Below are 144,179 nucleotides of genomic sequence, written 5' to 3' on the forward strand. Positions count from 1 at the left end.
GGGAAAGTTTGGAATTCAAATATACCAAAACACTAACCTTTGTCTCCTTTTCCCCATATTTTTTTCACTTTCTCTCTAATTTCTCTCTCTAAGCCCAGTAGTTTTCTATAGAGATTAGGGCTACAAATGAAACCTAACAGCCCTATATATGGTCTAAAGCAAGCATGAGGTAGTAAGTTCTAAGGGTGGAAGTTTTAAGATTGACACAAATCATTATTTTCTAAATTGCAATTTAGTCCCTCCACTTATAGTTTTTATGCTTTTACAATCCTTCAAGTCCCCTTTGTTAAAATTAGCCCCATTGAGTTAATACACGAGCTTTAAGTTACAAATTAATTGTACCTTACCTTAATCAAATTTTAACTCATAATTAAATATGATCAACGTTAAATTAGTTTTAACCTCTAATTAAATAAGTTCAAGATTAAGTATTAAGATAATCATTATTATTTATTTATTTAATTACTACTAGGTATTACCGGAGCAATAAGTTCAAAAGACTTGACAAGAAGTTGATTAAGTTTTGAATTGTTAATTTTTATTACACTTAGGTGGTGTTTGTTTTTTTACTTAATTCTGAATAGAACCTTAATGCTTAATTGTGTTAAATATTAGGTTGTTTGTTTTTGTAGTATATTATTTCTTGAGTATTAAAAAATAAAGAAAAATCAATATGTTATTTTTTCTATTTAAAAAAAAACTAAATATTTTGGTTTTTTCTATTCAATAAAAAGTTTATAATAAGTTATGAAAAATTAGCAAAACAAAAAATCTAAATTCTGAAAACAAATTATTTTCAGCAAAAAACGGAAAAAACAAATACCCTCTTAGTGAAATGATTTAAATAGAGAATTCAGCTATAATAAGATTGTTACAAAAGTTACTGAACAATACAGACTTATAACAACTCCAAACGCCTCTAACTCGTAACTAAAAAAATCAGATTCTGGTCATGCTACAACTTGTCCTTAACACAGTTGATCCTTAGACAAATCATAACTAGAAAACTTGCCAGATTATGCGTAGTTAATACCTCACTTGATCTTAGTGAAGCGTCGTAAGGTTGAAATCTGGTATTGGAATTAGGATCTCTCACCCTCGGTTCTCTCTTTCGTACCCGCCCATCCATTCTTTGAATTAATTATTCCTTTGTTTCCGAATCAAATCATTCCTTTTTTTCTTTTTCTTTTTCTTTTTCTTCTATATACTGGTCTGCACATGTATGCTCTAAACAATTTTTCACTTCTCAAGCATCCAAATGCTTAAGATATATAATTAAAAACAGCCATTATATACATATCCACGTTCTTTACAACTAAAATAATTACTAGTATTTGAAATGTCTTGCTTTTAAGGCATGCGGCTCTCAGACCATCAAGCTTTCTATTTCAAACTGAAGATGACTTTATTAGCTAGCTACCCATACAAGGCAAAGTAATGAAAATTAATTGGGTGACAGGATCAAACCTCAAAAGTTCGACTTAATACAAAATAAGCCAACAATATATTATCACTTATGTTCCTATCAACCTTCAAGTATATAACTTATTTAAGATACTCATTTGGAACAAATAATATTATTCAATTGCTGAACATATAGCAAAAAGAAAGAAAAAAGAAAAAAGAAAAACTGCCATTTCTGAGTTTATTCCTTATGGCTGAAGCAGCTTGACCTTTGGGGGCATGCCAAATACAGCTAGTGCTTTTAATAATAATCATAATAATAAATCTCAATCATAAGTAAATGACCCCATTGGATTTGAGTGCTCTCAAATGAAAATTCAGCCCTATTAATGTTCCGGTTGGACCATCATGGGCGTCAAGTTGATTAATCAAAATTGCCATATTTAATTAGATGGGCTTTGGGGGGTTGGGGGGAGGGGGTGTGGAAAAATGGAAAATCTTCTGGACCCAGAAAAACGATTTAATTTTTTTGTTGGCTTTAAATTAGAAATTTCCCCCCCTTTTTTTTTTTTTTTCTTTTAATTATTTCTATTGAAGTCGTTATCGTTTTACATATCAAAAAAGGATATGGGTGTGGCTTACTTTTACTCTCTATCTCACGCTTGAAACTGAAGTAAAGGAGGTGGATGAGGTGGGCTTTTCTGAAGAAGACATGGCACGTGTGGGACGCGTCAGCCTTGGTGATCAACACGTGTAAGACGTAGAAAATTTGCCCAGACAGGACAAAGAAAAATATGAAACACAGGAAAATTGAGAGAAGTCGGAGCCGTGTACTTCTAGAGGGGGTTGATTATAATATAAATGTGTGTATATAAATAAGAGGGCGTGGTGGTGGTAATGGTGGTGGTGGTGGTGATGGTGGTGGTGTTTATTCTTTTAAGTTAGTGGTTATATATCCCTGAAAACCCCTCTCCCTCACTGTTTGTTGTTCAAAGTTTTGATTGGAGATGGGAAGGCAACCTTGCTGTGATAAAGTTGGGTTGAAGAAGGGACCATGGACGGCTGAAGAGGACAAGAAGCTCATCAACTTCATTCTCACCAATGGCCAATGCTGTTGGAGAGCTGTTCCTAAGCTTGCAGGTCTCCCACATTATTCTAATTTCTCTTTTGCTACCAGCTTTTGTCTCTGCAACATGGAAATACGATTTCTAAAGCTGCTTTTCCTCCTGATTTTTTTGGGTGGGAGCAAACCCAATCTGCCGAAAAGCTTGCAGTCATATTAATTTAAAATTTACCAGATGAATGAACCGAAATTTCAAAGTACAAAGAAGGAGATAATCACCTTTTCAAATGCCTTTATTTTTCTCTCATAAACTAATTGCGATTATGGTGGGTATCATTGCAGGACTGTTAAGGTGTGGGAAGAGTTGCAGGCTAAGATGGACAAACTATCTGAGGCCAGACTTGAAAAGAGGTCTGTTGTCAGATTTTGAAGAGCAGATGGTTATTGATCTCCATGCTCAACTCGGCAACAGGTTTATATTTCCCTTTTCTTTAGGCTATGAACCCCTCCTTTTTCTTTATCTATTCTGCCCTTTCCCTCTCTGTCTACCCACTGGGATCATCTGGGATCATCTGTAATCAACTCATTTCAATGCTGAATTTGGGAAAGGCTACCAAGTTTATCTGTGGGTGTGTTGGGAAAAAAATGAAAGGCAGGTCTCATTTCCCCTCACCATCTCTGAAAATATTGCTACTTCTGATTGTGCGTCTGAAATGAATACTTTCTTCTCCTTTTTGCTAGTCGGGTTCAAATGAGAGAGTTTTGTTTTGGAGAAATTTGTTTTATTTATTTTAGTATCACGGGGAAGATCAAATGAATGGCTGGGGTTTTTATTTTATTCTGGTGTCCTTTTGGATGAGCCACGGAATCCCACATCACTCCGAGACTGATATTAGTCCAAAGGTGCTTTGCCAGTGCGTTTCGGCTGTTACAAAATTTTCCCTTTTTAAAAAAAAATATATAAAAATAAAACCAATACCAAACCTTTATCTATTTAATCTTGTGGGAAAAATCAGTAGTATTTTTCTTTGTTGTCCCTGAAATTAATTCCAAAACATATCCATGTGAAATCCTTCTTCAATTTTAATTTATATGTTTGTTTTTTCAACGTGGATTTGCAGATGGTCCAAGATTGCTTCTCATCTACCAGGAAGAACCGATAACGAAATCAAGAACCATTGGAATACCCACATCAAGAAAAAGCTTAAAAAGATGGGTATTGATCCTCTGACCCACAAGCCATTAATCCCCGCTGCAACTGCCCAACCTCAACAACAGCAATGCCAACAAAAAGAAGAAGAACGTTCTGTGACTAGCAGTACTGATCTTGAAATGGAAAAAACCAACGAATCTGAGACACCATTAGAATCATCAATTGTTGAGAGCAAAGAAGAAGACAAGAGCATGTCAAGCCCGCTTGAGAACTCCATGGAAATCATGAATGGCTTCTGTACAGATGAAGTTCCATTGATTCAACCCCATGAGATTCTGGTTCCATGTGATCCCACTTCATCAACTTCTTCATCCTCATCTTCTTCTTCATCTGCTTCGTCCATGATCCTTGAAGACTTGCAGTTTCTCGATTTTGACTGGCATTGCGACTACAACGACGATTTGGGCTTCTGGGATGATGCCTTCACTAGTTGGGATTTGTTTATTGACGATGATGGTGACAGAAAGCTTACTCTTGACCCTCCCGTCCCCCACTATCAAAGACTGCCTGTGGATCCAGAATCTCGTTATTCTGAGCAGCTCTTGTGATTTCAAAATTTTTGTCCTTGTAATTTGCTTGGTAGTTGTTTAAAGAGAAACAATAAAGAAAAAAAAAATAGGACAGTGGAAAAAAAAAAAAAAAAAACCATCTTTGATTTTTTCTCCTTCCTCTTTTTTCTCTCTTTTTTTTTTTTCCTCTCTTTTTGAGAAAAAAAAAATAATAATAAAACTTTTGTATATGAATGAATGCAATTATTTTGGCTTTATAATTTATGTACTTTGTGCCTCATTTTCTCCATTTAATAATAATAAGAAAAATAAGAGAATTCTATAAATAATCTTCTTTCCACTTCAGTTTCATGCAGAGGGCAATTGCTTCTCTTTTCAATTTTATCCATTGACTTGGATTTTTGTCCGGCAATTATAATGTTTATCAGAGGGATATTTTAATTTTTAACCATTTTTTTCATTGAATATTTTTCATTTTAATTTTAATAAAAAATTAAGGTGTGGTTTACATAAATTTTTATTTTATTTAACAATATTAACCCTTTTTTAACATTTTTAACATTTATGTTTTTTATTATTTGGCATATTGGGACTTGTTGGATCACAAGTAGGCACGAACAACATTGGTGCCTACTTGTGAGCATTGTGAGTGCTAATTTTATTTATTTATTTATTTATTTGTTTAAAAAGTTGAAAATCAAACCATTTTTTATCTCTATTTTTCTAATTCTTATTTTCAAATTTTAAAAGCACAAGATGGCTTAACAAATATTATTTATGTCTGCTAGGTCTAAGGCGGTGTTTGGATACATTTTTTATTTTCTATGTTTAAAAAATAAAAATAAAGATAACATGCTAACACTATTAACTAAATATAACATGAAAGAAAATAGAAGATGAAATAAGGTATTTCATATTTGATTGGATGTGATGAAGTAACTTATTTCATTACTTATCATATCTAATGCTTAATCAAATATAAAATTCGATAAACAGTGAAATATCATTCAACCTCTCTTTCATATCCCTTATTTATAATAATAATAAATTTATCATTTTATCAATTTCTAAATTTTTTATATTACTTAATATACAAATATATGTATGTATGTATGTATTAAAAAATAATAGTAGTATGCATTATTAATATTTAGTATATACTTTTTTTTTTTACATGTTTAGCGCCCTAAGATAATATTTTTTTTAAAAAAATTTAAACATTTTAATTATGGATATTATTAACAAGAATTATTTTTTTACTAAATTTTAAATTAAAAATATAAATAATATTCAACATTAGAGAAATTTCATACTTGTTTTATAACAATTATTTGGCAAGCAATATAATTTATTTTAAATAAATATCAAACTTTCAAATATAAATATGATGTAACATATCTCATTTAATATAATATATTACAATTTTTTTCATTAAATATAACATACATATATTATCCAATGGAACATAACATCTCATCATATACTTATCTTTTTTCTCATTAAACAAATATAGCAAAAGCTTTTGTATTTTATGAAAAAGAAAAATTACAACCATTATATTTTGCTTATAAAAACACAATATATATATATATATATATATATATATATTAATTTTAATAAATAAAAAAATAGATGTTCAAATTTTTTAGAAGTGTAAGAGGTCAAGCCTCTTTGAAACATTGGTAAAGTTTTTAACAAAACTTAAATATAAAGGCTCTAACTAAAGTTAACTAAACTTAAAATTTTTTAGAAGTGTAAAGTTTTTTTTATTTTTTATTCAAAATAATTTGTTTTAAAATTTAAGTTGTTTGTTTTTTTTACTTTTTCATAATTATTATAAATTTTTTACTTAAAAAAAAAACCAAAATATATAACTTTTTCTAAATAGAAAAAATAACTTATTGGTTTTTCTTTACTTTTTAATACTTAATAAAAATAAAATATTACAAAAATAAATAATAATATTTAACACTATTAAGCATTAAGGTTATATTTAAAATTAAGTAAAAAAATAAACACCACCTAATACTAATTTTTGAAAAAGAAAATATCCGGAACAAGTGGTTAGACTTACATGTTTGATTTTGGAATTTTCAATTATTAATAGGGAAATTGAATGGATACATCTGTCTTTTATTATCAAATAAGCAATTCAGAGTGACAAAATTAAGTAGGATAATAACAACTTGGGCAGGAATAAGTGGGGAGACTTGGTCAATTGAAAGCACTTTTGTGTCAATTCTTGTGGGGCAGGATCTAAAAGAATTTTGGGTGTATGAACACTTCAACCCCCAAGAAGACTGAATTCCCAAATTGGGAAGCTTTAAAATCGGCTTTTGCTTAGTGAAAGACTGGAGACTGAAGATTTGCACAAGACAGCTTTGTCGTGAAAGCTAAAACCGTAAGCTACGAGCAACAGTGACAATGGTCCAACCGTATTAATATTAATTAACTAATTACAAAAAAAATATATATTCAAAGTAAGACAATACTCATGTTCAAGGCAGTATTAAATTGTCCCTTACTTTTTCTCTACGAAATCAATGAGATGGTATGAGTGTAGGTACAATACTTTTCCTTTTTTCTTTTTCCCTTTTACTCTCTCATATGTTGGTTGGGTACAGGTATTTTTCAATGCTCAATCTAAACGGCACATTATACAACAAGAGATTATGCATGCAGGAGTGTCACCAGGACCTAATTGGATTGAATTGAATTGAATCCTTTGCCAGGTCAATGATTGAAATGAACTATAATTAGAGCTCATAATTGTGTTAGATTGTCCATTGAAAATGGTATTAAGGTAAGCATAAAGTCCTTACCTGACTACCCTCTAACAAATTAGAATATCTTCATATTTTTCCATTAATCATTGGATTTGTTGGTATGCATGTTTGGATGGCTTCTCCCATGTCTCTTCTTCTTCTCGGATATTTGTTTTTTTAGTTTTTAGAATTTACATTGTTTAATTTTCTATTTTATCGTAATTTATTATAAATTTTCAACTGAATATTGGTTTTTCATTTAAAATAAAATATTATAAAAATAAACAACTTAAACTTAACTGTACTAAGTACTATTTAATTTTAAGTTCTATATTGAATTAAGTAAAAAAAAAAACAAAAAACCATCTAAATCATGAGATAGTCCCCTTCATAATATCTATCAAATCTTTGGTTGCAAGCAATAGGTGGTCTTGCAAGGGCTCTCAATTACATTCCCAATGGACAACAGTAGTATAACAACACTATGCTTTAGTTAGAAGCTGTAATTTAAGCCAACTTGAGCTTTCTGTTTTGGTCTTACAACTTAGCCACGCTTGAACTTTTCAAGCAATAATCTTTGGCCTGACTTCTTTTGAAAAAAAAAAAAAAAAGGTTTAATACATTCATAATATACATACACAATTATCTTTGTATATATAATTTTTATTTTAGTACCTTTAGACTTACTATAGCTTTGAAATTCTTAATTGTAGAATGTTTGAAACCAATTTGAGTATTGATTATCAACTAAGATTCTTTTAGAATATTCTAAGGGGAAAATAAATAATATGATGTATCCTTGTCATTTGCTAGTTGTTCTTGGTATGGTATGGCTAAACTTATTATGGTTAAATTGAGTTTTGAGATTTTCTTAGGGTAGTATGATGTGCATTTGCTAGGCTCTAGATGGGTCAATGCAATTCTAAAAAACATTCATTGTCGATTCTATTGACAATGAGTGACTAACAAAAAAATTCTCTATTATAATCAAAATATTAAAGTTTAAATACATGATAATCTTGATGAAAGAAAAACCAAAGATAGAGTTATTACGACTTTATAAAATCCAATATTATCGTACTTTAGGATCAAATCTAATGTGTTTAATTGTTTTTAGGTTAGAGAGATTAATTATTTACTAAAAGTAATAAGACCTAATTTTTATAAATGAGAATAAAATATGGATAAAAATTTCTTAAAATATTAAAAATAAATAAATAATACAAAATAAAATTCTCTCACAAAGTTTAACAATGTAGTGTTGAATCTTAGACAAAGAGGATTTATGATTAAATTCCATTTGAGATCAAATTGAATAACAATATTACACCCAGAACTTATATTTTTATAATTTTTTAAAGTAGATCTCTTAAACTAATTAAATATGATAGTTACTTTTGATTATCAATTTTATTCAATCAAAAACGTATATATATCTTATAGATTCGACCCTTAGATTTGTTAACAATTGCATTAAACTAAGGTAACTAATAATTAAGGTTTTTCCAAGAATCACTAGGACCTTGATAAGAATCCTCTACATCTTATTTGGGGTGAACTAACCTAGAGGATTTATTCCTACCAATTCAAACTTGAAAACATATTAAAAAATTAACTTTACCATATTCTTGTTACTCTTCTTATGAATTTTTCGCCTTTATGTTAACATCTCTAGATCATATTAAGTTAGCTAAACATGGTGGTGGATTTCTACTCATAACACATCCTTGGTTTCCAAGAACATAAAATAGAAAAAGAAAAAAAAAAAGGAAAGAAAACTAAAGATTTATTAAAGAAGATCAACCTCTCTCCCTTCATTTTATATCCTCCTAAACTCTAAAACCAAAACTCTCTCTCCCTCTCTTCTCTTTCTCTCTCTCTCTCTAGATACAAACACACACACACGCCTACCTTGAAAAAATATGTGACGTCTTCTAATTAGCTACTTCTTCCAAAATAGTTTTTTAAAAATAAATAGAAGATAATGAAATTGAAATTTTCAATTGTTTGGGACCAACTTCAGGTTAGCGGAGCACCAAAAGTGCAATTTTTGAGGTGAAAGAGTCTTAGCCTTGAAGTGGTAGTGGGTAAATTTGAAATTAGGCCTAATTTGAAATGGATTTTGACTTGGTAAGTTGGCTTTCTTAATTTGGTAGATGATGAATTCAAAATTGGAATGATTTTGAATTTATTTCAAATTCATAAGTTGAATTTTTTTTTAATTCAAAAGTAGTACCCATTTTGCCCAATTGACTTCAAACAACCATAACTTCCACTATTTGGTTTAACTTTTGACTTCCTAAGCTTTGCAATGATATATAGCTTATTTTAAAATAATCTTAGGAAGAGCTCCATACTTCACCTCAAAATTAATGTATGTGTTGTTAGATTTTGAATTCCTAATTCCATTTTGATTTTCAAGCTATGGCCTTCAACTTTTCTTTTCATATTTGTTTGCACTCTAATTCTCTCTAGAACATTTATTGCTCATCTTTCATGCCCATGACTTGCTTGTTTTGCCCTTGATTATGTCTTCTTATGCTTTACAAGTTCCTAGTTTCTCATTTAGGAATATCTAATCCCTTACTCTACTATGGGTGAAAATAACTCTTGTAACTTGCATTCTTTTCATCTCTTAATCCTGGGATTAAACTCAAAGTAGAAGTTAAATCCATATCTAGGTCATTAACATTAATTTGTGTTAAATTAGATGATTTGAGCTTTTTTATATTGCATAAATTGTAGTCATTTTATGTCATTAAAGCATATATTTGAGCTCCAATCAATGACTGTCAAACTTTTTTGGCAAGTTAAGAGGTTAATGTTAGGATAGAGCCCTTAAAAATATGACATAATGTAATAGATTTGGGATACATTATTCATTTAATGTTATTCCAGGTTCACTTTTATCTATCCTTATTCCATGCATTATACTATTTGAGTATTTTGACATAGCATCTCCTGCATTGTACATGACATAGGTGCATTAGGAGTTGCACAGAAGATCCAAGTCATGAGTTCCTTGCAAATAGAATTTTTGTCCATGGCTAGTTCATAGACTTAGTAAATCCATTTGAGGCTATAGTGCACTACCTCCTAATTGGAAAGATGGTTGGTCTTGGCCGTCAAGATAGGGTTCTCATGGTGAGTGCATCAGTGTGTATGGTTACACATTAGACAGAACCTACGGTGAGTCATGATATAAGGTTATCAAGTAGTCATGACTTAACCAAGTTGTTATACTATATAGTCTCTCAACCTTAAGAGAATATTGAGCTTATATAAAAGTTAAAAGTAGCTTTGACCTACGAGTGAGATCCTAAGTTGGTCATATGTTCTCTATGGATTGGGTCATTGCTAATGGCAGCCTGTAGTAATAGATATTCTCAATAGAGGCACCATGATATCTCATGGACTTTGAGACAATGTGTCCCCTAAAGTGATCCTAAGAACATGCGATCATGAAATCTGTGGGCCCGTAGTAATGCCTTTAGTGGAATTTGACATATATTCTTAGTGAGCTAGAGTATGTCATTTGATCACATAATAAGAGGATATGTAACTCAAGGATTGTATAGGTAGTCTTGAAAAACTGATATCTTTCACCTTGTTAGACTACAAATGACCAACTCATGGGGAGATTGTATATACGGACCCAAGCACTTACTGTCTCATTCTAATATACATAGGATATTGAAGTTTAGTTGATTCTCAATAATGGGATGTCGAATCAACTTCATAATTAGATTATAAGGGAGCTAGTACTCCTATGGGTCCCAATGGTCCTCACTCTAAGCTCTTATTCCTTGATGACATGATTTATGATGGTTTGATGGGTTTTTAGTTACTTTTGTGCATAAAGGCCTTTCGGTAATTACACAAGGTTACATAGGGATAAGTGAGTGGTATCTCTAGATTAGGCTAATTGATTATTTGGGGCTCCATGTGGTTAATTAATCAATTAGCAACCATTTTAGATTAGATTAAGTGACCCAAGCCCATGGCGGGCTCATGTCACTTAAGCCCGGTAAGAAACCTATAAATACCCCTTTAGGGATTAGGGTTTCAAAGTCTTGTCATTCTATCCCTACAGTCAAGAAAGTGAACCCTAGCCTCCAACCTTAAGATCTCCACCATCTTAATGCCTAAATACATGGAAAAGTCATCAAATGGGAGATCATGGTGTTTACAAGATCCACTACAACTTTAGAGTAATTTACATCGATTGGAATCGATCCGGGAACATCCAAATTAAAGGTATGTGGCTTTATTATTTAGATCTATGTTTTCTATGGCATCAATTTTGTTTTTGAATACATGGTTTTTTGCTACGATAGATTTAGAGAGCCTATAATAGATTTTCATGCACCCTATGAGATTTAGGGCATGGGAATAGAGTAATCCAAGGTTTCCCTACTGTTAGGAGCTAGTAAACTAAAGTGAGACAAGCTTTTTGTTCAATTGGTCCATACAAGCAAGTAAAACAACCTCAACAAATGAGAGAGAAGATAGAACAACCAAATGATAAGTGATAATAGTTTGAGCATGACTTAGGCCTATCAAAGGGTTGAATTAGGTCCATTTTGCTATGCCTTGGCCACGTGTTGTAGTAATGTGGCATTGTCAATTTAGTGCACCTTTTTTCCAATCATGCAAGCATTCAAGCATCCATAAGAGGGAAAGTTTTGAATCTAAGTTGGACACATGGAAAAAATTTGTGAAATGGTGATGATTGGTAATCTTTAACAAACACACACACACACACACACACACACACACACACACATATATAATACATCCTTTGTTTTGAAAATCACTTTATCAATTAGCTTTCTTGCTATTAATTTTATAGGTTGCCTTCACAAATAGCATAGTTACTAGTAGCTTACCTTTCCTTTTCCATAATTAAACTTCAAGTGGTTAAGCAACATTTAATTGTTTCTCTAAGGGTAACAAGGGTTTAAGTAGAAAATGTGTTCACTATTAATTGAAGTATGCTATCAATAAGAAAAGACCAACGAACGCTGAATCACCAAATGATGTTTTTCTACACAAATTCTTCATGGTAAATCCTTCATAGGCATATAAGCTTCTGCCTTAATCCATTTGGAAAAATAATTAGTAACAACTAATAGGAATCTCTTTTGCACTTACTATTGGGATTAAACCCTAACGGCAAGACATGATGTAGCAAAGTCAGACTTTACTATCCCATTGCTATCCCTTTTATACATTGACACTGATTTGAACATTCAACCCATATCTCTTACATTGTACATGACTTGGGTGCATTAGGAGTTGCGCAAAGGACACAAGTTATGAGAAATTGGACCCAAAAAAAATGAACTCAACAACCAAAAGCAATTGGACCCATATGCAATCCCGTAATAGCATGCTCTTTGCGCAACATTACTTCAATTGGTCATATCTCCCTCATTTCAACTCCAAATTGTGATCTGTTTGAAACATTGGATTCCTCACTTCTTAAGCTTCAAAACTATAAGTTATTTTCTAAAAAAAACTCACTATAATTAGCCCTGATTTTTACTCAAAGTTGATGTCACTATGCAACCGTTCACTTTACATTGCCTTGCTTTTATCAGCTATATCTCCCTTGTTTTAACTCCAAATCACAATCTGTTTGAAGGGTTGGGTTCTTAAATTCATAAGATCCAAAATGATAGGTGGTTTACCCCAAGAAACTTACTAAAAGTAGCCCCTAATTTGACCTAAATTTTACATGACTATGCTGCCATGGATCTCAAAATAAAAACTTCCAAGAATCCTTAAGAATTCTTCTTTTCTCTTAGGTCACCTTGGAATCTCAAAAAGAAACTTCAAGATTTCTTCTTTTCTCCTTGCTCACCATAGATGGATCTAAAAACTGAAATTTTTGCAATAAAAATTCCTATGCTCATATAATGAAGCTTACAACCCATCTATTAAAAAGAAAAACATTTACATCCAAATAAAAATCCTATTCCCTTTATGGGGTGTACAACCCAATCTAGAGATAATAATAAATCAATAAATATCAACATATCCAAACATAATAATAATCCAAGAATAATTATAATAATTAAAAAGAAAATTATAACTATTAAATTGACATTCATTCATCACTTTGATCCATGGGATTAATAAACCTACCTTGCAAAACAAAGTTAGCACACCCTAGAATAGATCTAACAAGCTAAAACCTGTCTTAGGGCTCTGATACTAGTTGTTGGGAACCCTAAATTACTCCATTCCCCTGTCTTGGATCTCATAGGGTGCATGTATCTATCCCTAGGGATTTCTAGATCTAACACAATGGAAAATAATGACTTCAAAACCATATTAGAATAAAAATTTAGAGATTTGAAACTCATACCTGTGATTTGGATGTTCTCAAATCAAAATCCATCTGTTGAAGAACATGCCTGAAAAATCTGGAGGTCTCGTACACACAAGATCTTCCGTCCAATGACTCGAACCATGCTCTTGGCATTCTAAAGCATGGGCAATGGAAGGAAAGAAACTTTGGCTCTGTTTCTCTATTTGGAAGTGGATGACGACTAACTGAAAATCATTAGGAAACCCTACCCATAAGGGGGTATTTATAAGGTTGTCCACTAGGCTTAAGTGACTTGATCTTATCAAAGCTTGAATCACTTAATCTAACCCAAAACGGGTCCTAATTGATTAATTAACACATAAGGTCATCTAATTAATCAATTAGCCCAATCCATGGACCTTGCTCATTATCTCCTATGTAACCTTGCCTAGTTACCAAATGCTCTAATGCACAAGAATGAACCTAGAGTCAATCCAACCCTCATAAATGTGCTATCATGGAATATGAGCTCAAAGTGAGGACCACTAGGACCCATAAGAGTAATAGCTCCCTCAGAATCAAATTCTAAAGTTGATTCAACATTCCACTAAAACGAATCAACTCTACTCCAATACCATATGTAGATAACAATGAGATGAAGCTTAGGTTCATGACCTACTATCCACTGCATGTAGACTCTCCATGAACCGGTGTCCATAATCTAATAAGGTTGTGTTATCACCTATCAAGATTACCTCTCCAATTCTTGAGTTACAAATCTCACTTATTGTGTGATCAACTAACATACTCTAACTCTAAAATGTATATGTTAAATTCCACTAAAGGAATTACTATGGTCACAGATTTTATGATCACATGTCATTGGATCACCCAATGGGACACACTGTCTCAATCCCCTGAGATATCATGGTATCTCTATTGAAAATACCTATTGCCACTAGCCTCCATCAACAACGACTCAATCCATAGGGATATATGACCACTTTAATGTCTCACCCATAGGTTAAAACCTTCAATTGATTTTGGCACAAGCTCAATATTCTCTTAAGGTTGAAAATTCATGCAGTATAGAAGCGTGATGAATCATGACAATTGATAGCCTTGCGTCCTGATTCACTGTAGGTCTTATCTAGTTTGCATCACATACACTAGTGCACTCACCATGGGATACCCATCTCGATAGCCAAGACAAGTCATCTCTTCGATTAGGAGGTGGTTCACTACAGTGTTTACTGGATTACCTAAATCCATGAATCGATTGTAGACAACTTATCTACTTATAAGGAACTCATAACTTGTATCTTCTATGCAACTCCTAATGCAATTAAGTCATGTACAATGTGAAATATATGGATTGAATACTCAAATCAATGTCAATACACCAAAATGATAAAAATGAGATAGTTAGTTTGACTTTGTTACATCATGTCTTGCTTTTAAGGGCTTAGTCCCAACAAATATCTCATGAGATTGAGAGAATGTGTCTCTTTAGGTAATCCAAAGAAATGTGATCATGAAATCTATGGTCGTTGTAATTCCTTTAATGGAATTTGACATATGCTCCTTAAAGTTAGAGTATGTCAATTGATCGTATTATAGGTGGAATTGGTAACTCAAATATGTGAGAGGTAATCTAGATAAGTGATAACACTACCTTTTTAGATTATAGAAACCAATTCATAGGAGAGGTCTACATGTAGTAAATAATAGGTTACAGACCCAAGCTTTATTTCATTGTTATTTGTATAGGGTATTGGAGTGTAGTTGATTCTTTGTAGTAAGTTGTTGAATAAACTTCAGAATTAGATTCAAAGGGAGCTAGTACTCTTATGGGTCCCAATAGTCCTGCTCTAAGCTCATATATCATGATGACACAATTTATGAGGGTTAGGTTAGCTCTTGGTTCACTCTTGTACATAAGGGCGTTTTGGTAATTATGCAAGGTCTTTCAAAGGATAATGAATAAGATATCTAGATTGGGTTAATTAACTAATTAGATGACTCTATGTGTGGTTTATTAATCAATTAGAACCTATTTTGGGCTAGATTAAGTTACTCAAACCCATGTAGATGTATGCTTAGGAGCATAGGATTTTTTATTCATTGTAAAAATTCGTTTTTTATTTACTTGATTGACTGTAAACTCCATTTTGAGAAGTTTAGGTCTTTTCTTTATAAAAAGTTCCAGTTTATAATCAACCTTGTAACCCAAAGAGAATGAGCATTTCAACGGTTCAATCATGATCCACATGGAGGTTACAACCGACAAAAGTAAGCTTTTTTATGAAAAATTAGTCAAAAAATGGTGAAGATGCCTTGAGTGTGTAGTTGCAGGCAGCAACACTCGAGCACTAAGATTAGTGCTCAAGCTATTTGTAGCGCTCAAGCACTCTAAGTGGTTTCAATCGCCCTTCATAAAATTTTTTGGCAAAGACAGTCTGGCAGTTTAAAGACTTATGTAATAGATTAAAGTTTGGTTGTAAATCGCTTACTAATACTAATTTTTTGTTGCATGATGTTTTTGGTAAATTTGGATGTTATCCAAATGAAATTACCAAATTATGAAATAGGATCCCTAAGGCCATAGGAACTATTATTTTATTTTATTATTTCTTTTGATGCATATCCTGTATATATAGCATGTGTTAAAGAATAATAAAATAATGGAAAAGTAATTTTAGATTTTTCTTAAGGTAATAAACTTTGATGAGAAGACATCTTTCAATGTTATTTATATAAATTGGTTATTGCTAAAAATAGATCGCTATTCTTTTTGGATTATCCACTTGGTAATGGATAGGTGGTTCTTTAGGGTCTCCCCCTCAAGAGAAAGAGAATGACACCTATGGTGATCCTTTAACCTCTCCCACCTTGAGAGAAAGAGGATAGCACCTATTCCATTAGGCTCTCCTCCTCATTAGAGAAAAATGATCGTGGGTATGGATAGTTCAAGGATAAGGAATATGAGCTCAACTCTTTTAGCATAGGAGTCTCAATTTAAAAATAAATAAACAAATAATAGGATTTGGAAAAAAGAATCTCATGATGGAGAGTTTATTTAAGAAATGTTATCAAAATTAATTAAAGTCTCTATTTTCAAAAAATTAAAAGGGAAAAGGCCTTAGCAAAGCCTATAACTTCCATTGTCAAGTTCATCTTGATTTGGGTTCATCACCACCCCATCAGTGGGTTAAACCCTAGGAATCAAGGAATATAGACTTTCCATTAGGATGAGACTAGACATATTTGCAATCGGAGCAACTACCCCATTGGTGGGGTTCCTCACTTAGTGACATTGATGTCAAGGACAAACAATTCCACTTACATAGTCCACAGACCAAACAAAAGGTATGTTAATCTTGCCTTAGGTACCTTTATGGTTAAGGCAGGAAGACCAATTTGAGAGGCTCTTTAACTAGTAATAAGGTTATAACTTGCCTACTATAGGCTTGATTCTTATGACACTAAGATACTTTGCAAATAGACATGTATTCTTGAGAGCTTTATATTTTTGTTAAATTCATTCTTGCTATATATGTTCAATTAAATCATGCATGTTTTATTTTTGTTATAGATATTATGTCGTACAATTCGATCAATCTAATTCTCATTACTAATAAATTAACCAGACCAAACTATTTAGATTGGAAAATGAATCTGGAGATAGTACCCATTTTAGAGAAGTTAAAGTGGGTAACTCAATAATTTGGTCATTTGACTCAGATTACTACCCAAAAAGTGCTATTTTGCGCCTTTAATTCATTATGTTTTAAGCACTTTTGTGTAGTAGTTCTCCATTTTTATTCCAATTGGCATGTTAAGGACCTAACAATGACTTCTAATCATATTTGTGGCTAGTTTTAATGTTTTGACAGCTTTTTGGATCATTAAGACAAGCCAAGCAAAGGAGAGAAGCAAAGAGGAGAAAAGCAAAGAGGAAAACAGAGGACAGCAGCTGCAGTCTTCTTTCACACTTTTGGAGCACTTTCCGAAGTCCATTTTCTACATTCTATATACCATTGCAAAGCTCAGGAAGTCAAGAATCCAATACTTCAAACGGTGTGCAATTCGGAGTTGAAATGAAGGAGTTACAGCCATTGGAAGCCGATCACTCCAAGCTGAAGGAAGAATTTTGCACAACATTGCGAAATCACCCTTTTGTTGCGAAATGATTTCGCAGCCTTTTTGCATAGTGCTGTGGAATTCCCCCTGAAGTTTCACGAGACGTTGGAAGCCGAACACCACAAGTTGAAAGACCACTTCACAGCGGTGCGAAATCAGCCGTTTGCTGCGAAGTAATTTCGCAGCCCTTTTTGTGCGTCTGCGAAATCTCGCAGACCTCATTTTGCACAGTGCAACGGTCCTGAAGCTTCCCGATAGTTGTGCACCGACTCTTTTAGATCTTTTCTTCAGATATTTTTGTATAAATTTCCATTTTCTCCTTGTATTCAGCCACTCATGTAATTCCTTAGCTAGGAAGTATCCAAGGAAGGGTAAATTACCTTCTTATATAAACTCTCAGGGAGACTCTCGGAGGGATTCCAGATGCATCCTTTGTACAAATTTGCAAGAAAGTAAAATACAGAGCACTTGCTCTGTTTTTCATATATATTTTTGTTTTTTCATTCTTTTTCTTTCTAACCAATCAAACTCTGAGGATTTTTCCTCAGAGGATGAGAGGCTAGGCTCTTTGTCTCTTGGAGTGAAGAAAGCCGGGTAAGTTTCCACATGCATAAATTGGAAGTTTTGTTGTTTTAGTTTTTAATGAAGAGAAAGTGTGACCCGTTAATGGTTTTTATCTTTTTAGTTAACTTAAAACGCCTTTAAATCACCTGGGCCAACACTTGGTAAGGCAAGTGATCTCCGTCCATGGAGATTCACTAGTTTACCCCTTGCGAGCCTCTGGGAGGTGACTTGAAGGTAGGATTTTCTAGAATAGCCAACACTTGGTAAGCTTTTGGACTCCAAGGAGACATCCATTAGTTATCTCTTGCGAGCTTTTGACGGGTAATCCAAGGTTAAAGATCACCTTGAATGGCAAGTGCTAGGTGAGAGGCACGAGCCATTGCAAGTTGCATCAGTGAGAGGGATTTAGTGTTTGAACCCATTAATGGGAAGCATCTGTACAACACTGGTTGGAGAAGGAACTATATGTTAATTCTCTAATGCGAGGAAAAGAAACAAGTGACCGAAACTCCCTTTTTGCATGAGGAATCTGAGCCTAGTGATCTAAACTCCAAGAAACACTTTTCTTTGTAATTAAAATTAGTTACTATTAATTTTGGTTAGCTTAAAACCAATCTTTGTTCAAACATCTTTTTGTTTTCTTTTAAAGCTAACCTTGAAATGAAAAGGCACCAATTCAGCTGTGAATTAATATCATTTGCAAAGTGAAAACCCATCCCAGTGAACGATCCTAGAGCCACTATGCTATAGTAGCTTTGTCTTTGCTACCCTAGTATATGGTGTAATAGGCTATAAATTTTGTTGATTAATCCCTCAATCAAGGAGCACCAGCTGGACACGAATCAGCTGAGACACCAATTAGGGAAGAATCAAATGGCGCCGTTGCCGGGGATGGTGCCACTTTACAGTGATATCACCTTTCTAGAGTACTTGTGATCTTCATCACAAGTTTGGTGACTTTTCTTTTCCTTTTACTAACTCTTTTTATTTGTTTATTTTTCTTTGTTCATATTTTAAGATATCTTTTATTTAGTTTTTAGTTAATCTTAATAATTTTCTTTTTTCTTTAGAATTTTATTTTCTTTTATTTTCTTTTGTTTTCTCTGTTTTTAATTCACAAATTGCTAGTTGTGCATGCCATATTGAATACGAGATAGCAGAGGAAGCCATGAACTTCATGAGTTATGTGGCTGAAGTTTCAAGAGATTGATCTACCCACATGCAAGCTAGAGCATAAGGTAAAGAGTGAAACAGAGAAACAAAAGAGGGAGGAAATCAAATGAAAGAGAAAGGGGAAAAGTACAGAGAAATATGGCTATGATCTTAAATTAGATGAAGAACCACAGATGATAGTCATCAAGGAAGAATTGATGAAGAAATACATGCATCCGCTTTTTCTCCAAGCTTTGTATGGGAAAATCATACAAAGCAAGCCCCAAGTGAGAGATGCAAACTTCATATGGGATCCGGGCAAGCTAAATCAGGATCAAATTTTTTTATGGACTTAGTCTTTTTAAAGACTAACTAGTCCATAGCCTTTTGATTTACTTATTACTTGTTTTAATTTTGATTTCAATGTTTTAATTTTGATTTAAATGCTTTAATTTTGATTTTAATGCTTTAATTCTACTTTGTTTTGATGTAATATAGGTTTTTAGATGATCAAAATCAGGAGGAATTGCAAAGAAATTGAAAGGAAGTCTTTCGGAGCGACAAAAGTGCAAAAACAGGGCAAAAACAGGGTAAAAACAGGGGTCTACGAGATTTCGCAGCCTTAGGCCCCTCTCTGCGAAAATTTTCGCAGCTGCGAAACCAAGTTTGGCACACGAGTGCCATTTCGCAGCCAAAGCTCCATTTCGCAGGGTATTTCAAAGCTGTGAAGCCAACTTTTGGCACACGAGTGCCATTTCACAGCATAGTGACCCTCATTTCGCAGTTGCGAAATGACTGCGAAATCACAAAGCGTAAAAACTCCCAATTTCGCAGCCAAAGCTCCATTTTACAGGGTATTTTGTGGCTGCGAAACCACTTTTTGGCACACGAGTGCCATTTGGAAGCCCCGTACACTCATTTCGCAGCTGCGAAATGGCTGCGAAACCACTTTTTGGCACACGAGTGCCATTTGGAAGCCCTGTACACTTATTTCGCAGCTGCGAAATGGCTACGAAACCTCCACACCTTAAAATCCTTCAACGCGCACACCATGAACAGACATGTCACAGCCGCACCCCCATTTCGGTAACTATTGGACACATTTTGATCACTTTCTGAAGTTCATTTCATGCATACCATATATCTTTTGAAATCTTGGGAAGTCAGGAGTCCATAGCTTCAAACGGTGCTCGATTTGGATTTGAAACGGAAAAGTTATGGCTGTTTGAAGATGACTGTGCAAACCATGAGCGGAAATGTCGTACCTCCATTTCGCTACTGTTGGACACATTTTTGAAGCACTTCCTGGAGCTCAAATTATGCATACCATATCTCGTTTCAAAGCTTGGGAAGTCAGGAGTCCAGCGCTTCAAACGGTATGCGATTTGGAGGTGAAATGAAGAAGTTATGGCCGTTTGAAGATGAGCGCGCAAAGCTAAGCGGGAATTTCGCAGTCGAGACGCCATTTGGAAGGGTGTTTCGCAGCTGCGAAACCACTTTTTGGCACACGAGTGCCATTTTGCAGCACAGTTCCCCTCATTTCGAAGCTACGAAATGGATTGCGAAAATGCCACTTTGCTGCGAAATGATCTCCAAGCTTCGAAATTGTTGCGAAATCACCTCCAAGCTTCGAAATGGCCTTCAAATTGTGAAATTGACTTGAAAAATGGAGAGAGGTTTGCAAAAACACCTTGCAAAGCCAAGGGAAGTTGCTAAAATGCCAACAGAGCCCCACGACCATGCATATGAAGAGGAGAGCCCCGCGCACCCTGAGATCACACACACGAAGCCTTTCACTCCATATCTGACCTCCTTAAACCATCAGAGCCCATAGTTCCAGCTGAGGAGACTATTCTACCTAAAGAGACTACCAGAACAAAGGTCAAAGTCTTGATCCAACCACTCAAAAGGCCACCACAGATGCATCAGCTCCACAGGACCCTACCACTACTTGATCATCTTTTTATTTTTTGTATTTACATATTAGTATAAATAATTCCATATTTTGATGTCTTATATTCTGGGATTGGATGTATTACTAATGATACATCATATATAGACATCAATTCTTGTTTAAACTTGGCATTTTTCTATTTTCTCTACTCACTAATTCTTTTGTTTTTTTTTAAACATGTGGTTTCTCCTATACGACTCAGACTCCATGTCACTCAGGAGGTACCACTTCCTCCCTATTTTTTAATCGCTTTTGTCACATTGAGGACAATGTTCAACTTGGTTGGGGGGAGAGTTGAGGAAGTAAGTATTGTTAATAATGCTAAGTTATTTTGGTAATTTAGTCGCTTTTTGCTTAATTTTAAAAAAATTTTAAGTTTTTATTCTACTCTCCATGACTATTAAGGAAAAATTTTCAAAATGAAATGGGAGAAATTGAATTTTTTGTTCTTTTTACTTGACTTAGAGTTTGTATTATGTTTATTAAAGTTGATGAATTATTGAACTCCAATTGATTTCAACCTCAGTTCTTCCACTTTAAGCTATTCACACACTGTGCACACTAGGTTCCGATTATAAGATGAAAAACTATTTCCCTCTTGACTTAGGAAAATTTTAGACTTGGTACCTTTGACCTCATTTAATAGTGTTGGGACACCTTGTAAAAGGCCAATGAGTCTTTGAAAAAAAAAAAAAAAAAAGAAAGAAAAATGTTTGCTTGCCTTGAAACCCGAGCAAGGTTTGAGGGGTATATGGTGAAAATCATTAAAACCTGGTGCCCTAAGCCTTAATTGGTTGGGAGTCACCGACCTCAATGCTTGTTGCAAGGGTGGATAGGTGGAGTTTAACATACTGTAGGTGCTTGGGTATTAAAATTCATTCTCAAAAGTCCGGGGTAAAATCCGAGGAGTTAGTGGTTGAAAGATCCTTAAAGTTTGATGCCCTAAACCTTAATTGGTTGGGAGTCATCGATGGACCCCCGTTACATGGACAATTTAGAAAAGAATACCTTTAAGCCTTGTACTCCTACAATGAAAAAAAATTTGTGAGAAAAGAGGTGCGTTCTTAGCCTATTGGAGGTTGATTAGTTTGCTAAGCTTTGAAAAGAACTAGGTTGAGGGGAGAGATTAGTTTGACATACTATATCCGGAAACTAATAAATAACACATAGATTTTTGTGGAAGAGTAAGGGTTGGACCTTTGGGAGTGGAAATTATTTTGAAGCTTAAATTTGCATAATGTCTACTCTTTATGAATTGTGACTAGGCAAATTATTTGATAGCTCCTATTGAAGTTTGAGTTTTATTTCTTTCATGTTCCATGTGAGAGTTTGATCTAATCATGCCACTTGATTATTTTTTGGAGTGATCAGCATGATTTTATAAAATATTATATTATCTATTTTTCTTTATTTTTCTTTCCTTCATTGCTCAGGGACTAGCAATGTGTCAGTTGGGGGGAGTGATTACTACCCAAAAAGTGCTATTTTGCGCCTTTAATTCATTATGTTTTAAGCACTTTTGTGTAGTAGTTCTCCATTTTTATTCCAATTGGCATGTTAAGGACCTAGCAATGACTTCTAATCATATTTGTGGCTAGTTTTAGTGTTTTGACAGCTTTTTGGATCATTAAGACAAGCCAAGCAAAGGAGAGAAGCAAAGAGGAGAAAAGCAAAGAGGAAAACAGAGGACAGCAGCTGCAGTCTTCTTTCGCACTTTTGGAGCACTTTCCGAAGTCCATTTTCTACATGTTATATACCATTGCAAAGCTCAGGAAGTCAAGAATCCAATGCTTCAAATGGTGAGCAATTCGAAGTTGAAATGAAGGAGTTACAACCATTGGAAGCCGATCACTCCAAGCTGAAGGAAGAATTTTGCACAGCGTTGCGAAATCACCCTTTTGTTGCGAAATGATTTCGCAGCCTTTTTGCACAGTGCTGTGGAATTCCCCCTGAAGTTTCACGAGACGTTGGAAGCCAAACACCGCAAGCTGAAAGACCACTTCACAGCGGTGCGAAATCAGTCGTTTGCTGCGAAGTAATTTCGCAGCCCTTTTTGTGCGTCTGCGAAATCTCGCAGACCTCATTTTGCACAGTGCAACGGTCCTGAAGCTTCCCGATAGTTGTGCACCGACTCTTTTAGATCTTTTCTTCAGATATTTTTGTATAAATTTCCATTTTCTCCTTGTATTCAGCCACTCATGTAATTCCTTAGCTAGGAAGTATCCAAGGAAGGGTAAATTACCTTCTTATATAAACTCTCAGGGAGACTCTCGGAGGGGTTCCAGATGCATCCTTTGTACAAATTTGCAAGGAAGTAAAATACAGAGCACTTGCTCTGTTTTTCATATATATTTTTGTTTTCTCATTCTTTTTCTTTCTAACCAATCAAACTCTGAGGAATTTTCCTCAAATGATGAGAGGCTAGGCTCTTTGTCTCTTGGAGTGAAGAAAGCCGGGTAAGTTTCCACATACATAAATTAGAAGTTTTGTTGTTTTAGTTTTTAATGAAGAGAAAGTGTGACCCGTTAAAGGTTTTTATCTTTTTAGTTAACTTAAAACGCCTTTAAATCACCTGGGCCAACACTTGGTAAGGCAAGTGATCTCCGTCCATGGAGATTCACTAGTTTACCCCTTGCGAGCCTCTGGGAGGTGACTTGAAGGTAGGATTTTCTAGAATAGCCAACACTTGGTAAGCTTTTGGACTCCAAGGAGACATCCATTAGTTATCTCTTGCGAGCTTTTGACGGGTAATCCAAGGTTAAAGATCACCTTGAATGGCAAGTGCTAGGTGAGAGGCACGAGCCATTGCAAGTTGCATCAGTGAGAGGGATTTAGTGTTTGAACCCATTAATGGGAAGCATCTGTACAACACCGGTTGGAGAAGGAACTATATGTTAATTCTCTAATGCGAGGAAAAGAAACAAGTGACCGAAACTCCCTTTTTGCATGAGGAATCTGAGCCTAGTGATCTAAACTCCAAGAAACACTTTTCTTTGTAATTAAAATTAGTTACTATTAATTTTGGTTAGCTTAAAACCAATCTTTGTTCAAACATCTTTTTGTTTTCTTTTAAAGCTAACCTTGTAATGAAAAGGCACCAATTCAGCTTTGAATTAATATCATTTGCAAAGTGAAAACCCATCCCAGTGAACAATCCTAGAGCCACTATGCTATAATAGCTTTGTCTTTGCTACCCTAGTATATGGTGTAATAGGCTATAAATTTTGTTGATTAATCCCTCAATCAAGGAGCACCAGCTGGACACGAATCAGTTGAGACACCAATTAGGCATGAATCAGACTCCTAATGAACATTCCACTCAAGAAGAGATTAATGAACATCATAGTTGGTAGAAAACAAATCAAAAGACCAAGTGTATCATACTTTGGTCTTTAGATAACATGTTGTAACATCAACACATGTCTTTACCAATAGCTTATGATATTCTTGTCAATCTCTATGAGATGTTTGGTAGTAAGGGAAGGTAAGCTAGACAAGTTGCCCTTAAGATTATTATGAATGCTAAAATGTTAAAAGGAACTCTCATTAAAGATCATATGATTCATATGATCTAACCCTTTAATGAGATGGAGATCCTTAGAGTTGAGATTAATGGGAACCCAGATTGACATGGTTCTAGAGACATTGCATGATCATTTCAAGCAGTCCAAACTCAACTACACTATGAATAAGTTGGTGATAAGCTTACCTAAACATAAGAGAGAACTCTGAATGGCTGAAGGGATTCACTAGGATAAGAAGGGCATTCATGTGATGGTCTTTAAGTTCTTCTAGCTATAAGAAAAAAAAAAGACACTTTTAAGACTACCAAGTAAAAGGCAAAGCTTAAGAGAAAGGGGAAGAAGAAAAAGAGCAAGGGGTAGGGTAAATGCTTCCTTTGTGGAAAAAAAAAGGTTATTTGAAAAAAAATGCCTAGTTTTCCTAAAAATAAAATCAAGTATGTGTTGTCTTCTTAGATTTATGCAACAAAAGCAATTCTATTTTTTTGAAAAGAAAAATATAATTGATTTTTAGGATTTGAAAACTAACCTTTTGAGTTTAGATGTTCCCAAACCTTAAATTCTAAGTGTTAAAGACGATACCCAAGACTTAGAGATCTTCCACTTTATGACTCATCCTTGCACTTTGGCATAGAGATGGTTGAATTCTTTGAAAGTATAGGCTAAGGCTCTCTCTAGATCATTAAGGACGAAAATGGAAAAATAAAACCCTCACCCTATAAGGGGTGTTTATAGGGTTCCTAGTGGGCATAAGTGACTTAAGCCTATCTTGGGCGTGGGTCACTTAATCTAACCTAAAAAGAGTTTTAATTGATTAATTAATCGAGCAGGGCTCCATAATTAATTCGCCAAGTCTATAGATGCTATCCACTAATTCTTGCACAACCTTGCATAATTGTCAAAACACCCTTATGCACATAAGTGAACTTAGAGCCAATTGAATCCTCATGAAACATGCCAACAAGTATGAGCTTAAATGGGACCACTAGGACCCATAGAATAGTACCAAATTCCTCAAAATCCAATTCTAAAGTTGACTCAACATCCTACTATAAAGAGTTAATTACACTGCAGTACCCCATGTATATTACCATGAGACACTAAGTAATCAAGCCTATGACTTGCTATCCATTGTATATAGTTTCCTCATGAACTAGTGTCCATGATCTAATAAAGTGAAAACTATCAATCTCTCAGGATTACCTCTACCATCATTGATTTCTAGATACTTCTATAGCATGGTCAATTAACATATCTTAGCTCAACAAAGCTAATATTAAGCTTATAAAAACCTCAAATTAATTTGTTCTCATCAACTACATCATTAGGGTGCAAGAAAACTTATTCTAATCTCTCTAAATCTAAGCACAGTGGAAACATGGTAATTAAAAAATAATAATACCATAGATTTAGAGATGAGTTTCATACCTATGATCTAGATGTTCTTGGATCAATTCCTATTGGTGTAGAATACTCCAAATTCATAGCAAATCATGTAAACAAAAATATCTTTAACCTGATGACTCCTTCTTAAGCCTAAGTATGAGATGGTATAGATCTCAAGGTTGGCGGCTAGGGTTCTTTCTTTATACTATAAGGAGATAATAGTGATGGGAAAAACTTGGATATCTTCATTTCCTAAGCCCGAATTAGGTTAGGAATATGCTTGACTATCTTAGGCTTTTCTAAATCCTATGCACAACAGAAAAAATGCATTTTTATATATAAAATGGATTTAGAAAAGGCTAACGAAAAACATACCTCAAATTCGGATGTTCCCAAATCAAATCCACATGGTGAAGATGAACAAATTAAGTCGTCGAAGTCTCGTAAACCTGGAGTCTTCCGCCTAATGATTCGAACCTTGATTTTGACATACTTCCGATAGGGATGGAAAAGAGAATAAAGATTAGAATTCTCCCTCTCTTTGGAGATGGAAAATGACTCTCTAGAAAAAGTTATGGAAACCTTAACCCCTGAAGGGGTATTTATAGATGAAAACCTTAACCCATAAGGGGGTATTTATAGATGGACACCTTAACCCTTAAGAGGGTATTTATAGGGTTCCCTAATTGGCTCAAGTGACTTGAGCCCATTAAGGATTTAGGTCACTTAATCTAGCCCAAAATGGTCCTAACTGATGAATTAATCCCAACAAGATCTACTAATTAATCAATTAGCCCAATCCAAACACCTTACTCAATTACCCCTGTGTAACCTTACATGATTACCAAAATGCTATTACACACAAAAGTGAACCTAAAGTCAATCCAACCCTCGTAAATCATTCCAACAAGATATATGAGCTAATAGCAGGGACCACTAGGATCTATAGGAGTATTGTCTCTCTTAGAATCCAATTCTGAAGTTGATTTAATATTCCACTACAAAGAATCAACTGAACTCCAATATCTTATATAAACAACAACAATACACCATGTACTCAGGTCCATAACCTACTATCATTTGTGTTCAGACTCCCAATGAATTGGTGTTCATAGTCTAATAAGATGAAACCTATTAACATTTCAAGACTACCTCTACTATCCTTAAGTTATAGATCCTCCTATTGTGCATTCAACTAACATATCTTAACTCTCAAAAAGCATAATCTCAAGTTCTACTTAAGGAATTACTATGGTCATAGTTTTCATAAACACACCTCCTTAGGATCACCCAAGGGGTCACATTATCTCAATCCCATGAGATATCATGGTGCCTCTATTGAGAAAATCTATTACTACTAGCTTCCATCAATAGTGACCCAATCCATAAGGAATATATGATCAACTTATGATCTCACCTATAGGTCAAAGCTACTACTAACTTTAGTATAAGCTCAATATTCTCTCAAGGTTGAAAGACAACACAATAAAGCAGCTTGCTTAATTTGTGACTACTTGTTAGCCTTAAGTCATGACTTACTATAGTTATATCCAATGTGTTTATACACACTAGTGCACCCACTGTTGTCACAAAATAGTATCATGGGTTGTACAACCAAGGAAACATCCATGAGGAACTTCCTAAGCTAAATGATGAATTCCTTTGCTACTTCAGAAGTTGCAACGTACTCGGCTTCCATGGTGAAGTCAGCAATGCAAGATTGCTTCATACTTCTCTAACTAATAGCCACACCACTAAAAGTAAAAACAAAACCAATGATAGGAGGATATGATGTTAGGATAGAGCCTTTAAAAGAACAACATGATGTAACATATTTGGAATACATTATTCATTTAATGATATTTCAAGTTCACTTTTATCTAACCTTAATCCATGTATTATACTTTATGAGAATTTTGGCCTAACATCTCTTGCATTATACAAGACTTAGGTACATTAAGAGTTGCACAAAAGATCTAAGTCATAGGTTCCTTTCATGTAGATGACTTGTTCACAATCGATTTGTGGACTTAAGCAATCCATTTGAGGTTGTAGTGCACCACCTCTTAATTAGAGGGATGAATGGTCTTGCTTGTCAGAATGGGGTTCCCATGGTGAGTGCACTAATGTGTATAGTTACACATTATATAGGACTTACGATGAGCCACACCATAAGGCTATTGAGTAGTCATGACTTTACCAAGTTACAATACTGTATAGTCTATCAACCTTGAAGGAATATTAAGTTTGTACAAAAGTTAGTAGTGACTTTGATCTATAGGTGAGATCATAAGCTGATCATATATTCCCTATAGATTGGGTCACTATTGATGTAAGCCAATAGCAATAGGTATTCTCTATAGTAGCACTATGATATCTCATAAACTTTGACACAGTGAGACCCCTTAGGTGATCCTAAGGACAAGTGATCATCAAATTTTTAGGCCCGTAGCAATTCCTCTTGTGGAATTTGACATATGCTTTGAATAAACTAGAGTATATCATTTGATCACATAATAGGAGGATTTATAACTTAAAGATTGTAGAGGTAGTCTTAAAAGACTAATAACTTTCACCTTGTTAGATTATGGATGAATAGCTCATAAGGAGGCTATATATAGTGGATAGCAAGTCATAGACCCAATTACTTGGTGTCTCGTTGTAATATACATAGGGTATTGAAGTGGTGTTGACTCTTTGTAGTGGGATATTGAGTCAACTTTAGATTTGATTATAACTAAGTCATTACGTCCTATGGATCCCATGGTCCCCCCTTGAGATCATGATATTCCTTGTTGGCATAGTTTATAAGGATTTGGATGGGTTTTTAGTTCACTTTTATGCATAAGAGCATTTTAGTAACTAGGCAAGGTTGTATAGGGGCAAGTGAATGGTATCTCTAGAGTAGGTTAATTGATTAATTGGAGCCATGTTAGGTTAATTAATCAATTAGCAACCTTTTTGGGTTAGATTAGTGGCCTAAACCTATGGTAGGCTCAAGTCACTTAAGCTTAATAGGAAACCTATAAAATACCTCCTTAGGGGTTAAGGTTTCTAACTTTTGTCTTTTTTCCCTACAATCCAAAGAGAAAACATTAGCCTTTAGCCTTGAGATCTCCACAATCTTAGTGTTTAGACTCAAGGAGGAGCCATCAGGTGGAAGATCATGGTGTTTACAAGATCTACTATGGCTTTGGAGTATTCTACATCGACTCGAATCAATCCAAAAACATCTAGATCACAGGTATGGGACTTCTCTCTTGATCTATGGTATTAATATTGGTTTTGAATACCAAGTCTTCTATTGTGATGAATTTAGAGAGCCTAGGATAGATTTTCATGCACCCTAATGATCTAGGGCATGGGAATAGAGCTATCCAAGGTTTCCCAACACGAGAATCCTTGTCATACTAGAAGTTTGAATTTGTGTACCCTTTGTGTATTAACTTGTCACTCTGGAACATAAACATTTAATCACTCGTTCTCCTAAGATACTTAAGTATATGTTTGACAATTTTCCAAGGTTCTAAGCTTAGATTTGACTAGTATCTACTCACCATACCCATTGTAAGGCAAATATCCGGCCTAGTACATAACATCATATACATAAGGCTACCCACTGCAAAGGCATAAGGGTATTGCCTGCATGCACTCTTTCTCCTCAGGTGTTTTAAGACACTGATTCTAAGAAAGAGGAATTTTGTGCCTTAAAGGTAACAAACCTTTCTTAGAATCTTACATCAAATACTTAACCAAAAACTTATCTATGTAAGTATCTTAAGTTAGTGCCAATTTCCAATTCTTATAATATCTAAGGACCTTAATCTCAAGAATATACTACACTTTTCTCATGTCTTTCATATGGAACTGAGTAGACAACCAAATCTTGATTGATAATAATAGCCCTACATCATTGTCAATGAGTAGAATGTCATCAATGTACAAGACAATAAAGATCATTGTGCTTCCTTACTCCTTTTTGTACACACAAGGTTCATCCTTGTTTTGATCAAAGTCAAAAGACTTAACTTCTAGATCAAAATGTTTGTTCCATGAGTGGGATGCTTGCTTTTAATCATAACTAGATTTATGCAACTTGCATATCAAATGTTCTTGGCTTTTTGCTATGAAACTATATGGTTGCACCATCTCTCATCAAGATTACAATTCAAAAATGCAGTCTTGACATCAATTTTTCATATCTCATAATTGAGATGTGCCTCAATGCATAGAAGTGTTTTGAAGGACTTCAGCATGGCTATTGACAAGAAAGTCTCCTCATAGTCGAAACCAGGTTTTTTACTTTAACCATTCACTATAAGTCTAACCTCAAAAGTCTCAACCTTTCTATCTACTCATTTTTTCTTCATGTAGACCCAATTGCATCCTATGGGTTTTATCCCTTTAGGTGCGCTTCTACAAGCTCCAAGACTTAGTTAGAATACATAGATTCTAACTCTGCCTTCATAGCCTTTTTCTAAATATGTGCATCCACACCGCTCATTTCTTCATCGTAATCTATGGGATCAATCTCATGTTCCTCTAGAATGGCCTCAAAAGACTCTCTGAATATATGAATCAGTCTAGTTGTATAACAACCCTCCCACTACGATGAGGCATCGGTGTACTAGAAACAAGAATGGTTGGTACATGATCCATGGTATTTTGTGTTATTGTGGGAGTCTCATCTTATGCTTTCAAATTAGCCTCACTTTTAACCTTATTACTCATCATATAGTCATCTTCCATAAATCTAGCATTTGTACTCATAAATATCTTTTGTTCGACCTAACTATAGAGTAATAATCCCTAGTTCCTTTTAGATACCCAACAAACTAACAAGTCATCTCTTTAATTAGGAGGTAGTGCACTATAACCTAAAATGAATTACCTCCCATAACTTAGATCTTTCATGCAACTCCTAATGCACCGAAGTCATATGCAATGTAAGTGATGCAATGTTTGAATGCTCAAAAAGGATAATGCTTGAATAGAATAGAGTAATGGGAAATTGGAATTGTATCATAAATAATAAGAATCATTTGTTGTTACATTACGTTATATTTTTATGGGCTCTATCCTAACATTAGCAACAATCAAACCCTAGGTATGATATCCAACACACCTTAAGACTATTATAAATGCCCAGGTTCACATGATCTTAAAGATTGTATCAAATTCCTTAAGAATGACTAAGAGTATTCTCAAAGATCATAAAGGTTTTCATATGAGAGCCAATGGTTCTTTAGGCTCCTCTACTAAGAAGAAGAACAACAACACCGAATAAGGAAAGTTCAAAAGAGAGAATGAGCAAGAAAGCTTAGGAGTAGGTGATTCCTTTGTGGCCTTTTGAGACACTAGAAAAGGGAGTGATCAAACTAAGGAAAAGGAAAATACACCTCATATAAGAGTTTTGTTTGTTTGGCTCTACAAGTGGCGTCAATATTTATGTTCTTATAATTCCATGGTACATAATGTCCTTAGGGGGGTGATTGTAACATACCACATTGGAATGGGAAAAAATGTTTTTGACACTAAAAGATTCCTTTTAACTATTTAGATATGTTTTAAAGTCGTAATGACCCTTTAAACTCAAAAGGAATAATATCTACTCAATTGGAAGCGAATCATTATAATTATATATATTTAAAGAGAATATGAATAATGATTGTCACCTTGTTAGTTTCAACCTTTTCATTTCCTACCAAAGTGTCCGTATAAGCATTTATATAATATAACTCCTATATTTATCTATAAAGTTTTAATAGAGGATCCATGTTTGAAAGTATTGGAAGTCAATAAAAACCATTCTCATTGCTTTTGTATTCTTTTTTTTTTTTTTCCTTGTTAGTTTTGTTTGAAGCAACCTTAAAAGTAGGAATTTTTTGTCATTAATAAACTTGGAATTATAATAAAGATTATATATTGTGTTTAATTTGAGCTGGTGCGAGCTGCCTTACAATTTTGTAAATGTTATTTTTATTGTTAATTTGAGCTTGGGATGAATGATTACTATTGCCATATAATTATGTTTTAAATCGAGAATTAATTGGTTAAAAGGGATGAAATGGTCCCCATACTTTTGAATCTATCCCCCTCATGTTTTCGTTTGAAAAGTAACTCATTTTTTTATATAAACGCACTTCATTATTTTAAGTATTTATAATATATTTTAAAAGAATGGGTTATTTTTACAAGAAAACAATAAGAACATTTTTGTCAAAATGGGACCAAAAAATGATGAAGAGTTGGATTTTCAAATTTGAGTTTTCAATGACCCTTTTAATCAAGTAACCCTTTAATCTATTACATTTTTAAATTATATCATGTGATATTTGGATATTATTATGAGAATAAAAAAATTTAAAATCATTCATTTAATTGATAAAAAAAAAATGGGCATAATTATGGAAAGGCATAAATCAAAGTATCCAACTTTACATAACATAGTGGGCTTCACATCATATTTTTTTAGTAGGGTTATTAAAAACCTAATTTTAGAAATCTAATCTTTTATTCTTTTTTAGTCTCATTTTAATAAAAAATACCCTCATTTTTTTCTTATTAAAATAATCTTTTCTTTTAAAACATATATGTAAATATTTGAAATAGTCAAAGACATTTACATTAAAAATGTGTTACTCTTCAAACAAAAATATATGAGGGATAAAATTCATATATAGGAATTATTTCATCCATTTTAACCAATTAATTCTTTTTTAAATGATAGACCGCAACTTTCCACCCACGAAGATGAGGTATTCAATCGAGTTGACTTGATATGTTGTACTACTAAATTTCATTTTACCATTAAATTTATACATGCCGTCTAGCAGCTTGCACCTTTATAAGCTTGTAAGGAATTTTGGTTTTTAATTTCTCATTATAATAATTAAAAAAAAAAAGTATATTACTCCCTTTCCTACCTTTGGAAACAAGGCATTATTTTATTTTATTTCTTGTATCCAAACACGTTATTACCTCTTTTAATAATAAAAATAAATAAAATAAAAGAACAAAATTGAGTGCTTTTGGAGGTATATATTCACTTGTATGCTCTAAGTTGTAATCAAAAAACACGACAGGTCTTTAATAAGTGTAAAAAAATAAAATAAAAATAAAATAAAGGAAAGAAAATTGAAGGGTTGAAAAAGATAGGAAGCATGGCATCAGAATTGAGAAAATAATGAAGAGGAGGAATAGTGGTGGGAGACATTTCACATTCACTCGAGTTTGATGGGTGAGAAGTCAGCCTGCTACTTTTGATGACCATGAAAACGCGTCCGGAATATGAATTAACTACAATTTTAGTGCTTTGCCCCCACCCCTATCTTCTCAATACATCCAAAGATGCTGCAGCTCCAACCCTACTTTTCCTCCGTCTCCTCTCCCTGCCGTGCCGACTTAATTTTCCGCCCATTTTGGACGACTCCTCTCAATCTTTCCACCCATTCACACTCTTTTTTCCTTCTGCTTTTCCGTAGTTTTGTCTTTGCCTTGCACCCTGTAAAAGTAGTCTATTTTAAAGACAATCATTTCTATGTGCTGCCTCTCCATCATCCATGACGTAACCTTTTATAATATTTCTCCGACCCCAAAGAGAAGCATTATTCGAATGCATATTTGAAAATAAATTAACATTTGACAAATAATAATTAAGAGCCTTGACTCTTGGGTTGAATAATTTTACGAATATATATATATATATATTGAGATAAATAACTTTTTTTAAAATTTTATGTGATGAAGTCGTCATCCTGATGGTTGGTTGGATACTAAGAAGATGATGATTATTGGAATAAGATTGATTGTTTGAATCACGTTGTAATCTAATCATTTGGATCCTCCTTGAACATCCATTTACATGTACATATGACAAACATCATCATTCAAATGTTGGCTCTTCAATCAAATCATCATTTTATCATAGACTTAAATCATGTCTCCTTTTCTTTACTTAAACCTTTTTTCTCAACGAAAATGTTGTGAACAAGAAGGGAAATGGGTGATTCCGCATCACTCGTTCAAAACAACCCACAAAATAAAAGACTAATTTTATCGAATATAATTTTCTTTTTCTCTCTTTCAAATCTTCTATCACAACAAAGATGATAAATCAATTAAGATTTGCGAGAGTTGGTTGAGAGTACTCATAATTAGACAAAGAAAAATGTCAAATTGTTGACTTTAGAAAAAGAAATAATATTGTTTTAATTATTCTTTTATTCCATTTCACTAGTTTAGTTTTAATTATGCCAAAGCAATTTATAAATTGGCAATATATGATGCAAATAATATATAAGTATTCAGGGCATAAGAGAATAATAAGAAATGGAATATGAAAGATCCAAAGGGTAAGATGTGATTTGTTTTTTTTTTTTTTTTTTTTTTTTTTGACTTTTTGCTAAGGTTCCAAATGGTTTATTTAAAAAAAAATTATTAACTTGTTATTTATTTTTAAATTTTTTTAATTTAATAGAAAAATCAAAATATTCGTCTTTTTCTTAATTGTAATATATCATTTTTTTTTTTACTTTTTAATATTTAGTACATTCTATAAAATATTAAAAAACAACAACTTAATACTTAATATTATTTAATACTATGCAGTTTTAAGTTCTATTTAAAATTAAATGAAAAAAAAACAAACATTATTGAAGTATTTTTTTAAAAAAATTAACAAACAAATCATCGTAAAATTAATTTTACTATTGGATAACTTTATGTCATAATTTATTAAAAATCTTATTTAATGTGTGGCATACACTCATTATGGGAAATTTATCCTGATGACTAAGATCAATCATTCCTCTCATAAGAAATGATATACTACATAAAGCAATCCGACAAGTATTGTACAAGGTAAATTTTTCGTCTCATTCAACTTCTTGGATTATTGATTCCAAAATTACCCTTTTCTTCTTTTCTTTCACATCTTGTCCTTTTGTTAAAATCCGTCAAATAAATGGATAGAGTAGACCTCGACAATGTCAAGTTAACACAAGATTCTTTTATTTAGTTTTGTTTGTTTTCTTATTTCTTTTATTTAATTTTTATTCATATACCTTCGTAAAAATAGTATATAATTTGTACCGGATTTAAATTTTTGTTTGACAAACAAAATGGTTAAAATTTGAAAATAGCTTATTTTATAAATTAGCCCTCACATTCATGGTAGTGGAAGAAACGTGAGGAAGTGAAATGCTCCCGCATGTCTTAGTGGCTGTCTACTATGTAGAGCGAGTGTATGTAGGGACGTGAGAATAACTCCCATCATTCTCAATCCACATTAACCCAAATCTCCATTTCATACCAAACTATGACAAATGCCACTTCCTTACAACTAACACTTGTCACAATTTGCAGACTTTTTTTATTTTATTTCAAAGGAAGAACAATAAAATTAAAAAAAAAAAAAAAAAAAGGTCAAAGTCACCCACACCACACCACACTTCAGCAGCGCATCATCATAATTGATGTAATGTAACGGAAGTCAACAAATCCAATTTCAAAGCGATGTCGTTTTACTCGGCTGCGATGGACCCCACATGGCGCGTCCTCCTTCCACGCACAAACGCGTCCTGCTGGTGTAAGACTAATACTACTACTTCATACTAGAATCTGAATATGCATTTGAAAATATTATGCTTTGGTCTTCCAAGAGTTTATATATTTATATTTATTACTTATTGATTTTAAGTAAAATTATATTTAAATTATTAATTTAAAATTTATTATTTAATTATTATTTTAAGCATTAAGGTTATTTGATAAAATTAATTTTAAATCATCAAATTAAAATATTTATCCTTATAAATAGAAAAAAAAAAATATTGAGTAACAATAGAGATTGTGAAACAATAAAAGAGATTATGAAAATAATTATGACAAATAAAAGTAAAATAGTAAAATGAAGATATTAACTTTCGAATAAATTAATTATTTTTTTTATTACTTCAAATTATTTTTAACTTTAAATCATATTATTAAGTCAGTTTATAAAACATATTTAATTTACTTAATAATTTATATTAAGTTATTAAATAACTTAGTTTTCCAAATACCCGCTAAATGTAAGGATAAAAATTAAATTCTCTAAGTTATAAATGGTTGATTAATATAATAGAATTTATACATTTTAAGATATTATATTTGAGCGAATAGGATATTAGTTTTTGGCAAGATATTACTTTTTAGTTGAATGTTATAACTAATAAAATATGATACTATGCTTTTATTTGATTTGAAGAAAAATAAAAATAAAAATAAAAATAAAAAATAGAGTGAGAAACTTATTATATTTTAGTGTTCAATATTTGTTTAAGATAAAAATTATTTTGATATTAAAATAATGAAACCTCTCTTATATTTATCATCATTTAGAAATTATTACACAATTTAAAATTTAATAAATAATTTTTTACTTATTTATCAATGATATTCATGATTAAAATATTTAAAAATTTATAAATAAAAATTTTCATATTATGTCATTTCATATATAAAAACAATTTTTATATATTTAAAATAATAAAAAATTATAAAAAGAATAAATTTATGATTTATGGAATAAATATATCCCATATTTTAACTTAAAATTAATATACCCAATTGAGATATAAAATAAAAATTAGATAAATATATCTCACCACTTATATCTTATTCATATTTAATTGAACATAATATATTTATTGGGTTAATTTAAGAAAGAACTGAAAATTTTGGTGCCTTGGGTCATCAATATTTTCAATTTACAAAAACCAAACCAATTATACACATTTTTTTTCTCTTAATTCCTTAACTAATAACCCACTACCACAATACCACTCCACTAATGTATAGCCTAAAGGCCCATGCATGCACATTATTAATTATTTATTTATTTTTATTATTGAGCATAGTGTGTTAAAGATTTGGTTGGATTCTATGACAAATGTGGAGAGAAGATATATGGTTTAGTTGAGTATGTGTTTTGTACATCCATTATATTGTTAGCGAGCCATTAAGCATGTTTGTTAATTGTTCTCCAAAGATTGGTTTCTGTGCAAAAGTGCATATGTAATACAAATTGGGAATGCGAAAAGGAGAATGTCCCACCACAATACAATCATTGCCTGCAGAAAAGGTGACGCAGATTTGAACGTCTGGAAAGTAGTGGAAGAGGGAACGGATAGGGGGAAGAAGAAAAAGAAGACGAAGCTGATAAAGAATTGTTTATGTATTTGAGTGGGTGGTGGGATTGATTCCTTTTGGGGAGAAAGGAAGATGGAGGAGGGTAGGAAATACGTTATAAGGGAAGGGAGATGATAGGGGAGGCACCTTTTGGGCTTTAATCTAATGGGGGCAATGTGGCAAAGAAGCATGCTAGTTGCCAGCATGGCTTCGTGATGTGGGGCGGTTGCCGGATTCATAGGTTGGTCGGCCCACGCGAGTCTATTTCATTGGCGATCTTAGTGGATTTTGGGGCCCTTTCTCTTTCTCTCTCTCTCCCTCCACTCCACAGAACAAAGCTACCAAACATACTTATCCGCCACTTCATGATGCATCAACTGAATCAATACTTCAATGAGTAGTGCACAGTACACACTCACTCACTCTTCTACTCTTCCACACTTGTACTTAAAAACACAAACACTTGATCTCTTCATTCAATTCATCCAATCACAGGGTGCCACCACTGCTTTCTCATTCTATTTTTAATCAATGGGAAAAGTTGAAAGCGCTTTTGCATACTACTATATTACTCATTCTTTTCCTCTCTCAACTTTGATTTAAATTGACTTCACCAACCTAGCCACCGAGCCATGATGTCATGCGGACGTAGGGTGATTAAGACCTAACCTCTCTAACAAAAATAAAAATTCGAAATGATTTTTTTTGGAAGATACGCACTGGAATTGCCATTGCTTTTGCCTTCTAGGGCATTCTTTTGTCTTGGCATGATGTGGTCAAACACTCAACACTCAACGCTAGGTAGCAAGTAGGCGCATTTGGGTACGCGGTTTCTGGGTTATATGGAGCCCAGGGAGCTGCTCATGGGTCCAAATATTACAAGTGGAATAATAACTGGAGTACATTTGAGGCTGCCACGGCCACCCTTAAAATGAGAGACAGAGGAGGTGGCAATAGAGGGGCACAAGGGCAGATGAAGAGGATTTTCAGCAACATCTTTTCCATTAATTTTATATCACTTCCACTCATGATGAGGTTGAGAGGACCTTTTGGATTTTGGTCCTCTTCGTCGCCTTTCTTTAGTAGCTGGGAACCTTATCCTCTGCACCATCACCAATGCTTCTACATTCTTCTTCCGCAGTTGTGTCAATTAGGTGTGCCATCGGAGGTCATTAGAATATGAGTAGGAGGAGACATTTTGTTTTGGAACAACTACTCATTCATCATTTGCCTCCACTTGATAAATATTTGGATCAGTAGCATCAAGACACCTAACCTTGTACTCGTTTCCATTTCGCTTTTCTTAAGTCTTTGAGATGGTCAATAAAATTTCCTCGCAAGCCTACTTCTCTCAATCATTTTCTGACACATGTACTTATTTATTTATTTGTTTAAGGTTTTTTTTTTTTTTTTTTCAATTGGCTATTAGGTTGGAAGTTTGCTAGGATTTAAAAAGGAAAAAGACACTTACCTGCACAGTCATAGATATTAATGCTCATTACAAAAGACGAGCCACCACTAATATATGTTGAATTACCGCGGCTGCTGGCACCAGACTTGCCCTCCAATGGATCCTCATCAAGGATTTAGATTGTACTCATTCCAATTATCAGACTCAAAGAGCCCGATATTGTTATTTATTGTCACTACCTCCCCGTGTCAGGATTGGGTAATTTGCGCGAAGGCTTGAAGCTATGGATATGAAGGAATTGTAAAAGATCCCTCCTTTCGTCCCTTTTGTACTAATTACCATAGGACCCGTTCGCAATCCATTGCTACGTAATGGATATTGGGACTGCATACAATCTCACAATCTTGATGAATTACAGAAGGGCCAATGTATTTCCTGACCACCAATGACTAGGGTAAGCTAGGAGCAAATTACGATGATATGCTCCTAGTCCACTCCTGGATGGAAAGTGGCAGCAATTTTATCCTGTTTGGTTTTCACTTGTCAGCAAATCAACAAACTTAGCAATACACACATCCTATTTGCGCGCACAAGGGAGTCGAGTTTGGCCAGACAAAGGAGGTCACACCCATATGAAAGGACAAATTTGATGGCCCAGATTACTGATAGGGGGAAGAAGTTCAGGAATTAGGTGTAACACATTTTATAGTCCCAGGAGGTAACGGGCCCAATCAGAACAAATGCACAAATGTTTATATTGAAAGAAGGTGTTTTGAGTTATATAACAAGGTTTCATTCCAATTCAAGATGATTTGACTTTCAACACATCCAACAATATGCCTAATTTTGATTCCCATAAAAACATGTAAGGATGCAAAGGGGAAACCTGTACTGTAAAAATAGAGTGGAAATGGCTACTGTTTCTTTCATAACCAGGTCTTGAGAATGGGTTCACCACAAAGTGCTGAACACTGATGAGATTTTATAATGACCTCACCAAGTCTCTTCATTGCTGAGAAAAATAATTTTTTAACAACATTTATGATCCCTGTCATACAGTTAGGCATTCATTCTCCCAGGGAGCAGCAACAAAATAACCAGATACAATCCTAGTTCTTTAAGATTCCCCACAGAATTGAGTATCATCATGTAAGGGGATATGATTACAAACCCGATGAATTATGATAACAGCCTTGAAAAGGCTGGAAAGTAGCAATCAACCTTGAGAAATGAAAGGCTTAAAAGGGGCTAATCTTGCCAGCCAATTTTAGAAGCAACTCAGGAACAAGTCGTTTTCTGGGAGGTGCCATGGAATCCTTAGCAAGAGCTTCTGCATCTCCTGAGTGTATGAAAGCAACCACATAGTCAATCAGCTCATCTTTACCACCTCTCAGAGGGTCCTGCATAGCAAGTCCAAACAACATTAATAGTGCCACAGGAAGGAGGATGGCATTTCACTGTCACAGAAACATTTCTTAACAGGGTATTTCAAATTACTTATCAAGGGTAGAGTTTGAAATGACTCAAACAACATTGAGTCTCTATGAAATTTTCATCAAATTCAACTTTCCATATTGTTGTACATTTTGGAGATCTCAATCATAATCCCATGAGACAGAAGTACATATGGTATCTTAGCATGCCCCATTCTAGTGTATATGATTCCAGCAGCCAATTTTAAACTCAAGGCTGAAGTCCTATCAAAAGTGGCTCTAAATGTTTTTCCTTTCTTCCACCCAGAGTCGTCCAATCACAACTAAAACTGTAGGAATATGAAGGCTCCTCTTTGACTCTAATACATCCTTCCCAGCACTAAATGACAAATCACTTCTCTATCTTAAACAGACACAATCCCCTATTAAAAGTATGGGGGCAAACCATGATACCATTAACATCTCTGGATGCGAGCAGAAATGGAACACCATTTATATTAATGATATGGATGCAAATCAGGCAAGGCAATATTATTTCCTGTGCTAGAGGTCTGATTCACTCCAAACAATCTTATCCTCACTATAACTTTCATTTGTTTAACCATCCCAATTAACAGTACATGGGGCATATTGTTGCATTTCATCAAATTTTATTAAGTTCTTATTTTTTTACGTCTAGATTTTCTCTTTAATTGTTTCCTTTCATGTATATTTCATGTACTCCTTAAATATCTCTATAATACCCAATTATTCATTAATGAATGAGGATGAAAGATTTTCTCAAACCTGCGTTCATGGTATCAGAGACAGGTTCCCTATTTCCCTACTGGAGCCTGCTTAAATAAAAAGAATTAAAATTTAAAATATATATATATCTGTTTTTCTTCTGGCCTTTTACTGCTGGAATCAGAGAAGGAAGTTCTTCTCTGTTTGGTTTGTCAAGAGTTTAGCCAAGAAAAGAGGGAGGGGATCAAATGGTTGGAGTGATCAAAGAAGAAGCACCTCTTCAACAGATGAAGCTTCAGAGTACCCACCCATGGAACTGGTAATCCAACAATTCAAACCACCACCCATAAGCTGAGTGGACAAAATTTCCTTCATTGTTCTCAGCCAGTGAAAGTGTTCATCAAAGACCATGGGAGATTTGGCTACTTGATTGGTGCAATCAAAGCACCAAACAAGGATGATCCAGCATTTTCTACATGGAATTCAGAGAATTCCATGATTATCTCATGGTTAATTCAATGGGAGCTAGAGATCGGTCAGACGTATCTATTTCTTTCAGAAACAAAGGATTGATAGGATGCGGCCAATGAAACATACTCTTACTTGGGAAATTATGCAGAAGTATATGAAATAAAAACCAAAATTCATGAGACCAAGCAAGGCACTCAAATTTTTATTTATTTTTTTATTTTTTGATAGATAAGTATATAGCAAGGCACTCAATATGCAACTATATTGGACATTCTTTTCAAGGGCTAAGAAACTTGAGGGAAGGATGAAGAGTGGAGGTAGTGTCTGGTTTGGGGTTGATTCTAAATCCTTTGAGATTTCGGTGGAGTCTCTTAATGGGAAGCTCTCTAGGGTCATCACTGAGAGGGGAAGAAGCCTCTCTTCTTGGATCAGATTTGGAGAGAGGGGTCTTTCCCTGCTGCTGGAAGGGGTGGAGACCTGCTGTCAAAAGGAGGGTTTGAAGGTTTTCAACAACTCTCGGCTCGAGGGAGGGAGAAGTTATAAGCTTCAGCTATGTAGCAATGAGGCAGGCAGGTACCTCTTTTGTTCTGTAGTCTTAGTGGAAGCAAATTGCTTCGTTTTAATCTTCCCCAAAGGGAAGGGGCTGCTGGGGGGTGGAATATTTTAGCTCAAAAGTTGAGAGCCTGTGGAGTGAAGCTCCCAGTCAAGGTAGAAGATGGTCCTAAACCACAGCACGACCCTGTTCAGAAGGATTTGCCTTTGAAGGTTGATAATGTGTCAAAGGACTGGAAAAGTGAGAGTGAGTCGGTATGGCTGCAGTTTGGGGGTGTTGATGCTTTCAACAAGATGCATATTCTCAACCGTTGCCTAGTGGGACAGTGGGGAGATTTCTCAGATGATGCCCCATTGCTATCTCCTTTGAAGGAGTGGGCTAGGTACCATTGGAGGTTAAAGGGGAACCTCTCTCTTTCCTCGATGGGAGGTGCTTTGATTTTGTTTGAGTTCGAAAGTACAAAGGAGGTAGAGAGGGTGCTACAGGAAGGAGAGTGGATTTGCAGTGGGCACGAGTGCTAGTCCAGACAAATGGGAGAGAGGCTCCGGGGAAGTTGCAGGTGGTGGTAGGAGACTTTTGTTTTACCGTGTACTTGTGGTGGGAGCTTGCACCTTGGGTTGTTGTGGTAACCTCTAGCAAGGAGAGGTTAGAAGCAGGGAAGAAGAAGTTAGAGGGTCCACGTGCGCCTGCTCGTGTGGGGTCTGAGGGGATGTTTCCAGAAGGTGAGCTGTCAATTACTAAAGGGCCGAGCACTGCAGAAACACTGCGTTTGGAGCAGTAGCCTTTTGTGGGGGTTGCATGGGAGGAAGGAAACTTGCCTCCTGTTGCAATCTCCTTTCCCCATGGGCTGAAAGAGGGGATTGTGGGCCCTTTTAAAGTGTGGCATGTGGTAAAGAGGAGGCCAGGCCCTCATAAAGAAATCCTGGCCCAATTAATGAGTTTTGGGCTGGGGATCGTAAGTTGGCCCATCCCACTTCTCCGCTAACCCAAAAGGGCTTTAGGGACCCTTTTAAAGCCTTGGCAAGATGGGCTCCTCCCTATGGGATCGATCTCTGCCCTAAGGAGGGAGAACTGCTGAGTGGAAGCTCGATGTTCTCCTCGAATGATGCCCTCACACCCATCGATGAAGCTCTAGTGGTGGAAGCAGCTTTATTCCAAGATACGAGGAACCTTTTCTCTTCTGCTTTGGGTTGGGGGTCTCTTTCTTCTACTCCTTCGTCTTCTGCCCTAGGGGGTTTGGTCGATGAAGCCAAGCGTGATTTAAGGATGATCTGTTGAGGGGTTTTGGCGATGAAGGTCGGTGAGATGCCCTTTGTCAAAGAGGAAGTCAGAGACGACCCCCTTGACATGATCACGAAGGAGGGGTGTTAGCTGAATCTTCTTTCAAATTGTGATGGCTTGGAGTCTGAAATCTGGGGGCAGGAAGAGGAATTGCAGTTAGCCTTGGTTAAGAACAGTAGCCCAATGGAGTTGGGGAGGGACCTTGCATGTTCTCAGGACAATTTCGAGAAACTACTGGCTTTTAGCAAAAATTTTAGGGTTTTCAGTGGACGGCTACAAAAAAGAAATTCTAGGTCTTTTTAGGAATTTGGAATTCCAGGCAAATAGGAAGTCTTTAGGGCAGGTGGTGAAAAAGGATAGCTCCGATGGGTCCAAACTTGAGAGGGACCTAAGGAAATTAGAATGTTCAGTTTCTTATAAGACAAATTTATCTAGTGGGAGAACAAGAAGAAGCTCTTCCGGGGTATTAGTTGAAGTGTGTCCATGAAGCTAAGAATTTTATCTTGGAACGTGCAAGGGATCAATGATGGGGATAAGCGTAGAAACATTAAATCTTTGATTCGTTCCCACTTAGCTAACCTTGTCTGTCTTCAAGAAACGAAGGTCCAACAAATGTCAACTTGCCTAGTGAGGAGTTTGGGTGTGGGGAGGTGTTTGGAGTGGGGGGGTAGTGGATGCTAGGGGTCAATTAGGGGGCATTTTGGTTTTTTGGGACAATTGAGTATTGGAGCTTTTGGCTATGAAGTTAGGTGCCTTTTCAGTCTCTTGTCGTTTCAAAAATTGCAAGGACAATTTTATTTGGATGTTCACAGACGGCCTTGTTTTGGCTAAGGAGAGGGATGACTTTTGGAATGAATTGGGTTCTATTAGATGTCTTTGGCACAATCCCTAGTGCGTGGGAGGGGATTTCAATGTAGTTAGATTCTTAGAAGAAAGGAGGAAATGTTAAAGATTATCAGCTTCTATGAGGCACTTTTCTAAGTTTATTAAGGATATGTGCCTTAGAGATCTCCCTCTTTCTGGTGGTCTGTTTACTTGGTGTGGTGGGTCTAATAATGAGTCCGCCTCCTGGTTGGACCGCTTTCTTGTTTCTAATGATTGGGAGAACCATTTCAGTGGGTTGTTTCACAGTACCCTTCCAAAGCCAGTTTCAGATCATGCACCAATTTTTCTGGATGGTGGGATAAGGAAAGGCAAGACACCTTTCAGATTTGAGAATATGTGGTTACAGGTGGAAGGTTTCAAAGATCTTATCAGGAATTGGTGGGAGGGGTACAGTGTTCAAGGGTCTTTTAGTCATATACTGGCTATGAAGGAGGTTCTCATAAATGTGACCACCAAGAAACTGGAGGCCTTGGCTTAGTTAGGGTTGTGGGATGCGAAGGAAAGAGCCCTCACAGTGGAGGAAACTAGAGTTAGAAGGTGTGTGGTGGAAGAGTTTAAGAAATGGGCAGAAATGGAGGAAATCTCGTGGAGGCAAAAGTCTAGAGAGTTATGGCTAAAAGAAAAGGATAAAAACACTAGTTTCTTTCACAAAATGGCCAATGCTCGTAGAAGAAGGAACTTTATGGCCAAGCTAAGGGTAGATGGTGTTTTGTTAGATGGGGAGGATAACATCAAAGAAGCAATCACAAATGCATTTCAAAGAATTCTAGCAAAAACAGGGGAGTGGAGACCGAGTTTAGATGGACTAGCCTTTGACTACCTACAGCGTGCAGATTTTGAAGTTTTGGAGACCCCTTTCTTTGAAGAAGAGGTCCTTGAAGCTTTATCCAATTTGTGCAGAGATAAGGCTTCAAGCCCGGATAGTTTTACCTTGGTGTTTTGGCAACACTGTTAGGACTTTGTGAAACCTGAGGTGATGGGCTTTTTTGTTGAATTCTATGGTTTAGGGTCTTTTGAGAGGAGTTTGAATGCTACGTTCTTAGTCTTAGTGCCTAAGAAAGGGGGGACAGATGACCTAAAGGACTTTAGACCAATTAGTTTGGTTGGAGGGCTCTACAAGCTTTTGGCTAAGGTTCTAGCAAATAGGTTTAAAAAGGTGGTGGGCTTCTTAGTTTCAGATTTTCAGCATGCCTTTGTGGCAGGTAGACAAATTCTGGATGTTGTGTTGATTGCAAATGAGGCCATTGACCGTAGAATTAAGGATAATTTAAGAGGTGTCTTATGCAAGCTAGACATAAAAAAGGCTTCTGACCATGTTAATTGGAATTTTATCCTAGCAATAATGGAGAAAATGGGGTTTGGCTCCAAGTGGATAGGATGGATCAGATGGTGTATTTCAACAGCGTGCTTCTTTGTTTTGGTAAATGACTCCCTTTCAGGTTTTTTCCACAACTCTAGAGGGCTGAGACAAGGAGATCCCTTGTCTCCTTACTTGTTCATTTTGGCGAAGGAGACTCTTTCCCACTTGCTCTCTAGGGCAAAGGAAGATAGTTTCATTAATGGTTTTCTAGTTAGAGGGAGGAACAGTGTGGGAGTGGAGGTGTCACACTTGTTCGCAAACAACACACTAATCTTGTGCAATGCTAGCAAGGAAAACCTTGAGTATCTAAGTTGGGTTTTTATGTGGTTTGAAGCTTGTTCAGGGCTGAAGATCAATTTGAGGAAAAGTGAGATAATTCCAGGGAATGTCCCAAATTTGGAGGAGCTTGCAAAGTTTTTAGAATGCAAGGTGAGAACAACTTGAAACACCCCACTACTACCACCACAACTTTTTCTTGTCGGCTAGACTTACACCAAGAAGACCGCCCCCCTAAAAACACAACCTAGAAGGTCACTAGAAGGTCACTTACAAACCAACTCCACCCACTACTCTGACTTTGCACTTTTTTGTTTGAACTGTAGTAATTAACCAAGCATTCCAACTTTCGAAGCTCCCTAACCAGACAAGGCGTGGAAGGGGGACTCCTTTGCACCACTTTTTGGATTCCAACTTTCTCAGTAGGGCCGCAATTTCCTTCTCATTCTCATCCATTGACAAACCTAAAAACTTGCTAAACAAGATGAATTTCTAATAAGAGATATTAGAGAGGCTCTCTACTTCTGATGGGCCCCTACCAGGGCTCTCAAACCCCAAAGCCCCCTCCTTACCACTCACCTCTAGGATCACAATCTAGACAACCTTGGGCTGGTTCTCTAGGGCTTTCACAACCACTTCTTCAACAGATAACATACATAAAGGCTTGTAAACGTCTTCTAAAATACCCCTATCTTGCTCCCTCAATGAAATCAAACTATCGGTCCTCCCCACAAAACAGCCATCATCAATGCACAAAGAGAACGCCGAGGAAAAAGAACCTCCCCCCAACGGACCATTTGGAATCGACGACTTACCGGCTAGGAATCTTACCATTTCCTCCACGAGATGCTTGTCAGTTAGCAGGAGAGAAAGCGACGAAGACGAAGGCATCAGAACCCTTCCACCATCAACGGGGCAATCGTCTACAACATTGGGAGCCAAGAAAGCCCTCTATCAATTAAAAGCCTCCCTGGTCAAAGCCTCTTAGCCCAAACTTACCCAACCCACCTCAAGAGGCCCACTTTCTAAAAACTCATCCACCAGGCCTCCACTACAATGGGCCTTCACACTGCCACAACCAAAAGGAAAATGAGCTCCAACTGAAGAGTCAAGACCCAGAGTCTCCCTTCCACTAATAGCCTCACGTGAAGCCCAATCCCCATTTGCCCCCTCAGTAAGGAGCTTGGGCTGCAGTTGAGTCAGCCCCTGTAGAAAGACCAGCAGCCAGTTGGGCCTCTAAAGTTCTGGGCCCAAGGGCCTTTACAATACCTTTAACTGGAAGGAACTCATGGTCCATGCAAAGAAGCCCATTGGCCAGAAGTTGAACCTGAGCTCAGCCAGCCTGAGCTCAGTATGGTTCAGCCTGTCAAATTTTATGCTGAAGAGGCTAAATTTGGCATTACCCAACTCAATTTGCATCACTAGCTGAACATTGACCAAGAAATTAATTTATTATTAAGAATAACTAGGATCAAAAGTGGGGATAGATCAATAATTTTTCTATGGGTTAATCACTACTTAGACTGCAGTACATACAAACTTCAAACTTGAAATATAAATAATAAGAAGTTGAGCTTGGCATGGTTCAGCCAGACAATTCTCAGGCTAAAGAGACTCAATTTGGTGTTAGCTCAGCCCAATTTGCACCTCTTCCTGCTTGAAGATGACTAAAGAAATTAATTTATTTACCAGTCGCTACTAGGCGTACAAGTGGAGACAGGTAAATTACTTCTTTTTTCTTTTTCTTTTTTTCCTTTTTAAACTTTTTGAACAACAACAGAAAAAGGAAAGAATATAACCAATCATCTCTTACTTGAAGAAATAAATCTGTATGAGTTTTTCCAGGTAAATTACTTCTTTTTTCTTTTTCTTTTTTTCTTTTTTAAACTTTTTGAACAACAACAGAAAAAGGAAAGAATATAAACAATCATCTCTTACTTGAAGAAATAAATCTGTATGAGTTTTTCCTTCATATAAAATAAGTTCAGCTTCAGCACCTACGCCTTCAAGCGCATCTGCAAAAGCTTTACTGCAAGAAACAGAAGTTTAGATTCAAGAATTCACTATATAGGCCATGAGAAAAAAGAAAAAAGAAATCATAAAATGGGACAAAACCAGGAATAGTCCACTGCAGCACTATAACATATCTATCTCCACTTAAGGTTTGAATAACCAAGGAGAGAATTTGAGTTACAATATAAAAATAAAAAGCTATTATGAAGTATATATATACTGACATCAGGGAAGATGCACATGTGTATAATATACCAGACTAAAAAAAAATCAGCAAGGCCTGCTATGGAATTTATCTGGATGAAAGATACCTAGAAATTCAACTAGGACAATGCATACCATCTGAACAATCAAAGCTTTTCAATTCCGACAATAACAAAAACTTATGCTCTTAAAGATGGTTCCAGAATTATCTCAAAATGCCTGTAACATGTTGGTATGGTTGCAACACATTGACAAAGTGCTGGGCTCAAAAACTTCAAAAATTTGATTGATAAGATTACTTTATGCTTAACCGATATACGGTAAGACACATAAAATTAAAAATTATTTTATATTTGTATTATTTTATTTCATGAATTACATCATGTGAGTCTGATCAGAAATTTAATGAGCTTAGTAAAGTTTTACAGTTATATCGTTCATTTAGACAGTTTATAGAGCATCGAACACCCAGCCATCATCATAGAAGTCGACATGATACGAAGTTAGTGAACCATCCTATTTTGAATGATTTGTTTGTTTACTTAGATAAACTTCATTCACATTTTTAAAAAGCCCTTTGATTTGATCATTTACTTAGATAAGCTTGACTAGAGCACACATACATCTCTGATGTGCTTAGTTATAGGCTTACAGCAGACAAGCTACAAGCCTACTAAAATTCATGTTTGAGTATCCATTGCATTAGTAATACTCCTTGAGCACATTATATATTGTAAGCATGGGTGCTAAATTTTTGGGACTTCTTGTGTAGGAAGGACCTCTCATCCTTCTAGTGGTTTCTTTTGTTTCTTTTTTCTTTTCTTTCTCCTGTATCTTTCCTTCTATTAATATATTTCTCTTTGTTTCTGATCAAAAAAATAAATTTTTAGGACTTCTACCTAATCTTGACACAAATGTTCCTTGATTGGGACAAATTAATTTCTGATTTCCAAAGTATTGTAAGTAATTTGACCAGTCATTCTATAAATTTTTCATAGCACTTATTTTAAAATTCAATTCTAAATTGTGAGATTTTGACCCATTTCAAGTTTAATCTTACTAGCTCAGAGAAGTACTTAGCCAAAAATGTCATGTAAGGACTAGAATAGTCAAAGGCAACCACCTAGTGGACACTCTAATACATGCCCATGAAAAAAGGGTGTAGATATCTACACCACATGTTTAACAACACTGAAGGTACCTCTTCAGTTCTCAACACCAACAAAAGCGTATATACATCATCTGCTCAGGATCCTCCTAGGATACTCATCCAGCCACATCTCAAACATGCAAATTAAAAACATTTAAGGACCACAAGAAAAGTCAAAAATCAAAATATATAAATAAAATCAAGTAAAAGCATTTCCCACAATAAAAGTAACTCGTGTGTTAGATATCAACATCAAAACTGGCCCTGATTGACTCAAGATTCCTTTGTACACTCAGTATACCATTTTCTTTATTATCCCTGAACCAGGACATATGAAGAGCACTATCTATAAGAATGTGCATTCTTCTCAAATTTGAAATTAGAGATAATTAATTAGAGCATTGTTTGGCAGAGCCATAGACTAGAAACAGAAAATTAAGGTTCATTTTAGGGAAGCACTTGAAATTATATGTATAGCTGAAGAGCATTCATTTCAGAGGAGAACAAACCTGGAATCTGATGGTATAGAATTATCCATTGTTCCATGGAAAAGGATAATCCGTGGGAGGAGAGAGACAGCACTTCTAACGGTTGGGTCTTTTATCATAATTTCAGGAGAAAATTGTGGCAAAGATTGTTCCCCCTCCATAATGCTGTAATAAACATGTAAGAATATCAGTTCCATCAAGAAACAAATCATCACAGACAAATAAAAATAACTAAATTGACATTAGTGGTGTGATTGGTGACTAGTGATATATCATTCTGGAGTACCTTAAGAAGGTGGAGCGATACAGGCCTCGACTATGGAAGTGATCGACTAAGTTGAATAAATTGTACCTGTTCACAGAGGTTGAAGTAGAAATTTCTCAAATACAGAGCTATCAATTAGTAGATATATAATAGTAGTGGACTGATGATATATATATTTTTTTATCAGGTGGACTAATGATATATAATATATATTGCTGTAAAGAAAATGTTTAGCACATTGTAGACTGTGTTCTCATGCATAGTAGGAGTGTTTTAGAAACTCATGGTGCATATCTGAAAAACTAAAAACAATATCTTTGTTGAAAATTAATGTTCAACAAGCATGACAATTTCAGAGCATCATCTGCCAAGATATGGTTGCATAAAAGAGGCCCAAACCTGTGCATGAAGGCAAAAGGTAAGATAAAATCAAAATGACATAATCCCCAAATTCAGTTACCAAGCCCTTGAGACAATCAATGGTATAAGTCCTTCAGTTGAACCAAATACAAGCCATAAACATTTGCAAATGCAAAAGAACTGACACACCACAAAATTTCAAATAGAACTGTATGACTTCTAAATCCAATTACAGTTGAAAGTTTCCTCCTCACCAAAATGAGTCATTGGGAACAGTTTCAGGTTTAGCAGAGTACACAAGGTATTAACCATTGGAAACCGCAATTTGGTAAAGACACCACCAATTGGTGTCTATTTTTTTTATAGGAAACAACAATGAATTAAATTGAAAAAAGATTTAAGAAGTACAAAAGAAGGATGAGGAATCCTCCCACAAAAGAGAACTAAACAAAATGAATACCAAAAGAAAATAGCTATTTGGTAATTACACAAAGCTAACTCTCCTTACTAGTCCACACCCTTGGAGCTACACACCACTGACCAATCTAGTTGAACCACATTAAGGGGAATGCCCTTAAAAAACATGGTGCAAGAAGCCCAAAAAGAAGCAAGCAAATGAATGGCATCCCATAGAACCTTTAAATTCCTTACCTTATCCTCAAATATCCTAGCATTTCTTTCCCGCCACACAACCCAAATCAAAGCAATGCATACAATTTGCCACAATACTAGGCCTCTCTTGGATTTTCCAAAACCCTTATAATTGATGGTCATCATGTCAAAAATGCTCCTCGGGGGACCCAATCCATCTTAGCTATTCAAAATAATCTGTGCCACAACCCCATCGTTAAAGGACAATGTAAGAAAAGATGATCTATTAATTCTCCATGCTTCATACACAACTTACAAATGTTAAGACTGAGAGCTTTGTAGGGTCTTCTCAACTGTAGCAAATCATTAGTATTTACCTTCTTGTATGCCACTAACCAAACAAAGGACCTAATCTTAAAAGGGACTTGAGATTTCCAAACAAAATTAGTAGGGAAAGCTAGAGATGAATCAACAAGATGAGACAATGTTAGAAAGAAAGACTTGACTGTAAATAACCTTGAAGAAGATAAAGACCAAGATCTCACATCTAAAACTGATGGGGTTAAGTGCAAATAGGCAATAGAAGACATGAGTCTTTCTAATTCTTCTACCTCAAAATCAAAGAGGTTGTGACAAAAATTAAAGTTCCAAGAAAAGGGATGAGCAACCCCAAGAATTGAAGAGATGGAAAGATTTTTTAACTGTGACTATTCTAAATAGTCTTGGAAATTAGGATCCCAAAGGTTGGTCCCCCCACCACAAGTCTTCCCAAAAATGGATTCTCTCCCCATCTCCTACCACAAACTGAGTGTACCTGGTAAAATCCTGAAAAACCCGTGCAATAGCCTTCCAAAGGCAACAATGTGACCACCTAACTATAGTGTTGGCATCTCATCCATTAATATGTCCCATATATGCTTAGAATGACATGGTGCCACAAAGCAAAACTCTCCTTAGGAAACCTCCATAGCCATTTCCTTAAAAGAGTGTAATTCCTTAGGGAAATCTTCCCAAACCTCAATCCCCCTTTTGCCTTCGGTTGACACACTAAATCTGAACTAATAAAATGATCTCTCTTACACTCCCTAGCCCTTGACCAAAGGAAATCCCTTTGCAATCTCTCAATTTTTCCAGCCACTGTAGTGGGAATCTTAAACAAGGATAGAAAGTAGTTAGGAATGCGGGACAGACATGAGTGGATAAGAGTTATCCTTCTTCCTAAGGATAAATAAGTCTTTTTCCACCCATCTAATCTCCGTGAGATTCTCTCAATCACTGCATCCCAGAAGCCACAAGCCTTCGGGTTCTGTCCTAGGGGAAGACCCAAATAAGGTATTAGCCAATCAAAAGCCTTGCAATCAAGCGTCAAAGCCAACCTAGTGAGATGATCCTGATCCAGGTTGATTCCAGAAAAGGTACTCTCGTCAAGATTTATCTCGAGTCTAGAAATTTGCCTAAACACTAACAAAATAACCTTAACAATTTGTAGTTCTTCCACATTGGCCCTAGAAAAGAAGATGGTGTCATTTCAAAATTGCAAATAGGACACCCTTGTTCTATTCCTACCTACACTGAAGCCCTCCAACAAACTCCTCTCCCCAACTCTCACATCATCCTACTCAACGCATTAGCTACAATAGTAAAAAGAAAAGGGGATAGAAGATCACCTTGTCTTAATCCTCTAGTTGCCTTGACCCACCCTTTGGCATTTCCAATTACTAGGATTGCGAAAGAAACCGAGGACAAACAACCTCTCATCCAGGTCCTCCATCTAATAAGACTAAACCCCTTCCTCTCCTATACATGGTCCAAAAAATCACAATCCACATGATCATATGCCTTTTCAAAATCAATTTGAAAGACTACTCCTTCCTCCCTTAAGCGTCTTTTCTCATCCACTATCTCATTGGCTATCAAAACTGCATCTAAGATTTGTCTCCCCTTAACAAAAGCGCCTTGAGTAGAATGGATAGTTTCATGTAGCATACCTCTTAATCTCCCTAATAGGCCTTTGGCTATTATCTTGTAGAGACATGTGATCAAACTAATAGGCCTAAAGTCTGAAAAAAAATTTGTCCGACTTTTTTTTGGGCACTAGAGATATGAAGGTGGCATTAGTACTTTGATTAATTATCCCACTCCTGTGAAACTCTGTGAACACCCTCACTAAGTCCTCCTTGATCACATCCCAACAATCTTGAAACAATGCAATGGTAAAAACATCAAGCCCCGGCGCCTTATCCCTATCTAATTGAAAGATGGCTTTACAAATCTCTTCTTCAGTAAAGAGGGAGTCTAACCTAGAATCATTCTCTGCTGAGATGGGGGACCAATCTAAACCTTTTACTCTCCAAGACGCTCTAAGGGGGCTCGAGTAGAGCTTTTCAAAAAAATGTAAGATCTCCTCTGAGATACTATCAATATTATCCAACACTAAACCTTTGTCGTCCTCCAAGATCTTGATGAATTTTCTATTTCGTCTGCCATTAACCACCTTGTGAAAAAACTTTGAATTGCAATCCCCTTCTCTTACCCATTTCACCCTAACTTTTTGTCTCCAATGTACCTCTTCCCTCAACAATAATTCCTAACTCCTTTTTTGTCAAAGCTCTTTGTGTTGTAAGTTCAGGAGAAAGATTCCCTTCTTGCTCAACATCAATGTTAACAATATCATTAAGGTTGTTTTTTTTCCTTTCCTTTTAACTCTCCAAATGATTCCTTGTTCCACTATTTCAATTTGGACTTAACAAATTGTAACTTCCTCATAAACTTGTGACCTTCCCATCCATTACCCTGAAAACCTCTCCACCAACTTCTAAAGCAATCTTTGAAATTTGGATGTCACAACCACATGTTCTCAAACCTAAAAGGAGTTGGTCCCCACTTAAATGGATTGATGTCTAGAACAATCAGTCAATGATTCGAGGTCTATCTAGGAAGAACTTTTTGAAGGCTTTTGAGGAAAAATTTGCTCCCACTCATTTGAGTATAGAAACTTGTTCAATCTCTTACACACTGGGGATTCTTGCATGTTTGACCAAGTGAAAGAGGCATTCCGTAAACAAGGGTCAATTAACTCTCTCTTATAAATCCATCAAAGCCCCTCATATTAGGAGTTAAACTAGAACCTCCCAACTTTTCTGAAATTCTCCTTGTGACATTAAAGTCACTGCCCACACACTAGAAAGGAAACAATAAGCCAAAAAGGTCTAAGAGTTCCACCCAAAAATCCTTCCTAAGTAAGGAATTGTTTGGAACATGAACTAAGGACAGCCAAAGGGATTCAAATCCATCCAACAAAAACTTGACTGAGACAGAAAAGGAACTTGTTACCACCTCACTGCTTAGTTTCTTTGAGTCCCTAATAATCAACACCCCTCCCGAAGCCCCACAAGCCGAAAGAGAAGCCCAATCCTTATTCCTAACCGTCCAAACACTACCAACAAACCTCCTATCACACAACTCCCTTTTTGTTTCCTGAAACATTACAACATCTGGGTTCTCATGTCGCAAAAAATCTTTAACCACCCTTCGATTTTTCCAAGAACCCAATCCCCGTATATTCCAGCTTATGATCTTCATGACAAAAACCACTCTATCCTTAATCCTCTAAACCAATTCCTATAGATCTCAAATACCTAAGGATGGTTTGTTCTTCCGCCTAGAATACACTTTAATGTCCATAGAACTTAAGATCACATGAACTCTTAACCATTTTGCTGGGAGAAAGACCCTTTATTTGAAACTCACCTAAAGAGGAAAACTCAACTTCAACCGAGCATTCTAAAAAAAGGTTATGGGCCTAGCTAGGCATGCTGGGCAAGGTTTTAAGGGAGTTAATACCCTCAGACACTTGGTTCAAACAAGCTAACTGGGACCCCACAACCTCTAGGTTAGGATTGCCAATAGAATATTCACATATACGCCATCGTCATTTTTTTTTTTTTTTTTTTAATTCACTTCAGGTACTACTCACAATTCCGTTAGTGAATTGGGAAGAGTGGGATCATAAGAAAACAAAGGTGGGTGTGCCAAGACGATGGGGGAAGAGCTGAAATTCATGACTAAGATAAGGGAGATGAAGATATCTCTTTGTTTTCCACTACCAACAAACCACAGGTCCCCACTGAGGATTGCCTTTTTTCTCTGGTTACTAGACTAGAAGGAACAACCGAGATTGAAGAACCACAATGACCAAAACCCCCAAATCCCTCTACGTCTCATTTGTCTGCAATGTTAGAAAATCAGCAAAATTTTGCCTTCCCCTCTAATTGAATAGTTGCCTTAAGTGAAGACCTTTATTGAACATGGCATTCACTATTTCTCGCATCACCACCCGACGATGAAGCCCCTTCCCTAGAACTTCTTCTTCAAAGCCCTAATCGACAACTAGAAATGAGAGGACTCAAGCTGAATCTTCACGCCTTCTGTGCTCCCACTCCAAACGCAACGTCCCATGATAGAACATCTTGTGCTGAAGTTAGGGCTTCCTGCAAGAAAGGCCCGCTATGTCTTCGAGGCCCTTATCGGAAATCAGAAATTGGAGGACTAAGACTTTTCCATAGCTTCTTTGAACCAATTTTTGGCACAGAAACCCCTAGCTAAGAAGAAGAGGCCTTTGAGACTATCGTCCCCTTTGCAATTGAAACAGGCAGAGAGGAGTCTTCTCTACGTAAAGAACCCTTCCCAACTTTAGGCTAAACTCCACCCATTTCTTGGCCCAAAATCGTCAATGGGCTTTCTTTTAATTTATTTCCCCTCTCCTGGCCCACTTTTGCTTCCACTAAGGGTCGAGGTTCTTGAGAAAAATGAGCCCTTCCCTTCTGCACAATATTTGAAGCCCGGTACCAGTGCTTGAAGCTTGAATGGGCCTTAACCCTTCCGGCCCAATCTTCACCAAACGTCCTTGGCCTAAAGGACCCATTACCCTCTTTAGTTGAATTCAAATTAAAGAGAGAGGAGGGTTGGATACAGTTGTTTCCCACAAACGCACTCCTCTTGCCACGCGTCCCCTCAAAAGCAACCTCACCCTTTTGACTTTCTACTCTACCTTGAAATCTGCCAAAATCCCCGTTAAAAGACCAACCCTTAGCCATTGGATTATACTTCTCAACCATCCTTCTGCCACCTGTCCATGAGTGAGACTCAAACCTCCCCCGAGTCGACTCAGCCATTCCTCTAACCAACCTTTCGTCTTCAACTCCAACCACTACAACTAAGATTATAAAAACCCATTCACCATCTTTCACTTCAATCAAAGCAGGAAGAACTATACATTCCTTCATAGATATTTTCACCCTTGCCTTAGAAAGATCAAACAATTTCGCAATTCGCCAATTGATCTCTACCACCATCCCTCACTACTCCACAATTTTCTTCAGATGTTCCTCAGACCATAAATGGAAGGGCAAACCCCGCAATTCAATCCATCCTTCTTTGAACCTCCCTAAAACTTTTGTGTTTTCCCTAGGAGACCATCTTCTCAATTGGACTGTGTACCCTCCCTTAACCTTGAAAAACCTTAACTCTTGAAGAAAGGAGGCTTCCTCAACTGTTTCTACAAAAAATAAACCTTTTCCTGCAAAAAAAGGGATGACAGTCACCACGCTTTTCTGCCCTAAGAATCTTGCCCAAGCACAACCAACCTCAGCCCAATCAACAAAAGATGCGGGACACTCACAAACCACAACTCTCGCCCATCTTGGAGCAAGACCTCCTCTCTTTGGTCCTTCCTCTTTGACTACACTCACAAAGGACCGATACAAAGGACCCACATTTTTGTATTTTATACTTTCATCCCTGCACTATCTTTTCTTTTCAGCTATATTCGAGGAGGGGACCACCAACATTGAAGACAAAGCATTTTTTAGTTGTTCCCAACCCTTGCCTTGCTCGCCCTCAGGGATTACCAGAAGAGTTGACTTTCTTTTGGAGGCAAACTCTCAAAGCCTGATAAACCTACCATAGTTTTTGAAGCATACCTCCATTAAGTGGACTCTGGCCTTTCCTCTATATTTTCTGTTGAAACCCATGTAACTCTTCAACTCAACAGCCTTGGCCAAAAGTTCAATCAGCCAGCCAACCTCTTCCTTCTCAAAGCCTAAAGAGAAAACAGAGCCTTTACTATGCTTTGAAAGCGAACACCAAGTACCACCCTCACCTTCAAACCTGACCAGGAAAGTCTTCCTTTCCACAAAGAACCTCTGCGTCCTCATTTTCCAAAATGGATGAAATTTCTGTTAATTGGTGTCTATTGGTGTCTATTGGTGTGTAAACTTTAATACAAGGATAATACTGCCAAGGTTAAATCCACTTCCCCTGCTACTTTGTAGGTTAATATCAATAAAACCTGAATAGATGCCTGGAAAAGGAATGTTATCATGAACACTGTGGGACTCAGAGAAGGTGCCCTGGGATCCAACCAACAAAAAGATTGCACAAGGAGTTTTATGTGGCTCCCTGCAGGACTGTGCAATGAACTAATACATGAGATATTAAGCAAATAAATAAACCACAACGATGGTCTTCTCTCCATCAGAATTCTACTGAAAAATGGTGGACAATTTAAAAATGAAGCCTAGGTCCTGAAGTTTTTTAAAACATAAAGGCTTCATGAAGAGGATTTCCAAAAATTTATAACGACATAGTGAATAAATATTTACCCTCCAGATAAACCAAAATAAGCTTTTATCTGAGAAACACTCCAAGACATGATATCTCCTTCCCTGGACTCCTTGATTGCCTGATTTAGGAGAGCACAAGCAGAAATATGTGCACCAGCTGATTGCCCCATTAGATAAATCCTATGCACATAAATATAAAGATCAATTGCATAGTTAGAAGATGAAACATCATGTAATAAACGATAAATGAGAGCACTACCTGTTGGGGTCGCCTCCATATTCAGCAATATTGTTGCACACAAATGAGATCCCCTGAGAAACATCCTTTACCATATCGCCGATGGTCCCCTGAGGAAAATTTCTGCATACAAATTTCCACTGTAAGATGATCTGGATGAGTAGACTCAAGACAGGATTTATGCATGTAATGCAAGTGCAACAAATGCATAAATCATTATTTAGTTAAGAGATAGTGCTGATAACATTAAAGGGAATGAATAGTTGAAGAAAAATCTCCCCTGGAAATAGAATACAATAAGTCATCTTTAATTATTTTCAACGCCAATTTTGAACATGCATTAGTTTAACTGAGTGATCATTTTATGAATAAGCAAAAACTTATCACCAACAATCTAGAAAAGAGTAATTGTTTTGGGCATTAATGAACAGATATTTAATTAAGTTCAAGATTTCAAGATGAAAGTATTGATTAAACATGAAAAATAAATTTTCAAACAAGGCATCTCATGCCTTTCATCTAATTTTCCATTTGATTTGATTCTTAATTCCCCCCAGGAAGAAACCACATGCTCTTAGCGATCAACACATTCTGACTACAGTGTTCTACAAGTATCATGTTATCTTTACACAATCGAGTCTTTTGTAGGACATTGGCCAATGTAGACCTGAGTTAATGTAGATTGTTGAATATGATACAATAATACTTGACAAAAGAATTCGTTTCTGATCAAAAAAAAAAAAAAATACTTGACAAAAGAAAAAAAAACCATCACCGGTAGTCGATGCATGCCACCATGATGTCTCTTTCTGCTAACTGCTGTCCTAGAAGAGAGCCCCATGCTTTGTACCTAAATCAGGACCAAACTGCTGAAACTTAAAAACAAAAACAAATTACCAGCTTCATATGGTGAAAGATGATAATTGTGGTCACAACAGTGACTTACACCAAAATATTTGGACACAGCAAAGAGAGTCAAATGGTCATGAAACTGTCAAACTAGCAATGCCAAATTAATCATCAGTTTCCAGCATGTAGTAAGCACTCCCTAACCAAAAAAAGACGATGCTCCACTTAAGTTCTATAAAATAATTTTCTAACCTGGGTCTCAAAGCTCTATGTTTGATTATGGCAGAGAAAAACTTAATATTCTTCCTTGATTTTAGGTAAGCACTAGTTCTATTAGGGGCCTAATGTAGGACAACCCGGAAGGTAGTTGCCACAATCAAATTGGGTGGGCTACTGCTTCACCCTTTTAGGACTTACGAAAAGGATGAAGAGTTAAGATTATGGCAGCAAGGAAAAAAAAAAAAAAAACCTAAATTCTCACAAAGGCCTTTTAGAAGTTTCATCTAGAAGAGAAAGAGTCTCATGACAGAAATTTTCAAAGTATGCAAAAATAAATAAATAATAAATAATAAATAAAATTAAACCATTCTATTCATTCCCCTTCAAGTTGGGGTGTGTGTATTCTCAAGACCCAGCTTGGAAAACACGATAGAAAAAGGATCCTTTCCAAAAGATCAAGTAAAAGTATCTTCAAACTGATCTCCAATTTAGATGTGCAGAGTTATTACTTTCTTTATGATCAACTTCTCTGATAAAATAATGGGCAACCTTAAGGTGTTTAGTCCTTTCATATTTGGACTTCTTGGCAATGTGAACAGAAGTCTGGTTATAATAATGCATAGTCATGGGCTTTTCAAGAGAAAATCTAAGCTCTGGTAAAAAATTCTAGATTCATACTAGCTCCTCACACATGAACCATAGCCCTACATTCTGCTTCAGTACTACCCCTCACTACTACATTTGACCTTTCACTCATCCAAGTAACTAGGTTACCACCCATAAAGGTATAAAACCCACAAACGCACCTCATGTCATGTTAAAGAATTGTTACTAGTTATTTGGTCAGGAGTAGTTTAACCTATTTGTTTAGTCCTTTCATATAACATGGGGTTATTGGCAATGTGAATAGCAGTCCGGTAATAAAAATGCAGTCATGGGCTTTTCAAGAGAAAATCTAAGCTCTTGTAAAAAATTCTAGATTCATACTAGTTCACACATGAACCATAGCCCTACATTCTGCTTCAGCACTACACCTCACTACTACATTTAACCTTTTACTCATCCAGGTAACTAGGTTACCACCCATCTAGCTACAATACCCACAAATGCACCTCATGTCATGTTAAAGAATATTAGTCATTGGGTCAGAAGTAGTCTAGTTTTTTTGTTTTATTTTTTTTTTAATTTCTTTTTTCGTAAAAGTCTATGTATATGATCTATACTCTTTTCTTGATGAATAAGACACTATTTAGTATTTTCTTTCTCTCAGTCAACATGGTATCAGAGCAAGCTTGATCCGAAAACCTAGCCCTCTAAAAAAAAAAAAACCTGTTGCTACATTACAGTTATCTCCAATAGTAGTGCCTATGTGATTGGTTGTATTGTGTGATACAAATATGGGTTAGTGATGAAGGTTTCCCAACATCCCTTTGTTTCAATTTGTTAAGTGCAATAGTCCCCATTTTGCCCCTTCAGTAATTAACAAGTACGGTAGCAGTGATCACAAATTTGGAGATAGTGTCGGTATCTAAATTACTTCAGTAAAGCTAAAGGGACCTAATTATTTATTATGGGCTAAAGTCATGAGGGTGTATATTGGGGCAAAGAGAAACTAAAACATCTCGTAGAAAATCCTTCTCCCTAGGAATCTAAAAGTTTCGATGAGTGGCAACAAAATGACTTTATGATAATAACATGGTTGTGGAATAGTATGGAACTCTATGTTAATACTATTTTCATGTTTTTAGAAACTGTGAACCAAATATGGGATGCATTTAGAGATGCATCCTCTCAAGAAAAAAATATTTTGAGAATTCATCACCTGTAGGAAGAAATTTTTGGGACAAAACAGAATGGGAAACCTTTGAGTGAGCACTATGCATCCCTCAAAGGGATATGGGAGGAATTGAATGTTTATCAATCATTGTCTGCTGATATTCAGGTTCAAAGAAGCCAAAGGGAAGAGTTTCAGGTAGACATTTCTTTCTAGCCTCGATTCTGAATATGCTGAGGTTAAACGTAGTATACTTGCTAACATGAAGTTACCATCTCTTAGTATTGTTTAAGCTTGTATTCAAAGCATTGATCTACAATCTTTTTCATCTGAAAATGGTGTGAAGGATACTTCCACGCTTGCATCCATAGGACAAGGTAAAGGTGGCGCTCTTATTCGAGGCTGAGGCCTAGGTTTAAGAGGAGGCAAATTTCAGCCCTTAATCCAGTTTTAAATCACGAAAGAGTTTGCCATGGATCTTCAACTCCCCTAGGCGAATTTTCAGCTCTTCAAACTTGTTCTTATATTCAATCACCATCATGCCGCCTTGCTTAAGGTTGGTCAATTGATCATAAAGATCACTTGGTCATCTTATGGTAGGTATTTTTGCTTTAAAATCATGCTTCTAGTGCCAATGAACAATTGGTAGCTGTCCCAAAATTCTAAATTGTTCTCCAAACCAGTCCACTAGATTTGAGTTCGTGCAAAGAGTTTCATAATAGCAAATTGAACCCATCTTTCATCCGAAATGTCAAACCAATCAAAGTACCTCTCTAAGGTAGCAAACTACTCTAAAAAGGCTTGTGGGTTAATTTTTGCAATAAAACTGGAACTTTTTTTTTTGTAATATCACCAGCCATGTCATGTTGATCATCTACCAATCTAACTCCATAGCATCATTCACAATATCCAAGAGTGTAGTTTGAGGCCTTTTAAGATGACGTGTAGTCCTAAGATTAGTTTTAGAAGACAGATTCGAACTGATCCCTTACTTCGCATTCTCCCCAACACATGCTCCCTTGTCCTTAGAGTCACTAGTTGCTGGTTTGAAAACCTTGTTGACTAAACCTAGGTAATAACACTTCTTTGACTTGAGATTTCACCTTTTGTCGCAATCTATTTGATGAGGAGATTGTGGATCTTGAAAGACTATTGTCTCTACTTTCCAATGTTCATTTATCTCCTTCTATTCCAGATGCGAAAGCTTGGATTATGTCCTCTTCAGGAGCTTTCTCAGTAAACACAATTTTTTCAGCCTTATCCAATTTCTCAGATTCTATTCCTTTCTACCTGGGTAATTTTTTGTGGAAGTCCAAAGTCCCTTCTAAAGTCAAGGTCTTTGTTTGGTTGTAGCACATAAGAAGGTAAATACCAATGACATGTTACAGTTGAGGAGGCCTTTCAAAGCCCTTAGCCCCGATTGGTGCATCCTCTGCAGGGGAAGTATTGAGACGATTAATCATCTCCTCTTGCACTATCTAATCACTTTGGGTTTGTGGCATAGGATCTTTTCATAGGCGGGGATGGATTGGGTTCAACCAAGCAGTATTTGCAATATGATGGTGATTTCCTTCAAGTGTTTTGGGAATTCTAACAGAGGTAGGACGCTTTAGAGGATAGTGTGCATCTCTTTGTTGTGGATTGTGTGGAGGGAGGGGAATGCTACGATTTTCAAGGATACTTGGAGGATGCTAGAGTTGATGTGGGATTCACTTCAGTTCTATGTTTCTTTTTGGGCTTACTGTATAGACATTTTTAAACCCTATCCTTTGAGTGCAATTCAACTTAATTGGTTGTCAATTTGCACACCTTAGGGTTGGGTCTACAGGATATGGGTTCATTATGTGTATAAGCCTTTTGTCTTTTTGTATAGCCCTCCTTGTTTAGTGAAGGTTTTCTCAGTTTTTTTATCAGGCTTGTACATCTTGGGGAGGACTTCTCATCCTTCTCAATTTTTTCTATTTTAATACAATTGTTCATTTCTGAACAAAAAATTAAAAAAAAAATCTTCAATATTATGAAGCTTAACAGCTTGTGACTCCTGAATTTTTGGGCTTCCAAAGCATCAACCTTCTCCATAATCATTTAGAGAAATTATCACGTTGTCAATTTGTTAGTCTTCCTCTAAAGCTTTGACCACTTTTAGTTGTCATAATACTTATAATAGGCTCTGATACCAAATCTGATATAGGACCTTAAAATTTCAAGCATTATACAATTTTCTAGGGTTATAAAATAAGGTAAAAAGAATAAAATGGTGGTTGGAAAAGAAGAAAAGAAATCATTAGGAATCGCACCAACAGTTTTACAAGCAATCATACCCTTAAAGGAAGCATAATAGATGCTGAAACTTTTTATTAAAATTCCTGTTCGTTTTATACATTGAAGACTACATAGGTATATGTAACTCCTACGAACCTTCCCTAATAGGACAACTTTCTTAATTCCTTATATTTCCTTACCAAAAATAGGAAAGGATATAGGAAAGTAATGTTATTCAGAAACTAAAACAAATAGAAACTTTATTAATACAATAGAAGCCTAAACCAAATAGAAACTTGACAAAAAGTCAATCACTAACTAAAATAAAAACCTAATAAACTAACTACAGCAAGTCACAAAAGGAATTTAAATCATAATTAGTGTCCCAATTTAAGGCTTAGGTATTAGAACCAGACTTTCCCCTTCACTTGTAAGTCTTCAAATGATATTTTTTCCAACAACATTACCAATCACCTATTCTCAATTTTCTGCCATCATAAGCTTGCTGCTCATTTTAATTTTGCCTTCACAAAGCGATCCTTCACACTTTAAGGCATACCATGCCACTCAAAGTAACCTTTGATGGACATAATCCAATCAAGAAAGAATGTTCATTCCATTTTCCAAAAAATTCAGTAACTTCAAGGTGTATGTTCTGTTTCAGATCATTACCTCTCTTGAAGTTTTTGAATCTCTCTACATCCATACTTTCATGCCTCTGATTGTGCCTTGTGCTCGATTATGCATGGGAAAAACTTACCTCGTTCTTCATATGGTCTGTTAGGTGGTGACCAATGATGTCGAAAGCTCATACCCTCATCTTTACTTGTTTCTTTTTGTTGACTCGTTACCAATAACTTTGCTATTGCGTCAAGCATATCAGTTTTATTATGGTCTCTTGTTAGGATTGTTGTGTTGTAAACATTTCGTTCGAGCATTTTGAAGTAGTATCTTCACTACCATAAGTATTTTTGAAATTCATGCTTGCATTCCCATCCATTAGTTGCATGCACCTTTAAGTCATGAACTTTCGCTTTAATGCCATAGTTAATGTAGGACAATCTTATGGTAGTTGCCCAAACCAAATAAGGCAGCTAAGGTTTAACTCTTTTAAGATTTAAGTAGTGGCAGAAGGAGCTTGCGTTATGACAGTAAGAAAATAAACTAAAAAGTGAAAAAAGAAAGAGATGATTAAAACAAAAGGACAATTTTAGAGTCTACTAAGAGCTTCTAGAAGTCTCACATAGAAGAGAAGCAATAGTCTCACAGCTGAAAATTATAAAGTATGCAAATTATCATTCTATTTATCGTCCTATTAATTACATCAAATAGCTTTATTTGTAGGCTTTAGAAAACTCGAAAGAATTAACAAACTATAAAAAACAAAACCAAAAAGAAACCTAATCTACACGAAAATTGTTAGAACTCCTAATTATGTAATAAAACTAAATCTTCCACTTCGAAGAAAATAGAAATTTTAAAAAAACTAGGAGTTAAAAGAAAATAGAAAATAGAAGTTTTTGAAAAATAGAAACTTCTAAAAGAATTGACTTTTTCGAAAATAGAAGGTTTTAGGGAAAAAAAATTAAACATTTATAAAACAAGATTTTACAAAATAGAAGTTTAAAAAAAAAGGCATCTTTTAGAAACTAGAAGCTTTTTAAAAAGTAGAAACATTTTAGAAATAAACACCTCTTAGAAAATAGAAACTTTTACAAACAAGAAATTTAGAAATTGAAGAGATTAAAAGTAAAGCAACTCATGGAAGTAACAAATTTCCAAAGAAGCCTTATAAATTTCAAATAAAACAATTACTATTGATTATGACTATAAAGAAACTAAAAATCTGTAAAATTATCTAAATACTTTTGAAGGAGTAATTTAGAATTTCTTCTTTGTTTGTAGTCCTTTCTTAAGTAGACCTTAGAAGACTCATCCCATCAGGACCACTGTTTGGAAATTACCAAAAAAAAATTAAAATTTAAAAAAAGAAGGAGAAGAAGTAATTTAGGATTTCTTCTTTGTTCTTCTTAAGTAGACCTTAGAAGACTCATCCCATCAGAGCCACTGTTTGGAAATTACAAAAAAATTAAGAAGAAGAAGAAGAGGCAGAAGAAGAGGAAGAAGAAGAAGAATAACAACACAAAGCTTGGTCAAATTTATTACCTTTCTTGGGAGAATTGTTCATATAACTAAATTTACTCCCAATTTATCTTCCATCATAACATGGATAGTTTCAATTAGGCCATACACATATCTCATTGAGCCTTTTTTTAAATTCTAATTCCCAATTTATCTTCCATCATATCATGGATGGTTTCAATTAGGCTGTACACATATCTCGTTTGAGCCTTTTTTTGAATTCTAAATAGCCTTTTCTGTTACAAGATGTAATTTTTACAATCATTTAAAGTAATAACACAGCTAGGGTTGTCCCTTCCATGGGTAGATGCCACACACTTGAACCACTAACCTCACCTAATGTCCTCACAACTTTAACTAAGATAGAAGAACTATCTCCTAGTTAAATGATAATGCATGTCTTACCATATTTTCATAAACAGAAGAAATCAAGTTGTATCTGAGGATCTCTTATCTCAATTAGGGAGTGATACTTTGACAAGGTACAGGAGAGGGCAATCATACTTTGAAAAAGTAAAGAAGTGGCTAGGTGCATAGCATTCTCTGGTCCGTAGCTATGTACCAAAATAACACGAATAATAAATAGTGTACCATGAAGAAAATGCTAGTTTAATTTCTCACCCAATAATCCAGGCTCCACCAGTTACAAATGCCACAACTGGTTTTGGTCCATCATTGTTTTCTGGTAAATAGAGATCCAACCTGTGAAATCACAATTGCAGTGCAAATCTTGACATCCTTGTGAATGCACATGACATGAGCAAGTTCATGCATAATAGAGAAGGAAAATGCTGATCTTACTCCTATCTTCTACAGAATTTTTTTTTTCTTCTTTTACTTCATAAATTATTGGTGGCACTTTTAAAATGAATGAAAACATGATGGGAATTTGCTAGTGAAGTTAAGGATATATAGGTGCCACCTGATAAACTAAAAGATTTCTGTAGAATAATTATGCTTCTAAAGCACTCCTCTTGAAAAAAGAAACAGAATATCACGTAAATCTCAAAGTTGCATATACCTATTTCTGGGTTGATCACCATAGACAACACTTCGCCGAACTTGGCTTGAGAAGAAATAGTAATATGCAACTATATCAGATTAACAGACAAGTTAGGTTGCATGTCAACAAAACCTGCAAGGCAAGTATGGCACGTAAAAGATTTCAAACTGATACATACTATGATGCACAAACATATGCTAAAATACAGTACATGGCCGTGCTCCACAAATCTTTTGTTGGTTACGCGCTAAAAATTTAAAAGCAAACATGGTTCTTTAAAATTGAATTCCTACCCTAATGAAAGGTAGTACCGAAGGAGCCTTAGGCATGGCAAAACTTGATATAAGAAACATCAATGAGTTGAGTGGGAGCACAAGAAAGAAAGAAAAGGATAATTTTGATTTGGAATTTGTTGAAGATATTCACTTAAGCTAGCAATTTCCAGTAGCTTCCAGACAATAATCATGGATATAAACACTTCAAAAAAGAAAGCAGAAGGCACTGGGTTTTTCTCCATGCAGAATCAGATATAAGCACTAATGTAGGGCAAACCTAGGATGGTTGCCTACACTCAAATAGGTGGGCTAGGGTTTTTATTTTTTAGGGTGTAAAGAGAAGAACAAGAAATAAAGTTTATGGTAAAGAAATAAAAAATAAATAAATAAAAATAGAGAGACTAATTCTAATTGTCTTATAACCTGATTAGCTAATCCTAATTTAACTCCAACAAATACTAATCCTACTTTAATTCCAAGTAATACTAATTCTAATTTGATTCCAACTAATATTAATCCTACTTGAAGTTTATTTATGCCTTTCCCTTTCTTTCTTGAATAAACTTTAAAAGACTTTCCCCCATCAAGCACTCTAATTTTTTTTATTATATATTTGCATCTTAAAATATATGAGCAATAAAAATACCAAAAAATAAAGGAATTTATGTATGAAAAAGATGTATACTGTATAGACATTTCAGTACCATAGCTAGAAACAAAGAAAATAGTCAATATTCCACGACATATTAATTTAAGATTGTAATTACAAATATGAAAATACGCAGAACTTTTTCAATCAAAAGACAAAATTAAATATGATAAATACAACCAAAGATAACAAAAAGCTAGTTGATCAACTCAAAATATTCAAATTAAAAAAATAAATAAAGAAAACAACCATAAAACACACTGTTTTTATAGGGTTAATCAGGGGCAACATTTGGAACCATTTGCTTCATTATCATTTTGTTATCATCCATAAGATACAGACATAGGCATAGAAGACCTAAAACCAGTATAGCCTTTCCCATAAACATGACAAATGTGCTTACAGGGTGACTCTCTGTGTTTACTGACAGAAAGGTAAAAACACCTAGATGCAGGGAATTGTAGTTGTTTATCAGAAAGTCTTGATGGATTGAGTTGTATGTGATTCACTGTTCCACTTTCAATATTCAAATGTATCCAGAAAACAACAATAAATCCGAAAATTAAGAAATAAATTTGGGAAAACAATAAATTAAGAAGATGATATTCATACTGAATTATAGAAGCAAATAGCCCTTAATGGAATTATTATAACCAATCATTAATCAGAAGATTTGCTGCACTTGACCACTGGGACCAACTAATCCTCCAAGAAAGTGTTGCTTCCATCAAGATGAATTCTATTGAAAGATAATTACCATGGGCCTTACAGAAATAAGTAATGACTAATAAAAGACCCTAGAAAGAATCACAATAGCAAATGTTCACTCAACAAAAAAGGCAGGAATAATCATGAAACTCATTATTGCTTAAAACAGGTTTGGGCAAGAAATGCATTGCTCCAAACCTTTGAAATCAAAAAATGGTGTGAAACTACATGCAGTCAGAGTGGGTTTGGGTTACTTGCTTTGCACTCACAGGATAGCCATCAAAATCTCACTCCCAGCCTGAAAAATAGAATATGCCCATCCACACTAGTTTCATATCTTCTTTTTACCAAACGATATTTCCTTTTTTTTTCCAAAGCATAACCAAACTTCCCCTTAAAATCCTTTTTTATAATCTTTCTTCCCCCTTTTCTCCTTTCTTATTCCCTCTGTCTTTCCCCTTCATTACCAGCATATTACAATTTCTTTCTTGTAAAAAAACGAAACAAAACCAAAAAAAAAAAAAAAAAACAATCTGAGATGCAAAGCCAACAAAAGAAACGGGAAAAACAAAAATAGATGTCATGGTATTTCAAAAATGTAACCCCCCTTTTATAGGATTTTCTTTCATGAACTACAAAGAAAGAAACAATGAAAAGCAAGTGGAGGAACTATGGAAGGTAATCACTGTAACAATAGCAACAATCAAAGATCTTACTTAATCAATGACAATAATAACATGACAGCACTTCTTCCTATTTGTTTACTTTGTCCCTTAATACAAATGGGTAGAACTCAATTGATGGGGATATATTTAAAAAAAGAAAAAGGAAAAAATGAAGGTTTTCGAATTTGAGGAGTTTCAATATTCTCCTTAAAAAGGAATTTCTAAACTTTCTATTTTCTAAAATAATCCTTTCCGTTTTTAAGTTTCTATTTGAGTGAAAAACAAAAACAAAAAAACAAAATCTCTTCTCTAAGGTTTCTATTTTGAGTTCTTAGAATGTAAGAGTCTGTTAGGCCATGTAATTTAAAAATAGTTTTTTGTTTTTTAAAACAAAAAACTATTTTTAAAAATTATTAACATTGTTTGGTCATCATTCTCTAAGAGCAATTTTTAAAAACAAAGTGAAATAAAGAACAGTTTTTAGAGAACAGGTAAAAGTTGGTTTCACCGGTTTTTATAAAACAAAAAGAAAACATAGAAAATTTTTAAAAATAAAAAATAAAATAAAACTAAACATAATATCATTCTCTTTCTCTCTCCACAATCTAATACCGATGCTGAAAATCTTTAAATATGATCTTTTAAATTATACATGCTTTTCTGATTTTTTTAACTTCTCTAAAATTTTTCATTAAGCTAACAAATTTCAAATCAAACTATATATTTGATACATAAAATTTATTAATTTTCAAAAATAATTTGAAATTCAAAAACCAATTTAATTAATATTAAAAAGTCATGGAACTCGATAACATTATAAAGATTTTGAAATTCAATAACATTAAATATATATATATATATATTTACAAAAAAATTCATTAGGCAAATAAACTCCAAATTAGGCAAGACGTAATGCATTGGATTCATTAACAATTATAGTAATTTTTAAAAATAACTTAAAACTCAAATAGTGAACCAATTAATACCATAAATTTATGGACAAAAATTGGTTTAAAACATATTATTATTTTCCGATTTTTTTTCACTAGGCAAATAAATTTTAAATTAAACAAAACTTAATATGTTGGATTCATTAAAAAGTTCAATAATGTTTTTTAAAAATTTGAAACTCAAATAATAAACTTATTAATACCAAAAATTTGTTGATAAAAATTGATTCATAATGGCTCTATTATGTTTTTCTACACATAATTATATTTTTATAAATTTTCTCACTGAGCTTCAAATCAAGTGACACTTTGTGTTGAATTTATTAATGGGTTGAACAATTTTTAAAAATAATTTGCAGCTCTAAAAGAGATCTAATTATTTAAAAAAAAAGCAATAGATCAAAACTGACATATTCTGAATTATGACTTTACTATTTCTCCTATACACACAACTAAATTTTTGAATTTAGGTAAAAAAAAATTAAATTAAGATATAATTAATAATATAAATTCTTTAATGAATTTTTTAATTTTTCAAAAATAATTTTGAATCAAAAAATCAATCAAATTAATTGCAAATTAAATCAAAACCTTCTAAAATATTATGTTCATAATTCAATACTAAATGTGTACATGAAATGAAAAACTTAACTAATTTATGTATTAAAAAGTTAAAATTTACTCATTATTCATTTTAAATAAAAATATTATTTTTATTTTAAATTATTATTATTCATATTTAACCAAAAAATGAATAATATTATCATTCATGTTTTTTTTTATAGACAAATAAGAGATTGTATTAGAAAAGCCTAGCGAAGGCGAAAAGAGTACACACAAAGTATACAGGCAACGCCCAAGAAGCAAAGAAAAACTTTTCTCCTCTCTAGACAAAAGCCACTCTGTAAAATCAATCAAGACAAAGAATGATCCTCTAAATACACCCTACCCCAATTCACAAAAGTGTACAAAAAAGAAAGTTTTAAAGTTTGGTCGGATCGTTTAGTGTCATTGAACACTCTTTCATTTATTTCCTTCCATAAGGTCCACATTAAACAAAGGGGGGCAGCCCTCCAAGACTTTTCCTTTCTCTTACTCACAAAAGCACCATGCCAAGCTATCAAATTCCTTTTGATTGAGAAATGCAGGACCCACTGCACATCAAAAAGGGAGAAAAGCAAGCTCCATAGCATTGTTGCCTTTTTACAAAAAAGGATCAAGTGGTCACTAATTTTTTTTTTTTTGATAGCAAACCACACGTGAATATATTGATAAGATAAAAAAGTACATAAGGAGGATGAGAAATCCTCCCGCCAGAAATAAAACTAGACAACACAATAAAATAACATGACATTACACCGTCTCATTGGACCTACACACTGCTAGCCAATCTAGTTGTAAAACGTTAAGGGGAATGCCCTTAAACCCCATTGAGCAAAAAGCCCAAAACGAAGCGGTGAAATGAATGGAGTCCCAAAGATTCTCTGAATTCCTAGCTCTGTCCTCAAATATCCTAGCATTCCTTTCCCGCCACACAACCCAAATTAAAGCTATGCACGCATTTTGCCACAAAACCAACCCTCTCTTGGATTTGCCAAAGCCTTTATAATTGATGAACATCATGTCTGAAATGCTTTTCGGAGGGACCCAATCCATCTTGGCTAGCTGAAAAAGTCTGTGCCACAACCCCAAAGTCACAGAACAATGAAGGAATAGGTGATCTGCAGATTCTCCTTGCCCCATACACAACTTACAGATGTCAGGGCTAAGAGCTTTGTGGGGTCTCCTCAATTGTAGCAAGTCGTTGGTATTTACCTTCTTGTGTGCCACAAGCCAGACAAAGGCCTTAACTTTGAAGGGAACTTGAGATTTCCAAACAAACTTATAAGGGATCAAAGGAGATGAATCAGACGATTGGGATAAGGCTGTAAAGAAAGACTTGACTGTAAACAGTCCTGAAGACAATAAGGACCAAGATCTCGTATCTGAAGTGGAGGTGGATAAATTCATACAATCAATAGAACACATGAGGCGTTCTAGATCTTCTATCTCATAATCGGTTAGACTACGACGGAAATTAAAGTTCCATGAGAAAGGGCGATCCGAACCAAGAATTGAAAATATGGGAACACTTTTATCCATTACTACTCTAAATAGTCTTGGATATTGGTCTTTGAAGATTTGGTCCCCCCACCATAAATCTTCCCAAAAGCGAATTCTTTCCCCATTTCCTACGACCAACCGAGTATACTTGGAAAAATCCTGAAAGACTTGTGCAATGGCCTTCCAAGGGCAACGATGTGACCATCTGACTAAAGTGTTGGCATCCCAACCATTTGAGTGTGTCCCGTATATGCTAAGAATGACCTGATGCCATAGAGCTGTACTCTCCCTAGGATACCTCCACAACCATTTCCCTAAAAGAGCGCGATTCCTTAAGGGAATCTTCCCAATCCCCAAACCCCCTTTTACCCTCGGCTTACACACAACATCCCATCTAACAAGATGGTCTCTTTTGCCTTCCCCAATCCCTGACCAAAGAAAGTTCCTTTGCATCCTCTCAATTTTTGCAGCCACTGAAGCAGGAATCTTAAACAGAGAAAGAAAGTAGCTAGGGATATTGGATAGACATGAATGTAGGAGAGTAATCCTACCGCCGAAAGATAAGTAAGCCTTTTGCCACTGGTCTAATCTCCTAGAAATTCTCTCAATCACTGGGTCCCAGAAACCACAAGCGGTTGGATTCCCTCCCAAAGGAAGACCCAGATAAAGTATAGGCCAATCTGAAGCCTTGCAATCAAGCAACAATGCTAACCTAGAAAGATGATCCTGATCCAGGTTGATACCAAATAGGTTACTCTTATCAAGATTGACTTTAAGCCCAGAAATTTGACCAAATACTAACAATAAACTCTTAAGAGTTTGCAATTCTTCCTCACTAGAGTTAGCAAAGAAGATGGTATCGTCTGCGAATTGCAGATGAGACACCTTACACCTATTTCTACCTACCCAGAAGCCCTCCAGCAAACTTCTTTCTTCAGCTTTCAACAACATTCTACTCAACACATCTGCAACAATAGTGAACAGGAAAGGGGATAAAGGGTCACCTTGCCTTAAACCTCTAGATGCCTTGACCCACCCTTTAGCATTACCATTCACTAGAATAGCATAAGAGACCGACGACAAACAACCTCTCATCCATTTCCTCCATTTAAGACTAAATCCCTTCTTCTCCAACACATGATCCAAAAAATCCCATTTAACATGGTCATAAGCCTTTTCGAAGTCTATCTTGAAAACAACTCCTTCCTCCCCTGATCGCCTTTTCTCATCCACAATCTCATTGGCTATAAGAACTGCATCCAGAATTTGTCTCCCTTTAACAAAAGCGCCTTGAGTGTAGTGGATGGTCTCCTGTAGTACTCCTCTTAGACGCCCTGACAAGACTTTTGCTATTACCTTATAGAGACAAGTGATCAGGCTGATAGGTCTAAAATCCGAGATCTTCTTTGACTGACTCTTTTTGGGCAACAGAACTATGAAGGATGCATTGGTGTTTTGATTAATAATCCCGCTATTGTAAAACTCTGCAAACACCCTCACTAAGTCATCCTTGATCACATCCCAACAATCCTGAAACACTGCTATGGTGAAACCATCAGGCCCCGGCGCCTTATCCCTATCTAACTGAAAGATGGCATTGTAGATCTCTACTTCGGAGAAAGGGGAATCCAACCTAGAGGCGCTCTCTTCTGATATAGGGGACCACTCGATACCCTCTACACTCCACGACTCACCTGGAGAACTCGAGTATAGCTTTTTGAAATAAAGTAGTATCTCCTCCGTGATGCTCTCGGAATTGTCCAACACCAAACCCCTTTCATTCTCCAATAATTTGATGAAATTCCTGTTTCGTTTCCCGTTAGCCACTTTGTGGAACAACTTTGAGTTGCAGTCCCCGTCTTTAACCCATTTTACCTTGGCTTTTTGTCTCCAATGAATTTCTTCCCTCATTATTATTTCCTCTAGCTCCCCTTTTCTTACAGCTCTTTGAACAGCTAGATCAGAAGAGAGAGTCCCTTCTTGTTCATTGGCATCAATGATAGCTATTTCATCCAATATGGTTTTCTTCCTTTCCTTAAGCATTCCAAAAGTATTCTTATTCCAATCTTTCAATTTTGCCTTAACAAATTGTAGCTTCCTCATGAACTTGTGACCTTCCCAACCATTTCCTTCAAATTCTCTCCACCAACTACTAAAGCTCTCTTTGAAACTATGATGTTGCAACCACATATTCTCAAACCTAAAAGGTGTAGGACCCCACTTGAAAGGGTTGGTATCCAATACAATCGGCCAATGATCTGATGTCCATCTAGGAAGAACTTCTTGAAGGCTTTGAGGAAATGAGAACTCCCACTCATTTGTATAGAGAAACCGATCCAATCTCTTACACACCGGTGACTCTTGCATATTTGACCAAGTAAAAGAGGCGTTTCGTAATGGGGGATCATGTAGTTCACTTTCTCTTATAAAGCCATCAAAGTCCCTCATGCTAGAAGTGAATCTAGATCCACCCAGTTTTTCTGAACTTCTCCTTATAACATTGAAATCACCACCCACACACCATGAAGGAGAAGTAAGGCCAAAAAGGTCTGATAGCTCCACCCAAAAATCCTTCCTAATTAAGGGGCTGTTTGGGCCATAAATAGCGGATAACCACAATGGACCACATCCATCCACCAAGAACTTGACTGAGACAGAAAAAGATCCAATTACCACATCCTCACTGCTCATTTTCTTTGAGTCCCAAATGATTAAAATCCCTCCTGAAGCCCCGCACGCCGGGAGAGCAGCCCACTCTTTATTCCTAACCGACCAGACACTTCCTACAAACCTTCTATCGCACACCTCTCTTTTTGTTTCCTGTAACATCACTACATCCGGATTCTGAAGGCGCAAAAAATCCTTAACCACCCTTCTCTTTTTCCTAGAACCCAACCCCCTGATATTCCAACTTATGATCTTCATAACACCACCACACTGACCCTATAACACCTAATCAATGACAACAGAACTCAACTGTCTATGGCGACTCTGTTCTTTCGCCTTGAATACACTTTAATATCCAAGGAGTTTAAGACCTCACATACTTTAGCCATTTTGCTAGGGGAGAGACCTTCAATTTGGAACCCATCCATCTGAGAGAACTCATTGTCTCCCTGGCTAGCTGTACCCAGAATAGGGGCCCTAAGATGCGAACTAGGATTGGACTTGACACAGCTTTCGGACAACAGATCCAATCTAGGCAGCTGGGGCACCACCACATCACGGTTAGGGATGCCAACACATCCAATACTAGAGGTCCCAACGACATCATTTTTTGAAAAAAATTCAGATAACACTCGGTTTTTTGTAGGAAACTGGGCTTGAAAAGCTGGAATGGAGAGATCGATGGCAGAAGAGCTCGGGTGTGGAAGATTCACACCGGAGAGGGGAGAGTGAAAAGGCAGATAAGGCTGAGAAAGAAGGTGAGAAGATACCTCGAGAATTTCCATTTCCGTCATTCCACAGTACCCCTCAAAGTTAAGCCCTTTTTCTCTGGATGCGGGATTAGAAGGGTAATCCATGACTGAAGATCCACTATGAGAACAACCCACAAATCCCTTAAAACCTGCTCCGTCTCCTCCTTTATCAGTATTGCGCATCTTCTCCTTCCCCTTTGACAGACAAGGAACCCTAAGAAGATTTCTCTGCTCCGCGTGTTCCTTCGTCGGCGTCGGTCCTTCCGCGGAACATCCTTGAACCAGCTGTGTTCCCGCTTCGAAGCCGTCTTCCATTGGAAGATTATCACTGAGTAGCGTCGATCTCTCAGTCGTGAGTGGCTCGCTTCGGCTTCGCTCCCCTTGTCGACATTCAGATCTTGATGGAAGCGGAGCATTCCACAGCTTCCTTGAACCGCGTTTCATCGCGGATGCCCTCTGTTGATCTACGGGATCCTCGCGGTCCACCTTCTCCTTTCCCTTTGCAGAGAAGTGAGCACTGTGAAAAGGGCCCTTCGATAGGCCCTTCGACTGCCTGTCTTGATGGTCTCCCTTTTCTTGGCCCAACAACTGAAACGGGCCTTTCCCATTGGTTTCCTTTTTCCAGCCCACTTCCATTTCAGACCGTAGGCTGGGCTTACTAAAAAGATGGGCTCTAGACTTGACTTTGGAAGCCCGAAACCCATCCTGGAGGCTTGACTGGGCTTTGGCCCCTCCAACCTTCTTTGGCCCATCAGATTCAGCTCTTTGGCTTTTTGAATCCGATTGCAATGGAGGTTGGGACCAGCTGTATCCCCCTAACGTCTTGTTCTTCCCACGTGTCCTTCCAGGAGCGTTCTCCGCCTTTTGCCCACTTCTCCACTCCAACGTTCTGTCAACTGCCCTAAAATAGGACCCCTTATCAGCCGTTGATCTAGCTTCCTCTTCCCACTTGCTGCCACCTGTCCCCATGTGAGTCTCAGCCGGTTGCCGAGTTGACTCACCCATCTCTCTAACCTGCCAACCTTCATTCTTCACGGCTACTGCAACTGAAACAGTGAAGTCCCAGCCCCCGTCTACCACCTCAACCAAAGCCGGGAGAACCGATCGTTCTTTCATTACCACTTTCACCCTTGCTTTGCTAAGATCAAAAAGTTTCAGAGTTCGCCAATCGATCTCTATCACCGTCCCCCACTGCTCCATAATTTTCTTCAAGTGAACCTCAGACCATAAATGGAATGGTAAACCCCTTAACTCAATCCAACCTTCCTTGAATTTCCCCTCTACTTCTGAATTTTCCTTCGGCGACCATCTTCTCAACGAGACTGTAATTCCGCCCTTAATCCTGATGGACCTTGATTCGTGTATTGATACAGCTTCCTCTAAGGTTTCTACAAAAAACAACCCTTTTCCTCTGGCAAATGGGACGATTGTCACCACGCCTTTGTGCCCTAGCCTTCTCGCCATGGCCCGGCCAGCCTCAGTCCAATTGACATCACCTTCTTGACATTCGCACACCACAGCCCTCGCCCATCTCCCAACTGGAACTAGGCCGCCCTTCCTCGAACCTTCGTCTCTGACAACCTTCGCATAGGACCGTTGCAGGGGACCCGCATTTTTGTGCATAATCCTTTCTTCCCTGCTCTGCCTTCCCTTTTCAACAAAACTCGAAGAGGGGACCACCAACATTGAGTTCAATGCAGACTTTAAAAGTTCCCATCCCCTGCCATTATCCCCCTCAGGTATTACCATAAAGGTTGACTTCCTATTAGAGGCGAACTCTGATAATCTTATAAACCTGCCATGAACATTGAAACAAACCTCCAGAAGATGTACTCTGGTTTTTCCTCTAAATTTTCTATTGAGTCCCCTACAAATCTTCATCTCAATGGCCTTTGTTAGCTGTTCTACCAACCAACTAACCTCCTCCTTCTCAAAACCTAAGACATAAACAGAGCCTCTACTGTGCTCTGTTATCGAACACCAAATTCCTCCGACCTCATCCTCTGCCCTAACCCAGAAAGTCTTCCTCTCCACACATACCTTCACGCTCCTTACCATTTTTTCAGTGGTATTGCATGGCTATAAGCAACTTCAAGTGGTCACTAATTTCCTCTTCCAATTTACACAAATAACACCTATTTGGCATATTCCAACCCCTTCTTTTAAGCTGATCAATGGTCAAAATTCTGTTACAAGACACTTCCCAAGCAAAAAGGCTAACTCTCAGGGGAGCCCAAGATCTCCAAACAATGCTCCAAGGGAAAGGTTCACTAGAGGCATGTGTGAGGGAGCGGTAGAGAGATCTAACAGAAAAGGAGTCATTCTTGCTAATCTTCCAACTCAAAAGATCCTCCACATCACTATGCAAAACCAAAGGATGGATTTTTCGGAACAAGCCCTCCACCTCTTCCATTTCCCAATCGTTAAAGTGTCTTGAAAACAAAGGATTCCAACTTCCCGCCTCTCCTCCCTCCTCCCAAGCATCGCACACCCATTGATCCTTGTTAACTGCCAATCTAAATAAGTTATGGAAAGCATCTTTCAAAGCTTGGTCCTCACACCACAAATCCTTCCAAAATTTGACCTTCCTCCCATTCCCTACGATAAGGCGGGATCTAGAGCGAATGTTTTCCCAATATTTTCTAATGGCTTTCCACACTCCCACACCATAGGCTCCCCTCACTTCTCTCAAACACCAACCTCCCTCTTCCACCCCATATTTGTTTATGATGACTTGTTTCCACAAAGAATTCCTCTCTACAGCAAATTTCCAGCTCCATTTCCCAAGCAAAGCTTTATTTAGGGCCACAAGACTGCGGATACCTAAGCCTCCCTATCTCATATCAGCACAAACCGCACTCCAATTCACCAAGTGCGGCTTTTTCTCTAAAGCGCCACCGCCCCACAGGAAGTCTCTTTGGATCTTTTCAAGTCTTGCACACACCTTCCGCGGAATGACAAAGAGCGACATTAAGTAAATTGGGAGGCTTGAAAAACTGCTTTTTATCAAGGTAAGCCTCCCCCCTTTGGAAAGATATTGTCTCTTCCACAAGGACAATCGCTTTCTGAATCTCTCTTCCACTACATCCCACACCCTTGATGATTTGAAAGGAGCTCCCAAGGGAAGACCCAAATAAGAAGAAGGGAGTTTCCAAATTCTACACCCCAAAACTGAGACGATATTCTCCAAAGAATCAACCCTTCCTACAGGGATAGCCTCACTTTTTTCCCTGTTCACTTTTAACCCGAAAATTGCCTCAAACCATAAGAACACCCAACTCAAGTAACGCAACTGCACACTATTGACCTTGCAGAATAAAAGGGTATCGTCAGCAAACAGAAGATGGAGCAGATCCCTTCCTATTCCATTACTGTTTCCCATCTTGAACCCCTCAATGTAACCCCCACTTCTGGCTCTAAAGAGCAGCTGGCTAAGAATTTCCATGACTAATAAGAAGAGACAAGGGGATAACGAGTCACCTTGTCTCAAACCTCTAGTGCTGCGAAAAAAGTCTTAAGGGGTTCCATTAATTAAGATTGAAAAATTAGCTGTGGAGACGCACCATCTGATCCATTTTATCCATTTTTGTCCAAACCCCATCTTGGACATAACTGACAAAAGAGAATCCCAATTGACATGATCAAACGCCTTCTCAATGTCCAATTTTAGAAGGAGTCCAGGGATGTTAACCTTCAACCTGGAGTCTACTGCCTCATTTGCAATGAGTGCGGCATCCAAAATCTGCCTATTCTGGATGAAGGCATGCTGGTACTCTAAAGTCACTTCCCCAACAACTAGTTTCAACCTATTAGCCAATAATATTATCATTCATGTTTTACTAAAAACTATTTATTTTCTAATTTATTTATAATTACAAAACTATTTTATTTTTAATGACTTGAATTAAATTTAATTTATATTATATAAATTGAATTTGCAATGTTTTCACAAAATCAAAATTTAAAAAAAATTAAAAAAAAAATTATTTTTTAAAAACAACTTATCCAAACAAGCTTTTTGTTTTTTATTTTTAAAAACTGTTTTTTTATAGGTTATTTAAAATAAATAAAAAGTAAAAATAAAAAAATAAAACCTGCTTTTAAACACAATTTTCCAAACACCCTCATTTTTATAAAACACTAAAAAACTATTTTTTGTTCTTTAGCTTATAAACAATTTTTAAAAACAAGTTTCAGAAAACATGGCCAAACGAACCCTAAGTTTTAAGAAATGAATTAGAGTCCCAGAAAGTAACTAATTAGGTTAGGTTTACTTTTTCGTTGTTTTATTCCATTTTTAGGGTTTTCAAAAACATATAAATAAGGCTAAGGCTACTTGATGTAAAACAGGATTAATAATTATTAATTAATAATATTAAGTTCTCTTGCATACCTTATAATTTTCAATGGTAAGACTTCATTGTCTTTCTTCTAGGTAAGATTCCTAGGTCTTAGTGAGACTCTAAAATTGTTTATCTCTTTTCTTTATCTCTTCTTTTCCCATCTTTTAATTGATTTTTTCCAACTGCCATAATATTATTCTTGTTCTCTTCCTTAAATCCTAAAAGATTCAAACCCTGACCCACTTTGTTTGATTGTAGATAGCCATCTTAGGTTTCCCTACATCATCAATGCTGTTTAAGACGCCATAATAATTAGCAACCCTTCTAGCAAGCCAACCAAGCAGTGAATTTCTGTCAACCAGAAGATAGAACATCAACCACCAGCATTATCAGAAGACTGACATCAACCACAAGAAGATAGGACCATAAAAACATTTCATAAAGAACAAAGTTTACTGCCAACTAGAAGAAAAAAGGCAGATTGGACTTCCAATTTTATAGATAAACCTTTCTCAATGGCATATTATCATTAACAGCGCATATTTTATTAAAGGTGCAACAGAAAAGAAAAGGTAACTATCTTGCTGATGTAAAATAATGGCTAAGGCTAACAGGAAACAGAAAACAGATGATGACAGAGACAAATTAAACAACTAGCAGCTTCAACCATGACATGAACCAAAAAAAATAGGAAGGAAGTACAAGGAGGATAAAAATAGAAAATATGCTGATGTCATGCAGAAGCAAATTGAAAGATCTCGTCCTAAAAATCTTTAATAACAATATTAAGATAATAAACACACATACACATATACGTATGTATACCTACTAACTTGTTGATATAATGCTTTTAAGAGGGTGTGTGTATCTACATATGATAATGATCCTAAGGTAGAAAAAATATAACGAAATGAAATCTTAACATAATTGGAAAGCTATATGCTATCTTCCCAATAAAAAAATAAATAAACAAATAAGGAAACATGATAAAGCTTGAACAAGCTTGCAAGGCATTCATTGGCAATTTACACAATAAATCACACAATACACACCTCGAAGAAACCCTGGCATTAGTAGCATGGCATAACAACCAAGGGCAACAAGTCTAGTCATCCACCGGTAGCCTACCCTGAATGAAAATAAATGATTAGAAAGCATCTCAAGTTACCATATATTTTTATATAAACAAATTTCCAGTTCGATAGAAACATTTTGGAAAAAAAGAAAAAGAAACCTGAAGACCAAATATTCAATTTTCAGCAAATACCAACGAACAACCAAAATTTTCATTGTTGTGGATATGACCTAGGTTGTGCCATATTTGACCAATAACTAAGCACAATGAAGAATGAGAATAAATAAACCTGAAGAATGGCCTAATTCCTACTTCAAATTTGTATAATGTGCATTAATAAGTCGAAACTACTTGGTCTTCATTTGTCAACCTTTCCATTTTGTGTTCTAAAATTCTTTGCGTGGGGGAACAAAAACAATTATCATATTGAATCCACTTTTAGGAAGCAATTGGAAACAATGTGTGTTGAAGATTATTACAGCTGTTGAATATTATTAGAGCTGTAATATGCAGCTGTAAAAAATATACAGCTGGGTAAGTTGTACAGCTGTGTGTACAATTGTATATACATATAGCTAGGTGTATATTTATGTATATAATCCCTAATTTGTAGGGATTCTTCCTAATTCTTTCTTTTCTTCCTTTTTCTTTCCTTTCTATCAGAGTATATATATTTCATTGGTTGTATGCTTTCAAGAAATGAAAAGAAACACAATTTTTCTCTACATGGCATGAAAGCCAAATCAAACTCCTCAGGGTTTCTAATTTTTTCGTTAATCTCAGCCGTCATTGCTGATTTTTTTTTTTTCAAAAACTTGGATTAGTTTAGTTTTTTGGCAAAACTTTTGCTCTAATTTCTTGTTCTGGCCTGCATTGCTTCAATCCTACCTTAACTTTACTTGATTTCTTCCACTTCTGCCCAATCTAAGGTTTCAGAATTTACCAATAAGAAAGTCTCTAATCCAACATCAACAAATGATGTCATCAACACTCCAGCAAGAGAGCTGCAGAATATTCAACCAGGTTTACATCTCAAAGGCAAAAATCATTTGAAGTGGTCCCAGTTTGTTCGAACCTTCGTGAAAGGGAAGGGCAAACTGAGTCATCTTCTTAGGACGGGACTGAAACCAAATGATTCACAGTTTGTTGCATGGGATGAAGAAGACTCCATGGTAATGTCCTGATTGTGGAATTTGATGATGCCAAAACTTAGCAATACTTGCATGTTTTTTACAACGACAAAGGAAATTTGGAAATCGTATGGGCATTCCAAAGTCCGAGATGCTGTACAAATCTATGAAATTATGACAAAGATCTCATCTACCAAACAAGGTAATCGTTTGGTCATTGAATATGTTCAGATTTTACAAAACTTATGACAAGAGTTGGATCATAATCAATGTATTGAGATGAAGTCCAACGATGATGCAGCCCTTCTTAAATGTTTTATGGAAAAATAGAGGAGTTACATCTTTCTTGCTGGATTGAATATTGAGTTCAATCTTGTTCAAGTGCAAGTGTTAGGAAAGGAAGAAGTTCCTTCACTCAATGAAATAATAGCCATAATTCGTGGAGAAGAAGGACAAAGAGGGGTTATGATGGAGCCTCAATCGACAGATGGTTCAGCCTTGGTTACAAAAGATGCAAATCCCAAAGCTGTAAAATCAAACCAGTAGCAGTCAAATGCCTATTCCAGTGGAGTAGGAGGTAATAATGGGCTATCAGAAGGATCAAAAGCAAGTGATAAAGACTCCATGGAGAGGTGCTAGAAACTCCATGGTAAGTGTCACAAACACCTTGGGCCCAAATTTTTGCGTATGTGCAACACTTAGATGCTCTCTAAACCAATCTTTTCCAACCCATGAGATTGCACACAAGTTACAAGGCTCTCCCCAACTTATATATTATTGATCACACAATAGAATACAAGGAACTCACTAACAAGGACTCCCACAAGAACATCGAGTAGTTCACTTGCTCTTTTAAGGCACACAAGCACTTTATTTATACATGTTGCACCAAGCAGTCCAATCCTACTAGGGAATTGGTGTTTTGAGTCCTAGTCTGACTTTGACTCAAGCTCAACAGATGCTTCCCTGAGTAGGACTTTGACTCCCACTCAATCTTGAGTTCTCGTGCCACAGGACTTTGTCTCCTCGTGCATCAACACTCTGCTTCCCATCCCGACTAGGAGTTTTCACATGTTGGGAGTCTCTCTCCTCCTGCATCAGGTCTCAGTCTCCTAATCTGACTAGGAGTCTTGTGTATCAGGACTCTTGCCTATATAAATCTGATGCATTAGCCCATTGTGTTTCCAACCTTAGGAAAATCACATCTTGCTTAAGCTTGCCCTAATGCCAAGATGTGTCTTACATGATCTAACTCAAGTCCACCGTGCTTGCCTTGAGTCAGTCTCGCTCAAGCCATGCCATTAAACCATCTCTGCTCATGCTCGCATGCACATGAGTTAGCATGTTGTTGCTGCATCTATGGATCATCCGTGTGCGTTTTGGGCTCACGCATCTCACAAGGCCTTGTTGTTGATGCTATGCTCGTCTGTGCTGCAGCAGGGTCCCCTTGGCCAAGGCATCCTAACCAAGTTCCCACATACCCCGTGTCATCGTGCCCATAGGTTGCGCCACACAAAGGCACCTGGTTTGTGCATGTGCACGGGTCTTGCATGTTGTCATGCCAGCATGCTTATGCACCACTGCTGCCCATGCATGCCAGCAGCTTAAGTGTGCTTCTGAAGCTTCCATCCCACTTGTTGCACCTTGTGTTGCTCACGGTCTGATCATAGGGCCAAGGTGTTACCCACATGAGGCCACAATGCTGACATGCTTAGTTTTAGGGGTTAACAATAAGCCCTCAAATACTCAAAATACTTCTTAGATAGCAAAGAGTAATCAAGGAGGAAGGCAAGGACAGACACGTTCAACCTTGGCACAATCAATAGGTGAAAAAGAATTCTCTTAAGAGTGACCTGAGTTCAATAGAGAAGATATTGAGAAGCAGAGATCTTTATGGGGACATTAGAGAAACCTACAAGTGGTACTTGTTCCTTGCCTTTTTCAAGTAATTCTCAGCCCTACGCAATTAATGTGTTGATCTCCAAAGAAGCATGGGTAGTGGATTCCAAGGCTATGGATCATATGACCCAATCTTCTCATGGGTTTGTCTCTTATAGTCCTTGTCCTAGTAACAAGAAAATTTTTCCTACTGATAGAACATTGGTTAAAGTTGTTAGTTAAGGGGATGTAATTATAAATTAGAACCTTGTTTTAAAAAAGTTCTACATGTACTAAAATTATCTACCAATCTAGTTTCAATTCACAAGCTTACAAAGGATTTAAACTATGTGGTGACTTTTTCTTCTACAGTGTGTAAATTTCAGGATTGGAGCATGGGGAGGACAATTGGACTTGCTAAGGAGAAGAATGGACTCTATTTTCTTAAGGAACCTGATGGGTGAAATAACACTAAGGGTTCTATTCCATTGTCTCTACTTTCTGAGTCTTCCCCTTCAAATAAAAACAGAATATGGTTATATCACTTTTGTCTTGGTCATCCTTCTTTTAGTATTCTTAAAGTAATGTTTCCTGGTTTGTTTAAAGGATTTGATTTGGGTCAATTTCATTGTGATGTTTGTGAACTTGCAAAACATAAGCTTGCTTCTTTTCCAATACGTAATACAAGAGCTTCGATGCCTTTCACTCTTATTCGTAGTTATGTTTTGGGACCTTCTATAGTTCATAATATCTCTAGGGCTCATTGGTTTATCTCATTTATTAATGATTGTACTCGAGTGTCATGGGTTTTTCTCCTAAAACAAAAATCATATGTCAGTTTCACCTTTCAAAATTTTTTCCACATGGTGAAAAATCAATTTGGGGTTGAGATAAAAAGAGTTTGGTCTGACAATGCTAGGGATTATTTTAATCAAGTGTTGTCACCATTCTTTGAAGAAAAAGGAATCATTCATGAGTCTTCATGCACTAATATACCACAACAAAATGGTGTGGTATAACGGAAAAATGGTCAGCTTCTAGCTGCTACCCGAGCTTTTCTTTTCCAAAAAATTGTTCCAAAAAATTATTGGATAGAAGTTGTCTTAACTGCTACACATTTGATTAATAGATTGCCTACTCGAGTGCTTGATTATAACAGCCCCATGCAACTATTTTCAAAATTTTTTCCTAACTTCAAAACAATAAATCACTTGGTTCCTAGGAGTCTTTAGGTGTATATCCTTTGTTTATATTCATTCAAATAACCATGGGAAACTTGATCCAAGGGCTCTTAAGTGTGTTTTTGTGGGATATTCTTCTACACAAAAAGGGTACAAGTGTTATCATCCTCCAACAAAACGGTTCTTTGACTCTATAGATGTAATATTCATTGAAACTAAAAATTACTTTCCTAATCCTTATCTTCAAGGGGAGATATCATTCATGGAAGATAATGATAGAGATTTGTTTTTGTTTGATCTTTCATCCTTCCCATCCTCACAAAATCAAAATCCTCCATCTTCTCCATCATCATTTGATTTCGTTCCTTTACCAAATGAGTTAGATCTAAGTACTCTTAGTCCAATGGCAAAGGATAAACAAATTCAAAGTGTTACTTGCCCATTGTAGGTATATTCAAGTAAAAAGGAACCCTTTATTCAACCAATGCAGGTTCATAATTCAGAACCAATCTCTAGTGCAAATAATATTGAGGTAACTCCTAATTCAAAAGATTATGAAAGTAATGTGTCTATTGTTGATGATTATAATCTTCCTATAGCAATTAGAAAGGGTGCTAGGAAGTGTACTCAACAGCCTATATATCAATTGTCTCACTTTGTGTCTTATGAGAAGTTATCTAGTGGTCATAAAAGTTTTCTTATCCACCTCAACACTATAACCATCCCAAAAACTGTCCCTGAAGTATTGAGAATTAAAGAGTGAAAAGAAGCTATGAAGGTGGAGATGGATGCACTTGAGAAAAACAAAACATGGGACTTGGTGGAACTACCTCTAGGAAAGAAGTTAGTAGGATGTAAATGGGACTTTACTGTGAAACATAAAGCAGATTGATCACTTGAATGTTATAAGGCAAGATTAGTGGTTAAGGGGTATACTCAAACTTATGGAATAGATCATCTTGAAACATTTGCTCCTGTTGCAAAAATGAATACTATAAGAATCCTATTATCTTTAGCAACTAATCGTCCATGGAGTTTGCAGCAAATTGACATAAAGAATGTTAGGGTGATCACATTGTTTGTTAAACATTCTGCTTCAGGGAGAGTTACAGTTTTATTAGTTTATGCGAATGACATAGTGGTAATAGGAAGTGACTTGCAAGGAATGAAGGCATTGAAAAGGTGTTTATTGCAAGAATTTGAGGTTAAAGAACTTGGCAGGTTAAAATACTTCCTTGGCATTGAAGTGGCTCACCCTCGACATGGAATCTTTATATCCCAACAGAAGTATGTGCTAGATTTATTAATTGAAACAAGGAAACTAGGTGTAAACTAGTGGAGACACCCATTAAACAGAATCACAATCTTTCTCATACCAAGCCAAACATAACCTATGTTGTAGGAGTGGCGAGTCAATTTATGCACAACCCAAAAAAAGTACATCTTCGAGTAGCACATTGAATTCTACAATACTTAAAAGGTACTCTAGGAAAGGAAGTGTTGTTTAAAAAAGGTAATGAATTGACATTGGAAGCATACACGGATGCAAATTATGCTGGATCAATTGATGATAGAAGATCGACTTCAGGCTATTGTACATTCCTCGGAGGTAACCTTGTAACGTGGAGAAACAAGAAGCAGAATGTAGTTACAAGGTCAAGGGCAGAAGTTGAGTTTAGAGTTATGGCATTAGGAGTTTGTGAGCTTCTATGGTTGAAAATAATTTTGGAAGATCTAAAGATTGCATGAAAAGGACCTATGAAACTATATTGTGATAATAAGTCAGCAATTGATATTACACATAACCCTGTGCAACATGACCGCACCAAGCATGTGGAAGTAGACAAGCATTTTATAAAAGAGAAATTAGATAGCGGACTAATTTGTACTCCATTTGTGTCAATCAAGGGTCAACTTGCAAATGTACTAACTAAAGAATTGAGTCGTACTGCATTTCAATCTATTATTGGCAAGCCGGGAATAGATAATACTCATTCACCAACTTAAGGGGGAGTATTGAAGATTATTACAGTTGTCAAATATTATTACAGTTGTAATACGCAACTACAAAAGATATACAAATGTAATATACAACTGTGTAAGTTGTACAGTTGTGTGTACAACTATATATATGCATGTGGCTAGGTGTATATTTTATATATATAATCCCCATAGTTGTGAAAGGCGCACCTAGGCGCGACACCACACTTTGGCGCCTCGCCTGACTGCAAGCGCCACCCCTTCACGAAGACGCTAATAAGGTACGCAAGGCGTTCACCTCCAACCAAGCGTGACACCCCCAATAGGTGCACCTCTATCCTCTGTCATCATCATCTTCTTCTTCTCCTTCTATATTTGATATATATATATATATAATCCCCATAGTTGTGAAAGGCGTGCCTAGACACGACACCACACTTTGGCGCCTCGCCTGACTGCAAGTGTCACCCCTTCACGGAGGCACTGATTAGGCACGCAAGGCACTCGCCTCCGGCCAAGCGCGACGCCCCTAATAGGTGTGCCTCTATCCTCTGTCGTCATCTTCTTCTTCTTCGAGTCATCTTCTCACCCTCTAACAACAAGTTGTAAAGCAACAAAGGGAGAACGACGAGAGTTTTGTTTTTTTAATTTCCTGAGACCAAAACGACGTCGTTTAGAAGCCTAATCTTTTTAGGGGAAAAAAAAAGGCAAAAACGACACCGTTTTGGCATGTTCTTCTTCCAGAACCCAATATATGCTCATTTTGGACCTGTGAAACACAAAAAAATGCCCTAGCCTCCTAAACAGTGTGAAAAAGAGAAGACGACGAAGAAGGGGAAAATTAGAGGAAAATTTTCGGGCACTTGATTAAATTATATAAAAACATATATGGGAAATAGGATACGCCTCACTTCACTAAAGCCCACGCCTTAGGTGTGTCTTGCATCTCAAGCTCCAGAAGGACTTTGCACCTTGAGCCTTTTAAAACTATGATAATCCCTAATTTGTAGGGATTCTCCTTTATTCATTCCTTTCTTCCTTTTTCTTTCCTTTCCGTTGTTATTTATATATATATATATATATTTCATTGGTTGTATACTTTCAAGATATGAAAAGAAATACAATTTTTCTCCACAATGTGCCAAATTTTTTAACATGATTTTTATGTCTAGGGAAAAAAACAAACACGATGCTCAATCGGATAGCCACACTACCATTGCACCAACTGCCAGTTGTTGCCACCATCATTGTCACCTAAGCAACAAAAATATCACCACTACTACAGCTGCCACTGTCATCACCAATATACTTGCACCATGCTGACGAGGGTACAACCATCGTGATCACCATAAGCATCCTAATTAATACATTGGAATTCAATATACTCATCCAAGCACGTGTTAACTAGTTTTCATTTTCTAAATCTATTCCAGAAAAGTAGAAACAATCAGGAAAACTGGTAGCAGGTTACCAAACAGTAAATAGGAAATATACAAAGTGCCCAAACAAATAAAGAGAAAAACAAAAAAGGTCCTATACCAGATTAATCTTCCTCCATTCAACCAATGGAACCCGAAAAATGAATTAGAAACCACCATGGAATTCCTAGATCACTCAAAAGGCGGTTTGTGAAGAGTCTTTTTTAAAACCCGATCCCAACTCTCTAAGTCTTCGAAGTTTTTGTGGGTCCATCCATCCCAAAACCATTAAAACAAGCACAAAGGTGTTATTTTACACACTTTCTTACTCCTCTTTCCCACAAACTCTCATACCAACAGATCAACAACTACTTTATTGACTAAGGAAGCACCTAAGAAATACCAATGAGGGAGGGAAAAAAGGTTGCCACAAGAAGCAAGCTTTCCCAAAATGGATCAAGATGTGGTCAATCATCCCTCACAATGCATGCAGAGGCAACACTCATTAACCAAAGTCAGCCCTTTCTTGTAAGTTAGTTGATTAGCCAAAATCTTCTTACATAGAAGCCCACTTTTGAGAGAACTTTCACACTTCTTTTTGTGGAACAAACCACTAGAAGCCACCTATCAGTCACACAGATGGAATTGACCAAAAAAAAAAAACTTCCCACTCTTGTCACACTGCCAAACCAAACTATCCTAACAACCGCTCCGAATAAACACCAAGAAACTCACACCTTCTCCAACTCCCAAGCATGGAAGCTCATCTAGAAGAAAGGGCTTAGAAGACCCTACCAACCCCTCCTAACCCAAATATCCACAATTTAAGCATCTTTATACAAAGTAATGTTCAATGTAAAGAACAAGAAAGAGAAAGCACGCACGAGAGAGAAAGAGAAAGAAGAGAACTCTCCATGAAAACTCCTCACACCAAACATAAAGCCAGAATTTTGACATATGACCATCTTCTATCAATAAAGTTATTCTACAATGAAGAGTATTTGAACCCCCTTCTAGTCATTTTCCAAAAACCTACTCCAAAAACCTTCCTCCTTTCCCTAGCATTTGAAAAAAAACCTTGCTCCACTGGAATTTCTATAACCTTTTAGTAAGAAGTACTTTGTTCAGCATTGATAGGTTTCTAATACCTAAATCACCCATAAACTCTCTCTTAGTAGACAACCAACCACTTTGGCAAAATGTAATTTCCTCTCTAGCCGCGGTCTTAAGAACTAAAGTGGCTTTGAATCCTCTTGAGCATTAGGTGGACCATTCTAAGAATCGCAAATAGAGGCATACAATAAATGGGCAAATTAGAAGAAGTACTCTTATATAAGAATTGATTTCACCAGTTAGACAAGGTTTTTTTTCCTAAGAGACCAACCTTTTATGAAACCTTTCCTCCACTCCATCTCACACCAAAGTATACTTGAAATGGTCATCCAAGGGAAGGCCCAAAAATAAAGTAACTCAACCACCTTAAAACCAAGCAACAAAGCCACATATAGTGCTTACTCATAGGAAAGAGCTCACTCTTCTTCAAACTGGCCATTTATTATGCAACAAAGGCCACCTTCAACAGAAGTCAACCTCCAAAACAACCTAGAAAAAATGAAATGGAACTCAAAAGGCACCACCTTATCCTATCTATCCAAACTCTTTAAAGCTTGTTTATCCATAAGTTTTTGTCCAAGGAAGGAATAACCCACAGCATAACAATCTCAATTTGCTATTTTATTCTTTAGAAGGACCATTAATGATCCAGCCATTCCCTAAGCAGAGACCAACCTTATACCATTAGCAAAAAGAATTATGCTTAAGTATCAGGCTTCCAAAAATGTTTGCATTTAAATTGGGATTGATAAGTGAAAGTCATAACAAAGACCAATAGTAGGGATGGATAATATTCTATTTTATGGTCGTTCAACCAAAAAAACCTCTTCTGCAATTGTATCATGCATTCTAGATCCTTTTTCAACAGGTAAGATATCTATTTTTGGTCCTTGTTGGGGCTTGAACTTGGAACCTCCCACCCCTCCACCCTAACCCTTGTCACTTGATCAGCCCTCAAGGGCATATGTTCTGACCTTTACCTTCCAATCCCATAATTTAAATCTCCCCCTAGCTCAAAGTTGGAAGATTCTAACTTATCAACGCTCAAATCTCCATTTTTTTTCTTCCTTTTTTTCCTTTTTCTTTTTTCTCTTTTTGTGTTGCCTTGCCTTCAAATTCTCCATCATTCTACAAACCTTTTCATTGGATCTTCTCAAACCATAGCACTGAATCTTTGCCGATCTTAACTTTGATGAATATCTGTTGTGCACTGGCGCAAACTCTAATATTATTTTTTTAGTACCAGTAGAATCTCTGACGGAGTCTGTTGTGCATGTGTATGCAATCACAATAGAAAAATCAGTCACAAACCACACAAGGGATACAAACCATACAAGGCAAACTATGCCTACTTCCAATTACGAGATAAGGGTTCCATATAACCCCAACAGAAAATATGAAATTTGTGTTTTATGATCTCTAACAACACTTCAAAAAGTAGGCTCCAAGAAACTCCAAAGAAAAGAAATTCTAATAAAGCAGAAACCGAATTCAAGTCAGAGACATATTTCAAGGGAAAATATATAACTCCAACAATCAGGTTGTGAAATTCTTAGTTGAATCCCACACAACAGAAAAGCAACAAAATCGACATAGCAAGCCCCAAAAGCCAGAAAGATCTAAACTATGAACACCACAAACTAAGTTGACAGAAAAATGAATAGAGAGAAATCGATATCTCCTTGAAAAATGAAAAACTGAGAGAAAAGCTCAGACAAATTCCCCCTAATCATTTGATCATAAATTATATGAGTCGCGCATCAACCCTCGAAATAAAAGCACATTGCTCCTGGTGAAAGAAAACTCGTACTGAAACTATTTTCTGTGAAACAAAACAGAGCCTAATGATAAAGAAATAATACCCAAGATATCGAAGAAGCTTAAAGCTGAGGCGAGTGACGAGATAAGTCTCGGCGGCTGCGTGGCCTATATCTCGGCTAAAAGACTGCCGACGTAGCGGCTGCGACGGTGCTGGCGATGGCCTGCTGGCCGATCGGCGCCTTCTATGCTTTTTGGTGGTGCCCATATTGGTTTGCGAAAGAACCCCTGACAGCAAGGGATTGGAATCCATGTCGACATCAGGCATAGTCGCCGGCGGTGTGGCCATCGCCGGATAATAAGAAGAGCTATAAAAAGAGGAAGCAAAATAGCATTGGCGTTAATTAGAGAGTTTTGGAATCAATCGTATAGTTACAGAAGTGAAGGAATATGTAAATAAATAAAAATGGTGAGGCGGTGCCGTGGGGAGGCTGGTCAGGAAATTCTTGAGTCAGCCTTTTCATGCGCCTGTTGATGGAACTTGATTGAGACTTTTTGACGTGTTTCAGTCAAGATTTACACATTGATAATGCCCTTCATGATTTTGTGGCCCACAACTTGCAGATTTAGGGATATGAAATTAGACGTTGTGCTAAATGCACCCATCTTTTTCTTTTCGATCCACCGTCCAAACCCAGCCATTTACCCTTTGCTACACCGGTTTTTGATGCGTGTGCGATGGTTTTAAAAAATAATTTGTGAACTGTAATATTGGTGACATTATTTAGAAATTTACCATACTTTTTACCAACTAGGAAAAATAATTTGATTAGAAGCAAAAATATTCTTAGAGACCATTTGTGAAAATTCTCAAAAAAAAAAAAATCATATAAAAATCACTTCTTGTAGAGATGATTTCTTTAAAATATATATAAATAAAAATTAATGATTTTCTCTTTCCACTTTTCTATCTCCTCTCTCCTCATTTTTCTCCTCCACCTACCTACCCCACCCACTTTCTCTCTCTCCTCCCACACCTCCCTCGTACCCCCACGTCACCACATGCCCTCTCACCTTTCTTCTATCATTTTTTTATTTTATTTTATTTATTCTCTCCTCCCATTTTTCTTCCTTCACTCTCATTTCTTCCCTTTAGCCGACCCTCCCCATTTTTTCCCCCCATTTCCCAAGAACGACCGCCATTTTTACCCCCATTTTTTTTTCTTTTTCCCTCATTTCTTCTTCTTCCCCCTATTCTTCTACTCTAGCTCTCTACCCAAAAACTCACAGACGGACCCATGGTTTTTTTGCTCAATTTTTTTTCTCCACTCTCCCCTTACCCATTCCCAACAGCAGCCTACAACCCCCTCATTCATCTCTTCATTTTTTTTTCATTTTTCTTCTTCCCCTCCCAACTCCCACACGAGGAGCCCCCATTTTTTTCCTCTTTTTTTCTTCCCCAACTTTTCTCCTACCCTCTCTGCAACTCCCCTTACCACAGCTGACTCCACGTCCCCCCTCTCATTTCTTCCCCCATTTTTTTTTTATTTTTTTTTCTTCTTCTCATACCCTTTTTTTTCCCAATCTTTTTCCCTCCATTTTTTTTCCTTCTCTTCCTCCACCATACCCACTTCTAAAGACTACCACATAGCCCTTTTCTCATCCCCCCTCTTATCCCATCTTCCTCCTATTTCTCCATTTTTTTTATACTCTTCATTTTCTTTCTTCTTTTTTTGTTTTATTTTATTTTTTGTTTCTCAGAAAAGCCATCGACTACCGCCAGCCTGTTGCCGCCGACGAGCTACTGCCGGCCGACGACTCCCATTTTCTCTCATTCCCTCACTTTTCCACCCCATTTATTATTATTATTATTATTATTATTATTATTATTATTATTATTATTATTATTATTATTATTATTATCATTATCATTATTATTCTGAAACCAAGGTTTGGTTAATCTTGATTTTGATGATAACAAAACAAAGTTTAGAACTAATGATTATATTTCAAGTGTAATTAGGCAAGATGATTTCCAAAGTGGCAATCATAAAGACAAATCAAGCCAAGGAGAAATCATGAAGAAGAATACCACCTCAAAGAGAAGTGTCTTTCAAGACCCAAGTTTCATAAGATCTCTTTGTAAGGTTGTTGGTGCACTAGGATTTTCATGTATTACATTCTTTACTTATGCACCAAAATCATCCAAGAGTTATTTTGTTTTAAATATTTTAAGAATTTAATGATTTCATGTTTTCAACTAAAACCTTGTGTTAAATGTTTTTCAAACTTATTTTAAAAGGTTTTAAGTTGAAAAAGTTGGTTGTTGAGCCAAAAAATGGCTCAATCGGTTGAACCGGATAAGGAACCAGTCGACCCCCAACTCAACCGGTCAAGGTTCGGGTAAACCATCAACTCAATTGATCGAGGGTGTAAAAAACTTTCTCTTTCTTCGAGAATAGTTGTTCAATCGGTCAAGGTTGAACCTCAACCAGTTGAGGTCCAGTCGAGGTCCGGTCTAGGTCCAACAGTCACCTGCCAAGCATTAAATGCTAACCGCTAGTCAACCGATCGACCCCCCAGCTCGACTGGTCGAACCCTCAACGGCTAGTTTGAATTTTTTCTTTTATAAAAAGGTTCCAATCTTCATTATTTAAAAAGCTTAACCTTCCCAAACCTTTCTTGAATATATTTGAGCCTTGGAAGAGTGTTTTTGAGTGCACCATTGTTCTAAAACTTGCATATCTTTAGTGCATCATTCAATCCTAGTTTTCTTATATTATTTGAGCTTAAAGTTTTTGTACTAGGATTTGGTGAGATCATTTATTTGTAAATCTTTGAGAGGAAGTTTCTTAAGTGTGGGGTATAAATTGAGGGGTTGTTCAAGAGTGGGATATCTCTTGAGAAGTGTAAAGGGTGCTTGGATCCAAAAGTCCAAGATGGTGAATTGGAACCATAATCCAATTGTATTGCTTGAAAGCTTGGTTTAGAAGCCTTAAATTAGTGGAACTTCCAGCTTGGGATTGAAGCTAGAGGAGAGTGGATGTAGGTCGGGTTGTATCGAACCACTATAAAATCTTATGTTTGCATTCTCTCTTCCCTACTCTTTTAATTTATATGCAATTGTTTTTATATTGTTTATTATATACCTGCATATAATTGTCTCTTACATTCACATAGTTTAAATTAGCAAAAAGAGACCATCACCCTATTTACCCTCCCTCTAGGGTGATTACCATAGGTTGGATTAGCCTAATTTTCCTAGTAATTGGTATCAGAGCTAGGCTTCTTATTTAAGACTTAACCGTCTAAGAAGTAATGGCTAATCCATCAAGCTCATCTCACATTGAAAGTTTTTCAACCACCCGACCTCCACTTTTCACGGGAACCGATTATCCTTATTGGAAAACTAAAATGACTTGGTTTTTCCAATCTACTAATCTTGATTTATGGGATGTCATTGAAGATGGTCCCCACATTCCTTCAAAATTAGGAAATGGAGTGATGATTTCAAAACCTAAGCATGAATGGGATGAACTTGATAGAAAGAAAGTTCAATTATATGTCAAAGGCGTTTTTATCTTACATTGTGCTATTGATAGAAATGAATTTAATCGTATTTGGCAATGTAAGTCGGCTAAAGAAATTTGGAGACTATTAGAAATCACTCATGAGGGAAACAACCAAGTTAAAGAGTCTAGAATCAATATCCTTGTGCATGATTATGAATTATTTTGTATAAAGGATTTTGAATCTATTGTAAAGATGTTTTCTAGGTTCATGGTGATTGTGAATGAACTTGAAGCTTTGGGAAAGACCTACACCGAAGTAGAGAAAGTCATGAAGATCTTAAGGTCTTTACCAAAGAAATGGGAAACAAAAGTGACGACTATTCAAGAAGCAAAGGATCTCACCAAACTCTCACTTAAAGAACTCATTGGGTCACTCATGACTTATGAGATAAATTTGAACAATCATCAAAGAATTGAAGAGAATAAGGAAAGTATAGCTTTTATGGCTTCAATAAATGATGATGAAGAGAAAGAGAGTGAAAGTGATGAAGACTCTATGGAAGAAGAATGCACAAATGAGGATGTCAACATGTGCTTTATGGCTTTGGAAGAACATCAAGATGAGATAAACTCCAACTCTAACCATTTTGAATTTCAATATGTACTTCAAGAATTATATTTTGATCTTGAAAAACTTGGTTTCAAAAATATCTCTCTCAAGAAAAAAATTTCTTGTCTTTAAAATGAGCTCAATGAGAGTAAGGAAAAATTTGAAAATATTGAGAAGACAAAAATCTCTTTTAAACAAGAAAATAAGGAGTTAAAAATTCTCAAATGACAAAAAGACTTTTGATATGATTTTGGCAAATCAAAAATGCATTTTTGATAAAAAGGGGCTAGGCTACAAGCCTTTCAAAAATCAATTTTTTTAAGAATTATTTTGTAAAGGAAGCCTCTAGTTTTTTGCCTTCAACTATTTGCAATCTTTGTGAAAGAGGAGGTCACATTAGTGATATTTGTCCCTTAAGAAAATCTCCTCATGTTCTTTAAAACTCTAAATTATTTTGGATTCCAAAAGAAGGAAAGACTAACCCTCTAGGACCCAAAAATATATGGTACCAAAGGTTACTTAATTTGTCTTGTAAGGATCCATGTAAGAAAGAGGATATGCCTACCTTGGAAATAATGCATTGATGATATTGGTAATGGTATCCCTTCTAAAGCTTAATTTGCAATATCATTTTGCTAAGACTTGGTACATTTTTTGTTAATAATATAACATTTGGTATCACTTTAATAAAATTGGTATATTTGTTAAACTAAGGTTTGGATTAAAAAGAAGACTTTTTTATACATAGGTAAAATTAAATAATCATATGCTTGTATGCCCTAAAAGTGTTATTCAATGCATGTTATATATTTTTTTAATTTCATATGTTCTCCCATATATTTTTTCCAAATCATGCTTTAAATTGGGAATGCTCTAAGGATGAACAATCTTTTATTTGGAAACTATTCTCAAATGAAAAAGGGGGAGATTCATTTTCATGAGGAATTATATTTTTGATATCATGTGATTTCCCTTATATAATTTATTGAAACTTTTTGTTGATGACAAAAAAGGGGAGAAGTAATGGTAAGTTGCTAACTTGGGAAGAAATGTCAATTTTGTTTTAGCAATCCTATTCATATTGATGCTATGTGCTTTATTGGTTATAATTACATGCATCATGTTTAATAATAATGTCTTGCCAAATTGCTAAATTGCTCTTTATGCTATTTATGTTTGATTATATCATTTTGAGCATCCTTAATATACTCCTTGAAGTTTCTAAACTTAAATATTTTCTAAATTCAAAGGAGCATATATTGAGGGGGAACTTTTTAGCAACCTTGGTTTTGTCATCATCAAAAAAGGGGATATTGTGAAACCAAGGTTTGGTTAATCTTGATTTTGATGATAACAAAACAAGGTTTAGAACTAATGATTATATTTCAAGTGTAATAAGGCAAGATGATTTCCAAAGTGACAATCACAAAGACAAATCAAGCCAAGGAGAAATCATGAAGAAGAAGACCACCTCAAAGAGAAGTGTTTTTCAAGACCCAAGGTTCATAAGATCTTTTTGTAAGATTGTTGGTGCACTAGGATTTTCATGCATTACATTCTTTACTTATGCACCAAAATCATCCAAGAGTTATTTTGTTTTAAATATTTTAAGAATGGGATGATTTCATGTTTTCAACTAAAACCTTGTGTTAAATGTTTTTCAAACTTGTTTGAAAATGTTTTAAGTTGAAAAAGTTGGTTGTTGAGCCAAAAAATGGCTCAACTGGTTGAACCGGATGAGGAATCGGTCGACCCCCAACTCAACCGGTCGAGGTCCGAGTTGACCCCTAACTCAACCGGTCGAGGTCCGGGTTGACCCCTAACTCAACCGGTCGAGGGTGCAAAAAACTTTCTCTTTCTTCCAGAACGGTTGTTCAACCGGTCAAGGTTGAACCTCAACCGATTGAGGTCCGGTCGAGGTCCAATGATCACTTGTCAAGCATTAAATGCTAACGGCTAGTCAACCGGTCGAATCCCCAACGGCTAGTTTGACTTTTTTTCTTCTATAAAAAGGTTTCAATCTTCATTGTTTAAAAAACTTAACCTTCCCAAACCTTTCTTGAATATATTTAAGCCTTGCAAGAGTGTTTTTTAGTACACCATTGTTCTAAAACTTGCATATCTTTAGTGCTCCATTCAATCCTAGTTTCCTTGTATCATTTGAGCTTACAGTTTTTGTACTAGGATTTGGTGAGATCATTTATTTGTAAATCTTTGGGAGAAAGTTTCTCAAGTGTGGGGTATAAATTGAGGGGTTGTTCAAGAGTGGGATATCTCTTGAGAAGTGTAAAGGGTGTTGTGGACCCGCATTTTTCACGTGCGTCCCCACTCGATCAACGAGGCTCGCTTGTATTTGTGAAAAATTAATTTTTTGGAAAAGTCGGAGTCGCCACTTATTTTATTTTTATTTTAAAGGGAAAATAAAACAAGAAATAAAACCCTAAAAAAATGACTCCATAATTTTTGGAAAAACGTGTCTTTGAAAAACCCTAGTCTAAGTCCGGGAATCAGGTTACTTATTGGGAAGGTGCCTCTAGGAGGTAGCACCCCTCTAAGCCCTAAAGAGATCTCTACTAACTAAATTGGGGGTAATGTGGCAATTAATTGATTAATTGGGGATACCTAAATCAAAACAAAGATCACGAAATATAGATTTTAAGAAATCTTGTCAATTAAAGTGGTGAGAGTAAAGGCCGACCTTCATGGATTTCCAATGGCCCTCAAAAAAATTTGACCAACAATCACTAAGGCAACAAATTTATGACTTCCTAATCAAACAAACTAACAAAATTATCATCCAAAAACTAACATTTAGATTTCAAGAAACACATGAATAACTAAAATTAAACAATTGGAATTAAAAATGTAAACTTTACCTCACAAGATCAATTAAACTAGAGAATTAAGATCAATAACTCATTCAAATTAAAATTAAACTAGAATTTAAACTAATCGGAATTGAAAATATAAACTTTACCTTACAAGTCCAATTAAACTAATAGATTTAAGATCAATAACTCATTCAAATTAAAAATAAACTAGAATTTAAACTAATCGGAATTAAAAATATAAACTTTACCTTACAAGTCCAATTAAACTAATAGATTTAAGATCAATAACTCATTCAAATTAAAAATAAACTAAAATTAAACTAAAAATATAAACTTTATTTAAACTTTCATGTAGATTAAAATAAACTAGCATAGAACTAATGAATTGCAATCATATAAGAGAGACATTTAATCTAAGAAAAATAAAAGATTGTTCAAAATCGAGATTTAAAAGAATTTATCACAAACAATTAATTAAACCAATCAACTAAAACCCAAACTAAAAAGAAATATTGTATCAAAAATCCAAAAACTAACCTGTATTGTATCGGAAAAATACTTTCTTGATGTGTCGAAATGGCAGCCTAATTAGTCCTTCAAGTCCTCTATCGCTCCCCTCAAAAAACTCTTGCGTGTGTTGATCTCCCCTCCAAGAAAAAGTCTCCATTTTCCAAGAAAAAGTCCCACCCCTTTCTTCTATTCCTTTTTGTCCCATTTATATGGCAACCTATCCTTTTCATGGAATATTTTATTTCCTTTTGGGATATGTACGTGGATATATGGAAAGTGATGTTTTAATTGCAAAGTGGTATTTTAACTTTTATGGAAAGTGCTTTTCTATTTTATATACATCATAATTCAAAAATAAAAAAAATAAAAAAAATATCAACAAAACTTTTTAAAGGTAATAATAATAATAATAACTTATCAAATTGGTATAAACAAATATATATATATATATATATATATATATATATATATTAAAAAACTTAACTTACCAAAAAATATATTAAAAGCACTTTAAGAAAATAACCAAATAAAATAAAATAAAATACAAAATAACTTACTAAAAAAATTTATTAACGTATATATTAGTAAAAACATTTAATAGTAATAATAATAGTAATCATAAAAAGAGATAAGGTAATTGATCACATGCAATCTTATAAAAACAAATAAATAGGTAACAATAAACAAATAGCTAAACAAATATAATAAATAAATAACTAAATAAATAAATAGATAAATGAATAAGAAATCAAGCTCATGCAAGTGTTAAGAAATACAAATCATGCGAACTATGCAAGTCATACAGGAGTTATCTAAAAGGTAACATAGGTGGGCCAGAATGCCTAAGTGGACCTAGCAAACCAAAGTGGGTCTAGATGTGCCTAAATGAGTTTAGGTGAGTCTAAGTGGGTTAAAGTGGACCTAAGTGAGCTTAGGTGAATCTAAGTGGGTCAAGGTGGACCTAAATGGGCCAAGGTGAACCTAAGTGGGTCTAGGTGGACCTAAGTGAGCTAGGTGTACCTAAGTGGGCCTAGGGTGAGACTAGGTGGGCCTAACTAAGTCTAACCTGAAGTGCACTTAAGTGAAGCCTAATCTAAACTTGAAAGGCAGCCAAGGTCATAATGTGGAGTCGGGTAAACCCCTCAACTAAAATCTCTGAGGTGGCTCAAGAAAGGTAAGTAGCGTGAGTAGCTATGGGTTACCAAGAGATTACTGTAAAGTATCGGTAATGGACTTTAAAACATGTGCTAAAGGGACAAAATTGAGGGTCTATAGGTGCTTGGAGCCAAAAGTCTAAGATGGTGAATTGGAACCATAATCCAATTGTATTGCTTGAAGACTTGGTTTGGAAGCCTTAAATTAGTGGAACCTCAAGCTTGGGATTGAAGCTAGAGTAGAGTGGATGTAGGCCGAGTTGTGCCGAACCACTATAAAATCTTGTGTTTGTATTTTCTCTTCCCTACTCTTTTAATTTATATGCAATTGTTTTTATATTGTTTATTATATACTTGCATATAATTGTTTCTTACATTCACATAATTTAAATTAGAAAAAAGAGACTATCACCCTATTCACCCCTCTAGGGTGATTACCATAGGTTTGATTAGCCTAATTTTCCTAACAATTATTATTATTATTATTATTATTATTATTATTATTATTATTGTTATTGTTATTGTTATTGTTTTTGTTATTGTTATTGTTATTGTTATTGTTATTATTTTCTTTTATTTTAATAGTAATTGTTGTTTGTGAAATTTGAATTGTTGAATTAATATGAAATTTGGGGGAATTTATTAATTTGGAATTTGTTAATTTGGGTTGAATTAGTTGATAATTTATATAGTTGTACTCATTTGAATTATTTAATTTGGATATGATATAATATTGTAGTCTATTTTGGATGTGGGTTTGAATATTAAATTGGGTTGATTTTGGTTGCGGATTTAGGTTTGCATGTTAAATTGGGCTTGAATGATGAGATATTAAATTTAGGCTTGATGAGATTTATTTTAATTTATCATGTTTTAGGTTTGATTAATTGAGCTTATATTTTGGCTATTAATTTGGAAACTTTAGGTTAGGATCTAAGATATGTGAGATATTTTTGTTGCGTTATTTTTGTTAATTTGGACCCATTTTTAATTGCTGAAATTTATTGGACTAATTTGAAATTTTATATTTGTTTAAGATTTTGTATGTCTCTAGACATTTACATTTGTGCTATTTTTGTTTTTGCATGACCTCATTTTGCAATCTTGTTGGCTGAGTATGAATTGATGACACGTGAAACTTGTTGTAAGTTTATTTGGGTACATATTTTATTTCTTACTTTTATTTGGTTTTATTTTTATTAGTTCTTGTAAATATTCGTTCGTATATATTTATTGAGTGTGTACAGAATTGAACATCGACCAAACTAAAAATTTTATTTAAATGAGAGGAAGAATTTGGTAAATGTGTTTTGATAAAACAATAATTTTAAAATATTATTTTTAATAAAAGAAAGTTTTTTATTATTTATAAAAATTCAGAAAAATGCATATAGAAAAATCCAAAAGAATTGTTTTTAATTGAATTCGAAAAATTGTTTTTAATAACATTGTCCAAAATTTTCTTTGTTTAATAAAAATTGTCCAAAAATTGTTTTGTAAATAAAGTTGTCCCAAAAATTAATTTTTAATAAAATTGTCCAAAAATATTTTTTTAAATGAATTCTTTTTCCTTAATTAAAATGGGATTAAAAGTGTTTTTTAGAAATAGAAGATTTAAATCTTTGTTTTTCTTTTTAATTAAAATTTCTTTTGCAAATAAAGTTATGTCATTTTAAATAATTTGTAAAACTCACTTTTTTTTATAATGAAAATGAATTAAAATACTTTTGTAAATAAAGTTGTCCCAAAAATTAATTTTTAATAAAATTGTCCAAAAATATTTTTTTAAATGAATTCTTTTTCCTTAATTAAAATGGGATTAAAAGTGTTTTTTAGAAATAGAAGATTTAAATCTTTGTTTTTCTTTTTAATTAAAATTTCTTTTGCAAATAAAGTTATGTCATTTTAAATAATTTGTAAAACTCACTTTTTTTTTTATAATGAAAATGAATTAAAATACTTTTGTAAATAAAATTGTAAAAATTCATTATTTTCTAAAAAAAGCAAGTAAAATAATTTTTGTTGTCAAATTAAGAGTCCGTTTGGCAGTGATTTTTAAAAGTGTTTCTACCCTAAAAAACACTTTTAAGTGTTTTTAAGATAAAAATAAGGTGTTTGGCACATTTTAAAAACACTTTTGAAAATATGGAAAAATACTTAAAGTGATTTTAAGAGACACTTGATAGATGTTTTTTTAAAAAAACACTTCAAAATTTTGAAATATTCCAAAAATACCCCCAAGCGATTCTCGATATTTTCTATCCCCTTCACTCATACCTCTCTCATTCGTTCTCCTCCTCCATCGCTCTCCATCAGAGACTACACAGTAGGAAAGACGCTCCTACTGTCGTATCCACATCTAGTCTCCATCATCTTCACTTCCCTTTCTCGTTCGCTACCACCCTAACTCCTGTCATTCTCTTTCATACCACTCCTCTTCCTTGTCTTTTCTCTCTTTGGCTTTAAATGCGGGCGTCATTAGCCCTAATTTCAATCATCTCTTCTAACCACTTTCCACTGTTTTTCTTCATCATCATATCTCCACACTCTCTCTCTTGGACTTCTCCCATTTTCTCCATCCATATTCCTTCTTTTTCTTCATTTTCGTGTCTATATTGAATTTTACTGTTTAATTTATTTTCTTCATTTCTCGGTGTTTGATCCGCTGAGTATTTAAGGAGTTTTGAGAGTACTGTCAGATCCAGTGTCATTTGGTTATGCATGGTTACGAGTGTAATCTCTACAAAATTAGGGTATAGAAAGAACTAAAGGTGGTTAAAGTTGTTGAAACGCTTCGTTTTGGAGTTTATGTGGTTTTGGAGGTGAAATGGAGGCCAGGATGAAGAAGTACCGGCAAGCGAGTCCAGAGATGGCCAAAGTGTGGACGGAGAAGTTTCCCAAGTATCAACAAAGTAGGAAGGTTCCGGTGGTTTACTATCTCTATATAAACAAGCAACTGGAACATCCACACTTCATCGAAGTCCCATTATCTTCACCGGGGGGTCTCTACTTGAGAATGAAGCTAAAGCGAGAGCGATTTTGTTAATGATTGACAGGATTTTTGTATGCGTTTGGTAGCTAAGAAATAGAAAAGAATATGAAATTTGGATTATGCTGATACATGTTGGTATAATGGTATGGTTTTCAAAAAGGGGCCAAAAAAAAAAAAAAAATTGAAACACTACTCCCCTCAAACAATTGTATGCCCTTTGTAGTAATTTATTAATATTAAAAGTGTTTTTATACTTATATAACATATTATTTAAAACACTATTAGAATCATTTTTTCTTATTCTCGTAAAAATGTTTTTCACAGAAACACTGCAGAAAGAAACACTTCCAATAAAAACACTCCCATTAGAATCACTGCCAAACGGGCTTTAAAATTTCATAATAAATTTTTTTGATACAATAAGTACAAATAACTTTTTTTTGAAAATTAAATACAAATGAAATTGAATCAAATCATTAATTGAAACTTGTTTTTTGTAAATAAATAAATTAAAAAATAAATTCAAAATCATTTTTTTATAAAATCCTTTGAAATTTCTTGAAAACTATTTTTTAATATCTTTTTTTAATTTAGTTCAATAAATTATTTTGCATAATTCTCTTATTATTTATTTTGTGTATTCTTGTAATTAAATTTCATCATTATTTTTGTGTATATTGATTTTCATCATGACTTGTACATTGATTATTTTTCTTGGTATCCATAATTAATTAATTAAGTAATTGCCACAATTCCCTTGATTCGTTTAGTAGAGGTTGTATGTATACAGGTTTAGAGAGGTGCAACGACTCATCACCATACCTTCCCAATAAGTAACCTGACCTTCAGACCCAGACTCGATTTTTTGCAAACCTTTTTTTTCCTTCAGGAGTCACATTTAGGGGTTTTATTTCTTATTTTGTTTTTCCCTTTAAAAAATAAAACAAAAATAAGTGGCGACTCCAAGTTTTTTTCAAAAAATCAAAATTTTCGCTAAACAAATAAAAAAGCAAGTCATGAGGTTGAGTGGGAACGCATGTAAAAATACAGGGTCCACAATACTATTTTATATTTGTATTTCTGAAATTACCCCTCCATACCTCCCTGTCAACAACCATCATCACGCAACATGTTTCGCATTCTCCTTGTTTCTTTCCTTCTTTAACCCAACTACCTCATTTGTTTTATATTTTTCTGTTTTATACTTTTAAGTTAAAAATAAAATAAAATAAAATAAGGAGAGAGGAGTGGGTGGGGGGGGGGGGGGGGGGGGGGATGGGAATAATTGTCTTAAAATAAAATAATTGGAAGAAAAAACGGAAAAAGAAGAAAATAAAATTCTAAGAAATAAACTAAAAAGATAAAAAAAAAAAATCTAAGAAAGAATTTGACACTAGGATTTATATATTATTGTTTTTATAATTTAATTTTAATAAATATAGATATAAATATCTATGGAAAAAAATTATTTTTAATTATTTTATTTTTAAATTTCATTTAATTGGTTGTTAAAAATAAATAAAAAATTATAAATCGAGATGCAATAAGTGTATCATCATTTATTTTATATCATTGAATATATTTCAATTAACTATATTGTAATTTTAATATTAAATATATCTTCAAGTTGGAAATATTATTACCATATGTTATATTATTATTTTCGAATAATATTTAATGTAGTTTAATAATTAATGTATACTTATAGAATTCACATTTTTTTTAACTCATATTCGTGATATTATTGTTGAATATATAATAAAACAATTTTAAAATGTGTATTATTACTTTTTATATCATTTAAAAAAAAAATTCTCCAAAATTTTGTCTCAACTATATTTTGTGTCAAAATATTTCTTGATATATCTATAAAATTGAGTTATTGATATATTCGTCAAAATCGATATTTTCATTATTGGTTAGATTTTATAATGATTTTATTTTCAATCATGCTACCTAGTTAAGATTATTTATTTATTTTCAATGGTAAATGATTTATTTTATTTATTATCATTTATATTATGAATATAATGAATTAAAATCGGTATAATATTAAGATCTATTATTAGATAAGATTTTATAATTTTACTTTTATTTAAAAAAAAATCTAAAACATTATCTAAGGGATTTCCTTTATTGTCAATTAAATTTGTCTTATGTATTTATATATATATATTTGAAACTTAAATGACTTATTCTACAATTTTTTGAAATTCTTATGACCAAAATTTATGTGAAAAAGTATGTTATAGTTTGAAGTTAGACAATTTTTATTTTTACATTTTGTTGCAATAAAATCATGTAAAATAATTTATGGAGCGAAAGCTATGAAAATGAATGATAGATATCATTTACATATTTTTATAATAAAAAACATTAATATTTTGTATATCTATGGTCGAAAGTTGTACACAACAATTTTTTACAATTATACAACTAAAAGCAATATAAAAAATATTTCAAAATCTAAAGTTATGCAAATATTCCATTTGATTGTAATAAAAAATTTTATAATTAGAAGTTATGAGAAAATTATTCTCTTTTATTTTTATTATTAATTTATATTATGGGATTTTATTATTACTTTTATTTTTAGTTTTGTTTTTTTTATGCAATTATAATTAAATAATATATGTAGAATTATATAAACAATAAATTCTCTTACCTTGTAACTTAGAGAACAATATAATTACAATAAATTTTCAAAACTTGACGCTATTATCTTATATATTCGTATAAATTTTTTTGTACAACTCATTGTTTAAAGCTATATAAATTTTATATATTTTCATAACATGAAATTATGAAAAATTCTATGAAACTTTCGTTTTTGAATCGAATTACTGAAAATTTTAATTTATTATAATTCAAATTTGATTTGATTGTCAGCTCATTATTATCTTTAAGTTATAGAAGTTGAAACTTCTAAAATTGTACATTCCATATTATGAAAAAATTATACTTTTTTAATATATATATATATATATATATTATATATAATATATATATATATATATATATATATATATGCATATCTCGTAATTTTAAGTTTTGTGCTTATAATATAAAGTAGATTTATTTTAAAATATTTGTCTCATATATTGTATGATATGTACATAACCGACGGTGGTAATATAGCTCAAGTAAATTTGATTGCAAACTCTTAAAGAGATAAAATTATTGACGGCAAATTTATGTCACTAATGATATAAAATTTCATGTGAATGACATTTTATATTCTATCAGATCCAAAAGAGTTTGGCATTACGAACATGATTCATAAAGTAAATATTAACATATCAACACATTATAAGTCATGTAGATATATATTATAAAATCAGAAATTTTTATTTAATGACTTATTTGTTCATAAATGTGAAGGGTATTATGACGTGTTGTATAATTTATTATTTTGATGAGACAAATTTGTTGGTCATTAGAGGGAGGAAGCCAATTACAAGAGAACAATGCGTATTTTGTATTATATATATTTTTTTGTTAAACCTTGATAAAACTTTTTATATTATAAACTTTTATTATTTTATCTTTTTAATATTTTTTAAAATATGTATTAAACGGTATATATTAAATTAATTAAAATAATAAAAATACATTTAATCATATAGCTACATCAAATTGTGACCCTTAGACCATGCCATTATGTGATTCTCTTGTATGGTCAAGTGGTTCACCTTTGATTTTTTGGGATTGTACCTTAGGTACTACCTTAATAGCCCTTAGGTAATACCTTAATCAACCTTAGGTACTACCTTAAGGGACCTTAGGTACTACCTTAGTTAAAGTTGGGTTCTACTTTTCCCAAGCCTCAGACCTTCCTTTGTGACCCTTAGACCATGTCATTATGTGATTCTCTTGTGTGGTCAAGTAGTTCACCTTTGGTTTTTTAGGACTATACCTTAAGTACTACCTTAATAGCCCTTAGGTACTACCTTAGTTAAAGTTGGGGTCTACATTTCCCAACCCTTGCACTTTCTTTTATCACCCTTAGACCATGTCATTATATGATTCTCTTGTGTGATCAAATGGTTCACCTTTGGTTTTTTGGGACTGTACCTTAGGTACTACCTTAATAGCCCTTAGGTACTACCTTAATGTACCTTAGGTACTACCTAAAGGGACCTTAGGTACTACTTTAGTTAAAGTTAAGTTCTATCTTTCCCAAGCCTCGGAACTTCCTTTATGACCATTAGACCATGCCATTATGTGATTCTTTTGTGTGGTCAAGTGGTTCACCTTTGGTTTTTTGGGACTGCACCTTAGGTACTACCTTAATTTCCCTTAGGTACTACCTTAAGGGACCTTAGGTACTACGTTAGTTAAAGTTGGGGTCTACATTTCCCAACCCTCGGACCTTCCTTTGTGACCCTTAGACCATGCCATCATGTGATTCTCTTGTGTGGTCAAGTGATTCACCTTTGGTTTTTTGGGATTGTACCTTATGTACTACCTTAATAGCCCTTAGGTACTTCCTTAAGGGACCTTAGGTACTTCCTTAAGGGACCTTAGGTACCACCTTAGTTAAATTTGGGTTCTACTTTTCCCAAGCCTCAGACTTTCCTTTGTGACCCTTAGACCATGCCATTATGTGATTCTCTTGTGTGGTCAAGTGGTTCACCTTTGGTTTTTTGGGACTGTACCTTATGTACTACCTTAATAGCCCTTAGGTACTACCTTAATCAACCTTAGGTACTACCTTAAGGGACCTTAGGTACTACCTTAGTTAAAGTTGGGTTCTACTTTTCCCAAGCCTCAGACCTTCCTTTGTGACTCTTAGACCATGCCATTATGTGATTCTCTTGTGTGGTCAAGTAGTTCACCTTTGGTTTTTTAGGACTATACCTTAGGTACTACCTTAATAGCCCTTAGGTACTACCTTAGGGGACCTTAGATACTACCTTAGTTAAAGTTGGGTTCCACCTTTCCCAATCCTTGGTCCTTCCTTTGTGACCCTTAGACCATGCCATTATGTAATTCTCTTGTGGTGTCAAGTAGTTCACCTTTGGTTTTTTGGGACTATACCTTAAGTACTACCTTAATAGCCCTTAGGTATTATCTTAATCAACCTTAGGTACTACCTTAGTTAAAGTTGGGATCTACATTTCCCAACCTTTGGACTTTCCTTCGTCACCCTTAGACCATGCCATTATGTGATTATCTTGTGTGGTCAAGTGGTTCACCTTTGGTTTTTTGGGATTGTACCTTAGGTACTACCTTAATAGCCCTTAGGTACTACCTTAGTTAAAGTTGGGTTCTACCTTTCCCAAGCCTCAAAACTTCCTTTGTGACCATTAGACCATGTCATTATGTGATTCTTTTATGTGGTCAAGTGGTTCACCTTTGTTTTTTTGGGACTATACCTTAGGTACTACCTTAATAGCCCTTAGGTACTACCTTAATCAACCTTAGGTACTACCTTAAGGGACCTTAGGTACTACCTTAGTTAAAGTTGGGTTCTACCTTTCCCAATCCTCAGTCCTTCCTTTGTGACCCTTAGACTATGCCATTATGTGATTCTCTTGTGTTGTCAAGTAGTTCACCTCTGGTTTTTTGGGACTGTACCTTAGGTACTACCTTAATAGCCCTTAGGTACTACCTTAATCAACCTTAAGTACTACCTTAGTTAAAGTTGGGGTCTACATTTCCCAACCCTTGGACTTTCCTTCATCACCCTTAGACCATGTCATTATGTGATTATCTTGTGTGGTCAAGTGGTTCACCTTTGGTTTTTTGGGACTGTACCTTAGGTACTACCTTAATAGCCCTTAGGTACTACCTTAGTTAAAGTTGGGTTCTACCTTTCCCAAGCCTCAAAACTTCCTTTGTGACCATTAGACCATGTTATTATGTGATTCTTTTGTGTGGTCAAACGGTTCACCTTTGTTTTTTTGGGACTATACCTTAGGTACTACCTTAATAGCCCTTAGGTACTACCTTATTCAACCTTAGGTACTACCTTAAGGGACCTTAGGTACTACCTTAGTGAAAGTTAGGGTTTACATTTCCCAACCCTCGAACGTTCCTTTGTGACCCTTAGACCATGCCATTATGTGATTCTCTTGTGTGGTCAAGTGGTTCACCTTTGGTTTTTTGGGACTGTACCTTAGGTACTACCTTAATAGCCCTTAGGTACTACCTTAATCAACCTTAGGTACTACCTTAAGGGACCTTAGATACTACCTTAGTTAAAGTTGGGTTCTACTTTTCCCAAGCCTCGGACCTTCCTTTGTGACCCTTAGACCATGCCATTATGTGATTCTCTTATGTGGTCAAGTGATTCACCTTTGGTTTTTTGGGACTATACCTTAGGTACTACCTTAATAGCCCTTAGGTACTACCTTAAGGGACCTTAGGTACTACCTTAGTTAAAGTTGGGTTCTACCTTTTCCAATCCTCGGTCCTTCCTTTGTGACCCTTAGACCATGCCATTATGTGATTCTCTTGTGTTGTCAAGTAGTTCACCTTTGGTTTTTTGGGACTGTACCTTAGGTACTACCTTAATCAACCTTAAGTACTACCTTAAGGGACTTTAGGTACTACCTTAGTTAAAGTTGGGGTCTACATTTCCCAACCCTTGGACTTTCCTTTGTCACCCTTAAACCATGCCATTATGTGATTCTCTTGTGTGGTCAAGTGGTTCACCTTTGGTTTTTTGGGATTGTACCTTAGGTACTACCTTAATAGCCCTTAGGTACTACCTTAGTTAAAGTTGGGTTCTACCTTTCCCAAGCTTCAAAAACTTCCTTTGTGACCATTAAACCATGTCATTATGTGATTCTTTTGTGTGGTCAAGTGGTTCACCTTTATTTTTTTGGGACTATACCTTAAGTACTATCTTAATAGCCCTTAGGTACTACCTTATTCAACCTTAGGTACTACCTTAAGGGACCTTAGGTACTACCTTAGTTAAAGTTAGGGTTTACATTTCCCAACCCTCGAACGTTCCTTTGTGACCCTTAGACCATGCCATTATGTGATTCTCTTGTGTGGTCAAGTGGTTCACCTTTGGTTTTTTGGGACTATACCTTAGGTACTACCTTAATAGCCCTTAGGTACTACCTTAATCAGCCTTAGGTACTACCTTAAGGGACCTTAGGTACTACCTTAGTTAAAGTTGGGTTCTACTTTTCCCAAGCCTCGGACCTTCCTTTGTGACCCTTAGACTATGCCATTATGTGATTCTCTTGTGTGGTCAAGTAGTTCACCTTTGGTTTTTTGGGACTATACCTTAGGTACTACCTGAAGGGCCCCTAGGTACTACCTTAAGGGACCTTAGGTACTACCTTAGTTAAAGTTGGGGTTTACATTTCCCAACCCTCGGACCTTCCTTTGCGACCCTTAGACCATGTCATTATGTGATTCTCTTGTGTGGTCAAGTGGTTCACCTTTGGTTTTTTGGGACTGTACCTTAGGTACTACCTTAATAGCCCTTAGGTACTACCTTAATCAGCCTTAGGTACAACCTTAAGGGACCTTAGGTACTACCTTAGTTAAAGTTGGGTTCTACTTTTCCCAAGCCTTGGACCTTCCTTTGTGACCCTTAGACTATGCCATTATGTGATTCTCTTGTGTGGTCAAGTAGTTCACCTTTGGTTTTTTGGGACTATACCTTAGGTACTACCTTAAGGGCCCCTAGGTACTACCTTAAGAGACCTTAGGTACTACCTTAGTTAAAGTTGGGGTCTACATTTCCCAACCCTCGGACCTTCCTTTGCAACCCTTAGACCATGTCATTATGTGATTCTCTTGTGTGGTCAAGTGGTTCACCTTTGGTTTTTTGGGACTGTACCTTAGGCACTACCTTAATAGCCCTTAGGTACTACCTTAATCAGCCTTAGGTACTACCTTAAGGGACCTTAGGTACTAACTTAGTTAAAGTTGGGTTATACCTTTCCCAAGCCTCAGACCATAGTGCTTCAATATGAGGCTTTGTCTATTTTTTTCTATTTATCTTGAAATGATGCAAAGTGAAGGAACAAGGGGAAGCCCTCTCTGGGGCTGTTTTCATTTCAATTTTTTGTGTGAGAGTGAAATATTATTAAGTTTCATCTGCAAACCATAAACTATTATACAGTTTAGGTATATCCCTTCTCCATTTAATCTTGATTCAATTTTTAGTTCCCGTTTGTATATTTAAAATATTGCAAATTTTGATTTATTGAATTGTTTATATATATATATATATATATTTAATTTTGATATATTCATTCGTATATATTATGTATTGAAGTTCCATTCTTCTATACATTAATAATAATAATAATAATAATAAAATTTAAAGCGTTTTTTTACTTCAAAAAATAAATAAATAAACTGGTGAAACTTTTTTTTAAATTATTTAAAAAAAAAAAATTCCAAGAAAAAAAATGTAAATCTTTTTAACAAAACTATAAATCTTTTTCTGATTTATTTATAAAACTTTAAGATCTTTTCGATTGAGATTAAATCCTTTTATTGAAATTAAATCCAAAAATCATGTCTTTAAACAAAGTAAAACTCCTTTTCTTAAATATGAAATCTTTTTTTTTTCCTAATGAAAACAACTTTCTTTTCTAATAAAATTGAAGTTGGTGAATTTTTTGGAGTGAAATATCTTTTATTAATTTTTTTTTAATAAAAGTTAAGGAAAATTCTTTTTTAGGTAAAATTAGAGAAGATTCTTTTTTAAAGTAAATTTCTTTTTTAAATAATTTGAAAAAAAATATTTTTTTGAATGAAAGTTGGATTGGAAGAATGTTATCTATTTTTTAAATAAAATTATCCAAAAATATTTTAAAGAAATTTATAAAAAATTTTCTTTCTTGATAAACCTGTACTTTTTTTAAGGCAAAATTCTTTTTTTTTTTTTTAAGTTAAAGTCAAACTAAATTCCTTTTTAATAAGCTTGAAAATATTTTATTTTATTTTATTTTATTTTTCTTTATTTTTTTAAAAGGGTAAAAAATCCTTTTTAAATAAAATGGTAAAAGAAGAAAAAGTTGTTTTTAATAAAATTTAAACAAATTTCTGCTTTTAGATAATGTTCAATTATTTTAAACTAAAACAAAATTCTCTTTTTTTAAGTCAAAATTTGCAAAAATAATTTTTAAATAAAATTGGAATATTTTTTTGTAAATAAAATTATGAAAATCTCTTTTTAATTGAACTTAGAAAAAAAAAACTTTGCTAATGGAACACGTCCGTTATTTGAGTAATGTTGATTTCATAATTTATTAATCTCTTATTCACATCAAACTTGCATTTATCTTTTTATAGTTATATAAAATTTTGGTTTGTTTTCTTTTGAATTTATTATATTGGATAAAAATTGAAACTCAAGTACCAATTTATTTTTATAATCATCTAAAATTTTCTTTTTATAATTATCTACAATTTTCTGTCTATCATTACTTCAAATAAATTCTTTTAACTTAAAATTTATTTATAGTTCTATCATTACTTCAAATAAATTATCTTAAGACAAAAATTTATTTGTAGTCATTTAGAAATTTTTTAAATCAAAATTTATTTAAAGTCATTCAAATTTTTTTACCTATCATTACTTTAAATAAATTATTTTAATTAAAAATTTATTTATATTTATCCAAAATCTTTTATCTATCATTACTCCAAATAAGGAAATTTATTTATATTCATCTAACATTTTCTACATATCCTCACTTCAAATAAATTCTTTTAAGTCAAAACAATAATATATTATTATCATATGAATTGAATAAACATTAAAGAAAAAATTTTGTTTAAAATTTGGATTCAAAAAAACAAACTAATTCAAATCAATTTTTTCTATTTATGTATTTATTTTGATTTTTAAGAAAATAAAGGCTATGCCTAATTAAGAAAAACATCCAAAAGGGGGGGGGGGGGGGGGGGTGAATTGGGTTTTTTAAAATCTTTTCAAACACAACAAGTTCAAGCACAATAACAAAAATAAAGAGATAGAGTTAGAGAATTCAAACTCAGGTTTTATAGTGGTTCGGCACTTCCTTACCTACGTCCACTCTCCTCAATCTCCTATCCGAGTGAGGGTTCCACTAACTTGAAGCTTCAACCAAGCTTCCAATCTTCTTATACTTGGATTCCAACTACAATGGGCTCTTACACAATTTCTTCAAGATTCAAACCTCTTGAAGGCGTTAACACTTCAACTTTTACAAGAATGAATCCCTCAACCTAGCTTAAAGATAGTTCAAATACAAAACAAAGCTAGGATGACTCACAAGGGTGCACTAAAGGATATGCAAGTGATGATTTAATGCACTAAGAAAGAATTGAGAGCTTTTTGGTCAAGAACAGGTAGGTAGACAATTGATTGCAAGTGATCTCTATATCATAAATGAAGTGGAGCTCTTAATTTATAGGTTTCTAAGCTCGGTAGCCAAAAACAGCAAAAGGGAGCCTCGACCGGTCGAGTTAGGGGTCAATCAGTTCACTAGCCGTTGGAGCATTTAATGCTTTGGCAGGTTTCCGTTGCCTCGATCGGAGGTCGACCGGGAAGGGGTGAACCTCAACCTGGAAGAGGAAGCTACTGGATGAGAGAGTGTTTTTGTCACTCCTCGACCGGACCTCGACCGGACAAGGGCAACCGGTCGACCGGTTCCTCAACTGGTTGAGCCGGTTGGCCAGAGCCTCGACTGGTTCAATCTTTTGGCCCCGAAAACCTATCTTTTTCAATTCATTTCTTTTCTAATACTTAGGCAAGGTCTTTAGGTGAATTAATATGCCAATTTTAAAACATTTTGCCTAAGGTACATTTGATAAAACTCGGGTTTTTAAATAAATCGAAGTTTTATAGAATAAAACGAGTTTTCTAAGATGCATGAAACTGTATGAAAATCCTAAGTGCACTCATGCATTCATCTTGCATTCGTTTCCTATGATCAAAAGTCTTCCCAAAGTCTCGATCTTGTATCCATTTGGTCCTTTGATGAATTTCCGACTTTATACCTGAGATTTTTTACCATTCAAAACAATTAGTCACTTAACCGTGGTTTGTTATCATCAAAACCCGATTTGGAGAACCCTTGGGCTAATAATCTCCTCATTTTTTATGATGACAAACCTCGGTTATCTAAGAGAAAAAGAAATCTCCTCCTCAAACCAATCATGGATCAATCAATCCGAAATTTATGAATTTAAAACTGAGATAAACAAGACATGCGAATTTTCAGTAGGAAACAATGTAAATCATGAAAATAACATATCATATATAGTAAAGTCAAATGTACACGAAACAAGGTTAATCCATAACAGAGTCAAATGTACACGAAACAAGGCTAATCCATAACATATGATATGATAATGACATGCATGTATAGGTCTCCTAGATCCTAAATATCTTTCCCCCTTTGGCAACATAAAAAAGAAGCGAATAGGGTCTCGACGAAATCAAGGAGGTGGAAACACGGAGCACAGGTAAGCCATCATCTCCTCATGTTGATTCTCTTGGCGACTCTCGATGCGCTCAATACTCTATTGGAGATGCTCAAATGTAGCTTGTTGCTAATCCATACGCTCCTCTATACACTCAAATATTTGCTGGAGATGCTCAAAATGAGAAGTGAAGCAAGTGTGATACTGATCTATATGATCCTCCATAGAGTAGAATCGAGTATCATTGACTACTACGAGCTCCTCCATATGAGTGCCAAGTGAACTGATCTGAGTAGATAAATCCATCCAAGGCGCATGATCGGGAGTGTGAAGTGCCTGAGATGGTATCTCTGTGTGAGAAAGCTCGACGAATGATGGCTGAGAGGATGGTCCCACTGTGTAAGTCGGCTCCGACTTCATAAGCTCAGAGAATGTGGCCTCAAACTGAATACCCTCTGACTGGGGTGGAAGAGGAATGTCAAGCTCGGGTTTTCTCTACTTAAAGTCACTCTGAGGCTCTAATTCACCCTCGATTTCTCAGATCTCCGCCTTTTCCTCTACTTCGGGATGCATCTGTCCCTGTCCCCAGGCCTATGCTGGTGGTCGCTCAACTCTTCTAATCCAAGAGCCATCGGGGCCTTCTCAAACTTCATCCGCCCTAAGGACTGCTCATCATAAGTGTCATAAATGGTAGGGGCCTCGTAGTCTGTCTCTCTTTTCAAATCAACCCCGACATCCTTGAATACTCTAGTAAGGAAGCGGTCGTAGGGGAGTACTCAGGTCGTGCTCTCGCAACATGATATCATGTGCATCATCATTAGATACCCCACGTGAATTCGTCTCCCCATCAGAATCGAGTCTATGAGGAATGCCTCAAGATACGAGACCTCATCTCAGTGTCCTCCTTGTGGCAATAGGATGGAGCAGATCATGTTATGAAGGACTCGGTTGGTTACGGTCAGGCTATGTGCCGATGGTTTGCCCATCCCTTGGGCGTCTGCAAGGTCGCACAATCTCTAAATAGCCTCTCTAGGCTCGAAAGTCAGCACGGTGGACCAAACCTTGGACTCATACACCCGGAGTCCAACTGAAGGGATGTCGAAGATGCGGCAAATACTCTCTGGGCTCAGTCTGATCTCAACACCTCTAACGGTGAAAGTGATCGGTTCTCCAAGTCTATAGGTCACCCGAGAATAGAATGCACGCACCAGAGTCGGGAAGATTGGCTCGGAAATCGTCACTACTGGTAGCCATCCCATCCATCCAAAAAGTCCCTCAAACCAAAAAAACTCAAGTTGGGAGAAATTAATACTTCTCCCTCGAATGACTTTCCTCTGAGCGAATTTTTGCTTGTATCTCTGATACTCTTCCACAGAACTGAAGAGGGTCATGTCATACCTCGCCTCTCAGCAAGCCTCCGTCTGATCAGGCTGAGATGGCTCTATAGGGTGCTTGCCCTGAGCCCTAGAGGTTACCGTCTTTCTCCTAGGCGCCATCAGCAAAGCAGAAATGAGGGAGACAAAGCTGGTAGAAAGAGAATCACACACACCCGAAAGCCCTAGGCACGCGGACTGAGGAGAAACCATCCTAAATCGAAAGCCCTAGGTCCCAAATTTGAAGCCCTAGCCTCTAATCGTCCCAAAATCCACTCCAAGGCCTGAAATCGGTCCAAGATCTTGCCCAAACTGGTCTCTAAAGCGGAAATGTGAAGAGCCTTGAAGAAACGGAGGATAACAGTGGAGAAAGTGAAGCACGGGAAGCTCTTTAAATTCCCAGCCCTGACGAACCAATCAACCGGTCCATGATCCGATTGACTGCTTGGTCAACGGTCAATGGTCAACGCTCCAATTTTTATGTTTTTTCTTGTCTCGTGATCCTCCCTCTGCCCTTTTCAATTAAAATCCCCAATTTTTTATGTCCAATGCTAAGAAATTTTTTATTTTTGGTCAAAATTTGACCATTTCCCTAAGTATGTGTCTATATGATGCATATGACATGAAAATCATGCAATTATAAGGTAAATTCATCAAGAATTCATTAAAAAATCATTAGATCATAAGGAAATCACCCCTAGTTGTGTTCGAATATCAACAAATTTTTCTTCACTTAGAGGTTCTGTAAATATATCGACAAGTTGATCTTTTGTGCTTACAAATTCAAGTATAATGTCACCCTTTTATGCATGGTCTCTAAGAAAATGGTGTCTAATCTCTATATGCTTAGTCCTAGAGTGTTGCACGGGATTTTTTGAAATGTTGATGGCACTAGTATTATCACATTTAATAGGAACACGCTCAAAAAATAAATTGAAATCACTAAGTGTTTGTTTCATCCAAAGGATTTGTGCACAACACAAACCGACTGCTATGTATTCGGCTTTCGCTGTTAACAAAGCTACCGAATTTTGCTTCTTACTATGCCATGAAACAAGTGAGTGTCCTAGGAAATGACAAGTGCTACTAGTGCTTTTCCTTTCAACTTTACAACTGGCAAAGTCGGCATTCGAGAATCCAATTAATTCAAAGTTATCACCCTTAGGATACCATAGGCCTATGTCCATTGTCCCTTTGAAATATCTAAGAATTCATTTTACGACACTTAAGTGAGATTCTTTAGGACAAGATTGAAATCTAGCACACAAGCATACACTATACATGATGTCGGGTCTACTAGCGGTCAAATATATCAAAGAACCTATTATGCCTCTATACATAGTTGAGTTGATGGACTTACCTTTCTCATCCTTGTCAAGCTTGATGGATGAGCTCATTGGAGTCTTCATTGTTTTGGCTTCTTCCATGTTGAACCTTTTGAGAAGATCTCTTATATACTTTGCTTGATTGATGAAGGTTCCTTCCATTATTTGCTTGATTTGAAGTCCAATGAAGAAGTTAAGTTCTCACATCATGCTCATTTCGAACTCACTATACATGCATTTAGAAAATTCTTCACAAAGAGAGACATTAGTAGCTCCAAAAATGATATCATCAACGTATATTTGCACTAAGAGCATGTCATTTTCTTTGGTTTTTATGAAAAGAGTTGTGTCAATTTTTCCCATTTTAAAACTCTTTTTCAAAAGAAATTTACTCAATCTTTCATACCATGCTCTAGGTGCTTGTTTCAAACCATAAAGTACCTTTTTAAGTTTAAAAACATGATTAGGAAAGTTAAAACTTTGAAAACCGGGTGGTTGTTCAACATATACTTCTTCATTTATAAAACCATTTAAGAAAGCACTTTTCACATCCATTTGATATAAAACAAAGTCTTTAAAACATGTAAAGACAAGTAGCATCCTAATGGCTTCCAATCTAGGTAAGGGAGCAAAGGTTTCTTCATAATCTATCCCTTCTTCTTGATTAAAACCTTGGGCTACCAATCTTGCTTTATTTCTAACAATTATGCCATTTTCATCCATTTTATTTCTAAAGACCCATCTAGTTCCAATAACACTTTGATTTGAAGGTCTTGGCACTAATTCCCATACTTCACTTCTTTCAAATTGATTTAACTCTTCTTGCATAGCAATCATCCAATTTTCATCAACTAGAGCATTATTTATATTTTTAGGTTCAATTTGAGAGACAAAAACAAGATTATTGCAAATATTTCTAAGAGATGATCTAATTTTTACCCCCACTAGATGGATTACCTATAATTTGATCTTGTGGGTGGTTGATGACAAACTTCCAATCTTTAGGAAGGTCTTGGCTTGATTCACCTTGCACTTGTTGAGGAGGGGGTAGTGTCAATGGTGATTCTTCTTTCTTGGGATCCTCTCCAATTTCTTCTTATTGCCTTCTATCTTCAATTTGTAATTTTCCCATGGAGGTCTCCAAGCCTAAATCATAATAAAAAATCTCCCTTTCTTGGAAAGTATTGTTAAATTCATAAAAAAATAACATGGATGGACTCCTCTACAACCATGGTTCTTTTGTTAAAAACTCTAAAGGTTTTACTTGAAGTTGAGTAACCAAGAAAAATTCCAACATCTGATTTTGCATCAAATTTTCCAAGATTGTCTTTGGCGTTTAATATAAAGCATTTTCACTCAAAGACTTTGAAATAGCTAATGTTGGGTTTCTTATTTTTCCAAAGCTCATAGAGAGTTTTCTTAAGATTGGGCCTCAATAATATTCTATTTAAAACATAACAAGAAGTGTTAACCGCTTCAGCCCAAAAATATTTTAATAAGTTGTTTTCATTTAGCAAGGTTTTAGCCATTTCTTAAAGAGTTCTATTTTTCCTTTCAACTACCCTATTTTGTTGAGGAGTATGAACCGAAAAATTTTGGTTAATACCATGTTCATTGTAATAATCTTCAAAATCAATATTTTCAAATTCTCTCCCATGATCACTTCTTATACAAGTAATTGTAAAACCTTTTTCATTTTGAACCTTGTTGCAAAACTTTGAAAACTCATAAAAGACTTCATTCTTTTGACTTAAAAACAAGACCCAAGTGTATCTAGAGAAGTCATCCACAATAACATATGCATAAGACTTTCCTCTAAGGCTTGGTGTCCTAGAGGGACCAAATAAATCCATATGCAACAACTCAAGAGGCCTAGTTGTTGAAATGAAATTTTTGTTTTTAAAAGAATTTTGTGATTTGTTTTCCCATTTGACAAGCTTCACAAACTTTGTCTTTTTGAAAATTTATTTTGGGAAGGCTTCTAACAAGTTCATCTTTGTTGAGTTGGAAAATGAGGTCCATGTTAGCATGTCCCAACCTCCTATGCCATAACCAACTTTGATCATGCATGTTTGAAAAGCATCTATCATGGCCATCATATTTTGAAATATTTATAGCATAAACATTATCACATCTATGACCCATGAAGATGGTTTTATCATTTTGAATATCTTTGATGCTGCAATAAGATGCTTCAAAAATTACTTCAAAACCTTTGTCACAAAGTTGACTAATGCTTGAAAGATTATGTTTTAAACCATCCACTAATATAACACTTTCAATAAGAGAGGATGTGTCATTACCAATGTTGCCTTGACTAATGATCCTTCATTTTGCATTGTCCCCAAAGGTAACGTAACCTCCCTTTCTCTTTGTAAGGAAAGCAAACTTGGATTCATCCCCAGTCATGTGTCTTGAACATCCACTATCCAAGAACCACATATACTTATTTGAACCCTACAAAATAAAATTCAAGTTGATTTAGGTACCCATATCTTTTTGGGTCCTTGAGGGTTAGTGACCTTGGATTTTTCAATTCAAACCTTTTTAACCTTAGCATTTGAATTCTTTTGAGATCCATTTCTTAAGGGACATGTGCTACTAATGTGCCCTCCTCTTCCACAAAAGTTGCAAGTAGTAGAAGGACTTGCACTTGAGAATTGTTTTACAAAATAGTTTTTAAAATACTTTTGATTCTTTGAGGATTTGAATCCTGACCCTTGTTTGTCAAAAACACATTTTTGGCTAGCTAAGATCATTTCAAAAGATTTTTTTTTCCACAAGAAAAAATTATAAGAGAGGAGGTCAACCATTCATTTTTCTTTTTCAAAATCTCATTTTCACTTCTCAAAATCTCATTTTCTTTTTCAAGATGAGTTTTTGATATTTCAACAATTGAAAATTTTTCTTTCACTTCTTCAAGTTCTTTTTCAAGTTCTTGAATTTCTTTTTAAGAGAATTATTTTTCAAACTAACTTTTTCAAAATCCTCATATAATTCTTCAAAAACATCATGCATATCTTCATCACTAAAGTTAGAGTTTACCTCATCAAGATCATCTCTTGCCATGAAGCACATGTTTGCTACTTCTTTCTCATTTTCTTCTTCGGAGGATTCTTCACTTTCACTCCAAGTGGCCATCATTGCCTTTTTCACTCTTCTATTGGCTTCACTTTTGTAGAGAAGACAATCATATTTGATGTGTCCTGGTTTTTTGCATTTGAAACACACCAAATCTCTTTTCTCTTCCCATTTCTCCTTGTCACCATGAGATGAGGATTCCTTTTTAGAAAGTTCTCTTCTAGAGGTGAATATTCTTCCTCTAAACCTTTCACTCCTCCTGTATTTGTTAGGCTTTCTTGTGATGAGGGCTAAATCGTCATCTTCCTCACTTGGTTTTTCTTCTTCAACATCTTCTTCTTCCTTGGTTATAGCTTTGAGAGCTATGCTCTTCTTCTTTTTGTCTTCACCCTCTTGTAGATTCTTTGCCAAGTTAATCTCATATGTCATCAATGACCCTATGAGCTCTTCTATAGGTAGCTTAGTCAAGTCTTTTGCTTCTTGAATTACGGTGACCTTAGTATGCCACTTTGATGGGAGTGACCTCAATATCTTCATCACCTTATTAGATTTCTTGTAGGTTTTTCCCAAAGCTTCAAGACCATTGACAATGTCGGTGAACCTAGTAATCATCTCAACAATAGTCTCATTTTCTTTCATTGAAAACAATTCATAGTTATAAACAAGTAAATTAATTTTTGACTCTTTCACTTGATTTGTTCCTTCATGAGTTATCTCAAGTAATCTCCAAATTTCTTTAGCTGATTTGCATTGACATATTCTATTATATTCATTTCTATCCATAGCACATTGCAAAGTAAAAACAGCCTTAGCATTTAATTGAAAATTTCTTCTATCAAGATCATTCCATTCTTGCTTGGGTTTTGGAACCAAGACTCCATCAACTAGTTTAGTAGGAAAAGTTGGGTCATCTTCAATGACATCTCATACGTCTAAATCGGTTGATTGTAAAAACCAAGTCATTTTGGTTTTCCAATAGGGATGGAGCTCTATGTTTTGCAAAAATTTCAGTGTGAGATGAGCTTGATGTAATAGCCATTTCCTCTTAAACTGTTAGGTCTTAAACAAGAGGTCTAGCTCTGATACCAATTGAGAAAATAAAGGTTATGCTTAATTAAGAAAAACACCCAAAAGGGGGAGTGAATTGGGTTTTTTAAAATCTTTTCAAACACAACAAGTTCAAGCACAATAATAAAAATAAAGAGATAGAGTTAAAGAATTCAAACTCGGGTTTTATAATGGTTCGACACTTCCTTGCCTACGTCCACTCTCCTCAATCTCCTAACCGAGTGAGGGTTCCACTAACTTGAAACTTCAACAAAGCTTGCAATCTTCTTACATTTGGATTCCGACTCCAATGGGCTCTTTCACAATCTCTTCAAGATTCAAACCTCTTGAAGGCTTTAACACTTCAGTTTTTACAAGAATGAATCCCTCAACCTAGCTTAAAGATAGTTCAAATACAAGGGTGCACTAAAAGATATGCAAGTGATGATTTAATGCACTAAGAAAGAATTGAGAGCTTTTTGGTCAAGAACAAGTAGGTAGACAATTGATTGCAAGTGTTCTCTATATCATAAACGAAGTGGAGCTCTCAATTTATAAGTTTCTAAGCTCGGGAGCCAAAAACAGCAAAAGGGAGTCTCGATCGGTCGAGCTAGGGGTCGACCGGTTCATTAGTTGTTGGAGCATTTAATGCTTTGGCAGGTTACCGTTGCCTCGACCGGGAAGGGGTGAACCTCATCCGGGAAGAGGAAGCTACTGCATGAGAGATAATGTTTTTGGCACTTCTTGACCGAACCTCGACCGGACAAGGGCAACCGGTCGATCGGTTCCCCAATCGGTTAAGCCTTTTGGCCCCGAAAACCTATCTTTTTCAATTCTTTTCTTTTCTAACACTTGGGCAAGGTCTTTAGGTGAATTAATATGTCAATTTCAAAACATTTTGCCTAAGGTACATTTGATAAAACTTGGGTTTTTAAAGAAATCGAAGTTTTAAAGGATAAACCAAGTTTTCTAAGATCCGTGAAACAGTATGAAAATCATAAGTGCACCCATACATTCATCTTACATTCATTTCCTATGATCAAAAGTCTTCCCAAAGTCTCAATCTTGTATGCATTTGGTCCTTTGATGAATTTCCGAATTTATACATGAGATTCTTTACCATTCAAAACAATTAGTCATTTAACCATGGTTTGTTATCATCAAAAACCGATTAGGAGAACCTTTGGACTAACAATTTTCATTTAAATCTTTTTTTTATTGAATAAACGAAGAATGAAAAAATAATAATATATTATTATCATATGAATTGAATACACATTAAAGAAAAAAATTTCTTTAAAATTTGGATTAAAAAAAATAAATTAATTCAAACCAATTTTTTGTATTTATGTATTTATTTATTTTCATTTAAATCTCTTTTATATTGAATAAATGAAGAATAAAAAAATTAAATTATGATAAGTTTTTAAAAGAGAATCATTATCTCAATTGAGTTTTTTTTTAAATAATGATAATTTGTATAATTAATTTATATGCTAGAAACAATTAATTACATATAATAATGATAGGATATAAAAGCAAATAGTAAAAATGATAAGGTTGTTATTGGAAGAAAAAAGTGTTTAAAGTTTTAAACACTTCGTGCTTTTATATGTAGTATAGATATAGATATAGATAAATTTGAAACCTTTTTTTCAACATTAACCTTGAAAAAAATTATAGAATAAAAATAATTCAAAAGTTCTTTTAATAAAATTGAAACTTTTCTTTGGACCAAATAAAGATAATCTTTTTGGGAAAAAAAAAAAAAAAAAAAAAATATATATATATATATATATATATATATATATATATATATATATATATATATTGGAGTACTTATAAACAATATTGTAAAAAACCATTTTCCTATTAGACATAACTTTTACTAATAAAATTGAATTCAATTTATTTTCCATAAATAAAATATAGTCTTGCTTCCTATAAAAATAGTAAAAAAAAAAAAATCAAGTTTCTTGTACAGAAAATTGAGATGAAATAAAATTTGTAGATAAATTTATAAAAAATATTTTTCTTTAATTAATTTGTAAAAATCATTTTTCTTAAACATAAATTAAATTGAAATACTTTTGTGAATAAAATTATAATAATTTTCTTCATAATAAAGGCAAATAAGAATCATTTTCCTATGAACAAAAGCGAGTTCACCTTTTTATTTGTTTTTAATAAATTCTTTTAACAACAATAAGTGTAAATAACATTTTTGAAAATTGAATACAAATAAAATTGAATCAAATCATTTGTTGAATATAGATTCATTTTATTTTTTTATAAATAAATAAAATTAAATCGTTAATTCGAAATTGTTTTTAATAAACTCTTTTTAAATTTCTTAAAAATGTCATTTTTGAAACATTTCTTTTAATCAGTTTAATAAATCAAGTTGCATAATTTTCTTGTCATTTACTTCATACATTCTTGTATTATACTTTTATAATTATTTTCCTATATATTGATTTATGTCCTTAATCTTGGTATTTATGATTAATTAATTAATTATCACAGTTCCCTTCATTTATTTAGTAGAGATTGTAGATATACGAGGTTAGAAAGGTGTTACGGTTTAGCACCGTACCTTCCGGATAGGTAACCTGACCTTTGAATCTAGACTTAGTTTTTACAAACATGTCTTTTCCAAATAAGAAGTCACATAGGGTTTTCTTTCTTATTTTATTTTTTTAAAAAAAAATAAACTAAAATAAGTGGCGACTGAAATTTTTTCAAAAAAATCAAACTTTCACACATAAAAAGCAAGTCTCATCGTTTCAAGTGGGAACGCACGTGAAAAATATGGGTCCACAATATGCTAACATTCTATGACGATGCTCCCCCTCTTGATAACATGGTTAAGCTATCTTTAATGGCTTAGTATTAAGATCCTTAAGTTGGTGAATGTTGATTTGATGTATGAACTTATTGAATGTTGTAGTAGGTAAAACTTTTGTGAATAAGTCTGCTAGATTACCGCTTGATCTTATTTGTTGAACATCAATTTCACCACTTTTTTTAAGCCTATGCATAAGAAGAACTTAGTGAAATATGCTTTGTTTGATCACCTTTTTATATATCATCGTTTGATTTGTTCAATATACATAACATTTGAAGGAAAAAACATGAATCTCTCCATTTACCAAGTCCAGATCAAGTTAGGAACATGCATAACTATCTTAGGCTTTTTCTAAATCCTATGCACAATGAAAAAATAACATTTTATACTTTAAAAGAATTCATAAAGTGCTAATAAAAACCATTCCTCATATTCAAACGTTCCCAAATCAAATCCACAGGGTGAAAATGAATATCAAAATTGCAAAAATCTCATAAACTCGAAGTATTCCGCTCGATGAATTAAACCTTGATCTTGGTACATTTCCGGTGGGAAGGAAAAGATAATGGAGGCTATGGTTTTCTATCTCTTTGGATGGTGGAAGACAAAAACTATAGAAACCCTAACCCCTAAGGGGTATTTATAAAGTTCCTAAGTGGGCTTAAGTGACTTGAGCCCACAAGGGCTTGGGTCACTTAATCTAGCCCAAAATGGGTTCTAATTGATTAATTAATCCAATAGGTCATACTAATTAATCAATTACCACAATCCAAATACCTTGTTCACTTACCCCTATGCAACCTTACATAATTACCAAAATGCCCTTATGCATAAAAATGAACCTAGAGCCAATCTGAGCCTCATAATCCATGTCAACAAGGCATATGAGCTCAGAGCGAGGACCATTGGGACCCATAGGAATATTGGCTCCCTTATAATCAATTTTTAAAGTTGATTCAACATCCCATTATAGAGAATCAATTAAACTCAGTATCCTATATAAATAACAACGAGACACCAAGTGGTCAGGTCTGTGACCTATTATCCATTATGTTCAATCTCTCCATGAATTGGTGTTCGTAGTCTAACAAAGTAAAAACTATCAACCTTTTAAGACTACCTCTACCATCCTTGAGTTATAAATCTTCATATTGTGTATTCAATTGACATATCTTAACTCTCAAATAGCCTATGTCAAGTTCCACTTAAGGAACTACAATGACCATAGTTTTCATAAACACACTTCCTTAGATCACCCAAGGGGATACGCTGTCTCAATTCCAAGAGATATCATGGTGTTTCTATTGAGAATACATATTGCTACCAACTTCCATCAATAATGACCCAATCCATAGGGAATGTATTATCAGCTTATGATTTCACCCGTAGGTCTGAGTCATTGCTAACTTTAGCACAAGATCAATATTCTCTCAAGGTTAAAAGACAACACAATGAAACAGCTTGGTGAGGTAATGACTACTTGATAGCTGTTAGAAAAATTAGGTTAATCCAACTATGGTAATCACCCTAGAAGGGGGGTGAAAAGAGTGATGGTCTTTTTTGCAAATTCAAACTATGTGAATGTAAGAGACAATTATATGCAAGTATATAATAAAACAATATAAAGACATTTGCATATAAAGTAAATAAGTGGGAAAGAGAGAATGCAAACACAAGATTTTATAGTGGTTCGACACAACCCGACCTACATCCACTCTCTTCTAGCTTCAATCCCAAGCTTGAAGTTCAACTAATTCAAGGCTTCCAAACCAAGCCTTCAAGCAATACAATTGGATTATGGTTCCAATCCACCCTCTAAGACTTTTGGCTCCAAGCACACTTTATACTTCTCAAGAGATACCCCACTCTTGAACAACCCCTCAAGTGATACCCCACACTTGAGAATCCCTAAGTGATATATCACACTTAGATTCTTCCTCTCAAAGATTTACAAATAAATGATCTCACAAAATCATAATACAAAAACTTTAAGCTCAAATGATACAAGAAAACTAGAATTGAAAGGTGCATTAATGATATACAAGTTTTAGAACAATGGTGCACTCAAAGATACTCTCCCAAGGTTCAAATATATTCAAGAAAGATTTAGGAAGGTTAAACTCATAAACAATAAAGATTTGAAGCCTTTTTATAGAGAAAAAACCAAACTAGTCGTTGGGGGTTCGACTGGTTGACCCCCAGGTCGACCGGTTACCTAGCCGTTAACATTTAATGTTTGGCAAGTGAACGTTAGACCTCAACGCCCCTTGACCAGATCTCGACCAATTGAGGTGGGGATTGACCAATTCCTATTCACCCTTGATCGATTAAACAACCGTTCTAAAAGTGATATAATGTTTTTTTGCACCCCTCGACCAGTTGAGCTGGAGGCCGACTAGTTGAGCTAGGGGGTCGACTGGTTCCTTATATGATTCAATCAGTTGAGCCGTTTTTGGCTCAACAACCAAAATTTTCAACTTAAAACTTTTTAAACAAGTTTGGAAAACATTTGACACAAGGTTTTAGTTGAAAACATGAAATCATCCAATTTTAAAAATATTTAAAACAAAATAACTCTTGGATGATTTTGGTGCATAAGTAAAGAATGTAATGCATGAAAATCCTAGTGCACCAACTACCTTACAAAGAGATATTATGAAGCTTGGGTCTTGAAAAACACTTCTTTTTTAGGTGGTCTTCTTCTTCATGATTTCTCATTGGCTTGATTTGTCTTTGTGATTGCCACTTTGGAAATCATCTTGCCTAATCACACTTGAAATATAATCATTAGTTCTAAACCTTATTTTGTTATCATCAAAATCGAGATTAACCAAACCTTGGTTTCACAATAGCCTTAAGTCATGACTCACCATAGGTCTAGTCCAATGATCAACCATACACACTAGTGAACTCACCATGTGAAACTCATCCTATTAATTAAGACTAGTCATCTCTCCAATTAGAAGGTGGTGCACTACAAGCTCTAATGGGTTTCCTAGGCCCATGAACCGAATGTCGACAAATTATCTTTTTGCAAGGAACTCATGACTTAGATCTTCTATGCAACTTCTATTGCACCTAAGTCACATATAATGCAAAAGATGCAAGCAAGAATGCTCACAAAATATAGTACATGAAATAAGGATAAATAAAAGTGAAACTAAAATATCATTAAATAAATAATGAATTCCAAATTTATTACATCATGTTATACTTTTAAGGGCTCTATCCTAACAATATTGTCTTCATGTAATATTATTGAAGTTTTTTTTATAGAGGATAATTTACAAGATTCTCAAATATTTTTTTACCACATATCTCAACCATACACACATTCACAATTGGATTCATAAATTGTTAGTATTTTTTATAAAGTGGCTACCATTGTTTGCTTAACTGATCTCCATGATATTACAAGACTCCTTCAAGTAAATACATAGTTTGTCGAAGATTGAGTTTTATGAGGAGCAGAAAGAGATTATGTATTTGCATATATACTCAATTTATTGCGATTTTGTTTCTTTTTAAATAATATCAACCCATGTCACCTATTTCATGAAGGTATCATAATATATGTTTAATCTCATTCCAATGTCTTCTAGTTAGGGCAAAATATATCTTGCTAGTAAATTGTCAAATAAGGCTATGTCTGACCTAGTACAATTTGCAAGATACATTAGTGCATTAGTTGCACTAAGTTATGGTACTTCTGGACCATGTAATTTTTCACTTTCTTCTTTAAGATGAAACAAGTCTTTATTCACTTCAAGTGAATAAACAACCATGGGGGAATTAAGATGCAATTTGTCCATATAAAAGCATTTCAAGACTTTCTCTATATATATTGACTGATAGACTAACACATCATTTGAACAATACTTGATCTGCTAGTTGAGACATTATATAGTTTTTCTCATATCTTTCATTTCAAATTCCTTCTTTAAAATAATTGGTTGTTTTTTTTTTTATCTTTTCAAGAGTTTTTATAAGATTTAAATCATCCATATATACTAAAATCTCAATTTCTTATTTCTTAATGAAAATGCATAGACGTATATGTTATTCACATACTCTTTTTTAGAAGATTTTCACCATGGAGATTGTACCACATAAACTTGAATTGTTTCAATCTATATGAGGATTTTTGTAGCTTGATTGAGTACATGTTATGAGGTTTTAAATAAATTACTTCAAGAATTTAAAATTTTTTAGGAATTTCACACATTTGAGATTTTAATTTATTTCCTTCAGACATTCAAAATCCTTCAGGGATTTTCATATATATTTCATTATCTATGGATCCATGTAAATAAGTTGTACCTACATTTAGAAAATATGTATGAAGTCTTTCTGGGACTACTACGTAAATGAGTTATTACAAGAGTTAATACATAGTTTCTTCTACAAACTTCATGTTATAAGTAATGTTTAATGTCTCATGATCTCATTTTTTGTAACATTTTAATAAAAATACTCATCTAACAAGATTTAGACTTCAGGTTCTCTTTTTTTTTTTTTCTACATCTTTAGGCATCGAACTTCATGTCCTAATATTTCTTTTTTTTTTTTTAATGAGTATAGATCTGTTTGGATTACTTCTTTCCACTTTGGCTAATGGTTTTGTACCTTTTTTTCTAGTTGAGATCCTTATCATTCTTAATGATGTTAATTACTTTAGAAAGAACACATTATTCTAATCCTATTTTATATGACCTATGGAGTCTCGTTATTTTTAGGTACTATGTCTCTTTAAGGGCTATTGCCTTTTTAGGAACCATCTTCTTCTTTGAGGGATGTTGTATAGCTTGTTGGTTTTTCAAGGGCCATTTATTTACATTTGTTCAAGGGTTATTTATTTATAGTTTTGGACTGATTAGTCATTTTATTGTCCTTCTTATGATTGTACCCTCTTTAATAAGATTAATTGTAATCTCTTCAAGAGTAACCAATATTTCAATGTGGTTTTACTAATGCTAATCTTTTCTAGGGAATTATAACCCTTTGAATATACATATTTATCATGTTTCAGGACTTTGAACATACAAATCTATCATACTTCATGCATGTCTTAGATTCGTTTGCCACTATAATGGTTGAATGTCTTACTTGAATATCACAAGTCAATGAGTTTTAGATTTATATGTTGCAATATTAGTTAATTATCCTTCATGAACAATAACTCGTATTCAAAATTTCCTGTTATTCTTCTAAAATCAGCTTGTCTCCTCCTAATGGCAAAAAAAATTGTCTTATTAAATTAGAAATGTGCATAACATGTAATAATACCCTTTAAAGGTTCAAATATATCAGTCACTAGTTGAAGAAACTTCTGGTTCTTTAATGGATATCCATATAACATTGCAAGGAGTTAATCCATCATTATTCACCTCGAGGAACCAAGTTAGTCATGTTTGATTATTTTTTATTTGATAAAATGCAAAATGTCTTTCATATGGATTCACATGACACTGGTGACATGGTATGAGCGCTTTTGGAGTTTTCAATCAGGTTTACATAACTTAATATATAGGATAATAACATCAATTATTATCAATGTCATATACAATTAATGGGACAAACATTTTATAATATATTTATTAAGCAACTAATATTATGTATAAATAAAACATAAACATGTATTAGCTAATATAACATATTCCATATTAAATAAAAAGACACAACATAAGAAACTAAATAGCCTATGTGAGAATTTAAAAATAAACATTTTTTGTCACCAATCAATCAATCAAGTTTACCATTAGGATTTTTAAAGAAAGTTATAATAATCTAAGTTAGATATGTTAACCTTCTATCCACTGATATTTTTCTTTTAATTTTGGTAAAAGTCAATGAAATATTTGATTGTACAATTGGTACACATCAAGTGTCATTACATGTCATACCTTTAATAATAATTTTCTTATCACCTATGATAGGTTTATTCTACAAACTTTGCTTTTTTTTTTCTTTTCGAGTTTACTACTTCTATTGATAAGGCATCGACTTCATCTTAGGAAAATAAACAACCATCATATATAAAAATGTTGTTATATGCTAGATTCAAATTACACCCTAGTCTATGATCACATATAAGTCAAACAAGTATTATATTTTGATTACATAAAATAATTGACTAAACAAAGAATTAAAAATAGTTAAGTAAATATATAAATATGAAACCTTTACAACTATACATTTTCATGAAACATGAATACTATTTTAGAAATAAATATTGTTTACATAGTGTTCGTTAATGCTTCATTTTGCAAAGTAATTTAATTTCTTCAAAACATTAAATTTATAATACTAGATATTTCAACTTTTACACCTAGAAAGGGAAAAAATACTATTAATATATACAAATCTAAATCATAGAAAATTAAGGATTTCAATAATTCAGTTCTTAAAAATGAGAAAAATCTATATTTCATAACTTCAGGCTATGAAAATATATAAAATTCTTATAGCTTTAGATAGTAAGTAAAATAGTAATTTTATATCATAATACTTACATATTTTTTGTTGTGCAATATATATATGTACATACATTAAATTTTCTATATGACTTATAGCTATGAGAGATTATAAATTAATGGTTCTACATAGCTCCAACCTATGATAAATTATATAATATTAACCTTTTTACATAGCTTTTAGGCATAATAATATATAAAATAATAATCTCTGTTGTTTCTATTTATAGGAAATATATATTTTCTTTCACAAAACTTCAGACTATGAAAGTATTTTACATAATTTTTTTTTGTATATAGCTTTGAACTATAAGAATATACAAAAAAAAAAAAAAATTATATATAGCTTCAAACTATAAGAATATGTAAATTAATTATTTTATATAGCTTTAGGCCATGATGTATACAATTTTTTTTTTTATGTAGCTTCAGGCTACCAAAATAATTATTATATAACTTTTAATTATAAGAATATATAGAAATAGATACATTTCTTTTCTATGTAGCTAGAAGCTATGTAGTGTAACAAAATAGATTTTTTTTTCTACATAAGTTGATCATGAGAAACAATATTTTCATGTTATCATAAAGTAAAATAATTATTATAAACTTAAGAAACTAACATAATAATTAGACAACATTAAATAAATAATAAAAATGAAAGAATAAATTTGTCATAGCTTCTTGTTATGAATAATTTTATTACTATAAAACAAATATTTTGCATAACATGAGGCTATGGAATATTCTCTATATATTTTATGGTTATAAAATTCTATAAAATTGTTGATTGATAATTTAGTTTTCTATAACTTTTGGTTATACCATAGTCACAAATTCTCTATATAGCTTTTGGCTATAAAATTATTGATTAACAAATTTGATTTGTATAACTAATAGTTAAACAATAAAATTTTAGAAATCTACATAGGTTATATTATGAAATAATTATTAATAAATTTTTTTTTCATAACTCCTGCTTATGAGAAATTTTCTATATAGTTTATAACTATATAAAATTAAAATATCAACATTTTCAAGTTTTTGACTTAATCATACAAAATATGGCTTACATAGCTTCTCATTATGAAAAAAAAAGGGCATAGGTTTTGGCTATACATTTTGTTTTATATATTTTATCGTAACAAAAATGTACGAATTTGCATATAGCTTCAGACATATGAAATATTCATTGTTTAAGTATAGTTTTTGGTCATATAATTTTGTTTTCTACAACTTCCACTTATACAATATGATTAAAAGGAATAAAAAACTACATGCATAACTTTTGATTATGTGATTATAATTTCCCATATAACTTCAAGTTATAAGGATTTAACTTATTTTCCGCAACTTCTAATTATGAGTTTTTTTTTCATAATTTATGGCTAAAATATTTTCTACATAATATTTGTACATGTTTTTGAATTTAAATAATATATCTAAAATAGAAAATAAAAAGTGTGATTTTATTACATATCTTTTATGTAAGACAAAAAGAGATTTTTTTTGTAATAAGTTTGTCTTTTCATTGTTTCAATATTTTAATGCTTTTCAGTGGGACACTCATCGACGTCGTCTAGTATGTTGGGTTTAAGGGTATAGAAACAAAATACTAGCCCAAAAGACACAAACAAAGAACAAAATGAATAAGTATAAAAACTTATCGGCTGAGGCGTGACAAACACTGTTCTTGAAATAGACCCACCTTCCTCGAAGACGAACTTGGTGCACTAGGGTATCAGTGGTCTATCTCCAGGATTCAACAACCAGATCTCGCCTTGGGTGCACTCTATAAGCAAGATGTGTACAACTCGGTTTTGAATAAATTCCTCCAGATAGATGTATGAAAAGACTCTCTGAAAAAAATCTCTAAAAAATTGGTATTCATATAGAGAAGGGTGACTTGCTTTTATAGGCCACTAACATAGTCCCAATGGGAATCTACTTGTAATTAGAATATGACTCAAAGTGGAAGGGGATTCTACTTATAAAAGGAATGAGACTTCACTAGCACAATCCCAACAAGACTTTTCCCAAAAATATAACACTAATATAATAAAATAAAATAAAATAAAAAATAATTCTCAATAGGACTCTTCCCAAAAATATAACACTAATAGAATAAAATAAAATAAAATAAATTAAAAATAATTCCCAAAAATAAAAATAAAATTTATTTACACTTTTCCTACAATCCCCCACAAAGTGTAAACGTAATTTTTTTTTCGAAGGAAAAAAGAATCCAATGCATCAGTATTGGTGCCCAAAGGCTATGAACAAGTCTTATGACAAATAAGTATTGAATCACAAAACAGGGTGAAAAGAAATTTCTATGAACCAATGTTTCTTTATGTAACTCAAGAGACATTTATCCACATTGGTTTTCTCAACTACACTACGAGCTGTACAAAACGGGTTGGCACAAATAAGTCATGTGCCCTACTTGGATATTCATGAGAGCTCTAGAGAACCTACCTAAGTTCTCATAGGAAATGACCCCACCTCCACTCTCATATAGGTGAATCCATCAAGTATGTTATGCATTTAAACATACCAACCATAAGGAATATGGTATTCATTAAGAGTAAACACTCAACCTTAGTCAATGCAGAATATGCTCTATCTACACCATAAGGATGGACTCTCATACAATCAGAGTTGATAGAACACCTCAAGTCAACAAGTGATTTGTTATTACCCATATGAGCCTACTTTATGGATTTTACATTCTAATAAGTTATGTTACTTCCACTCTTGACTTCTGTAATAGGCATAAGCCCCACCCCCCTCAATGTTTCTTGCACCAGTTTCTTATTTAGTGGTTTGGTCAAAGGATCGGTCAAATTCAACTCTGACTTCACAAATTATAGGGATATAACCCCTGTTTCAAGTAGTTGCCACACAATATTGTGCCTTAGGCATATATGTCTGTTCTTCCCATTAAATATTTTACTTTTAGCCTTAGCAATTCCAGCTTGGCTATTGCAATGCATATACACAAACGGGGTTGGTCTCGTCCATAAAGGGATATTTGCTAAGAGGTTTCTAAGCCACTCGACTTCATAACTTGCCTTTTCTAAGGCAATAAACTCAGTCTCTATAGTAAACCGAGTAATGCAAGTTTGCTTGGCAAACTTCCAAGAAACTGCACTTCCACCAAGGATGAAAACATATCCACTAGTGGATTTCATCTCATCTGAATATGAGATCCAATTTGCATAACTAAATCCTTCAAGGACACTTGGAAATCCATTAAAGCACACACCATAGTTAATGGTGCCTCTCAAATACTTAAGAACTCTACGAACAATAGTCTAATGGTCCTGATTAGGACTTTGGGTGTACCGACTCAATCTACCTACTACATAAGCAATATCAGGTTTGGTACAGTTCATTAAGTACATTAGACTCCCTATGATTTAAGCATACTCTATTTGGGCAATACCATGTTCTCTATTTTTCTTTAGCTGTGAGTTGGGATCATAAGGAGTTGACACTGGTTTACAATCAAAGTGTTCAAACTTCCTTAGGATCTTTTCAACATAGTGCTCTTGAGAAAGTTTAAGCTCATTAGGTGTTCTAGTTATTTTAATTCCTAGAATCACTTTTGTATTTCCTAGGTCTTTCATATCAAACTTAGAACCTAGGAATTTCTTGTAAGGTATTCTATTTTGCATATGACATGTGGATAGCATAGCTCCCTCCCCAAGTCACCTTGGGTGCACTCTGTAAACGAGATATGTACAACTCGATTTTGAATAAATTCCTCCAAATAGACGTATGAAAAGACTCTCTAAAAAATTTCTCTGAAAAATTTGTATTCATATAGAGAGGGGTGACCTGCTTTTATAAGCCATTAACACAGTTCCAATGAGAATCTACTTGTAATTAGAATATGACTCAAAGTGAAAGAGGATTCTACTTATAAAAGGAATTAGACTCCACTAGCACAATTCCAACAGAACTTTTCCCAAAAATATAACACTAATAGAATAAAATAAAAAATAAATCTCAATAGGACTCTTCCCAAAAATATAACACTAATAGAATAAAATAAAATAAAAAATAATTCTTAATAGGACTTTTCCCAAAAATATAAGACTAATATAATAAAATAAAATAAATTAAGAATAATTCCCAAAAATAAAAATAAAAATTAGTTACACTCTTCCTACATAGAATGATACCTACACACCATCCAAAGCAGCACATGTTAGCCATATAGCATTTTTGTCTACCCTAAGGCACCACACAGACATAAATCAATTGGGCACTTTGCATGCTCGCCTACTAAGTATTAACTACAACATACATTAAGTGCATTGATTGACACAACCATTATGAGACTAAAATGCTAGACTTCAAAACTCATCAAGGCACAACAATCGTTATAGGCTGACAATTATTGGCATTAAAGACAATAACGCAGAATCAAAGATACAATTAAGACACCTAAGAAGACATTATATTTGGGCAAGGAATAAATGGCCATGTTGGACCATAAGAAAGGTACATTGTCATTTTGTCCAAAAAAACCTTTTTCTTGCTTAAGTCTTCCATCTCTGACTTAAGCTTTGGAGGGGTGTGCCCAAAAAACCCATTCGAACATTCCTTTGTACAAGTTTAATAGCCGTCCATATCACACGAAGGCTAACTGGATCCTTCTTTATTGGTTGTGCACCAACATTTTCTATAAGAGTTTATATCTTTCGGAACACTTTTCTACAAAAGCTTATAAGAGTTTTCTTTCGTAAAGATTCTTCATACTAATAACATGTTAAAGAAATAGAGTTATGAAATAAATCTAAGGTGTGGTTTTTAACTTTTTATTGATTCAAGTCTCATATTTATAGGAGTTGAAAAAACTATAATTAAATATAATATTCAATTCTTTATCGAGAATAGCAAAAGTCTAGTTCACAATTATCCTTAGATATTTATAGCAAAATGCAAATTATTTATGTAACCTCCTTTGATTCCATAACACATGTTACAAGTTTTATCTTTCCAAAATTTAAAAGATAGACCTCATTCTGTACGATCTTAATGTTTTAAATAAGAATAAAGACCACCAAATATTAGCGCTTGAATCGTCCCCCTGGCGCCACACAGCGTGAGCTACAGAGAGCGGGAGTTCCAGTCCTTGAATTTGAGCAGAAAAACGTGATCGCTACGACAGGTGCTCCCCGATTTCCCCGTTCAATAAGCTCGTCTTACATCTCTCATCCCACCTTCTTCCATTAATTTCTCTCTAATTTGCAAACAAACGACGAACCCTACCATACTGTTTGTTTGCACGGAAAATATTTCCAGCAATTTTTTTTTCCCGGAAATCAATATATTTTCTGCTGAAAAAGGAATCTTCTTCCCTTAAGTTAGCAGACTGAGAAGACATGGCAGATTTCCCCCAGCTTCGTTTTGCAACACCCACTGACACCATCGGAGGCTTAGAAAGGAACTTTTTCTAGGAACCGCTTCTATCGAAACAACAGCCCTTGGTTTAGGAATTTTAAAGATGTGCCTTTTAAGTGGTATGTTTATTTATTTATTTTAATGTATGTAGATAGAGAGGACTTTGTCATGGATAAGTGTAGATAGAGGCTTTGGAATGGCTCATATTTCTGGTAATGATGTAAAAAAGATTAAATCTGAGGGGGAAATTCATGAAAGTGGCTGGTCAAATGAGCATGACAGTGTTCCATTGCAAGTACGGATGCAAACGTTATTTGCAACTACGCTCCCTTTGCATTTGGGTGCATCAGTGTGAGTTTCAAATCCTACATTCTTGTTCTCTGTAGGGTATTAAAATCGTAGGCTGTACTAGAAGTGCCCCCTTAATTTCACATATGTATATTTTGCATAATTTGCAGGTCCCACTCTGAGACAATTGTTAAAAAGAAAGATGATCACTGTGATTCTGAGGTAATTTAAGTATGGAATATTTTTTTATTTCCTTATTTCATTTCAATCTTTTGCACATTTGTTTGTGCTGAACAAACAAAATTTGTGACTTTGGGTGTAAACACAGGTGGCTTTTATTATGATTCTTTGATTTATTATAACCTGTGGATATGTTCCATGTTGTTTAATTATTGGCCCTTATTTTTTGGACAATTTCTTGTGTCTGATAAGTTGATGATGAATACATTTTTTTTATTAGGTGATTAGAACTTTGACTCGAAATTGAAGCTTAGAATATTTTATGGTTTGAGTTTATGTTTGATATTAAGGCATGCAAAGTTCCATCGGTTTGATTCCAATTTTGTACTGCTGACTTTAAATGCAGACTGAATTCTAGATTTTTATATTGATTTCTAATTTCAGGATTAATTTCTTTTCTAATATTTCATTCTCTATTTTGGGTTACCTGATATTAGTGGCTTGTCGCTAGGCAATCATTTTTCTTATGAGGCTTAGAATTCTGACAACATTTTATGAAGCTTTTGTGCCTTGTTTTTGGAACCTTATTTAGTGAAGGATCTTCCTCTTATGTGCTTGATGTTTACAGTTAACACAAAATTTTTGTCTAACATGACTCTACTAGACTCTTACATTAAAGTGCCTATTAAGGTACAATTCCTAAAAAGGTTTCTTCAGAAAAAAACAGCATTTCTTGCAGGAATGTTTTGACGGGGTTTGGGATAAGAATAGTGTCAACCATACAAATATAGGCACAAATTGATTTGAAATAGTTGCTTTAATATGTGAGATAATGGTGGATGGGAGTTTTTCATTTTTCTAACATTGCTTCTCTCCCATGTTTGAGTTATGTTGGCATTGAACAAAAGGATGGGTCAAGATTAGTATCGGAATATGATTGAGATTTGCAAGGGAGATGATGATGGAATGAAGGTTTTTCCTTACCTTTCCTTTCCTTCTCTGTCCATGTATAATATGATGTTGGGGTTGGACAAAAGAATGCAGTTAGATTATAGTTATATGAAAGAATACAAATTAAGATGCTGATAAAAGTTGCATGTTCTTTTATGGTCTCTCTCTCTCTCTAGGTTATTTGCTTGAATAAAAAGATGTGGTTGGAATGTATTATATTAATGTATAGAGAACTAGAAAAGCAAGGTGGTTTTGCTAATGATGGAGCTGCTTATGTTGGTGGTGATGAGTTGTGGTTTTTTTTTTGGTTGCTTCTCTCTTCACAATATTTGAAGAAGAAGAAGATGGTGGCGGTGAATGGAAGTTGTCCTCTTGTAGTGTTGCTTCACTGTCCACATTCATGAGATGTTAGGGGTCAATAAAAGAATTGCTTATATATTGATATTGTATTATATATATAAAGCTATAATAAATCTAAGGGAAACAAAAACCTAGAGGAGGATGATGATGATGACATAAAGGATTGTAATATATTTGAAGAAGAAGAAGAAGATTGATGCTCTGTTAAATACGCTAATGATACAATGGAACAAAATTTGCTTGAGTTTGAGCCATGGGCTTGTGGAGGAGATGATTTTGGAAGCAAGTTCCTTGATGCTTTGCTACAATGTGTTTTGCAAAGATGAAAAGTCCATTGGAAGTTACAGATATCACTTTAAAAGGTTATTAACCAAATGCCATATTATAAAGTTTCTCCGCTCATATTAAAATAAGTTATTTGACAAATGATTCTAATTTCTTAGGAGAACTTTTTGTTGGCATCTTAAATCTAAACAACGAAAGCGGTGCCGATTTTATAAAAAAATGATCTTTTAGGTTTAAAGTGCTAACCTTTAAGTTTGGATGTTCTCAAACCTTAAATTCCAAGTAATGAAAAATCAAATTAATGTCATTGGAAGTCTCGTAGACCCACAATCTTTTGCCCGATGGCTCTTCCTTGATCTTGGCACACTTTCGGTGAGGGGAAAGAGAGGGTGGAGGTTATGACTCTTTTTCTCTCTAGAGGTGGAAGACAACTCAATGGAAAAGTTATGAAAACCCTAATCCTAAGAGGGTATTTATGGGGTTTTCCAATGGGTTTAAGTGATTTAGTCCATTAAGGGCTTGATTCACTTAATCAACCCCAAAATGGGTCTTAATTGATTAATTAGCCCAATAGGGCCTACTAATTAATCAATTAACCAATCTAAAAACCTTGTTCACTTACCTTTATGTAACCTTGCGTAATTATCAAAATGCCTTTTTGCACAAAAGTGAACCTATAACTAATCCAACCTTCACAAATTGTGCCAACAAGGTATATGAGCTTGAGTGGGGACCACTAGGACCCATAGGATAGTATTAGCTCCCTCAGAATCCAATTTTGAAGTTGATTTAACATCCCATTACAGAAAATCAAATGCATTATAGTACCCTATGTAAATAAAAACAAGACACTAAGTGCTCAAGTTTATGACTTGCTATCCATTGTGTTAAGCCTCCCCATGAACTGGTGTTTGTAGTCTAATAAGGTAAAAGCTATTAGTCTTTCAAGACTACCTTTATCATCTTTGAGTTATAGATCCTCCTATTGTGCGTTGAATTGACATGCCTTAACTTTTAAAGAGCTTCTGTCAAGTTCCACTTAAGGAACTACTAAAACCATAGTTTACATGAACACCTCTTTAGGATCACCCAATGGGACACTTTGTTTCAATCCTATGAGATATCATGATGCCTCTATTGATAATATCTATTGCTACTAACTTTCATTAATAGTGATCCAATCTATAAGAAATATATGATCAACTTACGATTTTACCGGTAGGTTAAAGCCACTGCTGACTTTAGCGTAAGTTCAGTATTCTCTCAAGTTGAGAGACAACATAATGAAACAATTTGGTGAAGTCATGACTACTTGATAACCTTAAGTCATGACTCACCGTAGGTACTGTCCAATATGTAACCATGCATACTAGTGCACTCACCATAGGAAACCCATCCTTAGCCACTCTTCAATTAGGAGGTAGTGTACTACAACTTCAAATGGATTGCTTAAGTCCACAAACTAGCTGCGAACAACCAATCAAGTTTTTGGGCATTTTAGAAGGTCACTTGAAGTATTATTTTCCATCAAGGTTGATTAAATATGGTGAGTTGGAGGAGATGGTGTCCTTTATGGATTGGCTTTAAGTACGGAGTTTAAGGAAAGTATGCATCCAATAGCGTGGAGCCTAGTGACTCATGAAAGTTTCTCCATTAAATCTTTGGTCATGGAACTATTTCAGAGAGAAAGGGAGAGATTTTCAGAAAAAGGACATATGTATGGGAGAGATTTCCTGGGAATAGCTTTCTTTGAGCTTGTTTTTAGTGTGTTTCCTTGCTTACAGAAGAAATCCTCTTATTGGTAATCATCTGTCTTTGTTACACTTGGCAAACCAGTGTAGGTGACTTTACCTCTTCTTGTACTGCATTAACCTATCTGGATGCATTCACTTCTTGATATGTCTTCTTGTATTTTAACTCGTCCATCACAATATCAATTTCTGCACTCATTTTAGTGACATGTCGGCTTTGCTTCCTAGCAATCTGTGTGATAAAAACATGGAAGGTCTTATTGCCATTGTGAAATTTTCACTCAGTAACATCACACAAGACTAAAATGCTTCTCCACTTGTATTAGCCATGGTCTCTTGAGTCTCCTTTCCCTTATGGATGATGTTTCCAAGTTGACCAAGATAATGGAAATAAGAGCCTTTTGTTATCCGTTTTTATTTATTTGTTTCTGATTAGGCAAGCAAATTTACTGGAAAACACCGAAGTGACTTAGCCCAAATAGATGCTGGGCATAAAATTAAGAAAAGGTGCCTTGCACTCAAGATCAAATCATATAAGCTATAAAGTCTGAAAGTAGGTTGGAGATTTCTCTTAATAACAGTAGATTTGATTGCCTAGAAACAAAGATAAAGGGAGATTGTTCTATGCCTTCATAAGTTCTTCTATTGCCCCCTTCTCATATGCACCATGCTAAAAGGGGGTTGTTCGTCTCACCTTTTTCTTGCTCTCTCTTCCAAACTTTTTGTGTCAGCTTGATGGCACCTCAGGCACTGTGCTTGTAATAATCCACACTATCACAAGAGGCTCATCTAGCATTGACCATAAGGCCTTGGGCCAATGACCATTGTAGCAGAAGGTATATTTTATCCTTCCTGGTTGCACATGTATCATCAATTCTGCTCTTTTTTTTTTCTAAAAAAAACCACCCAATATTAGCTGAATTATTCCTATTAGATGTCGTATGCATAGAATTCTTCACTCTCATTTTTTGGTAATGAAATTCCATGCTATATGCAGGGTGCCTTCTGTTTCCCTTCTGCTAGCTTTGGTGCAGAAAAGAAGGATGAGTGGTTGTCACAAGACCAAGGGCATGGCAGTCAAGTTCTTCAAGTAGTTACTTCTGAAATCCCAGAGTTCAAAATTTCAGTGGATTCTGGAGCAAGTGATTTGTGTTCACAAAATGTTACTTCAAACCAATGTGTGGGTATAGCTGAGGATTTCTACAATCAAGGGACTCAAATAAACACATCCTTTCACCCAAATCATATAATATCTACTGAAGTTAGTGCTAATATTCTTGGACCAGAGGAAGTTAATGCCAATGTTTGTACACTTTCTCAAGATCGAACACTCCCAAATCTTACTGTCAAGGTTAGGGTTGAGTATTCTGATGATGACCTAATGAGTCCATTGGGCTGTGATATAAATAGCTCTATTCAGACAGATATGCAAGGGGTCAAGGTAGAAGACGAGATCCCTCATGCCTTTGCAGCTGACGATCTTGATCACATTGTGCTGAAAGAGCGGCAGAAAATGCTGCTACCAAGGTGCCATTCTGATGATTATTAATTCTTTCATATTTTCTGGCCTTTTTGCTGAATTTTATGTGTTTATGTTCCTCATTTGTGTTAAAGCTGTTGCTATCAGTTCTCAGGTTAAGGAAATAATATTATTCGACATGTTATTTATTTATTTATTTTAAATATTACTAACTGATGGAAGTTAGTAAATCTTATTTCATTATGTTATTTTGCAGGGAATTAGTGGGATTGGCAAAACCAGTTCTGGAGGTAATTTATTGTCCTATTTGATTTAGGAGTATAATGTTAGTTATTGAGGCGTATAAGACATTGATGGGTAGAAATGAAGCATCATGTTATATTATGCATTCTTACTCTTCTATTTAGGAGTATGGTATTATGTTAGTTATTGAGGCATGTTGAACAACCAATAAATTGTGCATTCCTCGTACTTCTTTTAGAGAGTTCCTAGGTTGGGAGTTATATGAGGGGAGTCTAGCTGGACATTTTGGTAGTGATAAGACCATAGCTCTAGTTGAAGATAAGTTTTGTTACCCTTTATTGAAAAGGTATGTTGCTTGAATAGTGTCCTAATGTTGTCCTAGTTAGTTAGGTAAGCTTAAGAAACAAAACATAAGTTTGTACACTCCTACTTGTTCCACATAAACCTTGGTGGACCTTAGTGTGAAATTTGTCTTAGTATTGCCCAAGATTGCTAGAGATCATTCCATTTTGGTGGTTTTGGATGGATTCTCTAAGATGAACCATTTTATCCCATGTTCTAAGACCATCGATGCTTTGCATGTGGTGAAATTGTTTTTGAATTTATAAGATTACATGGTTTACCTTCTACCCTAGTGTCAAATGTCAAGTTTGTTAACTATTTTTGGAAGACACTTTGGAAATTGCTTGGAATCACTTTGGAGTATTCCTTTACTTTCTATCCTCCTCAATTAGTCATACGTTATTAAGAATAGTTTAGGCAACTTGCTTAAGTGTCTGGTTGGTGAGAAACCTAGTAATTAGAGTCTTGTTTTATCTATGGTTGAGTTTGCTTGCAAATAAGTTGGCTAATCGGCCCATAGGGAAAAAAAATTGAAGTTGTTAATAGTCTTCAACCTTTGTTAGCCCATTAATCTTGTTTCTTTACCTACTAATTGTTGTCATTTTGGTTTTACCGAGGTCTTTGTTGACCACATTCATGACTTGCATGCTGAGATACAATGGAAAATTGCTTTCAATAATGTGGATTATAATTTTTTTGCTAATGCACACTTTAGGTATAGATAGTTCAAGAAGATGATTATGTTGTGGTTCCAACTTGTCCCAAGCTTACCTTTAAAAATTCCATCAAGAAACTTCATGCATGCTTGATTGGCTCATTCTCTACCCAAGCTTACTTTGCCATTAGTGGTTTTTTTTCTTTTGTAAGTAAATTTTTATCCCCATTGGAATCGGAACCTAGAACTTCCCACAAATCCTCCCAACTCTACGATTTGAGCTAGGCCTCAAGGGCTACCATCTAGTGGTTAACACTTCTTTATTCAATGAATAGATCATCCATTTATTGATGACACTTGGATTACTAACAAGGCTTTTTGTTGACTTGACTATAATCTTTTGGAGCAATATCTACAACATGACTCATTAGAGTCAAGTTATTTTTAGCTCAAGGAAAATGATGAAGATGTAGATGTTAAATTACACGCTTATATTAGGTGTAAATATAGGAAATGATAATGTTTTTTATTTTGTTATTTATTTTAGGCTTATTCTTTTAGAGTTTTCTTCGATTTAGGTTTGCCTATCTATAAATAGGCCTTTGATGTTAAATGCTTTGGACTTAATTAATAATATTCATAAGGGTTGATGACGGTTCTCTAGATAATCTGGGGCACTTACACATTGATGAAGTTTTCCAAGATCACGAGGGAGGGACTGTTAGTGATTTTTCATGCCTTCTGGGTAGTTTTAAGTGGTAGACATTGTGGCACTAGCCTTGTTGGAAGGTTTGACCCAGATGCATAACTTGAGCTTCAGTCATTTGTTAGTGCAAGGTGACTTATCAGCATTCATTTCCTATGTTCAAGATAATGAGAGGCCCTTGGAAGTTGGATTCTTTGTTGCATGAGATTTTGGATTTGTTTGAAGCTGAGGTGTTTGTCTTAGTGGGTTTCTGGTCCCCCAACCATTGGGCTTAGGTGGTGCAATTAGCTTAGAGGTTTTTGTAGGGAATCACATCTTCTTGAGTCTTTTTTTTTCTTTGTTCTCTCTATGGTATGTGATATTTGACTTCATTTTGGCACTACACAGTTTTGCTTTGAAGAACATCTCATCTTTCTTGTACTTTTTTGATTCATGATACAATGAACTTGTTTATGATAAATGATCTTTTAAATAATTCTGAAAAAATCTGAGGGAATATCAAAGTGATCTCTTCTAATGGATGATATGTTATACTATTTTACAAAGTTTATCATACTTGCAATCTTATGAAGGACATTACAATGTTGATGGTTTAGATCATCACAACAACATTTAGGAAGTAGTGGTCATGATTGATGTGGTACTCATTAAGGTCAAACAATAGGATGGACATGACACTAAACTGCCCCTTTTCTTTAGAGTTGTGGCAGAGACTTCTTTTCAGCAGCAGGCAATAGACTATAGCTCCTAGAGGTGTTTATAATATGATAATTTCTTTTGGAGGTTTTGGTAGGAGTCCCATAGGCAAGGCCCTATGGAGGAGGTCCATTGTGGCAACCTTGTGGGTTATTTGGTCAAAAAGAACTGGGAGGATCTTTGAGGATAGGAGGAGACCAGTGTCTGAATTGTGAGAGAATATATGCCTTCTCACTTCCCTCTAATATCAGTTAACAAGGAGTTATTGGGAGTTAATGTCGCTTGCCTCAAATTGGGGATTGTTGAAAGGTGCCTTCCCTCATACTCCTAATTGAATTTGGAAGAGAAACTGAATGATACTCTATTGAAAAAATTTGGTCTACATCGAAAACTTCAATAGACGAAGCAATCCCTTCCTGCAGAATATCATCCGATATTCTCTCTAATTCAAACTAGGGATAAAAGCAAATTTAAACACACTAGGACTTATCTAAACTAAACAGTCCAGAATAATAGGATTCAATCAAGTCTTATCTTTTGGTTTTATTTTAAATTCAAACTCCTAAAAATCTAGGACTTATCTAAACTAAACAATCCAAAATAATATGACTCAGTTAAGCCTTATCTTCTGGTTTTATTTTTAAATTCAAACTCCTAAAAATCAAACCTACAGTTTCAACAGTCCCCCTCAAACTGAGGAATAGATATTGACCATTCCCAGTTTGCTTATAAGAGAATTGAAATGCTGTCTTGGTGGAGCTTTTGTAAGAATGTCTGCAGTTTGAAGTTTGGTAGGCGTGTACTGCAGTAAAAACTCCCCATCCTCAACCTTCTCCTTGATAAAATGTCAGTCTATTTCCACATGTTTGGTTCTATCATGATGAATTGGATTATGGGAGATGTTGATGGCTGCTTGATTATCACAAAACATTTTCATGGGAAACTCACTTGAAATCTCAACTCCTCCATCACATGTTTTAGCCATAGTCCTTCACATGCACCAAGTGCAATAGCTTGAAACTCAGCTTCCGCACTACTCCGAGCCACTACGGACTGCTTCTTACTTCTCCAAGTAACCAAATTACCCCATATGTAGGTACAGTAGCCTGAAGTGGGCCTTCTATCCTTCATGGAACCTGCCCAATCTGCGTTAGAATATATTTCGATTCCTCATTTGGTACTTTTACCAAAAAGTAACCCCTTTCCGAGTGTCATTTTCAAGTACTGGAGAATTCTGTGAACTGCACTGAGATGTTCTTCAGTGGGGGCTTGCATGAACTGACTAACCACACTAAT

The 144,179-nt window shown here is 34.8% G+C and overlaps 3 protein-coding genes across 6 annotated transcripts in view; 2 read left to right on the forward strand and 1 right to left on the reverse strand.

The window, feature by feature from the left end:
• The first annotated feature begins 2,317 nt into the window (after nt 1–2,317).
• Nucleotides 2,318–4,296, forward strand: LOC117929779 (transcription factor MYB20-like). The gene is made up of 3 exons (XM_034850186.1): nt 2,318–2,544; nt 2,810–2,939; nt 3,589–4,296. The coding sequence occupies exons 1-3, from the start codon at nt 2,412–2,414 to the stop codon at nt 4,226–4,228; spliced, it is 903 nt and encodes a 300-aa protein (XP_034706077.1). The 5' UTR covers nt 2,318–2,411; the 3' UTR covers nt 4,229–4,296.
• A 35,223-nt stretch (nt 4,297–39,519) lies between these two features.
• Nucleotides 39,520–91,042, reverse strand: LOC117931196 (isoprenylcysteine alpha-carbonyl methylesterase ICME-like). 2 transcript variants are annotated; one of them, XM_034852107.1, is made up of 11 exons: nt 90,489–91,040; nt 79,904–79,980; nt 65,758–65,827; nt 65,358–65,438; nt 58,266–58,340; nt 57,512–57,613; nt 57,292–57,432; nt 49,700–49,765; nt 49,435–49,578; nt 47,497–47,587; nt 39,520–39,973 (listed from the first exon to the last, which is right to left on the reverse strand). In XM_034852107.1, the coding sequence occupies exons 1-11, from the start codon at nt 90,731–90,733 to the stop codon at nt 39,812–39,814; spliced, it is 1,254 nt and encodes a 417-aa protein (XP_034707998.1). In that variant the 5' UTR covers nt 90,734–91,040; the 3' UTR covers nt 39,520–39,811. The 2 variants fall into 2 exon arrangements, with proteins under 2 accessions (XP_034707998.1, XP_034707999.1); XM_034852108.1 differs by lacking the exon at nt 58,266–58,340 and having other exon boundaries at nt 90,489–91,042.
• A 43,561-nt stretch (nt 91,043–134,603) lies between these two features.
• The window catches only part of LOC117930814, a 20,138-nt gene continuing 10,562 nt past the window's right edge, over nt 134,604–144,179 (forward strand). For 2 of the 3 annotated variants that reach the window (XM_034851556.1, XM_034851557.1), the window contains exons 1-5: nt 134,604–134,713; nt 135,098–135,297; nt 135,405–135,456; nt 139,759–140,288; nt 140,498–140,531. In XM_034851556.1, the coding sequence (XP_034707447.1) occupies nt 135,143–135,297; nt 135,405–135,456; nt 139,759–140,288; nt 140,498–140,531 (771 nt within the window). In that variant the 5' untranslated portion in view covers nt 134,604–134,713; nt 135,098–135,142. Of the gene's footprint in view, nt 134,714–135,097; nt 135,298–135,404; nt 135,457–136,300; nt 136,387–139,758; nt 140,289–140,497; nt 140,532–144,179 lie in introns of those variants that run through there. The other variant, XM_034851558.1, reaches the window with a different exon arrangement.

Source organism: Vitis riparia, chromosome 14 (assembly GCF_004353265.1).
Source record: "Vitis riparia cultivar Riparia Gloire de Montpellier isolate 1030 chromosome 14, EGFV_Vit.rip_1.0, whole genome shotgun sequence".
Lineage (NCBI taxonomy): Eukaryota > Viridiplantae > Streptophyta > Magnoliopsida > Vitales > Vitaceae > Vitis > Vitis riparia.

Excerpts from the sequence above, each read along its gene's own strand:
- LOC117929779 (XM_034850186.1), top strand. The coding sequence starts at position 2,412 with ATGGGAAGGCAACCTTGCTGTGATAAAGTTGGGTTGAAGAAGGGACCA. Across the intron at positions 2,545-2,809 it reads AGCTGTTCCTAAGCTTGCAG|GACTGTTAAGGTGTGGGAAG; the intron begins GTCTCCCACATT and ends GTATCATTGCAG. Across the intron at positions 2,940-3,588 it reads CATGCTCAACTCGGCAACAG|ATGGTCCAAGATTGCTTCTC; the intron begins GTTTATATTTCC and ends GTGGATTTGCAG.
- LOC117931196 (XM_034852107.1), bottom strand. The coding sequence starts at position 90,733 with ATGGCCACACCGCCGGCGACTATGCCTGATGTCGACATGGATTCCAAT. Across the intron at positions 47,588-49,434 it reads TCTATACCATCAGATTCCAG|TAAAGCTTTTGCAGATGCGC; the intron begins GTTTGTTCTCCT and ends TGTTTCTTGCAG. Across the intron at positions 39,974-47,496 it reads ATACAGATTTATTTCTTCAA|GACCCTCTGAGAGGTGGTAA; the intron begins GTAAGAGATGAT and ends CTTGCTATGCAG.